This window comes from Balaenoptera acutorostrata, chromosome 1 (assembly GCF_949987535.1).
Source record: "Balaenoptera acutorostrata chromosome 1, mBalAcu1.1, whole genome shotgun sequence".
NCBI classification, from domain to species: Eukaryota; Metazoa; Chordata; class Mammalia; order Artiodactyla; family Balaenopteridae; genus Balaenoptera; species Balaenoptera acutorostrata.
The window spans coordinates 20,418,745-20,523,427 of NC_080064.1; the positions used below are offsets into that span (position 1 = coordinate 20,418,745).

A 104,683-nucleotide genomic window follows, 5' to 3' on the forward strand; every position below is an offset into this window, starting at 1 on the left:
GAGAACCAAGGAAAGGCAACTAGAGTGGATTTGCAAGATCTGCCGTTGCCCAGGATGGGAAAGCAATGATTAAAGCAACGATTTGTCATCCTGGAAAGAGGGCTGGACCTGAAAGTCAAATTTCATCATTTGAAATATGGTGGGGATCAGGGTGGACACTGTCTCTGACTAGGAGCAGTTACATAGTTCGCAGGATCCAGTGCAAAATGAAAATGCAGGGCCCTGTTGAAGAAAACTATTTTGTTAATTTCAAGAGGTCAACAACAGGGCATTAAAGCAAGAACGAGTCAGTCTGAGCGTGATGCCTGTGTGAATGCACAGGTTCTCCGTGCCATGAAGCCCATCTGTCCCTGGCAGCTAGGGCTTGCAAGCTTTGAGCCCAAAAGACTGCAGCCTAGGAGCCAGGCACATCCATGTGCTGAAGTCAGAGGAGGGCACGTGACCCAGGCCTGGATGCCGTGGAGACAGGACCCTGGAGGTTTGAGCACGAAGAGGGAGTGGGTGAGTGAGACTGGAAGGAATGTGGGTCTCTTTCGCAATGCCTCTGGTGTCTTTCCCCATCAATCTACCCATCTGATCAACCAAATCACTGAATGTACCGTGTGTGTGTGTGTGTGTGTGTGTGTGTGTGAGAGAGAGAGAGAGAGAGAGAGAGAGAGAGATACATAAAGGCTAAAATAAAAGAAAGCTACAAAGCACTGGAGGGCAGGAGTCAGAGGAGAAAGAGGCCCATTCTTGCTGCAGAGAAGACTGTAGAGGGTCTTGGCTGGGAAGCATGAACTGTGAAGGCACCAGGGCGAGATGAGGCAGCCAAGCACTAAGTCTGGGGCCTTGAACGCCAGAGGGAGGATTCTGAAGTTTGCAGTAGGGGTGGGGACAGCAGTCACCGATCAATTTGGGGGCCGAATAGCAACAAAGACCCCTTCCAGAAGTCGTTTCGAGACTAAGCGCGGAGAGCGGCAAGGAGGCCGACAGCAGCGGCGGATGAGACCGGGCAAGCCTCAGGGATCTCCTAGCGCAATCAGCTTTTCCCCAGGGCTTTGACAGGCAGGGGCGTGGCCTCTGGTGGGTGTGCCTCCTCCCTCGGGAACTGCAAGTGCGCCGCCCCTCCCCCGCAGAGCCCTCGCTCGCCCCGCCCCCAGCAGGGCCCGCCTTTCGAGGGCGCGCGCCGCCGCGGCTCTGTGCGCAGCTGCTAGGGATCGCTTCCGGGGGGCGGGTCAGCGGAAGTGAGGGTGGTTGAGGCTGGGCGGCCCGCTTTGGTAGGAGGGGCCGTGAGGTGAGCGAGTCCGGAGCTGCAGTGTGAGGTGAGACTAGGTCCGAGTGCCGCCCCGGAGCGGGAGCGTGGCCTTCCGGCCCGGCAGTCGTGCGGCCTAGTGCCGGGCGCTGTGCGGTGCCCGCGGCTGCTGTGCCCGCGCCGGTTTTCGCGGGAGCCCGTGTCGTCCGCCTCACTATGTCTGGGGAAACTGAGTCCCCAGGGGCAGTTGCTCGCCCGAGTCACCCAGCTGCACCAGAGGCTTCTCGTTTCGGCCGCCTCCTCGCTCCTTCCGGGACCCGGCCCCGGGCCTGTGGGTCCAAGGGCCGCCCGAGCCGCGGCGAAAACTTGGCCGACCTTGGCCTTGTCGGGTCGGGCTGTTGCGGGGGAGGGGAGGCGTGTCCCGGGCAAGGTCCCCGCGGCGGCTACCCCGGCGCAGAACTGCGCTGAGCGCGGCGACCTCGGCGGGGACCGGGGTGATGCGACCAGGCCCCGCTCTGGAGGCGCTGCGTCTCCGGCGGGGGACCGCGTGTACACACTGGGGCAGCAGCCTCGGTAGGGGCAGTGCGCGCGCAGAGGTGGTGGGTACCAGCCCCCAGCTCGCTGGCCGCGTCTTTTAGCCAGACGATTGTGGAGGGTTCAAGGCTAAGTCGGCGTTCTCGTTGGTCCGTGTCTTAATTGAACAAATGCTCGAGTGCCTGCTGTGTCCTGAGCGAGCGCTGGGCTGTGCCTGGGAAGTCCCCGTCCTTCGGACAAACTGCACAGCACACCGTTACCTAGTTACTGCTGCTCGAAGGAAACGCGGGGTGCGGGTCGGGGAAGGGGAGGCGATGCTTGAGTTGAGCTCCAGGAATGATTAAGGATGAGCTTGGAGAAGGGGGTGCTGGTGTTTCGAGCAGAGGCAATAGTGTGGACAAGGCCATTGAGGGGCTGAAAGGCCAGCGTGGCTGGAGGGCAAGGGGAAAGCAGGTGTGGCCGTGAAGTGTGCAGGGACCAGAGTGGACAGGCCTTGTAGGCTGCGGGGAGTTGGGTACACAGGGCAGAGAAAGATGAGGTTTGGCCTGATTGGGGACGGCCTGCTGGCCATGCTGAGGAGTGTAGATGTTATCCTCTTGGCTCTAGCAAGCATAGGGGGTTTGAAGCATGGCAGGGATATGATTAGCACTGTGTTCTAGAAAGATGGCCCTGGCTGTCGTGTGAGGGTGAGGCCCAACTGAGTTTGGAGGTAAGTTTGGAGAGGAAGTGGCTGCAGTGACTAAAGTGAGAAACACAGGGAAACAGTGTCATGTGGAGCTTGTGGCAGCCGCTGAAATTCAGCAAAGAGCCTGGCACACAAAAGGACTTTGATAAAAAGCTTGAACTTTGCTGAGAAGATGGAGCCCGTGCAGGAGGCAGCAGGGTCTGGACCAGACTTTCTACTGCCATGACCACTGAGTGACCTTAAACCAGTCCCTTCCTCTCTCTAGCTTCTTTTCCTCATGCATCGTAAAGTGAGTGATACCTCCTCTCCTAGCGGTGGAAGAGAGACCCTCCAAGGGAGGTTTCCAGAAAGAGCTGCTCCGGTCAGCGCAGCCCAGCCCCTCTTCAGAGGCTGCCCTTGGCTCGCCAGTGACTTCTTACCCAGGGCATTCCCAGCCCTCGTGACTTGAACCCCACCCCCATCTACCTTTGCAGCCTTACCATACTCTGCTCTTTACATATCTCTTCACACTCCTTTCCTAGACCTCTGGTGGTGGTGCTGTTTTCCTTCCCTTCTTACCCCCTCTGAACTCGCCTTGGGGCCGGGGACTGAACTCACCCGGCCACCTGCCTGGTGTGCCTTTCTGAAGCAGTGATATTCAGCCTCGGCTAGAATTATGTATTCAGGTCCTATCTGTCGTCTAGATTATGAGTCCCTTGAGAGCCTGGCTGTGTCTTACTCCTTCCATAGCCCCTCCAGTGCCCAGCACAGGGCCTGGCACAGAGCGAGTGTTGTTAGTGTTTGATGAACAAGGGACTGAATGAGCTCATTGACTGCAGCTGCTCACCATGCAAGGGCAGCTGTGAGGAATCCAGTCAGCAGCAACTCCACCCATCTGTGTCTTGCTTTAACAGTTCATTAAGTACTTTAAAATCCCGTTTCACTGATTGACTCTTAAGGTAACTTAGAGTGGCAGCTCTTCCTGTCATCTTTTTACAGATGGAGAAACCAACATTCAGAAAGGTTAAGTGACTTGCCTATGGCTGCTAAGCCAGTAGATGGCTGAGCCAGGATAAACACTTTTGGCTCTTTTCCCTTGTAGCCCAGTAGACTGAGTTTGGCTACCGGTGGCTGGCTGTTCTTTCTACTGTTGTCTGTTTTACCTCTTCCCCTTATGGGGGCCCAGCAGCGCTAGGCTGGGTGGCACATGCTGGCCTTTTTACATCTTATCCCCAGGAATGAATGTTGGGCTTGGATGGTACCTACACTGTGGTTTTCCCATGAGCTTTTTTAACTACCAAAGGGTTCTATTTACATCTTAAGAAGTTTGCTTGTTGTTTTATCTTTCTTATCAACTTTAAAAAAAAATTTTTTTATTGAAGTATAGTTGATTTACAATGTCATGTTTCTGGTGTACAGCACGGTGATTCAGTTATACATATATATTCTTTAGAAGTTTTGCCTCAGGAAACCTAAGGGCTCAGGAAGCCTCCCAGGGTTGGCCAAGCTCATATAGCGAATCTGAAATAGAACCTTTAAGGGTCTGGATTTGTTGAAGCCGTTGTTGGGTGAGGGCAGCCTCTTTGGCTGGTTTTCTCCCCCTGTGAAATGTCAGAGAAGCCTCAGCGTTAGTCATGGCTCTGCAGGGCATGGTTTTGTGGGGCTTGTGTGGTGGCCACTGAGTCTCCTGTGGGGGCTCTTTCACAGGAAGAGGAGTCTGGTTCCTTAAGATGGCCTGATATGAAGGCGTCACGCCTCCTGCGTCCCCAAGCCTCCAGAGCTGCCCTGTGGCTGCCTTGTCCTTCAAGTCCAGGAGCCAGTCGAAATGTCGGGAATGGAAGCCAATGTGGTAAGGGGCATTCCCAGGGCAAGGGTGTGGTGGGGAAGGTTAAGCACCGGACCTGCTGCAGTTCTGAGATTCTCAAGTTAATTCTTCCCCCACCCAGGCCTGGAATTGAAGGGTCCTCCCTTCCATCCCCTCCCCCAAGGCAGAACCAACTATGATCTTGGGGCAGTTAAGGAGTCAATGTGTTTCCATCATTCTGTGCAGAGGGAAGGGAGGGCAGCCTGGCTGATTCCTCACCCTTTCACTGGACCCTCCCAGCATTGACTGTGCCTCGACAGCAGCAGGTGTCCCCTTAGGTGGCTGGCCCAGGTGAAGGCTGGCCCCTGCTAAAGGGGACAGGGGGAGAGGATGGGGTCAGTAGTTGGATGTTCTCTGAGGTTGTGGCCGTCCCTGTCTCCTTCTGCTCTAGACCATCCCGATCTGGCAAAACAAGCCGCATGGGGCTGCTCGAAGTGTAGTAAGAAGAATCGGGACCAACCTGCCCCTGAAGCCATGTCCCCGGGCATCCTTTGAGGTAAGTGAGCTGGAAGGGCAGGCAGAGTAGAGGCTCAGAGCGTATGGGAGGCTGGTGCTGCTTCTGTGCCCCAGACTCCTTGGCGTTGCCAAGGCAGGTTGCTTTCCTGGTCACTTCTTCTAGCTACCTATTTTCAGTGTTTCCCTGAGGCCATTACACCCCATCCTCTTCCTTCTGGCTAAGTCTAGCCATTCCTTTACTGGGCTATTTCAGTCTCACCTCTGTGCCTAGGGGGCCTTTAGTACCCACTTTACAGCACAGATTCTTGTCTGGCCCAAGTGAGTAAGACCCCCTTGTGCAGTGGAAAGCTCAGTAACGTTTATTAGTCCCAGCTGCCTCCCTCTGAGAGCTAATGGTTAAGCATCAGCTCCAGGCTAGATGGTTAAGGTGTGTGCATTTGGGGAGCTGGGACACAAAAGAGATACTTCAGCTTTCTGCCTACACAAAGGAGACAGAAATACATGCCTGAAAAGATGTGGGCCCAGGGCGAAACAAAAATGAAGGAGCCGAGTTTGTATGTCACATGGCTGAGCTGCAAAGTCTGTGTAGGAGCTTGATCTGGAGTCTGAATTGGTGTCAGGGTTGGTATTAGTCAGGAATGGGTTGCGAGGGTGTTGTCCCTTGACCCAGATTGCCAATTATTGTGTAGGGCAGGAAGTGGCCCTAGCTGCCTCAAGCATCAGGAGCAAAGGGAAGGACAGCTAGGGAGTGTGAGTCTGTCGGGGTTGCCCCCACACTCGGCTGTAGCCCATCCAGTCCTTTGCCTGCATGCTGCTGGGCAGAGATGATCAAGGGCACGGGCTCCCACGGAGCAGGAGTAGTATTAGTAATACTAGCTAACATTTACTGAGCCCATACAATGTGCCAGGCTCTGTGCTAAGTACTTTATATATGTTAACTCATTTAATTGCCGATAGCAGAGGAGCACTCTGGCTAATCAAGGAAAGCAAATGGAGGCTTCCCCTAAATGGCCCATCTTAGCATTAGCTCCTGGGTCAGTGGAAGTCTTCCTCTGTAACCCTGGAGTATCACTTCACTCCTGTGAGCCCAGGTTTCCTATCAACTCCTGACCTACCTACCAAACAGTCTGTAACAGAAACCTCTGAACTTAACTCATGTATAGGTGGATTTTTGAGAAATCATCTCTAGATTTGTTGTAAATTGATTACTTTAAATATTTGAAGGGAATCTTGCTGATTTATTATTCTTTAATTTACCCATATAAAAATATTCAATCATGAAAAGTAAAAAAGGAGAAAGGGAAACAAATTACCTATAATCACACAGTCATGACACAATAACTGTTAATGTTTTAGTGTAGTTCTTTTCCATCTTTTTCTAAACGCATGGTTCTTTCTTTGTTGTAATCAGTAAGTACATAATTGAACCTTCCTAATTTTTCATTTAACATGGTGTCACTCAGTCTCTCTGTTCCCTAGTTGTTCATTTGGGTGAAGGAGCTATTTTAAGGAGTTACATTATGATTCCTTTTGTATAATTATTTTTTAATTTAAATCTAAATAGTCAGATTATCAAGTTTGCTTCTAACAGTGTTTGTTGCTGTAACATGTTACACCAGTAGCTAACACCAGTTAGCTACAAAGGTGTTGTAAAGAGCTTGCCAGCAGAAATTTCCTGTTGCTATAACAGATTGTCCATGTCCTTGCACCTGTATTCTCACAACCAGAAGGCAAGACACTCTTAGGCAGTGGTCATCTCTGTTAAAAAGTAACTTTGGCCAGTACCACTGAAGACCCCTTTGCTTTAGCCAGGGGTCAGCACAGGGCCAGAGAGTAAATATTAGTTTGGCCAAAAACTTCGTTGGGTTAGTGAATACGTTCAATAACGTTCTTGGTGAAAATGAAAAATGTGATTTATTTTTACTTAAAACCGAACTAGGGCTTCCCTGGTGGTGCAGCGGTTAAGAATCTGCCTACTAGGGGCTTCCCTGGTGGCGCAGTGGTTGAGCATCTGCCTGCCAATGCAGGGGACACGGGTTCGAGCCCTGGTCTGGGAAGATCCCACATGCCGCGGAGCGACTGGGCCCGTGAGCCACAACTACTGAGCCTGCGCGTCTGGAGCCTGTGTTCCGCAACAGGAGAGGCCGCGACAGTGAGAGGCCCGTGCATGGCGATGAAGAGTGGCCCCCGCTTGCCACAACTAGAGAAAGCCCTCGCATAGAAACGAAGACCCAATACAGCCAAAAATAAATAAAATTAAATTAAAAAAAAAAAAAAAAAAAGAATCTGCCTGCTAATGCAGGGGACACGGGTTCGATCCCTGGCCCTGGAAGATCCCACATGCGCGGAGCAACTAAGCCCATGCGCCACAACTACTGAGCCTGCACTCTAGAGCCTGTGAGCCACAGCTGCTGAGCCCACGTGCCACAACTACTGAAGCCTGTGCGCCTAGAGCCCGTACTCTGCAACAAGAGAAGCCACGACAATGAGAAACCCGCGCACCACAACGAAGAGTAGCCCCCACTCACCACAACTAGAGAAAGCCCACGCAAAGCAACAAAGACCCAACACAGCCAAAAAATAAATTTAAAAAAAAAAAAAAACCGAACTAACTTTTTGGCCAACCCAGTATTTTAGGCTCTGAGCCATACTGCTCTCCATTACAACTACTTACTTCTGCAGTTATAGCTTAAAAGCCATCACAGATAATACTTAAACAAATGGGTATGACCATTTTTCCAGTAAAACATTGTATATAAAAACAGGTCCCATCCCTGCTCTCGGCCACCGTGTTTTGCTTGGAGGATGCAACAGGCTCATGACTGGTCTCTGCACCTTCCCATCCAGTAGCCAGAGTAATCTTTTAAAACCTCAAATCTGATCCTTACTTACTTAAAATCTTCCAGTGGCTCATTACTGATCTTAGAATCAAAGCTCCTAATTCACTTTCCAGTGTCTCCCAACTCCCCACCCCACCCCACCCCACCCCACCCCACCAATCCTGTTCCAGCCATGCTGAATTACTTGTAATTTCACAGACTCTTGATTCTGGCCTCTTATTCAAGGTATTTCCAACTGGGACATCTACGGAGACTTCCCTACACATTAGGTGTTCCTCCTTTGTATTTTGCCCAGTCTCCAGTTGTTTCATCATGAAGGCAGTAAATGTTGATCAATTTTGCTTCCCTACAGACCCTGCCCAACATCTCTGACCTCTGTCTGAGGGATGTGCCCCCAGTCCCTACTCTGGCTGACATCGCCTGGATTGCTGCAGATGAAGAGGAGACTTATGCCCGGGTCAGGTAGCGGAGGCAATAGCCTGCCGGCTGGGGAATGAAGAGCTTCTTCCCAGATGAGGTGGTAGGCAGCAGGAAGAGTGAGAGGTGGAGGGCAACAGGAATGAGAGCTGTGGGAGCAGAACCTGGCTGTATTACTCTTGTAGGAGTGGATGAAGGAATTGTGGAAGCAGTGCAGTGGCCCGCTCTCTCTGACACACTTGTCTTTCCCTGGTCCAGGAGCGATACACGCCCCCTGAGGCACACCTGGAAGCCCAGCCCTCTGATCGTCATTCAGCGCAATGCTTCAGTGCCCAACCTCCGTGGGTCGGAGGAGAGGCTCCTGGCCTTGAAGAAGCCAGCCCTGCCGGCCCTCAGCCGCACCACAGAGCTGCAGGAGGAGCTGAGCCACCTGCGCAGCCAGATTGCTAAAATAGTGGCAGCTGATGCAGGTAAGAGCCCCTGAGCTAGGACCAGGATATAGCAGGCTGTTCCTTTTTGCTTAGCTTTTGGACAGGATAGGGACAAGGATGGTCCTTGGTTCGGGGGTGCTCGGGCCTAGCGCTCTGAGGTTGCCATGAGGCCTGGCTAGCCTGTTATAATCTTTGGATGGTTTCCGTCAGCCATTTTGGGGCTGACTGGTTGGGTTAGGAACAAAATCTTCACTTAACCTGGGGCCCCAGGCAGATTCCCCGCCTTGGCCACAAAAACCAACACTCTCTTCCAAGTGTCTTTAAGATCATGTCTTCCATGAGCGCTCATGGCTTTCCTTTTCAATATGAAAAATAAGCATTCCCTACCACTAAGAGACATCCCTCTTTGTAAGCACCTATCTCCCCTTTCCTTGCCCTTTCCAGCAGAGACCCTCCACCCATTCCTCCACCTTTCTGTCTGCAGTTAAGGCAGAACCACTGGAAATGAATGGGATGACCAGATGCAGGAAATACTAACAGGTGGATCTCTCCCAAGGTGCTCAGTGTTTAACCCTCATATACCTCCCATTCTCACTGTTTTGCTCCTCACTGACTCAAAGTCATAGCTCCCAAACCTTGTCAGTTGGTAGAACACATAAAAATCATGGTGTTCTCTTTGAAATCTTCATGTATTTAATTCCCTCATATGGCAGTTTTATAGAGGAAATGGACCTGAATTTTCCATTTATATTTGTTGGCTACTTTTTTTGTCCCTGGGATGTTCCCTAGAGACTTAGAAATTGAGGAAATTCTATCCATTAAAATCTGGGCACTAGGAGGACCATCACCATTCTGGTTTTTTGCTTCAGAACAATTCTTTCAGTCACAGATAGCTGGATTCAAAGGAGCATAGTCAGAAGCACTGACCTAGTTAGAGAAAAGGGCAAATTCAGGCCTTGGTTCTGCACTGTTGCTTCAGTCTAAAGAGTGCTGTCACTCCACAGCCCACTGCAGAATGGGAGCTTTTAGGAGGCAAGGCCCTTATGGGGTGGCTTTTTTTCTGCCCTCCTGGAACACTGGAAGAGCCCAGTGCTGCTACATCTTCTTGAGATCCTGAGAGGGGAAGGTAGTGGAGGAACCCAGGATGTCATGGTGTCAGCCTAGGAAATGAATGTTTGGTAGGCAGTGCTTGCAGGGAGATGTAACTGCTGTATTTTAGCCCCAATGTCCATCCATGCCTATTGTTTTCTCTTTCAGCTTCGGCTTCATTAACGCCAGATTTCTTATCTCCAGGAAGTTCAAATGTCTCTTCTCCCTTACCTTGTTTTGGATCCTCATTCCACTCTACAACTTCCTTTGTCATTAGTGACATCACCGAGGAGACCGAGGTAGAGGTCCCTGAGCTTCCATCAGTCCCCCTGCTTTGTTCTGCCAGCCCTGAATGTTGCAAACCAGAACACAAGGCTACCTGCAGCTCGTCTGAAGAAGATGACTGCATCTCTCTGTCCAAGGCCAGCAGCTTTGCAGATATGATGGGTATCCTAAAGGACTTTCACCGGGTGAAGCAGAGCCAAGATCTGTAAGTATATTATAAGGAGCTGTGATGATCTGTTTCTTGTTTAAGTTGCCTGTGGCCAATTATCCAATAGAAAGTACTTACATAGTAAGTCCTCAATAGTAGTCATGTGCTATTTCATTCACAAAGCTTGCTGCCTGCTTGCTAGTGCCTGGGGCCCCAGTTTGAGGAAAGAGCAACACTTTACATTTGGTTGGGGTGATCTAACCCAACCAAATGTTGTTAGACTAATAGGGATTTTACAAGAAGGCTCATCTAATCCAGCTTCTGTCCCCCAGAGGGGCTTCACCACTTCAATCTTCATACTGCTAGTGACAAGTGTCCCCATGCCCCACCCTTCAAAACAATTGCGTAATAGTTATTTTAGTATCTCAAAAAAGTAGACTTATTTGGTGAAAGGAACATTTCCTTTAAACACAGTGGTCCATTATTCAAACCAGCCCTGCAAATTCAGAGATTTATGAACAAGGCTTTTGAGACTCCTAGGTAGTTCCTAAACCTGGCTGCCTATCAGAAGTGCTCAGATTTGTTAAAAAAAAAAAAAAAAACACCTTAAACTTACCAAAGCAGAACCTCCAAGGAGTAGAGCTCTAGGTGTTTCTGATGTCAGTGTAAGGGGATGTGGGAAATACCTACCATGAGAAACTCATCTAGCAGAGAAGCCCTAGAGCTCCAGCCTGAGGGAGTCACCACCTTGCAGTGTTTCCCTACTGCACAGGACATACCAGAAGAGCTTATTCAAATGCAGGTTCCTGGGCATCGAAATATTTGACATCCAGACCTCAAAATCCAGAGGCCAGATGTGCAGCTGTATTTGTTAATGCAGTTAAAAAGCTGTTTTGGGGGGTGGGGAGGTGAGGGCTGTCTCCTGAGCTGATGAAGTTCCTCTTAAAGGAATAGTGACTCACCTCGCACAAGGATCCCTTTGTGTTTTCTGGCCCCATTTTCGTCGGAAAACTAGACAAGGGTCCTGGTAGTCGATTCTGTAGGAAAGTTACTTTTACCTTCCTTCTCTGGCCATACGGACCCGCAGTTCTTTGTTCTCCTGCATTCCCAAATTCAGCTGCTGCTGCTGCTTTGGGGCCACACTGAGCCTTTTTCTTCTGGTCAATGTTTTATAGATTCGACTCTCCAACTTTCTTATACCTGCCTCTTGTACCATATTAGATCTGTGACCCCCTACTGCCAAGCCCTTCCTCTCACTTGTGTCCTGGGCCCTTTCCTCCTTTGTTGATAGAAGGTGCTGGGGGTTGATGACTAAGGAGCTGGGTTGATGACTAAGAACGGGAAAGTAGCCCCATCATCAGGGTTCAGACATGTGACAGACTGAAGGCAGTTCCTCTTGTTTTTGTTTTCAAGGTTTAATAATCAATCTTGGCCTTTATATCTAGCATAATGACCAATAAAATGCTTTCGTGAGGATGTATGTATGTAAGAGTTCACTAGAATTTCAAGCAACTATTTTCCAGGAAATTACCTGATGTTATCAGGTAATTTGAACCTACCCTAATCTGAAACTGGTTTTGTTCCCACGGGTCCCTTATGATGTGAACATTTTACTATAAATTCTGGATTGCTTATAAAAAAAACCTCTCAGTTTCCCTGGCAGGGAGACGAGGTAATAGTAAATCCTCAGCACACCTTTTCCCCAGAACGAATAAATGTCAGAAAAGCCTAGAGTCATCAGTCACTTCCCCTGCTGACCTGGGGAAATGCTACTAAGAAAAGATAGGGCCAGAAGGTGGGAACAGAAGCTTAGCCACCACAGGCCAATACCAACAGGTTGGCCCACATTTTGTAGCCATTTCAGGAAATAGTAAAGCCATGTCTAGTTAAGAGATGAGATCTGTAACCAGCAAGCTTGGTTTTGAACTGTGGATTCACCACTTACTGAGTGACTAATGACTTTGGGTAAATTCATAACCTCATTGTGCTTCAGTTCCCTCATCTGTAAAAGGATTGTAGTAGCTCCTACCTCATAAGAGTGTTGTGAGGATTAAATGAGATTGTATTCCAACATACAAAACACTGCCCAGGGCAGAGTAAGTACTCAATAAATATAAGCTATTATTGTGTCTCTAGGAACCGGAGTTTATTGAAGGAGGAAGACCCAGCCGTCCTTATCTCTGAGGTCCTAAGGAGGAAGTTTGCACTGAAGGAAGAAGATATCAGTAGAAAAGGAAACTGATAGCACTCAGCTCTGCAAACTCAGTCTCATGCTCCTGGAATTCCTTCAACAGCTGCCTTCCTCACTGCAGATGTTTCTGCCTCTCAATTAGAAATCTTCTGCAACAGTCTTGCCGAAAGCTAGAGCTTGGACTAAGAGAAGAGCTGCGTTATATGTTTTCCGTACTTCAAACCTTAGCAGAAGCTGCCTGTTTTGAGCTGAGACACGTTACAGGTAATTGTGTAGGTTGGAATGTCCCAGTTTAAAGGGTGAGATAGAAGTTTCTGGTTTTTCCTTGCCCCTGTGTGAAAATAGGTCCTAAATGAATGACTGACTTCACTGCACTAGACCCCATAACTGGTCTCACTGAACACTTTGTGCCCAGCTGTCACTTACTCTCAGCCAGTTCCTTGCAGCAGAGCAGGGCTGAGGGGAGGGGGCTATGTTTATGTACATGTTCACAGGGCAGGGAAAATCTTATGCTGCTCCATCATGAACTGACACCAGTGCCCAGCAATCACTCTCTCCCCCTTCCCTGTCCAACACCTACATGTAGAGGTCGAGCCACTGGACCAGCTGACACTTGGGCTGCTGGGAGGCCTGGGCTGTTTTTTCTTAAATATATTTTGTAATACTGTACAACCAAATCTACCCTCCAAGGCCCTGGGCCCTCATTGGTTCCACTAATTGAAAGCTCTTTCTCTTCCATGGACTTTAGTTTAAGCCCAGTAGGAAAGAGAAATGGAGATGGGAAAGAGAGTACCATCCCTCTTCCAGGCCCTTGACTGCTCCTTTGCATTGGGCCAAGGTTTGTACCTACCACACCATGCATGACTCAGATGCCCTCAGGTCCCTTTTCTCTACGGTATGTATCCTGTGTGTGTTTGGGTTGAAGCACTACCTGACATTAAAGGAAGGATTTGGAGAGATATTGCATTTGCTGTGTCCATCTCTGAGTTGTGATCACCCAGTATCTCCCACAGGTATAGAATTTCTATTAATTTTAAGGTATATGAACTTCTGTAAACAGGTTCCTGGCTTCCCCTTGCCTTTAGAAGAGAAAGCTTCCCTAGAGAGCTTCTTGTCTCTTTGTTTACAGAGAGATTTTGCCCTAACCTTTCAAAGCCGGTCCCGTCTTACAACTTGCAAGCTTGCCCCCCAGAGGCTTATTTTTAAGCCTCTTAGGTACCACACCTGCAACATGGGAAACTGCCACCTAGTGGATGTCTTGAGTAGAACACAAGTCAAATTAGACTCGTGTTCAGATCAGACCCATGGCAATGACAGCAGAGTTGCGTTTTCAAAAATAAAATTGGTAATGTTTTAATTACCAGCAGAGCCAGCTTTGTACACAGTCATTTATTTGGATTCATAGTTTTACAAAGGGAGTTCTCTCCTACCTTGTAGTAGAAGAATGATATAGTCCCATTTAGATTGTTATATAGGTCAGCCTTTTTTAGGGAGATGTTTAAACATATAGTATATAACTTCAAAATGCTGTAAAGTTACCACAAAAATAAAATAACAAAACTACCTAATCATTCTACCTCTCTCTCTATCCTCCCTGCCCCTGTACACCTGGGTCTGGGAGATTTGCCTTATCATTCACTCAAAAAAGTGTCAAGAATAATGGTCACAGCTTAGGTTGCATGGGTAAGATTACAGCCAGAGATTAAAAGACCGCACATCCGTAAGAAGCAGTATCCCAGTCAGGCATCTGAAAGGGCAAAGAGGTGGCTCTGTGCAGGCTGAGTAGCAGGCTCTTCAGTGGAGAGATGAGCACCTGCCCTGCCTCTTCAGTGTTCACCATAGACTCATGCAGGGAATATGCCAGCCACCTCCTCCTCAGGGAGGGAGGGGCATGATGCCAATCAATCAGTCATACTGTCTCAACAAGCGGCACCACCTGCTTTAGTTACACAAAGAAAATGCTCAATAATAACAAGCATCATCCCATGCCTCCCTCCCACCGAAGATCATTCTCCTGAATGACCTTTCTAAAACAAAGATCTTACATTCCCCTACTCCAATATACTCACCTCCTGGAGATACTTTCTTATATGTCATTTCAAGGTACATTTAGAACCAAACCCTCGCAAAGACATTTAGACTTGGTGCCTGATAACTTGATTACCTTCAGAGTCCTGGGTAAAGAGCAAATCAGGCTGCAGATTTAACTGAGTGGTCCTATCCTGGCACTGAGCCCAAGGGCTGTTAGGAAGCTGTCCTAAGCCCTGATTCCGGTCATTGGTTACATCTCGGAAAGGAGCTCTAGAGTTGTGGGCAATGACCCTCTGGCCCTGAGAATCCTCGGTGAAAAGCTGACTCCAGGAGTCCTTGTCATTCTTTTCGCTGTCCCAGGAAAACACAGGAATAGGACAAGGGCTTTGTTTCACTGCTTCTTTGTTTGCTCCACTCCAGGAATCCTCGTATGTTTGAAGCAGGATGGGGGCCTGCCTGTTTCTTTTGGCAGACACCTTTTCCAAGTTAGTCTTATCCAAGAGCTGATGGCCCTTGTGCCCAGGTGTTTTACTGTGTCTCTCCACATTCTGATGATAGTTCTTTTTCTTAGATCCATGAGGCCATCCCCTTTTCCAGGAAGAATCCTCTTCCTCCTTTTGGTCCAGTAAGCAAGAACTCTCCAGATCTTGGGTGAAGGAACAGGCCAGTGAGGCTTTACTCTCTCCAGCACAGACAAAGGTATCAGGCTGGAACAAAGACAGCATAGTCACGCATGGGCTTCCTGTTCCATGGTGATAAGAAGCCTGGAAGGACTGAGGAGAAAGTCTAGCTTCCTGGATGTCTGCAGGGGTTGAAGTGGCTAAAGGGGGTGCCATGCAATCATCCCCCAAGCCCTGGATCAGATGGTCTAGCTGGGTTGCATCTTCCTTAGACTCTTTGTTGGTCTGACGTTCTATATGAGATGAAACACTCCTCTGGTCACCACCATTTGTCTTTCCTAGTAAAAACAAGACGAACAAATATTATTCTGCAGGAAAACTCCACCTGAGTAGGATTTAGGTGGCTTTTTCTGAAATCAGTATCAGCTACCATAACTACTAGGACTAGTGCAGGGGTCTTAGGACTCTTCACAGATCTTTGTAGCTGATCTTCCTACTTTCAGTCTCTTTTCTTTCCTGAATGATCTAAAACACAGCTCTTATATTCCCCTACTCAAATATATGGATGCTTCCCATGACCTGCCTAATAAAGTCAAACATGTTACACAGTCAGACCACAGCCTACTTTTCCAGTTGATTGGGGTTTGTTTAACATAGGCCACATCAGTTTTGCTTTTGTTTTTTATTTAACGTAGTTTCTGCTAAATAGTGATCCTGGCCAAATATCACCCCTGGATATTATCCTTTGAGAAACATGTTCAATATACACCATTTTTGTAAAGTCTCAAAGATCACATTGACCAGCCAACTCTGAGAAACCTTCTGGTGACAGTGAGAAAGAATGTGGGTCTCCTGCTCCCCAAACATTTCATGGGAAAGGGAGTAAAGACACAATTAGATGCTAAGTCCATCAGTAGAAAGGACAATTAAAAAAACTATTAGGGGCTTCCCTGGTGGCGCGGTGGTTGGGAGTCTGCCTGCCAATGCAGGGGACACGGGTTCGAGCCCCGGTCTGGGAAGATCCCACATGCCGCGGATCAACTAGGCCCGTGAGCCACAATTACTGAGCCTGCGCGTCTGGAGCCTGTGCTCCGCAACAGGAGAGGCCGCGATAGTGAGAGGCTTGTGCATCACGATGAAGAGTGGCCCCCACTTGCCGCAACTGGAGAGGGCCCTCGCGCAGAAATGAGGACCCAACACAGCCATAGATAGATAGATAAATAAATAAACCCAAAAGTTAAAAAAATATAAAAAAAACAACAAAAAAAAAAACACCGAAAGATAGGATGGTTCTTATTGGTGAGATTATTCAATAATACAATTGAGATTCCAAATACACACTAGAAATGAGGATGAAAATTAGATTCTCAGGTAGTGTAATGAACAACAACAACAAAAAAGCATATCAATAACCTCCAAAAAACAACAACAAAAAAAAACGATTAGTGTCCAGCCTGTCCACTTTATCAGGTGTGGAATGGATCCTGTCTGCCTTAAAGATAGATGACATGGAATTCCTACTCCCCCCCCCCACCAAATTATGCCAAGATCTAATTACAAACAAGGCTGAATGACTGATTTCTTCTTTCCTTCTCCAAGAAATATACCACAGAAATTGTTTTGTAAAAGCGTTCTCAACTGGCCTAAGACTTCAATACAGACTATGTAGAATATACCAGAATTTTGAAATGGAAAGTGGTTTTGAGAAAAATCTGCCCTTGTTACTTAAAGCAAAAGTAAGTTTTTGTTTGTGGTAGGGAGAAGGCATTTTGAAGGTTTATGCAAAGCAGTCCTGGGAACAGCACCAAGAGTTAGAGCTCTCTTCCCTGCACCCTTCAACTGGCAAGAACCCTGCTCTGTAAGCCCCAGCCTGGTCTGAGGCAGCTGGTCCCCTGAAGAGGAACATGCAAAGAATTGCCAAAGGATGATGAAACACAAGCCAACTTTATGCCAAGCTTTCTAAGAAAAAAAGCGCTTTTGAACTTTGATTAATTTGAGAAGCTTCATATAGACATATCAATTATCAACTGATCTTATACAGACTGCTAACTGTGGCCAATCCAAGACATATATCTTACTAATGGCACATCAGCTCCCCTCTGCACCCCCAACTCCCAAGTATACCTTTCCTCACTGCTCTGTCAGGGAATACCAATACTTTTCTGGTTCTGTTTAGACTGAGATAAACAGAACCAGAAAACTACGTTTGTAAAAGTATGTATATATTGCTTTCCAAAAGACGATGCTTTTCTTGTGTTTTAAAACATCTTCTAATAGGTCAGCTAAGTTTAACACAATGCACTAATGGCACCACTTCTCATAAATATCCCAGCATGGAAAAATGAATGCACTCCCTTTTGGTCCCTGGTTGCTTCCAGTCTGGTCACCATACCTGGCTGCAGGGTGAAGAAGGAAGCAATGCTGGTCTGCCGAGTGCCTGCAGGTGGACGACTTCTTTGAGTAAAAGAAATGTTAGCCTTTCTCTCTCCAGGAAAGAGTGTTAGCATTTTGGTACTTGACTTGATTAAATGTGTCTGAGAAGGGGGAGAAAAAGAATAAGAGAAACCTATTAATATCAAAACAGCTGCCAGACAGGATTCAGTAAACACCAGTAACCCTCTTGGAAACACACTAGACCTCTTGGACTCGACTAATATCCTCTACTCTTGTCTTTGCTGTACATCGCCTTCCACCATTTTCTGCCAACTGATGGTGTTTGTTTTTCCTCAAGAATCACATATTCCAACCATAGCCCATTCTTTCTGCTTCCCCATGGAAATCAGGCAGGCTGACTAAACAGGAAGGGATTCCACAGGTGATATTCTCTCCTTTATATTTAAAGATAATTAATGAAACTAGGGACCTCTCTGGCAGTCCAGTAGTTAAGACTCTGTGCTCCCAATGCAGGGAGCCGGGGTTCGATCCCTGGTCAGGGAACTAGATCCTGCATGCCGCAACTAAAAATAAGATCCTGCGTGCCGCAACTGAAGATTATGCACATGGCAACGAAGATCCCGCGTGCAACTAAGACCCGGTGCAGCCAAATACATAAATAAGTAAATAAATTTTTTTTAAAATAATAAAGATAATTAATGATTCTACATCAGTAGCAGTTGATACATTTTTAATAGTTTTCAAATAGTCACACAGTGGTTAACAGCATGGCTCCTGAGTCACACAGCTTCTGTTCAAACCAATACCAATTCTGTCACTGCCAATTACTAGCTGCATGACCCTCTAGAAGTTGTCTGATCTCTGTCTCATTCTCATGTGTGAAATGGGGACAATAATAGTACCAAGCCCATAGGGCAGTTACGAGGATTTGGTGAGTTAATTCACATAAAAGGCTTACAAAGTTTTGGCACATTATACAGCATTTAATAATAGTTGGCTATTATTAAGAGGAGGAGCAATGAAACAGCAACAGTCTTATTACATTTTCATCTCCCCGCCCTTTATACTTTGAGTATGAACTGGAAGATGGGCCAGAGAGGTTTGGGATGTGTCAACTTTTATACCTCATCCTTATTTAATGTAATTTGATTTTGTTTCCATTTGCTTGTTATGGAATGCTTGAGAAGTAGGGAGAATAGGATTATATTCAATTCAATTTGGCTGTGAAAGCCACAGAAGAAATGAGATTTGCCAATATCCATTACCAAGTTGGAAGTAGGCCTGAAACTTGAACCCAAATTATTAATTCTAGCCCAAAGTTGACTTCATTTCATTTTTACATTTGGAAACTAAAATGTACTTTAAGTGGTTAAAAGACGGAAGAAATCCTGGATGTAAAATTGATACTTTGACTTGTACTGGTATGGAACATTCTCTTCCACCATACCAAACTAGAAAACTGGATAAGATACATGAAACAACTGATTTTAGACAATGGATAACAGGCAGTGCAGAACTGTGATCCCCAAGAGCAGGAAAACAAATGAAGTGAACCCTGGGACACCCTAGCTTTCTGCTTGAAAGCACTTGTCAGAATGCAATGTATAGAGAGAGTACTCAGGCAAAGCATTGCAGTCTTGATAAATTGAGTAGACTGAGATTGGAATTTGGGGAAGATGAGGTGGCTGGGATTTGCAGTGCAGAGAAATATATCCAGAAATCTACATAGGGATCCCTTCAGTCCATTACTGAGTACTAACCTACACGTGTGTTAGGCGAAACCCCGTGAGGCCAGACAAAGAAATGCCAGGAACTGCAAGATGAACAATTCCCAGAGCTCACACAGGGCTGGGAGAGTTCCCACTAGCCAAAGTGGAAAGACCTTTTTAATACCAGTGGCATTCAGCAGAATTAGCAGAAGGATCACCCCTTAGCAGTAGAGCTAAACTAGCTGCAGAGCAAAAACTTCCAAACCTGTCCTAACAAAGCTTAAAAGCAAGCTTGATTAGCAAGTAACTACCTGCCAAAACAAATTTCAGTATTCTTTAAAGACAGTAAAATCCAGATACCCAGCAATGTAGCACACAACCAAAAATTGCTAGATATGTGAAACAGCAGGAAAACAATCCATAATGGGGGGTGGGGGGGTGGCGTGGGGGATCGGTTAAATGGAAATGAGTCAAATACCAGGGATGACAGAATTAGCAGACAAACTTTACAATAAATATGCTCAAGGATTTAAAGGAAAACATGAAAATACTGAGAAAAAGAACATACAAAAAATTCATTAGATGGGCTTAACAACAGATTAGAGACTACAGGAAAAAAATAACAGTGGACCTGAAGTCAGAGCAATACAAACTATCCAAAATGAAGCAGAGAGAGAAACAAACTGAAAATAAACAAATTCTTAATGGTCTGTGGGGTATCAAGCACACATATAATGAGAATTCCAAAAAACAAGGTGAAAGTGGGCAGAAAATATAACTTAAAGAAATAATGGCCCAAATTTTTCCAAATTTGATGAAAACTACAAACAACTGTGATTGTCTTTTTCAAAGACAATCAAAGACCAATTCAAAGGCAATTCAAAGACCAATACAAGATCTCCCATTTCACATGCTTTTCTTATAATTTGACCTTGCTACTCTTCCCATCAAGTGGTGAGAGTCATATTCCCTTACCTTGAACTGGTGAAGAACTTTGTGACTGCCTGACCAATAAAGTATGATAGAAGCAACACTACACGATTTTCAAGACTGGGTCATAAAAATGCCATGCACTTCTCTGCCTTGCTTTCTTGAGATGCTCACTCTTGGAACCAGGCCCCCATGCTATGAGGAAACCCAAGCAGGCACATGACTCTCTAAATTGTATGGGAGACACATCCTAGATATTTGAAATAATGTGAGTTAGTATGCCAACAAGTATCTGAGCACCTACAGGCTAGGTACTAGGAAACAGTGATGAACAAAACACTAATAACCAGTCTCTTGACTGGTCAGGCCCCCATTTACTACCTGTTTCAATCAGTCCCATACCCAACATCTAGATAAATCTTAAAGCACAACTGTGATCATACCATCTTGTTCTGGCAAGAACCTATAGCATAAAATGTAGACTCTTAGACTGCACACACTGATAACGATTTCAGCTTTCTTCTTCTCCATTACCAAAAACCCTTTATGCACACTCTAACATAATACTCAACTAGATACCAGTCCCTATTATGGACTTCACCGTCCTCACTTCTGTGGCTCACATAGAAGGGCCTTTTTCACACCCAACTCTGAAATGTTACCTATTCTTCAACTTAAGAGCCAAGCATTCCTGATTCTCACAGCTAGATGTGACCTCTTCCTCTTTTGAACTTGACATTTCTCACTTGGTATTTCAAGACTTACACTACAAAATCCTGGGATCAACATTTGATTCACATACTTTTTTCCTATCCTCCACACAACCAGCTTAATATACATACTAGGTACTCAATTCAACAAATATTTTAGGAAGAAAGTGGATATATAGGAAGGATACATTCCAGTTTCTGTTTATTATATACCTACTCATTACATTTTCAACATCAACAAAGCTGTCAGAAAAAAACTAAAGCATTTCTAATACTGTGATCAAGGTTAAGATGAGCTCCTGTCACTGTAGTTGATGTCACACATATAGACCAAAAAACAATGCAGAAGGCTGCAAGTAAGAAAAGAGTTTTTTGGGGGGGGATCTTAAGAATTGCAATTTGGGAGACATAGATTCTGGTAAAACCTAAAGAGTGTTCCAGAGAAGAGAAAGAGGGGCTTATAAAGACAAAAAGCCATGAGGTTGTTCAAAGCTGCCTGGCAAGAATTGTGGTTGACTCTGACGTGAGTCAGGAAATATTTGTCCTTAAGGAATCACAAATTATTTTAGGGTAAGGGTCTGCTAAGTATCTTGAGTTTCTGGCAGATGTTCTGGATGTCTTCATTAGGACAATAAGTGGTCAAAAGGTCAAATTCCATCCAGGCTGAGATGTGCATAAGTCACACTTCCTTAATGGCCTCCCAGCTCCATTTTAGAGAGCTCTCTTAGCAATACCAACTCCATTTTTATTTTCCTTTCACACACATAAGGTCTAGGACACAGCAGGGTACACCCATTGAAAACTGTGAAGATTTTCCTCCCAAAGTAATCTAACAATAGAAAATTATTGCAAGAATCTTCTCTAGAATGACCTGGCACTGGTTTTTCATCTAAACCTAATGAAAATTCAGCAATGATAAGAGAAAAGCAATTTCTTCTAAGTATCACAACTCCTAAACTAGAGACCTGATATGTCTACACCCATGAGCAACACTAAGTCTCATACAAAGGTGCTTCTTGCTAATGAGATTTTTCTCACTTAAAGGATGTCATGCGGGCTTCCCTGGTGGCGCAGTGGTTGAGAATCTGCCTGCCAATGCAGGGGACACGGGTTCGAGCCCTGGTCTGGGAAGATCCCACATGCCGCGGAGCAACTAGACCTGTGAGCCACAATTACTGAGCCTGCGCGTCTGGAGCCTGTGCTCCGCAACAAGAGAGGCCGCGATAGTGAGAGGCCCGCGCACCGCGATGAAGAGTGGCCCCCACTTGCCGCAACTAGAGAAAGCCCTCGCACAGAAACGAAGGCCCAACACAGCCATAAATAAATAAATAAATAAATAAATAAATAAACTCAAAGTTAAAAAAAAAAAAAGGTACTACTCCTACTTAAAAAAAAAAAAAAAGGATGTCATGCATGTCAGAGTTCATTGTAGTACAATGTTTAGTACACTTATCATCAGTTTTGCCCTAATAAAGACTATTTATTGAAGATCTGTTTAAACATCCTGCTTTAACTACTTCCAAAATAGGAATGGCCACATGTGACCCTCTCAATAGTAGAGATGACAGTCCCATGAAAGAAAGAAGAGCACTGTGGCTCACTTAAATGGGAAAGTAGGTGCCTCAACTGAAACACAAAGGAGGGGGAATCCCCACTCTGGGACAACTCCGCGAATCCACCTAGATGTCAACTTTGTGAATAGAAGCATTGTGTGTGTGTGTGTGTGTAACACAGATGATACAGATATAGATACAGATATAGATAGATATAGATATACTGAAGGAGGGCAGAATTTGTCACCCTAAAATATGCCTCCTTGGCATAAGGATTATTTTAGGCTGATTATTTTTAAGAAAAAGCAGACATAGGAAAAGCTCTGAGTATAAGTTACCCTTTTGTAAGAGACATTTATATTAATAAGGGAAATCTCCATTTGTAAGGCTGTCTTCCTCTCTGTACCAGGAAGAGGATGACTCTAAATCTCTTGAAATTCTCATCAATGGAGAAGGCAACAACTTACATCTGCATAACAACCTTACCCTTGTTTACTGTGCTTTTCCTGGTAACCTCTCATAACTGACTCTCCACCCCCAACATCTTCTTTGTCTTTAGCTGAAAATGGTATTTAAGGTGATAGCTTTAGCCATTTCTGAGGGTTACGGTTTTCCTGCATCTCTCTCATCTATGCAGGAGATATACGTTATTAAACTTTTGTTTGATTTTTCTTTTGTTAATCTGTCTTATATCAATTTGATTATTAGACAAGCCAAAGAACCCAGAAGGGAACAAGGGAAATTTTTTCCGCCTCTACAATACACATACACACACACACACACACACACACACACACACACACACACACACTCAACCTATACTGTTTCTCCCAATTTCCAATCACTATTTCAAGTTATATTTTTAACTTTTTTCTCTATAATCATCCTCTACTTACTCAGGTACCAATTTCTGGCTCCTAAATGTATACAGAACTGAAGGGAAGATGCAAAGGTCCTTTAAAGGTGAGAGACACTGAGGGCTGCAGATAACTGGACCAAAGTCACAGCTTAAAAAACATATTTAAGGGCTTCCCTGGTGGCGCAGTGTTTAAGAATCCGCCTGCCCACGCAGGGGACGCGGGTTCGAGCCCTGGTCCGGGAAGATCCCACATGCCGCGGAGCAACTAAGCCCGTGCGTCACAACTACTGAAGCCCACACGCCTAGAGCCCGTGCTCTGCAACAAGGGAAGCCAATGCAATAAGAAGCCCGCGCACTGCAATGAAGAGTAGCCCCCACTCGCCACAACTAGAGAAAGCCCGCATGCAGCAACAAAGACCCAACGCAGCCAAAGAGAAATAAAAATAAAATAAATAAATTTAATTTAAAAAAAAAACATATTTAAGCAACACCCCTCTCCCCTCACCAAAGCCCACATTTAGGTCCTTCTTGAGCATAGCTATATTTTAGATATATACTTAAGAAACCAAGGGTAGTCATCAGTTAGCTCTCTTAAACTATAACTTGCTTAATAAATAATATCATGTAACCTGCCTTTACTGACCAAGCTTGCTTTAACTTTTCTTGCAAACTGCATACCCTCCAAGCTTCAAGTAGCTTAGACAACATATCACAAGACTCCTTTAACCACTCCCTATAGATAACACCTCTGAATTATGGGTCACTATACTAATGGTTGCTTAAGTTGTACTTCAGGAGCATGGAGCTAGTCTTGCTCAATTCAAACCAGTCGAGACCACCAAACATTCAACTAGGCCTGCTCGAGTGTCAGATAGATGACTTTTTGATGTCAGAGGGCCAAAAATTCCACCCTCAGATCATGCTAACACTGCCATTTTCTGAACATGCGTCCCATGATAGAAGCATGTAACTCAGATATGCCTGCACAGAACACCCATTACTCCACCTTTTTCTTGCCTCCAATCATCTTTCCCTGAGACAGGAGGGAATGGGGCAGGGCACAACCTTTAAAAGAATGGCATAGATGTTGAGGATATGTCAAAAACTGGTTAGAACCTACTAGGCCCAGGATGGCAGAAGATTTGACTTCCAGTAGACCTTGAGCCTCATTATATGCTCACTGTAATACATGAGCATGCTAAGTGACACACCCACAGGCACCATGACAGTTCTGAGGCTGACCATAATAGGCCGGAAGTGGGGGGTGGCCCAATTCCTGGAAATCCCTGCCCCTTCCCCAAAATAGTTGGAATAATCCTCCCACTTTATGAAATTACCCAGCCCATAAAAACTAACCAGCCCCACACCTTGGGGCCGCTTCTTGCCTTCTGAGAATGACCGCATTCTGCCTATGCAATGTGTATCTCTCTAAATAAAATGCTTTCACATTACTATGGGTCGCTCTTGAATTCTTTTCCTTCACGAAGCCAAGGACCCTCACTTGGTGGCCTATCCCAGGAACTCATCCAAGACCTGGGACATGACCACCCTCTCACACCCCATTCTCCTGCAACATCCCCAACACCTCAGACTACCCTGCCTCTTTATCTCATAAATATCCCAAGCCCCTCGCCTTCAGGGAGGCAGATATGAGATTTGTTCTCTCATCTCCTTGCTTGGCTACTTTGTAAATAAACCCTTTCTCTATTGCAAACCTCAGCATTTCAGCATTCGGCTTGCTGCACATCAGGCAAACAAACCTGGTTCGATAACACTCACTTTTAGAGATCAATAATCCAAAAAAACAAAACAAAACAAAAAACTTCAACTTCTACTATCCTGGATTGGGCCCATGTTATTTCTTGCCTTAACTTCTGCAATATATTCCTCCAGCCTACCTTTCACTGTACCACTTACTTGCCTATAACCACTGTTGGGTTTGTCTTCTTAGAGACACCTCCCATTATGTCAGACACCTTCCATGAATTTCCAACAACATGGCAAGAGTTTACCCTCCTAATCTCACCTTCAACTCCTCTATGTATACCCTACACTTTAGCCAAACTGAATTACTCCCATGTAGGAAAGTATCTTACCCAAAGAGAGGTCTGGCCTTTGCCCTCAGCTAATAGGAAGCAATCTCTAATGTCCTGACAGGAGTGTCTTTGTTTACCCTGAGGCCTTGGGCCACACCAGATAGTCTGTACTAACAATGTGATCTATGGCAAGAGCTCTGGGCCAAACAGTATCAGCTTGACCTGAACAGAAAATAGAAACTAAGGTCAGCTGCACAAGTATCAACCATATCTACAAGACTAAGCCCCAGTAAAAGCTCCAAGGCTCAGTGAGCTTCCATGACTGGCTATACTCTGTGTGTACTGTCACTGGTAGAGGACACTGGGAGTAATGAGTGCTGTCCAATATGCCACTGGAAGGACACTGGAAATGTCATGCTTGCAATTTTCCTAGACTCTGGCCTATGTGCTTGAAATTCACCTAGAATCTGCCCCTTTAATCTTTAATCTGTATCTCTTTGCTGTAATAAACTGTAACCAGACTCCACTCTCAAAGGGTGCACACACTGGGACTCAGGGCAGAAGCAGTAATTTGAAAGAAGCCTGGGTCAGACGTACCTGCTGATCTTGGAAAGTCTCCCGGAGAGGCAGGAGGCAACTAGAGATCACCCTGGGGACACAGACACTGGGGCTGGCAAGCCTATTTTGGAATCCCCCCTCTAGCTTATTATTAGCTTCAGCACCCAGCCCCACCCCTGCCCACCAGCCTATAGGCACCAGTCCTGGGATGCCTCAGGCCAAGTAACTAACTGGGTGGGGACACAGCCCCACCCACCAACAGACAGGCTGCCTTAAGACCCCCTGCTAAGCCTACAATCACCCCTGAACACGGCCCTCCCCACCAAAGGGGACAGAACCCAGCCCCAAACACCAGTACACAGGCACTTGACCCAGGACCCCTAGGGTTCTGCAGCCAGAGAAGCTGGGACCCAACTCCACCCATCAGTGGGCAGACACCAGCCCCAAAACCCACTGGGCTCCAGCCCCCTCACCAGCAAACCTGTTCTAGCCTCCAGACCAGCCTTACCCACCAGCAGGAGGACATGAGCCCCAAGACAACCACAGCACTGCTGCTTGCTATGACAGGACCCAACCCACCCACCAGCAGGCCAGCATCAGGCCTGGAACCCTGGGCCCTGCAGCCAGATATCAGGACCTTGTTCTGTCTGCCAGTGGGCGGACACAAGCCCCAGGATCTGGCTTCACCAACAGGGCACTGTAATAGGGAAGAACAAATCTGACTCCATATTAGATCTGTTTCTTTTACTTTAACCTTTGTATTCTACGCTTTTGCTACAAGAATGTTGCCTATAGCCCGAAATATACAGGATAGCCCATTCTCAAGGCTCTGACCTTTAAAGATATAACACTTTCCCATTTACATAGAGAAAAAAAGTTGCAGAACAGAAAATAACCTTTGTCTCAGTTGGAAGTTTATGGGAACATTGTGACCTGACCTACGTGGACAGCTGCAAGAACAAAGGATTCCAGCATCAAGAAGTTTGCAACAACCAACCACACCCCCTCCCCCTTTAGTATAAAAAAAGCCTGAATTCTAACTTGGGTAAAATGGTTCTTTGGGACACTAGTCCACCATCTTTTCAGTTTGCTGGCTTTCCAAATAAAGTCACTATTCCTTGCCCTAACAACTCATCTCTTGATTTATCGAGAGGGGGCCAGCCACACCTACCAGACAGCCCATAGTAGTCAGCCTGCCACAACAGAAGGACCCTCACAGCTCACACAAGGGCCACTCGGACCAGAGGGGAGTGCACTGATGGGACACACAGAATGTCTCCTACAAAAGGCCACTTCTCCAAGGCAGGGAAACATAACCAACCTACCAGATACAAAGAAATAAAAACAGCAAGTCAGGTAAAATGAGGCAACAGAGGAACATGTTCCAAATGAAGAAACAAGATAAAATCTCAGAAGAACTAAGTGAAGTGGCGATAGCCAATCTACCCGAAAAAGAGTTTAAGATAATGATCATAAAGATGACCAAAGAACTCAGGAGTAGAATGGATGAACAGCGTGGGAAATTAGAAGTTTTTAACAAACAGAAAATATAAAGAACAGCCAAATAGAGGTGAAGAATACAATAACTGAAATTAAAAATACACTAGAAGGAATCAACAGTAGACTAAGTAATATAGAGGAATGGATGAGCAAGCTGGAAGACAGAGCAGTGGAAATCACTGAAGCTGAACAGAAAAAGAGAATAAAAAGAAATGAGGACAGTTTAACACATTATTGGCCAGAGACATATTAATAGGTCTTTGCTACCTGAATGTTATTGACCAGAGATGTTTCAAAATATTCACTTACATAACAAATTGCCAGCCACAGGCGTTAGTTCCTGCAAAAATCCCCTGGTCAATAATGAGTTAAGAGACCTCTGGAACAACATCAAGCACACTAATAGTCACATTATAGGGGTACCAGAAGGAGAAGAGAGAGAAAAGGGCAGAGAACATATTTGAAGACATAATAGCTGAAAAATTCCCTAACTTGGGAAAGGAAAAGTACACCTAAATCCAGGAAGCACAGAGAGTCCCAAACAGGATCAACCCAAAGAGGACCATACCAAGACACACTGCAACTAAAATGGCAAAAATTAAAGATAAAGAGAGAATATTAAAAGCAGCAAGGGGAAAGCAACAAGTTACATACAAGGGAACTCCCATAAGGATATCAGCTGACTTTTCAGCAGAAACTCTACAGGCCAGAAGGGAGTGGCACGATATATTTAAAGTGATGAAAGGGAAAAACCTACAAACAAGAATACTCTACCTGGCAAGGCTCTCATTCAGATTTGATGGCGAGATCAAAAGTTTTAAGGCAATCAAAAGCTGAGAGTTAAGCACCACCAAACCAGCTTTACAAGAAATGTTTATGGGACTTCTCTAAGCAAAAAAAAAACAGGCCATAACTAGAAACATGAAAATTATGAAAGGAAAAAGCTTATTGATAAAGGCAAATATACAGTAAAGGTAGTAAGTCATCCACACACAAAGTTAGTAGTAGGGAAATTAAAAGACAAAAGTAGTAAAATCATCTATATGCACAATAAGCAGTTAAGGGATACACAAAGCAAACAGAAAAAGACTGACAAAATTCAACATCCATTTATGATAAAACCCTCCAGAAAATGTGAATAGAGGAAACATACCTCGACATAATAAAGGCCATATATGATAAGTCCATAACCAACATCATACTCAATGGTGAAAAGCTGAAAGCATTTTCTCTAAGATCACGAACAAGACAAGGATGCCCACTCTAGCCACTTTTATTCAACACAGTACTGGAAGTCCCAGCCACAGCAATCAGATAAGAAAAAGAAATAAAAGGGACCCAAATTAGAAAGGAAGAAGTAAAACTGTCACTGTTTGTAGATATCATGATATTTTACATAGAAAATCCTAAAATCACCACCAAAAAGAAAAATACAAGAGCTCATCAATGAATTGGGTAAAGTTGTAGGATACAAAATTAATACACAGAAATCTGTTGCATTTCTATACACTAACAATGAACTATCAGAAAGAGAAATTAAGGAAACATTTACAATCACATCAAAAATAATAAAATATCTAGCACTTCCCTGGTGGCGCAGTGGTTAAGAATCCGCCTGCCAATGCAGGGGACACAGGTTCGAGTCCTGGTCTGGGAAGATCCCACATGCCATGGAGCAAATAAGCCTATGCACCACAACTACTGAGCCCGCGCTCTAGAGGCCGCGAGCCACAACTACTGAAGCCCACGTGCCTAGAGCCCGTGCTCTGCAACAAGAGAAGCCACAGCAATGAGAAGCCCATGCACTGCAACAAAGAGTAGCCCCCGCTTACCACAACTAGAGAAAGCCTGTGCGCAGCAACGAAGACCCAACGCAGCCAAGAATAAATAAATTGATTAATTAAAAAAACAAAAAAGACCACAAATAACAAATGTTGGCAAGGATGTGGAGAAAAGGAAACCCCTGTACACTGCTGGAGGAAATATAAATTGATGCAGCCACAATGGAAAACAGTATGGAGGCTCCTTAAGAAAACTAAAACTAGAGCTACCATATGATCCAGCAATCCCAATCCTGGGCATATATCTGGAAAAGATGAAAACTCTAATTCAAAAACATACATGCACCCAAATGTTCAGAGTAGCATTATTTACAACTGCCAAGATATGGAAGCAACCTAACTGTCCATCAACAGAGGAATGGATAAAGAAGATGTGGGGTGTATATATATGTACACATACACACATACATATACATACAATGGGGTAGTTCCCTGGCAGTCCAGTTGTTATGACTCAGTGCTTTCACTGCCGTGGCCCCAGGTTCAATCCCTGGTTGGGGAACTAAGATCCCGCAAGACACGTGACGGCCAAAATACACACACACACACACACACACACACACACACACACTCAGTGGAATACTACTCAGCCATAAAAAAGAATGAAATTTTGCCATCTGCAACAGGAATGGACCTGGAGGGTATTATGCTTAGTGAAATAAGTAAGACAGAGAAAGACAAATACTGTTTTCTATCACTTATGTGTGGAATCTAAAAAGTAAAACAAACTAGTGAATATAACAACAACAACAACAAAACAGACTCACAGATAAAGAGAACAAACTAGTGGTTACCAGTAGAGAGAGGGAAGGAGGGAGTGGCAAGATACGGGTAAAGGATTAAGAAACACAAACTACTATGTATAAAATAAGCTACAAGGGTATATTGTACAGTACAGGGAATATAGCAAATATTTTATAATAACTATAGAGTATAATCTATAAAAATTTTGAATCACTGTTGTACACCTGAAACTAATATAATATTGTAAATCAACTATACCTCAACTAAAAACAACAATTTACAAAACCGTAACCATAAGTATAACAGCCTTCAGTGAGTTCTGTACTTCTAAGTAAATTATCAACCCTGTCAATGGTTTGGGGGACCCCTGAAGGGGAGCAAAATTTGCCGCCCTAAAGTATGTCTGTTTGGCATAAGGATTATTTTACGCTGATTATATATTTTTTAATTAATTAATTTATTTATTTATTTTTGGCTACGTTGGGTCTTCGTTGCTGCGCGTGGGCTTTCTCTAGTTGTGGCAAGCAGGGGCCACTCTTCATTGCGGTGTGCAGGCTCCTCATTGCGGTGGCTTCTCTTGTTGCAGAGCACGGGCTCTAGATGCACGGACTTCATTAGTTGTGGCTCACAGGCTCAGTAGTTGTGGCTCGCGGGCTCTAGAGCGCAGGCTCAGTAGTTGTGGCGCACGGGCTTAGTTGCTCCGCAGCATGTGGGATCTTCCTGGACCAGGGTTCGAACCCGTGTCCCCTGCATTGGCAGGCAGATTCTTAACCACTGCGCCACCAGGGGAGTCCTAGGCTGATTATTTTTAAGAAACAGCATACACAGGAGAAGCTCTGAAAACCAAGAAGTTACCCTTTTGTAAAAGAAATTTACATTTATAAGGGAAATCTCCATTTGTAAGGGTGTCCTCCTCTCTGTACCTGGAAGAGAAGGATGACTCTACATCTCTAGAAACTCTTATCAACAGAGAAGGCAAAGGCTTAAATCTGTGTAACAACCTTACCCTTGTTTACTGTGCTTTTCCTAATAACCTCCCATAACTGGCCTTCCCCAACCCCCCAACATCTTTTGTCTTTAGTTGGAGATGTTATTTAAAGTGATGGCTTGGGCCATTTATGGTAGTTAGTCAGTTTTCCTGGGTATCTCCCAGTATAAAGGAGACATATGTTATTAAACTTGTTTGTTTTTCTCCCATTAATTTGTCTTTTATTACAGGGGTGTCTCAGCCAAGAACCTAGGAGGGCAGAGGGAATATTATTTTTCCTCCCCCATGAAACAGAGGGCTAACCTGATTAGGCCTGCCAAACTTAACCTGCCTCTCCTGCTTTTAATCCCTTGCTTTTAGTTGATTTAAAAACCCATATAGGGCTTCCCTCGTGGCGCAGTGGTTAGGAATCTGCCTGCCAATGCAGGGGACACGGGTTCGAGCCCTGGTCTGGGAATATCCCACATGCCACGGAGCAACTAAGCCCGTGAGCCACAACTACTGAGCCTGCGCGTCTGGAGCCTGTGCTCCGCAACAAGAGAGGCCACGACAGTGAGAGGCCCGCGCACCGCGATAAAGAGTGGCCCCCACTCGCCACAACTGGAGAAAGCCCTCGCACAGAAATGAAGACCCAACACAGCCAAAAATAAATAAATAAATAAAATAAATTTTTAAAAAAAAAGAGGAATCCCTTTAAAAAAATTTTTTTTAAAAACCCATACAGCTAACAGTCAGTAGCCAAGATAGATAAATAGATAAAAAGATAGACATAAATTCCCACTAGCTTCCTTACAGATAACACCTCTGACGTATGAATCACTACACTAACAGTTGCTTAAGTTGTTTTTCAGGTACTTGGAGCTAGTTCTTGCCCAGTTCAGACCAGTTGAAACCACTGACCATCCAAATGGGCCTGTGTGAGTGTCCAATGGATGACCTTTTGATGCCAGAGGGCCAAAAACTCCACCCTCAGAACATGCCACAATTTTCTGAACACGCATCCTATGAAGAGCCATGAAGCTTGACTACACCTGCACAGACCACTGATTACCTCACTTCTCTTACCTCCAATCACCTTTCCCCACACCTCGAACTACCCTGCCTCTTTATCCCATAAATATCCCTAAACCCTATCTTCGGGGAGGTGGACAAGAGATTTGTTCTCCCAGTCTCCTAGCTTGGCTGCCTCCTGAATAAACATTTTCTCTGCTGCAAACCTTGGTGTCTCAGTGTTTGGCTTGCTGTGCACTGGGCAAACAAACATGATTTGGTAACACCTATACCTGCAAACGTGGAGTTGGGTGTCAGAAGTGAGGGTGGTCCTGGGGACTCTCTAACTTTCACCCGCTGTTTCACAAACATCTCTTATATTTCCTGCCACTATGCCACTATTCATAATGTCCCTAGAATACCTACTTCACCTCCACTGCTTTCCAACAGTATCTAACCCCTGCTTTAAGGTCTGCCTCAAATGCCACCTTCCACAAAGCCTTTCTATTTTAACAGCTTTATTGGGATATAATTCACTTACCATAAAATTCACCCATTTAAGTGTACAGTTAAGTGTTTTTTAGTATATTCACAGAGTTATGGAAACATCACCACAATCTAATTTTAGAGTATTTTTCATTACCCCCAAAAGAAACCCTGTATCCATTAGCAGTCATTCCCCATTCTCATACTACCCCAGTCCCAAGAAACCACTGACTTACTTTCTGTCTCTTAAGGATTTACCAATTCTAGACCTTTCATATATCATAAAATATTGGTCTTTTGTGACTGGCTTCTTTCACTGAGCACATTTTGGAGGTTCGTCCATGTTTTAGCATGTATAGGTACTTCATTCCCCTTTTATTGACAAATAATATTCCATTGTATAGATACACCATTTTATCTATCCATTCATCAATTAATGGACAATTGGGTTGTTTCTACTCTTTAGCTATTATGAGAAATGCTGCTGTGAACATTCATGTACAAGTTTCTGTGTGGACATATGTTTTCATGTCCGCTGGGTATGTGCCTAGGAGTAAAACTGTTGGGTCATATGGTAACTATGTTTAACATTTTGAGGAATTGCCAAACTATTTTCCAAACTGCCTACACCATTTTATGTGCACCAGCAATTTATGAGAGTTCCAATTTGTCCACATGCTTGTCAACACTTGATATTATCAGTCTTTTTGATTACAGCCATCCTAGTATGTGTGAAGTGGTATTTCATTTTGGTTTTGATCTGCATTTCCCTAATGTCTAAAAATGTTGAGTATCTTTTCAAGTCTCTATCTGAATAGATAGAGACTGAACTAGTAATTTTAAAACTTCCTGCAAAAAAAAAAAGCCCACCATTCCATTGACAGATGAATGGATAAAGAAGACATGGTATGTACGATGTATGTATACATACAAACATACTGTGGAATACTACTCAGCCATAAAAAAGAATGAAATTTTGCCATTTGCAGCAACAACTTGGAGGGCATTATGCTAAGTGAAACAAGTCAGACAGAGAAAGACAAATACTGTATGATATCACTTATATGTGGAATCTAAAAAATACAACAAACTAGTGAATGTAACAAAAAAGAAACAGACTCAAAGAACTAGTGGTTACCAGTGGCAGGGGAAGATGGGTAATACAGGGGTAGGGGCTTAACAGGTACAAACTATTAGATATAAAATAAACTACAGAAGGTGGAGTGAAGATGGAGGTGTGGGAAGACACCGAGTTAGCGTCTCCCCACAACTAGGGTGGCTGCTGGCCATTGGTGGGAAACCCTGACACCCAATGAGATGGGAGGAACCCCCAAGTAAACCAGTAGGACGTGGGGGGACAGATGGGGGAGAAGTGGAGGCCAGACAGGACTGGCACCCCTGAGGCCGGGGAGATCAGGAGAGGTAGGCAGGAGGGGCCCTCCGGGAGGAGCGACAAAGGAGCGGAGGGCGTTTGCCCTGACCACTCGGGCCCAGGAGCCCGCTGAGCTCCCAGGCCAGTCCCCTGCCCTCCAAAGCCCTCTCCAGGCCACGTGGGTCCTGGGGGCATAGGAAGAAGGCCGAGGGGAGAACAGGAGAGGCAGGCGGGAGGGGCCCTCCAAGACAGGAAGAGCCCTCCAGGATAGGAGGAGCAGGAGAGGAGAGGAGACCGTTTGCCTCACCCACTCGAGCCCAGGAAGCCTGCTGGGCTCCCAAGTGAGGTCCCCCACCCTCTGAGACCAGGTGTGGGGGGGAACGCCTGTGCCCCTTCTGTTCCTTGAGCCTAAGCCCCAATTCCCCACAGCCCCCAGGGCCTTTGCCAGCCCTGTGGGTCCTAAGCATAGGCCCTGCCCACCACCCAAACCTCACTCCTCACAGCCAAGGCCTTTTCCCTGGCTTTCTTTTTTGTTTGTTTTTTTCTCTTTTCCTTCCTCCTCTTTTTTACTATTGTGGTACTGTTGTACCTTCCGGTTGTTGATTCATCTATATTTTTATTTTTATATTGTTTCTAACATATCTGTTAGTTTCTGAGTCTAATTTTATTTTTAACTTTGTTGTTGTTCTCTTTTTTTTTTTTTTTTTGCCACCCCACGCAGTTTGCGGGATCTTGGTTCAGGAGCCAGGGGTCAGGTCGAAGCTCCTGCAGTGGGAGCTCCATGTCGGAACCACTGGACTAACAGAGAACCTCAGACCCCAGGGATTATTCATCAGAGTGAGGTCTCACAGAGGTCCTCATCTCAGCACCAAGACCCAGCTCTACCCAACAGCCTACAACCTCCAATGTTGGAAGCCTCAGGCCAAACAACCAGTAAGAACATATTCCCATTCATTAAAAAAAAAGAGAGACAGCAAAAAAAAAGTCACAGATGAAGAAGAAAGGTAAAAACCTATAAGACCAAATAAATGAAGAGGAAATAGGCAATTTATCTGAAAAAGAATGCAGAGTAATGATAGTAGAGATGATCCAGAATCTCAGAAATAGAATGGAGGCATGAATTGAGAAAATACAAGAAATGTTTAACAAAGATCTAGAAGAACTAAAGAACAAACAAACAGAGATGAACAACACAATAACTGAAATGAAAAATACACTAGAAGGAATCAATAACAGAATAACTGAGGCAGAAGAACGAATAAGTGACCTGGAAGACAAAATGGTGGAAATAACTGCCGAGGAGCAGAATAAAGAAAAAAGAATGAAAAGAATTGAAGACAATCTCAGAGACCTCTGGGATAACACTAAACGCACCAACATTTGAATCATAGGGGTCCCAGAAGAAGAAGAGAAAAAGAAAGGGTATGAGAAAATATTTGAAGAGATTATAGTCAAAAACTTCCCTAATGGGAAAGGAAATAGTCACCCAAGTCCAGGAAGCACAGAGAGTCCCATACAGGATAAACCCGAGGAAAAACACACCAAGACACATATTAATCAAACTAACAAAAATTAAATTCAAAGAAAAAATATTAAAAGCAGCAAAGGGAAAAAAATAACATATAAAGGAATCCCCATAAGGTTATCAGCTGAATTTTCAGCAGGAACTCTGCAGGCCAGAAGGGAGTGGCAGGATATACTGAAAGTGATGAAAGAGAAAAACCTACAACCAAGATTACTCTACCCAGCAAGGATCTCATTCAGATTCGATGGAGAAGTCAAAACCTTTTCAGACAAGCAAAAGCTAAGAGAATTCAGCACCACCAAACCAGCTTTACAATAAATGCTAAAGAAACTTCTCTAGGTGGGAAACAGAAGCAAAGAAAAAGACCCACAAAAACCCAAAACAATTAAGAAAACGGTAATAGGAACATACATATCAATAATAACCTTGAATGTAAATGGATTAAACGCCCCAACCAAAAGACACAGACTGGCTGAATGGATACAAAAACAAGACCCATATATATGCTGTCTACAAGAGACCCACTTCAGACCTAGGGACACATACAGACTGAAGGTGAAGGGGTGGGAAAAGATATTCCATGCAAATGGAAATCAAAAGAAAGCTGGAGTAGCAATACTCATATCCGATAAAATAGACTCTAAAATAAAGACTATTACAAGAGACAAAAAAGGACACTACATAATGATCAAAGGATCAGTCCAAGAAGAAGATATAACAATTATAAATGTTTATGGACCCAACATAGGAGCACCTCAATACATAAGGCAAATGCTAACAACCATAAAAGGAGAAATCGACAGTAACACAATAATAGTAGAGGACTTTAACATGCCACTTACACCAATGGACAGATCATCCAAACAGAAAATAAATAAGGAAACACAAGCTTTAAATGACACAATGGACCAGATAGATTTAATGGATATTTATAGAACATTCCACCCAAAAGTGGCAGAATACACTTTCTTCTCAAGTGCACACAGAACATTCTCCAGGATAGATCACATCTTGGGTCACAAATCAAGCCTCGGAAAATTTAAGAAAACTGAAATCATATCAAGCATCTTTTCTGACCACAACACTATGAGACTGGAAATCAATTACAGAAAAAAAACTGTAAAAAACACAAATACATGCAGGCTAAACAATGTGCTACTAAATAACGAAGAGATCACTGAAGAAATCAAAGAAGAAATTAAAAAATACATAGAAACAAATGACAACGAAAACACGATGACCCAAAACCTATGGGACGCAGCAAAAGCAGTTCTAAGAGGGAAGTTTATAGCAATTCAATCTCACCTCAAGAAACAAGAAATACCTCAAATAAACAATCTAACCCTACACTTAAAACAACTAGAGAAAGAAGAACAAAGAAAACCCAAAGTCAGTAGAAGGAAAGAAATCATAAAAATCAGAGCAGAAATAAATGAAATAGAAACAAAGAAAACAATAGCAAAGATCAATAAAACTAAAAGCTGGTTCCTTGAGAAGATAAACAAAATTGATAAACCCTTAGCCAGACTCATCAAGAAAAAAAGGGAGAGGACGCAAATCAATAAAATTTGAAATGAAAAAGGAGAAATCACAACTGACACTGCAGAAATACAAAGGATTATAAGAGACTACTACAAACAACTATATGCCACTAAAATGGACAACCATGAAGAAACGGACAAATTCTTGGAAAGGTACAATTTTCCAAGACTGAACCAGAAAGAATTAGAAAATATAAACAGACCTATCACAAGTAATGAAATTGAAACCGTAATTAAAAATCTTCCAACAAACGAAAGTTCAGGACCAGATGGCTTCACAGGAGAATTCTATCAAACATTTAGAGAAGAGTAAACACCGGTCCTTCTCAAACTCTTCCAAAAAACTGCAGAGGGAGAAACACTCCCAAAATCATTCTACGAAGCCACCATCACCCTGATACCAAAACCAGAAAAAGATATCACAAAAAAATAAAATTATAGACCAATATCACTGATGAACACAGATGCAAAAATCCTGAACAAAATACTAGGAAAAGAAATCCAACGACACATTAAAAGGATCATACACAATGATCAAGTGGGATTTATCCCAGGTATGCAAGGATTCTTCAATATACACAAATCAATCAATGTGATACACCACATTAACAAATTGAATACAAACCATATGATCCTCTCAATAGATGCAGAAAAAGCTTTTGACAAAATTCAACACCCATTTATGATAAAAACTCTCCAGAAAATGGGCACAGAGGGAATCTACCTCAACATAATAAAGGCCATATACGACAAACCCACAGCTAGCATCATACTCAATGGTGACAAACTGAAAGCATCTCCACTAAGATCAGGAACAAGACAAGGATGTCCACTCTTGCCATTCTTATTCAACATAGTTTTGGAAGTCCTAGCCACGGCAATCAGAGAAGAAAAAGAAATGAAAGGAATACAAATTGGAAAAGAAGAAGTAAAACTGTCACTGTTTGCATCACTGTATACATAGAAAATCCTAAATATGCCACCAGAAAACTACTAGAACTAATCAATGAATTGGTAAGGCTGCAGGATACAAAATTAATGCACAGAAATCGCCAGCATTCCTATACACCAACAACGAAAAATCAGAAAGAGAAATTAAGGAAACAATCCCATTTACCATCACAACAAAAAGAATAAAATACCTAGGAATAAACCTGCCTCAGGAGGCAAAAGACTTGTACTCAGAAAACTATAAAACACTGATGAAAGAAATCAAAGATGATGTAAACAGATGGAGAAATATACCATGTTCTTGGATTGGAAGAATCAATATTGTGAAAATGACTATGCTACCCAAAGCAATCTACAGATTCAATGCAACCCCTATCAAACTACCAATGGCGTTCTTCACAGAATTAGAACAAAAAATTTTACAATTCGTATGGAAACATAAAAGACCCCAAACAGCCAAAGCAATCTTGAGAAAGAAAAACAGAGTTGGAGGAATCAGGCTCCCCGACTTCAAACTATACCACAAAGCTACAGTAATCAAGACAGTACGGTACTGGCACAAAAACAGAAATATAGATCAATGGTACAGGATAGAATGCCCAGAGATAAACCCACACACATATAGTCACTTAATTTATGACAAAGGAGGCAAGAACATACAATGGAGAAAGGACAGCCTCTTCAATAAGTGGTGCTGGGAAAACTGGACAGCTACATGTAAAAGAATGATATTAGAACACCACCTAACACCATACACAAAAATAAACTCCGAATGGATTAAAGACCTAAATGTAAGACCAGACACTCTAAAACTCTTAGAGGAAAACATAGGAAAAACACTTTTTGACATAAACCACAGCAAGATCTTTTTTGACCCACCTCCTAGAGTAACGGAAATAAAAACAAAAATAAACAAATGGGACTTAATCAAACTTAAAAGCTTTTGCACAGCAAAGGAAACCATAAACAAGACAAAAAGACAACTCTCAGAATGGGAGAAAATATTTGCAAATGAAACAATGGACAAAGGATTAATTTCCAAAATATACAAACAGCTCATGGAGCTCAATATTAAAAACACAAACAATCCAATTAAAAAATGGGCCGAAGGGGCTTCCCTGTTGGCGCAGTGGTTGAGAATCTGCCTGCCAATGCAGGGGACACGGGTTCAAGCCCTGGTCTGGGAAGATCCCACATGCCACGGAGCAACTAGGCCCTTGAGCTACAATTACTGAGTCTGCGCGTCTGGAGCCTGTGCTCCGCAACAAGAGAGGCCGTGATAGTGAGAGGCCCACACACCGCAATGAAGAGTGGCCCCCACTTGCCACAACTAGAGAAAGCCCTCGCACAGAAACGAAGACCCAACATAACCACAAATAAATAAATAAATAAGCCTACACCTTAAAAAAAAAAAAAAAAAAAAAGGGGGCCGAAGACCTAAATAGACATTTCACCAAGGAAGACATATAGATGGCCTAGAGGCACATGAAAAGATGCTCAACATCATTAATTATTAGAGAACTGCAAATCAAAACTACAATGAGGTATCACCTCACGCTAGTCATGATGGCTATTATCAAAAAATCTAGAAACAATAAATGCTGGAAAGGGTGTGGTGAAAAGGGAACCCTCCTGCACTCTTGGTGGGAATGTAAATTGATATAACCACTATGGAAAACAGTATGGAGGTTCCTTAAAAAACTAAAAATAGAACTACTATATGACCCAGCAATCCCACTACTGGGCATATACCCTGAGAAAACCATAATTCAAAAAGAGACAAGTGGGGCTTCCCTGGTGGCGCAGTGGTTGAGAATCTGCCTGCCAATGCAGGGGACGCGGGTTCGAGCCCTGGTCTGGGAGGATCCCACATACCGCGGAGCAACTCTGCCCGTGAGCCACAATTACTGAGCCTGCGCGTCTGGAGCCTGTGCTCTGCAACGGGAGGGGCCGCGATAGTGAGAGGCCCGCGCACCGCGATGAAGGGTGGCCCCCGCTTGCCGCAACTAGAGAAAGCCCTCGCACAGAAACGAAGACCCAACACAGCCATACATACATACATAAAAAAAAAAAAAAAAAAAGAGACAAGTGGGCTTCCCTGATGGCGCAGTGGTTAAGAATCCGCCTGCCAATGCAGGGGACATGGGTTCGAGCCCTGGTCCAGGAAGATCCCACATGTCGCGGAGCAACTAAACCAGTGCGCCACAACTACTGAGCCTGTGCTCTAGAGCCCACGAGCCACAACTACTGAGCCCACGTGCCACAGCTACTGAAGCTTGCATGCCTAAAGCTCGTGCTCCGCAACAAAGAGAAGCCACCACAATGAGAAGCCCACACACTGCAATAAAGAGTAGCCCCCACTCACCGCAACTAGAGAAAGCCCACGCGCAGCAACAAAGACCCAATGCAGCCATAAATAAATAAATAAATAAATTTTAAAAAGAGAGACATGTACCACAATGTTCACTGCAGCGCTATTTACAACAGCCAGGACATGGCACCAACCTAAGTGTCCATCGACAGATGAATGGATAAAGAAGATGTGGCACATATACATAATGAAATATTACTCAGCCATAAAAAGAAACGAAATTGAGTTATTTGTAGTGAGGTGGATGGACCTAGAGTCTGTCATACGGAGTGAAGTCAGAAAGAGAAAAACAAATACCGTATTCTTACACATATATATGGAATCAAAAAAAAAGAAAAAAATGGTACTGATGAACCTAGTTGCAGGGCAGGAATAAAGATGCAGACATAGAGAATGGACCTGAGGACATGGGGTGGGAGGGGGAAGCTGGGGCAAAGTGAGAGTAGCATCGACATATATACACTACTGAATGTAAAATAGTTAGCTAGTGGGAAGCAGCAGCATAGCACAGGGAGATCAACTCTGTGCTTTGCAATGACCTAGATGGGTGGGATAGGGAGGATGGGAGAGAGGCTCAAGAGGGAGGGGATATGGGGACATATGTATGCATATGGCTGATTCACTTTGGTGTATAACAGAAACTAACACAGTATTGTGAAGCAATTATACTCCAATAAAGATCTATTAAAAAAATAAATAAAATAAAATAAGCTACAAGGATATATTGTACAACAAAGGGAATATAGCCAGTATTTTACAACTATAAATGAAGTATAACCTTTAAAAACTGTGAATCAATATATTGTACACCTTTAACTTATATAATATTGTACAGCAACTATACTTCAATTTTTTTTAGTTTAATATAAGTAAATAAATAAATCAATAAATAAATCCCACTGTGTGCTGCCTGGAGAGGCTGGGAATTTTCAAAAACCAGCTAGGCTATGCTTCTTTTTAACAGACTTTCCTTCAGCGTCTCTCTCTCCTCTAGCTTTCTGCTATAACCAGCCAAAAAAAAAACCCAGCTAGCACCTTTAACACACTGCCTGGAAATCTCCTTAGCTACATCATCCAGTTCATTAGGTACATTTTCTACCTCCCACTTTACTACAGCCAACAGTGTTGCTAAACTTTGTCAGTGCGTAACCACTTTCCAAGATTTTTCTCACTTTCCTTTAAACCCTCACCCAAAGCCTCCTCCAAGGTCATCAGACTTCTAGAAACAGTTCCTAAAAAGCTCTTCAAGCTTTCACTAGCATTCCCTTCAAAGTCCTTCCAGCTGCCACCCACTGCTCCATTCCATCTGCATTTCTGAAAGCCAAGCCCACCAGATAGATTAACTCATTCACTCATTTGCTCATTCAATAAATGTTTACTGAGTACCTATTACATGCCAGAAAGTTTCTGAAGGACTGCCTAATGGAACTTTCATTCTAGTAGGGGAAGAAAGACAATAAATGAAAAAGTAAATATGCAGCATATAATGTGTCTGATGGTTAAAAGTACTATGGAGAAAAACAAAGCAAGATTAAGGTAGTTAGAAGTATGGGGAGAAGAGGATAAGGGAAAGGATGGTTAAGAAAAAACTCAGTTAAGTTGATGTTTGAACAAATGAAGGAGCAGAGCAATGTGGCTCTCTAATCCCTTTGCACTTCAGGCACAAGTATATAAAAGTCTCAAGCACAGACGTACTTGCCTTGAAAGACAGCAAGAAGGCCAGTATGGTTGGAGCAGAGGCAGAGAGAAGAGCAGATGAGGTCTAAAAGGCATAAGAGGGCACACAAGACCAGATGGTGTCTTATGAGCATTAAAAAGATTTTGGTTTTTACTAGAAGGTAAGAAACCACTAAATGGTTTTAAACTTAACAGTGAGCAAAGGGTCACTCTGGCTCAGGTGGCAGCAGTAGAAACAGTAGGAAATGATGACATTCTAAATACATTTGAAGGCACAGTCCATAGCATTTGCTGATGGACTGAAAGTTAATAAAGTTGCAGAATGTCAGAGTGGCATTCAGTGTTCCTCCAAGGCTGGTGGAGAAACCACTGATGACTCGGCCAAGATTTCTGATATCTTTGCATTTCTGTCTCCCTCTTAGTTAAGTCCACTTCTCCTTCTCTGCTACATATCTCAAGGGTAGGGAACTAAACTGCATCATAGATGAAGAAGAAACAGAAATTATTTTCTAAGTTATAATGACATTTTAAATATAATACACTTAAGAGACAGCAAATATACAAATCAAATGCTAAATATTTTTACCTCTTTAATGTACAGGAAAACCTTTGTTAAAAAATTTTCTCCAATATTTTAATATAGAGGCAACAAAGTTAAAACACCACATTTGAAAATCACGGAAATTAAAACGGTCTTTCTTTTTAAAATATTTATCTATTTGGCTGCACCGAGTTTTAGTTGCGGCACGCGGGATCTTCGTTGTGGCATGCAGGATCTTTAGTTGTGGCATGCGGGATCTGTTTTCTACTTGAGGCATGCAGGATCTTTTTTTTTTTTTTTTTTAGTTGCGGCATGTGGGATCTTTAGTTGCGACCTGTGAACTCTTAGTTGCAGCACATGGGATCTAGTTCTTTGACCAGGGATCGAACCCAGGCCCTCTGCATTGGGAGCGCTGAGCCTTAGCCACTGGACCACCAGGGACGTCCCAAAATGGTCTTTTTAAAAACCCATACTAAAACCCGTATGTCTCACATGGAAAGTGCTCCATCATATATTTAGTGAAAGGTGAGTAGCAGAACAAACTGTCTGATATAATCTCATTTGTGGGGGAAATACATAAATATATTTATTTATCTATCTATCTATCTATTACCTGTGCTTCTGACCAACTGGCTATAGATTAGGGGTTCCAACAACCCCCTCCTACTCAGGATGCCAATCCCAAGTCCAGGTTATTAACTATACTTCTGACTAGCTGGCTATAGATCAGAGGTCCCCACAACCCCCTCCTCGAGTTCAACTGCTAGAGTGGCTCACAGAATTCACAGAAACATTTTACTTGCTAGATCACCGGTTTGTTATAAAAGGATATAACTCAGGAACAGCCAGATAGAAGAGACGCATAGGGCAGGGTATGTGGGAAGGGGTATGCAGCTTCCATGCCCTCTCCAGGCGTGCCCCTCTCCCTGAACCTCCACATGTTCACCAACCTGGAAACTCTCTGAACCCTGTCCATTTGGGTTTTTAATGGAGGCTTTATTACATAGACATGATTGATTTAAGCAATGGTCATTGGCAACTGAATTCAATCTCCAGCCCTTCTCCCCTTAGAGGTAGGGGAATGGAGGGAGTGAAAGTTCCAACCCTCTAATCACAAGGATGGCTCTCCTGGCAACCAGCCCATCCTTAGGTTACCTAAGGGCTTTCCAAAAGTCACCTCATTAAATATAAAAGACACCATTATCACTCATAACACAGGAAATTCCAAGGGTTTTAGGAGCTGTGAGCCAAGAACCAAAGACAAAGACCAAATATATATGAGAAATATAAAACAGAGATAATGACAGTACCTACTTCATTGAATTTTGAGTACCTGCCACTGATAAGGCATGTAACGTCCCAGCAAAGTGCCTGACACATAGAAAGTAGTCAATAAATTACATATTGCTATTATCTGTACATCTTTTCTTCCCCACATGACTGTAAGCAACTTAAGAGCTAGAACTCTGCTGTTAGTGTCTGCTTTGAGCCTGTTTTTCATGTGTAAAATGGGTATCATTATATTACTACTACATAGAATTGCACCAAATAACAAATTTTCAGCAGTGTCCAGCTTAAAATGCTCAATAAACATTAACTACTATTATCCCATACTTTTGTTTCTTTGTAATGACTAATAGAAAATCTTGCATATGTGCCAAACCTGGGTGGGATTTCCAATTCTCCTAGTTGGGTGAACCCGGGTTCATTACCTCACCTCAGTTTCCTCATTTCCATAAGGGTGATGACACATATAACACATATTAAATACTTAATACAGTATGTGGCACCCAGCGGATGCTTAATAAATATTAGGCCAGCTCCCCTCCCCGTCTCTTCTATTTTTTCCCCTAAAGTAACATGTTCTGGGCAGGTAGATGGCGGGCAACCTGACAAGTAGGGAAGAAACGGACCTCCGGGCGAGAACTTCCGAAGTTTGCATATGCACCCACCCCTCCGTATTTCAGCCTCTGCTACCATCTTGAAGGGACTCCGAGTTAAGGGGTCTGCTGCATTACGCTCCTCGGAGCAAATTTTCTCTCCACCCTCTTCCCTCACCTCTAAACCTCGCTGCCCCAGTCTCTCCACACACACCCCACCCCACCCCCCCGCCAGCCTGCCTGCCTGCCTTCCGCCCCCATTTTCTCTCCACCCTTCCCAAACCCCATTTTTCAACCTTCTTCAGACTCCAGCCCCTCTCTCCCCTGAACCGCCAAAGCTATTCGTTCTCGGTCCCCGACTCCATCTCCACATCACATCCCGGTCCCCCCAAACTCCTCCCTTCTCACGCCTCCGGGCCTCTAACACCTCCCCCAACACCCTCTCTCGCCTCAACGCCCTACCTGCGCTTTCCTCCTCTTCAGCGCCGCCGCGTCCAGCCACACGCCGCAGGCCTCCTCCTCCTCCGGGCCTCTGCGCCTCATGGCCGCTGAGGAGACTAAGACAACGGGGTAACGGAGTGGGAGTCCGGCCGCCTCAAAGAACCGCCATAACTGACTCCGCCGACGTTCGAATCTCGCGCCAACGCCGGGAGCGGAGCTACGCCGCGGCGGCCCCCGCTCAGGCACCGCCCCCAGCGTCAGCTTCGCCCCGACCCAAGCCCCGCCCCTTCCCTAAACCCTGCCAGCCTCACTGCTTAATGTTACCAAGGCCACGTTCTTGCTGGTTTTCTCATTCGAAAGTTGTATTCCAGAACTGTGCTGTGTGAACGCGTTCGTGACACTGCACAAGGAATGCACATTTTCTTTTTGCTGAGTTAGTTGGACTTTCTTACTGATAACTATCAGGGTTTTTCCTTGTCTTATCGCTGAATCCTCACGAACATCTCAAAAGGAAGAGGAGAGGAGGCTCTGGTCCGCCAACTGCAAAAAGCTAGGGTCCTCAACAGTACCTTAAATGGATTACTTTTGTAATTCAAAACAAGAAACAAAAAGCTAAGTATAACTATGAAACCTCATGGGAGAGGATTTAGAAAACGTTAAGTAGAATGAAAACTAAAAATTTGCAGTCAAGAATTAGCTTTCAGTATTGCTTTTCTCGCTTACTGTGTGGCCTTGGATTTTAAAGAGGATCAAATAAGGTTTGTGAAAGTACTTTGTAAATTCTGAGAGCCCCTCAGAAATGCAAAAATGCTGGCAACCACAACCACAATCTCCATAGATGTACTATATGTATAACAGGATATTTTAGCAGTGGAGTGGTATTTCTTATTCATTTAGGGTTTTTTTGCTTTTCTTACCTGTACTTCCTAATTTTCCTTCACTGTACATATATTACCATATATTGCTTATGTACTGTGGAAAAGGCAATACTGTAAACATTAACATATAACAATATCATAAAAGTTAACATATAAGATCCTCCTTGATTGAAAAACCAAAAAGTGAAATCTTTGTCAAATTATATATTTTTAAACACATTCTTTTAACTTCTAAAACTTATTTAGTAATAAAACTGCCCCACCTTTCCTACCAAAAAAAAAAAAAGTTCACATATATAGTGAATAAGACCCCAACCCCACCCCCAGGCAAAGATAAGACAAGATCTGTCCCCTCCTCCCTATGCCCACCCCCAGCCTCCCCCTGAAAACCTCCTCCAACACAGTGAACAGGTTCAAGGGGCACCAGGGCTCCCTCTCTAGGATAGGAGACAAAAAGCAAAGAGGCAGCTCTTATCACAGTCACTTTATTGCTTCCAGGACATCAGAGTCCAGACCACTCCTAACTCCAGCCGCAGTGAACTCCTCCTTCCATACCTCTTGGCCTTTGGACAAGTTTTTCCCTCTACCTGGAATGCCCTTCCTCTTCTCCACGTGTAAACTCCTATTCACCCTTCCCAACCCAAGACCCTGAGGGTCCCAGGCAACACTAATTATTCCCTCCTCAGTGCTTCCCCTGACGGTTCATTCTGATATTAAAGCCTTTACCATCCTGCATTGATCCACGGAGCCCAGTCAGTGGCCTGCCTCTGAGCAGAGGCCCAAGAAACACTAAATGGATAAATACTGAATCATGAACAAGGGAACCAGGAAAGACACTGGGAACAGGGTGTGTGGGACATTGAGGCCAGAGCTAGGAGGGTCAGGGCTCACTGTCTGGGACAGTGACTGAAGAGGTATGGGGCACTGGATGGGATCCATTTCTACCTGGCACAATCTTCTATCTTTGGGGGCTCTCTGCAGCACCAAAACTTCAGGCTGGGGTTCAAGAATGGTAAGATCCTGCACACATTTTGGGCCTGTCCTTTCCCTATCCACCAGTGAAATCTGGGTAGAGGGCAGCTGCTGATGCTTTCCCTGTCTCTCAGCTCAGATCTGACTCTGACCTAAATCCCAACTTCACCCCCTCCCAGATAATCTGGAAGGCCCAGGCCAGGGTCTTGGCCCCAGCTGATCCTCTATCCTCACCCCTAAGTGAGAGGCAATGGGGGGAGGCAAACCAGGGTAGCCCACATCTTTCTCTTTCCCTCTCCCAGGGCAGGGGGCTGGGGCAGGCCCTGAAGTGGACCCCAGCAGCTCCAGCCAATCCTCAAATCCAAGGACTGGCCAGTGCCCCCCTTGGCAGCTGAGGTGTGCGCACAGAAGTCACCGCGGGCCAGACACAAGCAATTTTACCAGGCCTTGTTCCCATCTGGAGCCAAGCCCGGACCCTTGGGCCCCCACTATACCTCCCTCCCTACCAGCTGCCACCCCCTTCACTGGGTCTTCCGCTCGAGATTGAGTTTGCGCCGTACCAGCTGGCTCAGAAGGAATGCAGTGAGGATGCTGCTGCCTACAGTAAGCAAGAAGAGGCCGGAGAAGTTTTGGGGCCAGCGGGCGTGCAGAGGCTCATAAATGGGCCGCCGGGCCTCATAGTCCAGCGTCACGGCCTCCAGCTGAGCCAGCGTGCACAGCACCAAGAAGACATGGAAGAGCTGGTGGCCCTGCCCAAAGACGTGGCAGCTGCCAGGGAACCAGCGCTCAGGCATGAAGGCAGAGAAGAAAGTGGCAGCCAGCAGAAAGAAGACCACCTGGCATTTGTGGTAGAGAAGAGCCGGGTCGTCCATGGCAGGGTTGGGGGACACGAGGATGCGGTGCACCACGGGGCTGATGTCCAGTGCGTAGGCCAGCGCCGAGGGCACCTCCTGGCAAGTGCGGCCCAGCAGGCCAGGCTTCTGGATGTACTTGTTGTAGCAGGAGCCAGCGCAGGAAAGCCAGGCGAGAAAGGCAGCCATGGGCAGGTAAAAGGTCTGCACCTGGGCATGCCACGCGGGCTCAATGGCGTAGTAGAAGTGTGCCAGGGCACTGCCAAACTGGTACACAGCCACACCCACGTAGTCCAGGAAGAAGAAGCTGTAATGCCAGAACTCAGACTTGGCCTGCAGGAGGTGAGCCAAGGCACTGAGGGAGAGGTAGGTGAAGGAGGTGAGGACAATGATGAAGAGGGGCAGGGCGTGCAGGTCTCCCCAGAAGTCCATGGTCCCCACAAAGATGGCCAGCCGCAGCAGCAGCACCAGGGCCGCCAGCAGGTGGGTCCAGACGTTCACCGCCTCGTTGTGCTGCTGGAACAGTGTGCGGAAGTAGAAGCGCCAGGTCCGATGCAGTGGCCGGTAGCCCACATAGATGTATGGCTTCCAGAAGAGGGGCGGCACCTCGGCTCGGTCCACTGTGAACACAGGCTCTGGCTGCACAGACGGCTGAGGCATCTGGTGGACCTGCCGCAAACTGGGCAGGAGGTGGCTGAGCTTCTGGGCCACCATTGTGGCCATGGCTGTGGGTGGGGCGAGGAGCTGGGAGAGAGGCCCAAACAAGGTCAGGGGGCTGGTGTCCTCACCCTCCTGCCCCGTGAGCAGCAGTTGGGGGGCTGTGCTCTTCCCCACCCCCTTATCCCTACACTGAGTTTAAGAGGAGAGGAGTTGTCCTAAGGGAGAGCTCAGCTCTGACTCATGATTGTTCTTCTCCCTGATGTATCCCAAGTGCCTAGAACAGTGCCTGGCACATAGTAGGTGTTCAGTAAATGTTTGAGGCATGTGTTAAAGAGGCTCACTATGTCATCCTACTTCTTTCCAGTCCAGGCTCCATACAGCAACCCTCATTGTTTTCTCCTGTGTTCATGCTGCCATCAGTGTTTACCTGACAATGACCTTGCTAACAGACCTGCTGCCTCTACCTTTAGCTCCTTCAGAGTGGCCAGGGTCTGCCATTGACCCTACATCACCCTACATGATCTGGTCCCTACTACCTTTCCTAGCCTTATTACTCAACCACAGTGCACTTCACATCCAGCCACAGCCTCATCAAAACCGTGGGCCTGATGTTTCATATGTCTATAGCTCTGCACAAGCTGTTCCCTCCATCTGAGCCATTTACCTCATCTTGCCCATCTGGCAAACTCCTATTCATCCCTCAAAACCCATTTCTTCTGTGACACTTTCCCTGGAGGTCCTCCAATGATGACCCCTCTAACTTGAGTGCCTACAATCCTTTGACCATTATAATACTTCTTACGGGCATTAAATTGTTAGTGCAAGCTCCTCCAGGGCAGGCAGTTTGTCTTATTATTTTGTGAACCCCTGGTGCTTAGCAGGTAGCTGGTGCTCAATGTTTGTTGAATGAAAAAACAACATAATAGCATCCTGATAATACTTCATAGCCTTCAAGGCCCAACTTGAAAAGCCACTTTTTTCCCGAAAGTCCCTAGTAACAACTGATCCTATAAAAACAGCCCTTTCCCTCAGCCACACCCTCACTCAAAAGTTCCCCTCTCCAGCCCTTCCACCATTGCTAATTGCAAATAAATCCAATCTAACCCCTCACCTGGCATTCAAGACCCCATGACCTGCTCCGACCCTCATTTCCCACCTAACCCAAATGTCAGACCCTGTGCCAACTTCCTTTCCCTCTACTGAAATCCTTTAAAACCAGTACAAGCTGCCACCTCCAGGGGACTTCCTTAATGCCCCCTCACTTCTCCCTGTGGGAGATCTATAATGGGTTATACAATTTAGCATTTAAAACACATTCATTCATTCATTCATTTAGCAAACACTTACTGAGCCCCTTCTCTGCCTCATGTCCTGTGCCGGGTCCCAAAGGTGGGGGTGGGCTGGAGAGTGGACAAGAATTTGATCCCTGCCTTCAGGAACTTCATGATATGGTAGAGGTTATAAAGAGGAAAACAAAGCATAGCACATGCTTACACAGCATGTGCTATGTGTCAGTGTCTTAAGCACTTTATGCATATTTGACTCATTTAATCATCATAGCACCCTATCAGATAGGTATTATCATTATGCCCATTTTTCAGATAAGGAAACTGAGGCACAGAGAAGTTAAGTACCCTGCCTAGGAAGTGGCAGAGGCATGATATAAACTCAGTTTGCAATCTTATCCACTTCCTTAAACTGCCCTTTGCAAAACAAGGTGGCAAGTACTATTAATCATTTCATAATTATATACTGCTTTTGCCTGGTACCAATTGCTTAATTTAGGCTTATCATTATTCACTGTTTCATTCATTAAATCAAATATCTGTTGAAAAACTAGCCAGACAACTAGCTAGACAGACAACCCCCCTCCCTCGGATTCTCCCCCAAGAAGCTTATTGGACTCAGCAGCCAGATGTACTCTGTCCATCATTCATCAGATACTTATTGCAACTTCCTTTGCACCAGTCATTCTAAGTGGCAAGAAGATCTGCACTCAAGTTCCCCGCCACCAGCAGCACCGTGATCACCCCCAAAGCCACCCAATAATTCGCACATGGTCCAAGTAAATGCAATGTGCTTGCTATGCAAAGGCGACATCAAGACAAGCCCCCAGCCCACACTCCTCCACATCCCGAGCCTGATTTGCATCCCTGAGCTCCTCCTGCATTACATTCTGGAGTCAGCTCTGGTCTCTGGCCTTTCCTCGTCTGGTAGGGAGGAAAGAATTAAATGTCATTACACCACTACTTTCTATTCCCAGACAGCCTGGCAGGTTTAGGAAGCAGACCTTGCTGATGAACTAATTAGTGGGGCCACTTCTGTCCAGAGCATAAGAACTCCCCTGGCCCACTTGCTGGTTGAGGAGCCAGCACTGGATTTCTTCTCCTCCCCAAGAGACAGGGCTTTAGCCTCAACAGTCTGGCCTCTACCCTTGTCTACAACTTTGTCTTCCCAGCTCAGAACCTCAGGGGACCAGAAAAGGCCTCTGAAAGCATCTTGCAGCTCTTTTGTTTTACATTGAGAAAACAAGAGCCCAGAGACAGCAAGGCCTTCCCCAGAGTTGCCCAATCCAGCCATGTTTCCATTCCACCATGAGGGCAAAGACCAGGGGGTGATGACATTCGATGGTGCCTTAGTTCCTGAGTCCCTGTGATGTGTTAAGTCCAGTCCGATGCTCCACATCCCACTCTTAGAACTTCCCAAGTCATAACAGCATATTAAAGGCTCGGAGAAGGTCTGCACCAAAGAAGCCTGCTTCACTTTGTTGAACCTACATTTGCCAAGCTTACGTGACCAAGGATTCCTTTCCCAGTAATGATTATATTATAAAGCTAGCTGAAATGTAGTAAGTGTTTACTATATGCTCACTCTTCATAGCCTTGTTGCAATTAATTCTCATAACTAGCCTGTGAGGTAGGTATTACTGTGCCCATTTTGTTGTTGAGTGAAATTCAGAGAGGTTGGAGCTCCTTAGCCAAGGCCATACACAGAGAGAGAGAGAGAAAGAGAGAGGGAGAGAGAGAGAGGGAGAGAGAGATGGAGCCAGGATCCAGACCCAGCTCCCCGACTGCAGAGCGCAGATACTCTCAGCCACTCCTGCTGCCCTGCTTCTTGTCACACCTAACTGCATCCCAAAGAACTACTTTGGAAAACACTGGTCTAAAGCAGGCAACCAGGTCCTTTCCCGTAAATTATTTCCTTAGGCTTCTAGCAACTGACTTGCATCCAGGGACCTCAGACTCACCCAGTTACCAGTTACCCACTCTCTCTGCACCAATGAAGCCCTGGCTCACAGCTACCTCCTCAGGTGGGTGATAGCTCACTCGCAGCCCTTCCTCTCCCCCAGACACAGTGGGCCCTAAGCACAGAACCCAGAGGCTGCATACTGGGATGACAGAGGTCCAGTTGCCCTATTTCCTTTAGACCTTTAGACCAGTGGCCCCATTCCATTTGAATAGCTCTATTTTCAGAGTTAGTTCCCATCTCCTGACTCCATGGAAAGGGGCCCTGGATCCAGGGGAAAGAAGCAGGGGCAGGAGTCTAGCAAGAGCCAGAAGGATGAGGGTGAGTATTCAGAGGGCACCCTCAGGGCATCCTTTGAGTAGTCTGCCCACCAGGCTGCCAGAACCTGGCTTTTCCAGGCATCCCACCCCAATCCAGTACACCTCCATGGCCCCCCCTCCAAGTCTCCCTAATTGCACAGGTTACCTAAGGATTTCTCTTGAACCTGGGGGCTGATGACTTCTGCTGTGGAACAGGGCAAATTTGCCAGATGCCAAGCACTGGGTGGCACTTCCACAGGTGAGGGTCACTAGGGGTGGGGCTTCCAGGGACTGTAGGGGTCTTGTGTGATGTCACCAGAGGGTGTGATGTCACCAGAGGGTGGGGCTAAAGACAACCTCCACCCTCTCGCCTCCCTCCATTACCACTCCCACATTGGTCAAATCCAGGCTAAACTCTGCATCCCTAGCCAGGCCTCAGCTGCAGAAGGAAGCTTGTGGTTAACCTTGGCATGAAACATTTGGGGAAACCGAGGGCTAGCTGAAATGTTGTGACTTACCCAAGATCACACAGCAAGGTGGGCAAAGCTGGGCTGAGACCAGGTGTCCAGGGCCTGGTTCATGAATGTGAGGCAAACTTGACTGGCTTCTGTCCTCTACTCAGTGGGAATCACAATGAAAGGGAGTTAGGAACCAAGGAGAAAAGAGACACTATAAAGGCTCGTGAACGAGATGGACTTCAGATTTGGACAAACCAGGTTTGACTCCTGATTCCATAACATACTAGCTGTGTGACCTAAGACAAGTGACTTACCTTCTCTGATCCTCAGCTCCCACATAAGAATTATATTATCTACCTCGTAGACTGCTACAAAGATTAAATTTATGAGAACAGTTTTAGCACTGTTTAGGGATTCAATAAATGATTCCTATTATTAGTATTAATTACTAATAGTAGTAGTAATTATTATTATTAAGAGTAGTAGTATTTGAAATATCCCCAGCCTGAGTATTAGTACTTAAAATATTTCCAGCTTGAAAAATTTGCTTGGGGTTCTCTAAAAAACTCGGTCCCTTTTAGCCCTCGATAGCTGGCTCCACTGGATTTGGAGGCCTTAGAAAGTTATCTGTCTCTTTAAATCTTTACCTTTCTCTGAGGATGCATTTAGGGACCAGGGAAATTTGGTTGGAGTTTAATAATTAAAGTGTTCTCAGCAAAGACTATTCAGAGTAACCTCTCTGGATTCACAGGACTCTGAAGATTTGCACTTGCCCACTGACCCAAGAGAAGTGGCTAGGAAGTGAAATCCCCAGAGAAAAGGGCCTCAAGCTCAGCAGCCCCAGGAGCCCCATCCCGGAGCAGGAGGGTAGAGGGGGTAGACTGTGCTAGCAGGTAATGCAAGAGGCCTGTGGCCTGGTTGGGGCCTGTCTTGCAGGTTTGGGAGGCTCCTGGGTTGGCTGAACTTCAGAACTGGGATCTCCAGGGCCCAGGTGGGAATTCTTCTGTCAATCTGAGCAGCACCTTCCTCTTCTCTCCTACCTCCCCAGCCCTCCCAATTCACATTCCCCTTTTCTAAACTCAAGGTCAACCTCCTCACCTCCTTCCTCAACCAAGGCTTGCCACCCCTAGTTCCTCCTGGTCTCCCCCTGATACCTCTGGGGGCAAAACAGCAGACCAAGTTGTGGGGATGGGGTAGTGAATAGGCTTTGGAGTGGGAGAGCCCTGCGTTATACCCATTCCACAGATTTTACTCAGTGCTTACTATATGCCAGGCACAAGGCTGCAAGGCTGGGGCACATGGTGAACAAGGCAGACAGGCTCCCTGCCCTGACAGGGCTCACCCACACAAATGAAATGCCCTTGGGCCCAGGAAAATCCAGCCCAGAGAGAAGCCACCCAGGTGGTAACCATGGAGAACTGGAGAGAGCTGCTCCCCCCAGGGAGGGCATCTACCACTCACCTCGGGCAGATATTTCAAGAGAACCCAGGTCCCCATTTTTATGTGAGGATGGGATTTCAGGTCTGGAACTTACCAGCTGTGTGACTTTGCTAAAGTCCCTTTAACTCTCTGGGCCTGTTTCTTCATTTGAAATCGGAGGATAATAATAGCTACCTCAAGCAAAACAAAGTCACAGATGCTAGCTAGGTGTTGGCTCTGGCACAGCATGGGCTCCATTATCTTTGTTGGATTCTAGTCCTGACTCAGCCACTCAATCCCAGTGTGACCCTGGACAAGTCCCTTCCGCTCTTGGCCCCGTTTCTCCAAATGTCAAAGGACAGAGTGAATTCACCAATGACTTCAAACGGCCCTTCAGTCCCTGAGACATTCCAGCAATATTTGTTTTAGGCTTACAGTGTGTAAAGAGCTGAAGCTTCAGCAGTGAACAAAGCAGTTAAAACACCGCCCTCATAGAACTAATAGCTAATTAACAGCTAAGGGTAACCCCTAAGGGTATTAATACCCTGCCCATTTGGAGCTTAATAGCCTAACTAAATAACACCTAAGTCTTTTAAGTATCATTTGATTATAATTCTACTTCCTCTTTTGCCTGCTTCCTGGCATGCAAAATATTCATTGTTGCTTCTCTGGGCCCTGATGTTTCAGCAACTCCCTTAAAGACAACTTTATCTTGCCATGAAAGGCAAAGTTTAACCTCATTAGATAAAAATAACAAAAAAGCCAGACCAGTGTTAACAATGGGGCTGTCAGAGGTAAACCCTCTTGAGGGGTCCTGACAAGGATGACACAATATGGCAGAGCCTGAAATATTATTAATAAGACTAGGCATTAACATTAATAATTTACAGTGGCTTGCTGTTTAAAAAGAACTTTTACACACATTTCACCTCTCCCTCTCAGCAACTCTTTGAACCTGTGGCTAAGCTGGTGTCACAGCCCCAGAGTGAGGCAGGAAGGCAGAGCACATCTTACTCCAAAACCAGTGCTCTTGCCCTTCATCTGCTGTGGTCAACTCCCAGGCACCCAGTGGGTGGCCACAGATTGTACAAGCAAAGTTTTCATCCCTGGCTGGCTTCTTGATATCTCAGCAACTGGGTCACCTCCCTCAATGCAAACCAATTCCCCAGTTCTGCCCAATGTGTTTAAAGAAAAAGTTCCTCCATGTCTTCCAAAACTGAACAGAAAACGCTTTTGTTTTTTGTAACTGCACTTTGGGCTTCCATTTGTACTGAAAAGTGTGATCAGCATGAAATAAATCACTCTTAAAGGAATTCCTAAGATCTCAGACTCAGGACTGTTCTGAGGAAAAGGAAGCACCCGGTGGAGGAAAGCAGGCCCAGAGAGGTTGGGTGAGCTAGGTACAATTGTCCAGCCCAGGGGGACAGAAAAGGGACCTGGGTTTTACCACTGACCAGTTTCACCACTGACCTCTTGGCAGGGAAACTGAGGCTGGGGAAAAGCAGCCTATCACTAAGGGGCTCAGCGGTGGCACAAGTCACATGATGGGAGGCTGGGTCCCTCTCTAATGGGACATCCACCTAGGAGCAGCCAGCCGGGCCCTGAGAATACATCTAACTCTTAAACTCCCCAGCCTTGGCCCAACCTCTCACTCCCGCCAGGCTTGGGGCGGAGTGGAGGGGTGGGCCGGTGGCATGCCCCAGGGAAACCTCTAGAGGTCCTCAAAGCCTATAGTCTTGAGGCAAGTGCTTCCCTCACTGAGTAGGAGGAAACCTCATGCTCTCCCGACTCCAAAGGAGGCCTCCCCCTCCCACGGGACCTAAACTGCTTTGGAGCAAGAGCCCCTCTGACCCCAGCAGCGCTCTTACCACTGGTTTCCGGTTTCCCAACTGGGAGCCCCTCACATCACCCAGTTCCAGGTACTCACGCCCCTTTTTGCCCCCAGAATCTCACTAGATTCCTCCTTCAGTGGAAGGAGCGTGCTCCGTGCCTATTCTCTTCCAGGACACCACGGCCCTCCCAGGCCAGCTCGCCCCTCTGCTCACTCCCTCACAGATGCGCTTCCCTCCGGCTTTGATGGCCCCTCTCCTCCACTCTCCTCCCGTCTCCTCCCACTCCTCCCTGAGACTCTCCCCCTCCAGCTCCGCTCCTCCTTCCTGCTCCAGTCCCTCCTCAGTGGCGCCCCACTCCAGCCGATCCCCGCTGTCAGCCGCCCACTCCCTCCCCACGTGCCCCCAACTCACGTAGCCCCGAGTTTCCGCTGCACACAGCTCCCCGCGCTCCGCCCCGCGGGGAGCGCCCCCTCTGCCCGCCGCCCGCCCTTCCCACTTTTCCCCCAGCCCCGTACCTGCGACCGAACCGAGTTGCAAAAGGAGGCCCGACTGCGACCCGACAGCCCTCGGCATCCCGGCTGCAAGCGGGCAGATAAAGGGGAGGCCCGGCGGAGGCTCCGCCCCGAGCCGGGGGAGGGCGGGGCGGCGGCGGGCGGCAGCGGGCCTTCGCTTAGGGCTCGGGGCCCAGGACTAGGCCGCCGCCCCGCCCACCGCGCCCGCCTGGCCGGGCTCCAGCAGCCTCTACCCAATGGCGTCCACGTGTTGCACGCGGAGGCGAAAGTGGTCACCCACACCGGTGACGACAGTCTTGGGAGTTCCTGTGGTTTACGTGCTGATGGGAACTCGGAGGCCCAGAGAGCATAAGTCGTTGCTCAGCAGGCGCTCCAGCTGAGCGGTTTCCACTTCCGGCCGCCTCGAGCCACAAGCTTCGGAGTCTGGAACTGGCTGACCTGAGAGGGAGGGGGCAAGTTGTAGCAGGAGCACCCGGGGGCAAGTTGTAGCAGGAGCACCCGAGTTTTCCAGCGAGAGCGTGCGGCCCAACCCTGAAGCCACTTAAACCCACACAGCCCACCTCTCTAGAATGCTTCTGGTCGGGACACACCTGACCTTCCCCATCGTCATCTCTCTGCCTGGGGAGCTCCACCCCACCTCTGCTCCCCTAACTTATTCAAGTTCCCACCGAAAGCCCTTTCTTTGGGCAGCTTCGCCTGATATGCCCAGCCCAAGGCACATAGTTAGGACTTATATTGAAACACCTTTCTGCTCCTAGTGTAACATCTCCCCGCAGGAGTGGGAGCACCTGAAGGGTGAGGAATCCCTGCACATAGTAGGCCCTCAGTAAATATTGGACCAACAATGGCAGGGCTTGTCAGCTCCTCAGGTGTGCAAAGACCTGGACCAGGCAGAGTGGGGAGACACCCCAACCCTTCTTGGAAGCATCAGCCTGATGGATGGACCGCTGAGAGAAGACAGTCTAGGAGGGACACCCCCTTGCCCTCAGGGAGCTCTGAGGCCATTCAGAGAGACAGCTGTGGGGCACAGGCCTGATGACAGGATCCAAGTCCTGGTGGTGTTACCCCCAACTCACCATGTGACTTTGGGCAAGGCTCCTCATTGTTCTCTCTGGGCCTCAGTTTTGGGTTTTTTTTCCTTTTTATTTTTATGTTATTTTATTTTTATTTTTTAATTTAATTTTATTTATTTTTTTATACAGCAGGTTCTTATTAGCTATCTATTTTATACATATTAGTGTGTATATGTCAATCCCAATCTCCCAATTCATCACACCACCCCCCCGCCACTTTCCCCCCTTAGTGTCCATATGTTTGTTCTCTACATCTGTGTCTCTATTTCTGCCCTGCAAACCAGTTCATCTGTACCATTTTTCTAGGTTCCACATATATGTGTAAATATATGATATTTGTTTTTCTCTTTCTGACTTACTTCACTCTGTATGACAGTCTCTAGATCCATCCACGTCTCTACAAATGACCCAATTTCGTTCCTTTTTATGGCTGAGTAATATTCCATTGTATATATGTACCACATCTTCTGTATCCATTCGTCTGTCGATGGGCATTTAGATTGCTTCCATGACCTGGCTATTGTAAATAGTGCTGCAGTGAACTTTGGGGTGCATGTGTCTTTTTGAATTATGGTTTTCTCTGGGTATATGCCCAGTAGTGGGATTGCTGGGTCATATGGTAATTCTATTTTCAGTTTTTTAAAGAACCTCCATACTGTTCTCCATAGTGGCTGTATCAATTTACATTCCCACCAACAGTGCAAGAGGCTGTATCAATTTACATTCCCACCAACATTTCTCCACACCATCTCCAGCATTTGTTGTTTGTACATTTTCTGATGATGCCCATTCTAACTGGTGTGAGGTGATACCACATTGTAGTTTTGATTTGCATTTCTCTAATAATTAGTGATGTTGAGCAGCTTTTCATGTGCTTCTTGGCTATCTGTAAGTCTTCTTTGGAGAAATGTCTATTTAGATCTTCTGCCCATTTTTGGATTGGATTGTTTATTTTTTTAATATTGAGCTGCATGAGCTGTTTATATATTTTGGAGATTAATCCTTTGTCCGCTGATTGATTTGCAAATATTTTCTCCCATTCTGAGGGTTGTCTTTTCGTCTTGTTTGTAGTTTCCTTTGCTTTCCAAAAGCTTTTAAGTTTCATTAGGTCCCATTTGTTCATTTTTGTTTTTATTTCCATTACTCTAGGAGGTGGATCAAAAAAGATCTTGCTGTGATTTATGTCAAAGAGTGTTCTTCCTATGTTTTCCTCTAAGAGTTTTGTAGTGTCTGGTCTTACATTTAGGTCTCTAATCCATCTTGAGTTTATTTTTGTGTATGGTGTTAGGTAGTGTTCTTTTACATGTAGCTGTCCAGTTTTCCCAGCACCACTTATTGAAGAGACTCTCTTTTCTCCATTGTATATCCTTGCCTCCTTTGTCATAGATTAGTTGACCATAGGTGCGTGGGTTTATCTCTGGGCTTTCTATCCTGTTCCATTGATCTATATTTCTGTTTTGTGCCAGTACTATATTGTGTTGATTACTGTAGCTTTGTTATATAGTCTGAAGTCAGGGAGTCTGATTCCTCCAGCTCCATTTTTTTCCCTCAAGATTGCTTTGGCTATTTGGGGCCTTTTGTGTCTCCATACAAATTTTAAGATTTTTTTGTCTAGTTCTGTAAAAAATGCCACTGGTAATTTGATAGGGATTGCATTGAATCTGTAGATTGCTTTGGGTAGTGTAGTCATTTTCACAATATTGATTCTTCCAATCCAAAAACATGGTATATCTCTCCATCTGTTTGTATCATCTTTGATTTCTTTCATCAGTGTCTTATAGTTTTCTGAGTACAGGTCTTTTACCTCCTTAGGTAGGTTTATTCCTAGGTATTTTATTCTTTTTGTTGCAGTGGTGAATGGGATTGTTTCCTTAATTTCTCTTTCTGATCTTTTGTTGTTAGTGTATAAGAATGCAAGAGATTTCTGAGCATTAATTTTGTATTCTGCAACTTTACCAAATTCATTGATTAGCTCTAGCAATTTTCTGGTGGCATCTTCAGGATTCACTATGTATAGTATCACGTCATCTGCAAACAGTGACAGTTTTACTTCTTGTTTTCCAATTTGTATTCCTTTTATTTCTTTTTCTTCTCTGATTGCCGTGGCTAGGACTTCCAAAACTATGTTGAATAAGAATGGCAAGAGTGGACATCCTAGTCTTGTTCCTGATCTTAGAGGAAATGCTTTCAGTTTTTCACCATTGAGAATGATGTTTGCTGTGGGTTGGTCATATATGGCCTTTATTATGTTGAGGTAGGTTCCCTCTATGCCCACTTTCTGGAGAGTTTTTCTCATAAATGTGTGTTGAATTTTGTCAAAAGCTTTTTCTGCATCTATTGAGAGGATCATATGGTTTTTATTCTTCAATTTGTTAATATGGTATATCAGATTGATTGATTTGCGTATACTGAAAAATCCTTGCATCCCTGGGATAAATCCCACTTGATCATGGTGTATGATCCTTTTAATGTGTTGTTGGATTCTGTTTGCTAGTATTTTGTTGAGGATTTTTTGCATCTATATTCATGAGTGTTATCGGTCTGTAATTTTCTTTTTTTGTAGTATCTTTGTCTGGTTTTGGTATCAGGGCGTTGGTGGCCTCATAGAATGAGTTTGGGAGTGTTCCTTCCTCTGCAATTTTTTGGAAGAGTTTGAGAAGGATGGGTGTTAGCTCTTCTCTAAATGTTTGATGGAATTCACTTTTGAAGCCATCTGGTCCTGGACTTTTGTTTGTTGGAAAATTTTTAATCACAGTTTCAATTTCATTACTTGTGATTGGTCTGTTCATATTTTCTGTTTCTTCCTGGTTCAGTCTTGGAAGGTTATACCTTTCTAAGAATTTGTCCATTTCTTCCAGGTGGTCCATTTTGTTGGCATAGAGTTGCTTGTAGTAGTCTCTTAGGATGCTTTGTATTTCTGCAGTGTCCGTTGTAACTTCTCCTTTTTCATTTCTAATTTTATTGATTTGAGTCCTCTCCCTCTTTTTCTTGATGAGTCTGGCTGAAGGTTTATCAATTTTGTTTATCTTCTCAAAGAACCAGCTTTTAGTTTTATTGATCTTTGCTATTGTTTTCTTTGTTTCTATTTCATTTATTTCTGCTCTGATCTTTATGATTTCTTTCCTTCTGCTAACTTTGGGTTTTGTTTGTTCTTCTTTCTCTAGTTCCTTTAGGTGTAAGGTTAGATTGTTTATTAGAGATTTTTCTTGTTTCTTAGGTAGGCTTGTATTGCTATAAACTTCCCTCTTAGAACTGCTTTTGCTACATCCCATAGGTTTTGGATCATTGTGTTTTCATTGTAATCTATCTCTAGGTATTTTTTGATTTCCTCTTTGATTTCTTCAGTGATCTCTTGGTTATTTAGTAATGTATTGTTTAGCCTCCATGTGTTTGTGTTTTTCATGTTTTTTTTCCCTGTAATTGATTTCTAATCTCAAGGTATTTTTTGATTTCCTCTTTGATTTCTTCAGTGATCTCTTGGTTATTTAGTAATGTATTGTTTAGCCTCCATGTGTTTGTGTTTTTCATGTTTTTTTTCCCTGTAATTGATTTCTAATCTCATAGTGTTGTGGTTGAAAAAGATGCTTGATATGATTTCAATTTTCTTAAATTTACCAAGGCTTGATTTGTGACCCAAGATGTGATCTATCCTGGAGAATTTTCTGTGCACACTTGAGAAGAAAGTGTAATCTGCTGTTTTTGGATGGAATGTTCTATAAATATCAATTAAATCTATCTAGTCTATTGTGTCATTTAAAGCTTGTGTTTCCTTATTAATTTCCTGTCTGGATGACCTGTCCATTTGGTGTAAGTGAGGTGTTAATGTCCCCCACTATTATTGTGTTACTGTCGATTTCCTCTTTTATAGATGTTAGCAGTTGCCTTGTATATTGAGGTGCTCCTATGTTGGGTGCATATATATTTATAATTGTTATATCTTCTGCTTGGATTGATCCCTTAATCATTATGTAATGTCCTTCCTTGTCTCTTGTAACGTTCTTTATTTTAAAGTCTATTTTATGTGATATGAGTATTGCTACTCCAGCTTTCTTTTGATTTCCATTTGCATGGAATATCTTTTTCCATCCCCTCACTTTCAGTCTGTATGTGTCCCTAGGTCTGAAGTGGGTCTCTTGTAGACAGCATATATATGGATCTTGTTTTTTTATCCATTCAGCAAGCCTGTGTCTTTTGGTTGGAGCGTTTAATCCATTCACGTTTAAGGTAATTATCAATATGTATGTTCCTAGTACCATTTTCTTAATTGTTATGGTTTTGTTTTTGTAGGTCCTTTTCTTCTCTTGTGTTTCCCACTTAGAGAAGTTCCTTCAGCATTTGTTGTAGAGCTGGTTTGGTGGTGCCGAATTCTCTTAGCTTTTGCTTGTCTGTAAATCTTTTGATTTCTCCATCGAATCTGAATGAGATCCTTGCCAGGTAGAGTAATCTTGGTTGTAGGTTCTGCCCTTTCATCACTTTAAATATATTGTGCCACTCCCTTCTGGCTTGTAGAGTTTCTGCTGAGAAATCAGCTGTTAACCTTTTGGGAGGTCCCTTGTATGTTATTTGTCATTTTTCCCTGTTGCTTTCAATAATTTTTCTTTGTCTTTAATTTTGTCAGTTTGATTACTATGTGTCTCAGCGTGTTTCTCCTTGGGTTTATTCTGCCTGGGACTCTCTGCACTTCCTGGACTTGGGTGGCTATTTCCTTTCCCATGTTAGGGAAGTTTTCGACTATAATCTCTTCAAATATTTTCTCGGGTCCCTTCTCTCTCTCTTCTCCTTCTGGGACCCCTATAATGTGAATGTTGGTGCGTTTAATGTTGTCCCAGAGGTCTCTTAGGTTGTCTTCATTTCTTTTCATTCTTTTTTCTTTATTCTGTTCCACGGCAGTGAATTCCACCATTCTGTCTTCCAGGTCACTTATCTGTCTTCTGCCTCAGTTATTCTGCTACTGTTTCCTTCTAATGTATTTTTCATTTCAGTTATTGTATTGTTCATCTCTGTTTGTTTGTTCTTTAATTCTTCTAGGTCTTTGTTAAACATTTCTTGCATCTTCTTGATATTTGCCTCCATTCTTTTTCCGAGGTCCTGGATCATCTTCACTATCATTATTCTGAATTCTTTTTCTGGAAGGTTGCCTATCTCCACTTCATTTAGTTGTTTTTCTGGGGTTTTATCTTTTTCCTTCATCTGGTACAAAGTCCTCTGCCTTTTCATTTTGTCTATCTTTCTGTGAATGTGGTTTTCCTTCCACAGGTTGCAGAATTATAGTTCTTCTTGCTTCTGCTGTCTGGGCCTGAGTTTTTTTACCTGTAAGATGGAGATAATAACACCAACCTGACAGAGGTGTTAGGAGAAGTAAATAAAACAGTGGATATGAAGGTTGTTTGTCAACTGCAGTGTACTAGAGGAACATACATTTCTTTATTATATTATAACAAAATGTATATAATCATAATGTAATAGGATGAAACAGGTCTTTACTTCAACATGTTCAGACAAACATACAAGAATTACTTAAATCCCCATTACCCTTATGCTTAGGAAAAGTGACATAGAAAATCCAATCATTTAGAACAGGTAGGCTCTAGGAAATGAAAACAAGTAAGGACAATATGGAGATTATATTCTACGTGATGAAATATATCCTATCATAGTGAATAAAAACTTGAAAGGTGTCTTGGATTCAGCTTCCATTTTTGAAACACCTGCTCTGTCCTAGACTTGTTTTTAAAACTGTAGTTTATTAAGCTCTTGCCGTGTCCAGAGCCATGTGCTAAACAGTTGCCATGACTACCTCCTTTGATCCAGATAACGCTATTAACCCATTTACAAATTGGGAAACTGAGGCTCAGCAAAGGGACACAGGACTGTTAAATTATCTCATTTGGGACGTCGCTGGTGGTCCAGTGGGTCAGATTCTGCACTCCCAATGCAGGGAGCCTGGGTTCGATCCCTGGTCAGGGAACTAAATCCCACATGCATGCCACAAGTGAGTCTGCATGCCGCAGCTAAGAAGCCCACATGCCACAAGGAAGATCCCACGTGCGGCAACTAAGACCCATTGCAGCCTAAATAAATATATATATTTTTAACCGCAAAAAAAAAATCTCACTTGGCCTCATGCATTCCTGCATGTTGAGGGTGTTGGTCCCCATTTTATGGATAGAAAACCTGAAGCCGAGTGAAGAGAAATGACATATTCCAGGTCATGGAGCTCCCAATGTATCCAGGCTCTGGGAAATGAACCTAGAGGTGTGCTTGGGAGAGAAAAGCCACTTAACCATGAAACTTGGTTGTGGATATTTGAGAGCTGAATGACAAAAATAATAAAAGTAAGAACAGTGATCCATCATGGAGCACTTGCCATGTGCAAAGTCCATTAGATACACTGTATGCCATAATAGGGTTCTGTCATTATCTCTGTTTGTGGATGAGGAGACAGGCTCAGGAGGATCCTACTTGTCCAAGGCCACCCAGCTGGCTAGTGTCAGGCCTTAATCAAAGGCCAGTTCTTATCTGCTACACAGTACTGGTATCAAAGAATGAAGCTATGGGGCTAGGACACTTCATTCCCTGCCCTGCTCTGCTCCAACTCCTTCCAGCCCAGGTAGGGTGAGAGCAGCCCCAGGGCAGCCAAGGGTACCTCCCTTCCCTGCCCTCCTGCAGCTCAGCCCACCTGGTTGAGGCCCAGTGACTCCACTGCTCCAGGATCCCAGAGCCCTGTAAGACTTTGAGTCCAGTCCCTGGAAAGGGGAACCTATCCGGTAAACTGTGCATCATCCCTCTGCCCTCCCAGGTGCCAGTCTCAGCCCTTGAAGGAACAGGGAGACTGGATTCCTGGGCAGGCCTAAGGAGCCAAAGTCGTCAGAAGTCAGGCTCTGAGCTGGGAGACCATCAGGAAGGGCTTCAGCAGACTCAGAGTAAGAGAAAGGATGAATGGGGGTGCCTGAGCTGTCTGGAACACATTCTTGTCTTTTCCCCAAAACAAGTGCTTCCATTCACTGGAGGCAGCAAAGCAGTGAGACACATGAGTGTATTTTGCCTGGGTTCACATCTTAATTCTACCACTTACCAGCAAGTTATGTAACCTCTCTGACATCTATCTCCTCCACTCTAAAACAGGTTAATAATACCCATCATATAGGGTTGGCATAAGGAGTAAATGAAATAATACATGTGATGTGCTCACAGAGCCTGGCATAGAGTGACTGCTTGATAAATGCCAACTATCACTCTATTTCAACTCTTTACTCCCTCCCTTTGCCACTAGGTGAGGAAAATAAAGGCTTGTTGTAAGCCCCCAAATTTTGAGATGGTTTGTTACACAGCATCATTGAAGCAAAATTCCTGACTCATACACATAGTGAAGCAGGAATTCAAACCCAGGGAATCTGACTCAAGACCACAATCTCAACCATGTCTGGTGCATTGGGAGTGCAATGCAGGAGGGACTGATTTCTTACAGAGATTCACTGCCACTTGGGGTGAGTCTTAGAGGATGAGGAGGAGTTCACCAAGCCATGAGGAGGGGAGAGAACTTTCCAGGCAGAGGGAACAGCATGTGCAAAGGTGCAGAGGTGTGAGTGGTGGGGTAAGTTTAAAGAATCAGGTTCTGGGCCTGAAATATAGGAGACCTGGTGACAACAGATGACATTAGAAAGGTAGGGAGAGGCTAGAATGAAGAGAGCCTCACCAAGATGGGAGGGCTTTACTGTGAAGGCAATGTGGAGATTGGAGTTAGAGATTAGAGAGAGAGTTTTTTTCTGGAGAGAGTTGGGTAGGATGGGGTGGCTTTCCTCTCACTTCAAGCCTGGTGAGGGGGCTTCAGGGAGACCAGTCAGAGAGATGGAGGGCACCCCCTGGGACTCCGTGGCCTGGTATCTGACTCTTGCCCAAGAATCCCAAAGGGATTAGTAGTAGCAGAAAATAACGCAGTGGTGGGAAGGAACTTCACTCCTGCATGCTCAGGTCATGGGTCGGTGCTGCCCCCAGACCAGAACTGGGCAACAGGGGAGAGTCAGCCTGGGGCGACCTTAGATCCAGCCCAGAGAGGTCTCCAGAAGTGGCCACCAAGAGCAAGACTTCCAGAAAAGAGGCCCCACCCCCAAGAAGAAAGAGTCAGCTTTAAACCCCTGCCAAACCTGGAGAGTGAGAAAACTAGCTCAAGACAGGGCAGTTAAGTCACACCCTTCCTGACCCTATAACCTTCCCTGCTCCCTCCCTCCCGCGGGGGAGGGGGGTCAGAACCACTGTGGGCAGTGGCGGGAGGGGTGCAGGCTCAAAAGGCAGAAATAGAGAAGCCAGGCATGACGCCACCATGGCTCCTTTCCTACTCCGAACTCAAGCTGCCAACTCATTCCCACCTCTTCACCTTTGCACTTGATGTTCCTTCTGCCTGGAGCTCACTTTGCCCCAGACAGGACCTATTACATAATTTCTGGGGTCCTGTACAAAATGAAAATGCAGGGCTTTGTTCAAAAATTAAGAGTGTCAAGATAGCAACAGTAGAGTGTTAAACCAAGCGTGGGACCCTTCTGAGCGCAGGGCCCCGTGTAACTGCATAGGTCCCAAGGCCATGAAACTGGGCCTGGCTCCAAACAGCTGAACTTCTGGCCACCCCTTCCTTCACATCTCTGTTTAAACGTCACCTTATCAGAGAGGCTTTCCCTGACCACCTATATAAACTGATACCCGGCACCCACTGGCACCCCCATCCTACCAGGTACCTCTGATAACCCTTTCCAGCCTCATTTTCCTTCTGGGCACTCAGCACCCCTGCCATCCCGATGACCCCAGAGGTCATCAGTCCTGCCTGGCCACCGCTCTTTCCCCAGGACTGGAACAGTTCCTGACACACAGTAGGTGCTCAACAGAGATTAAGGGAATGCAGGGAGGGAAGAAAAGAGGGAGGAAGGGGAGAAGGAAAGAAGATGTCTTCACCCATGGAGCAAGCCTGGGCTGGGGGAGAGGAAATCTTTGAATGGTCTGAAGTTGCGACTCTCCACTCTTTCAAATTACTGAAACTGTTTCGTGACTTACAGTGATTGGAAACTTTTTAAATCTGAGAGCGTCCAGTGAAGTCATGGAATTTGCTCTCAGTTTCAACCAGGGGACGGCTGCAGAAAGTGTCTAATCAGGCAGTGGGAGTAAAAGACAAAGCTGTTTTCTTTTTTTTTTTTTTTTGGCCACAACACACGGCATGTGGGATCTTAGTTCCCCCACCAGGGATCAAACCCATGCGCCCTGCAGTGGAAGCAGCACGGAGTCTTAACCACTGGACCACCAGGGAAGTCCCCCAAAGCTGTTTTCTTCAGTACATTACTTGCCTGTGTGCAAGGATTTTTGTAAGATGAAGTCCTAGAAGCAGAATTATCAGGTCAAAGGGGATTCTGATAGATATCACTGGAGTGCGCATCTTCACATTGGATTAATTTACACTCCTGCCAACAGAGTGTGCTATCAAACCTTTTGCTCTTTGCCACCCTGCTATGCGAAACATGGAAACTTGGTTTTCTATTACTTCACATTTCTCCTATTACGAGTGAGGCTGAATATCCATTAAAACACATTGTGATATTGTGATTTATTATAAGAAATATATGTTTGGTCTTTGGCCCCGTTTCTGGCACTGAGCTCCTGAAACCCTTGTAATTTCCTCTCTTATAAGAACACTAAGAGCATCTCTTGTTCTAAAATTTGTCTTTGACCCTGTTCCTGACACAGGGCCCCTAAAACCCTCATAAATTCCTAAGTGATAAGAACACTAGGAACATCTTTTGTTCTATTAAGGTGACTCTGGGTGGGCTCCTGGATGGCTCCTGGATGGGGGCTTGTAGCCAGAAAAACCAAACCATGATTAGAAGCTTAGAATTTTCAATTTTCACTCTGTGTATCTCTTCATCTGGCTGTTCATCTGTATCCTTTATCATATCCTTTAATAAACCGGTAAATGTCAGTAAGTATTTCCCTGAGTTCTGTGATCCACCCTAGCAAATTAATCAGATCCAAGGAGGGGGTTGTTGGAACCTCCGATCTATAGCTGGTTGGTCAGAAGCACAGGTGATAACCTGAGCTTGCAACTGGCATCTGAAGTGGGGGAAAGGGCTAGTCTTGTGGGACTGAGCTCTTAAACCTGTGGAATCTGACATTGTCTCTGGGTAGAAAGTGTCAAAATTGAGTTGAATTCTCAGAAGCCCTGCTGGGTCTGAGAATTGCTCAGTGTTGTGTGGGAAGTTCCCCCCGCCCCCAACTCAGACACTGGAATCAGGTCCTGGAATCCAAAAAACACATTTAAAAGAGAAACAGTTCACCCCAAATCCCCTCCTCTAACACTCTAACTGACTTTAATTTCCCTAAGTTTACAGCCCATTTTCAGACATTGTTTTTCATAGTTTTAGAGAAGACAGAATTTAATGTTCTGCCCTTTAGTTTCATTCATCTTTTTCAACAAACATTTATCCATATACTAGTCAGGATGAGCTAGGTTATGCCACAGTAACAACAACAATATCTCAGCAGTGTAAAGCAGGTTGTATTTCTTGTTTACTCTACATGTCCATTGGCAGTGTCTCTACTCCTTATCCTCATTCCAGGGCCAGGCTGATGGAGCAGACTTGAGGTGCACCCGGCCACCTCTGCAGAGGTTAAAGTATGGTAAGTTGCACACTGGCTCTTAAAGTTTCTGCTGACGTATAGGACATCCTTTCCCGTTTCATTGGTTAAAGCAAGTCACAGGGCCACAATTAACTTCAAGGGGTGGGGAAGTACAACAGGAGAAGAAACAAATATTTGGTGGCCGGCATGAGTGACTACCACACGGAGTGTCTAGTCTGTGTCTGGCTGTCTGCTCAGTCCCAGGAAAAGGGAGATGAATTCAGTGTTGTCCTTACCCTCTACATTCTCCATGGTCAGAATGATCCTTCTGGGGGAAACACATAACAACCACTTTTAATAACCCCAGAATATCCCATCAGTAGAACAGACAATCATTTGCTCAATCGTTTATCAAAAGCCTACTCAGGATATTTTTATCTTTTCTCTTTTTCTTTCAGCATTAAAATAACATTGCACATGGAAACAACCTAAGTATTTATCAATGGATGAATAGATTAAGAAAATGTGGCATACACACACACACACACACACACAATGGAATATTATTTAGCCATAAAAAAGAATGAAATCTTGCCATTTGCAACAACATGGATGGACCTCGAGGTGTTATGCTAAGTAAAATAAGTCAGACAGAGAAAGACACATACTGTATGACCTCACTTATGTGGAATCTAAAACAACAACAACAACCAAAAAAACCGAGCTCATTGATACAGAAGACAGATTGGTGGTTGCCAGAGGTGGGGGGTAGGGGATGGATGAAATGGGTGAAGCAGGTCAAAAGGTACAAATGTTCAGGTATAAAATAAATAAGTCATGGGGATGTATAGCATGGTGACTATATTTAATAATAATGTATTGCCTATTTGAAAGTTGCCAAGAGAATAAATCTTAAAAAGTTCTCATCATAAGAAAAAAATTTTGTACCTATGTATGTATGGTGACAAGATGTTAAGTAGACTTATGGTGATCAGTTTGAAATATATGCAAATACTGAATCATTATGTTGTATGCTCGAAACTAATATAATGTTAGATGTCAATTATACCTCAATATAATATATAAATAAATATAAATATAAATAAAATAAAATAACATTGCACATAATCACATTAAAAGGAAGTAAACACTGAGGAATAAAAATAGTGCAAGACTTGTACAATGAAATCTACAAAATATTGCTGAAAGAAATTTTAAAATATATAAATATATGGAGAGACAAACTATATTCATGGAATGGAAGATTCAGTATTGTTAAGATAGCAGTTCTCCCCAAATTGATCTATATATTCACTTCAATCCCTATCAAACTCCCAGCAGACATTTTTTTTGCAGAAATTGGCAAGCTGGTCCTGATCCAGCCTCCAAAGCTGATCCTAAAATATGAAAATGCATTGGACACAAAATAAGCAAAACAATTCTGAAAAAGAAGAATAAAGTGGAGGATTTATACTTCATAATTTCAAAATATACTATCAAACCACTTAACCAAAACACTGTGGTACTGGCATAAGAATAGATTTCAAAATATACTGTCAAACCACATAAACAAAACACTGTAGTACTGGCATAAGAATAGATATACAGGTCAATGGAATAACATTGAGAGTCCAGAAATAAACCTTTACATTTATGATAAATTAACTAAAAAAAAGATAAGTCAGACTTGGAGAAAAATATTCCTAAACATCACGTATCTGCTAATGAACTTGTACCTAGGATATACAAAGAACTCTTACAACTAAATAAAAAAGATAAATAATTCAATTTTTAAATGGACAAAGTATTTGAATAGATATTTCACCATAGAGGATTTATGAATGGCGAATAAGCACATGAGAAGATGCTTAGGATCTTTAGTCACTGTAGGAATGCAAATCCAAACCACAAGGAGTTACCACTTCACGCCTACCGGAATGGCTATAATTTAAAAGAAAGGAAACAACAAGTGTCAGGATGTGAAGAAATTGGAACACTGTTCATACACTGCTGATGGGAATATAAAAATGATACAGCCACTTTGGAAAACAATGTGCAGTTCCTCAAAGAGTTACACATAGAGTTATCTATCATATGACCCAGCAATTTCATTCCTAGGAGCCTATCCAAGAGAATTGAAAACATATGTCTACACAAAGACTTATGTGGAAATGGGAATTTCCAAAGACAAATGGGAATTCCCTGGCAGTCCAGTGGTTAGGACTTGACACCTTCACTGCTGAGAGCGTGGGTTCAATCCCTGGTCGGGGAACTAAGATCCTGCAAGCCGCATGGCATGGCCAAAAGAAGAAGAAGAAAAAAAAACTTATACAAAAATGTTCAAGGAAGCATTTTCCAAAAGTGGAAACAACCCAAACATCTATCGATGATGAAAAGATAAATAAAATGTAGTATATCCATACAATTGAATACTGCTTGGCCATAAAAATGAATAAAGTACTGATACACGGTACAACATGGATGCACCTCAGAAACACCGTGCTCAGTGAAAGAAGCCAGATGCAAAAAACACATACTGCACGATTCCATTTATATGAAATGTCTAGAAAAGGTAAATCTGTAAGACAGAAAACAGATTAGTGGTTTCCAGGGCTGGGGGTGGGAATAGGCATGAGAGATCTCTTTAGGATGATCGAATGTCCTAAAATTAGATTGTGGTGATGGTTGTACCCCTCTATAAACTCACTAAAAGTCATTGAATTATACACTTCACAGAGGTAAATTTTATAGTATGTAAATTTTGTCTCAATAAAACTGTTTAAAATAACATTGTAGTTAACCTCTAAACAACAAATTTAAAGACTGTTTTATTTCCTCACTATCAGAGGAGATCATTTTTCAGCTTGCTGCCTGGCTTCCTGAGGCCCACCTGAGTTTGTTTCAGACTTTGGGCTTAGGACACACTTAACTTTCCTGCTTAAAACTACGAGACCTCAGGTGTTTTTACAGACTGGCAAAGTCTGGCAGGGCCATTTAAAAACAGAGGCATTTCACAGCTAGAGAAACTGAGGCTCAGAGAAATAAAGGGCCTTGCCAAGGCAGCACAGGAATCTGCAACAGCTCCATCAATGCCCAGCACAGACTGGCTTCATAATACAAACACCAGGGCAGCCGGTCGCTGATCAAGCTGGACTCAGCCTGGCACCGGCAGTCCCATGGTTCGTTCCTGCAGGCGCCCCTTTAATTTCTCTGAAGACCCTTGTTCCTGCTCGAGATGCTCCTGTACCCTTTCCCTCTTGGGTGTACAAGCGCAGTCTCATTTTCTGAGTCACAAAAAGTCCAGTCCTGTTTTCCATTAAAATCTTCAGGTTCTATTTGGTCTAAAGCTTCCCCTCTCTGACAGCTCGGAGGAAGAGATAGAAGTAGGAGAGTTATTCTTTGCCTGGCATGGTTGCAATTGGACTTTGGTGCTTCTGGGCATGGCAGGTACCCACATGCAGATTCTGTCTTCATGGGATGCTTTTGTGGGTTCCCAAGAGAAAGCCCCACTGAGGACTTCATGCTGCATCCCAGGCAGGGTGGTGGCACTCTCCAGCTGACCCCTTATGACCCCCACCCTTCCACTTCTGCCTTCCCCATGCACCTCTCCACTGCAGGTGCCTTGCCCTGGGAGGAAGCCCCCTTGGGCAGGGTCACAGCCACCTTCCTTCCTAAGGCTCCCCTTCTCCCACCCACAGAAACAGTCACAGTTGCCCACCATCTGGGCAAGAGCAGCCTGTTCCCACAGGAACTGGATGGGGAGCTGCTGGGCCCTCTACATGTATTAGGTGTGGTGTGCGCCAAGGACAAAAAGCAAGGTAAACTCAAAGGGCCAATATTGCCGGGACAAAGACCTACAGGACTCCTATCACTCTGTCACAATGTGACCATTGCAATGTCCCAGAGCCCTCCCAAGCAGCATGCCCTGTCCCTTTCCCATCCATATAAGGAAAGACATTTGCCCTGTTTTTCTCCCGCTCAGCACACTGAAAGTATACGTACTCTGCCCAGTCAGCAGATGACTTACAGGTTCCCTGGCTATAAAAGCAGACAAGCAACCCATGCTCATTATCAACTTTCTCTGGCTACCAGGAATTCGGCCCGCTGTTCTTGCAGTGACCCTTTCACTTTAATAAACTCTATCTTCCTTACATTCTGCCTTGTGTCTGGAAATTCTTTTCCAACCCGTGCTTGGACCACGACATTAGGTAGTATATTTGAGCTTTACAGCAAACTATAAGGTAGGCATTTTCACTCCTCACTCAACCTCCCTTCATAGCTGAGTAAACTAAGACCCAGAAACAGCAAATAGAACTGGCTAGAATTAGAATTCAGGTTTGCCTGACACCAAAGCCATTTTCTTCCTTCCACATCAAAGATCTTCTTGGCCGGACTGAGGTCATCGCTATCACTAATAGCAAATATTTAATGATCACCTGGTGCTGGTGAGGCAGGTCAGACGACACAGTCTAGTCAGACTGGAAGTCCAGAGTTGGGCAAAGGGCAGGAGCAGGCGGGAGAGAGGTTTGCTCAGCTGAGGTCTGGCTTGAGGCCCAGGCCCATGCAACAGAAAGTAGATCTGGAAGAAAAAATATATATACTGTATCACCAGCTAATCTTCAACCTCGGGGCCAAGGGACAGGAGGTGGAGGTGATATTAATCAAGGCCAAAACCGTGGCTTCCAAACTTTGCTGCAATGGAATCACCCAGGGATCTTTAAAAAAATACTGAAGACTGGACCCCACCCCCAGACGTTCTAATCTAACTGATATGGGGAGCAACCAGGGCATCAGGATTTTTAAATGTGTGGCAAAGTTGGTGGCAGGGACAGGGTGTAGAGTGGAGGGGCAGGGAGCCCTGGAGGTCTCACAGGAGGAAGTGGCAATGACATAACCTCAAGTCCTGAGGTTCCAGGGTGGGGAGCTCAGGGCCCAGGGCACTGGGCTGGCCGGAAGTGGCCCTCGGGAAAGATTAGCTAGAGGACGGTGGGAGGGAAAGGCAGGAGGGAGGGAAGGAGTGGAAGAGAAGAGAAGCAAAAACCCAGGCAGAGCAGTGAGTTTGAGTCCATTGTCTGTCACTAACTTTCTGTGTGACCTGGGACAAATTGCTTCCCTCCTCTGGGCCTCAGTTTCTCCATCTTGAAAAGGAGGGAATTGAACTTGATGATGGCTAAAGGTCCCTCTGGCTCCAGGGTTGGAGGACGCCCGAGGCCCCAGCAAGCTGGGCCTAGTGTGAGATAAGCCCAGATGGAGTTCCAGATCTGCAGATCTGTAAAGGATGTTGCACACCAGTCTGGGCTGGGGCAGGTTTAGAGGTCCATGAGATTGGTCCTCCCCTGGCCCCTCCCTGGGCTCCTGGGCCACTCTGTCAGGCTGCCAGACATGGTTCATGGAAATTTCCTCTCAGCCTCTCTAGCCAAGCTCAGGGAACTTGGTTATTGTTCCAGTTTCTAATGGAAATTTCCACTATCCCTCTGACAGCTGGTGGGAGACACAGTGCCTTGGAGCTGGAGACACAGAGAGGTCACGGCAGTGGTGGTGGGGGACAAACACCTGTTTATAGGTCACACAGGCTTTGTCAGTGGCCCAGGCATCTTCCTTCAACAAGTATTTGTGGAGCACCTCACCTACTGTGTGCTGGGCCCTATTCCAGGTGCCAGGGACTCAGGACAGGACGGACTCAGGACTGGACAGACACTTGTCTCCTAATAGGGGGAAGAGAATATACATAGATACTGTGAATACAATGAGGCAGGGTAAGGAAAAGGCTGTGATGCTGGGGGCAGGGTCGGGAGGGTGACCAAAGAAGGCCTTGCTGTGGATAAGGCGACATTTGTGTGATTATCAGGGGTACAGCAAGTACTATAGTCCCCGGTTATCCGCAGTTTCCCTTACCTCAGTTTCAGTTACCCACCACAACCACAGCCAGAAAATATTCATTGGAAATTTACAAAAGTAAACAATTCTGAGTCACATGATGAAATCTTGTGCGGTCCAGCTCCATCCTGCCCAGGCCGAGAATCATCCCTTTGTCCAGTGCATCCCGCCCGTTACTCACTCAGTAACCATCTGGGTTACCAGAACGACTGTCAGCAGTCGCAGTGTTTGTATTCAAGCAGCCATTATTTTACTAAATAATGACCCCAAAGCACAAGAGTAGTGATGCTGGCAATTCGGATACGCCAAAGAGAAGAGTAAAGTTTTTCTTTAAGTGAAAGGGTGAAAGTTGTGGACTTAACAAGGAAAGAAAAAAAATTCTATGCTGAGGTTGACCGAATCGTCTATCCATGAAATTGTGAAGAAGGTAAAGAAATTCGAGCTAGTTTTGCCGTCATGCTTCAAATTACAAAAGTTACGGCCACTGTACACAGTGAATGCTTAGTTAAGATGGAAAAGGCATTAAATTTGTACAATAAGAAATTTTGAGAGAGAGCCACAGAGAGACCACATTCACATAACTTATTACAGTATATTGTTATAATTGTTCTATTTTATTGTTATTGTTGTTAATCTCTTACTGTGCCTAACTTATAAATTAAACTCTATCATAGGTATGTATGTATACATAGGGTAAAGGAAAAAACATCACCTATGTAGATAGGGTTTGGTACTATCTGCGGCTTCAGGCATCCACCGGGGGTTTTGAAACATATCCCCCACGGATAAGGGGGGACTGCTGTACAAAAGCCCTGAAGCAGGGCCTTGGCTGGCCTGCTGAGGACAGCAGGGGAAGAGAAGAAGGTGATGGGATCAGAGAGTTTCCTGCCAGGCATCTGGACCTCTCTTTGCCAGGGGCAACCTCCTGACCATCAGAAGCTCATGGCCCTTCTAGGGGAAGGAGGAGGAGGACACAGCAGGGCCGTCTCCTGCTCCAGGTCCAGGGTGACGCAGCACTGCGTCCTCCCAACGTCAAGCACCAGTTCCCTCCCAGCTGTGGTAGTGAAGCCATAACCTCTTTCTGTCAGGATCTCTATGAGGTCATCTCTCAAGTCACTGTTGGCCAAGCCCAGATGCTGGTGGGGGGCAGGGCTAGCCCTCACTATTGGGCACCGTGTGGGTGGCACCGCTCCCGAGTCCACAACCATCCCGGTGGCATGAACAGAGGCTCCCGGGAGGGCACCACCTGGGCAGCGGCACACGTGGGGCGGGGGGCAGGGGGGCAGGACGTCTCACACCCCGCCTGGGTCATCCTCTCTCTTGGTCTTAGAGTTTGGTGAAGCTTTGGTGAAGGGAGCAGGGTATTCCTCGGGGCAACGTGAAGCCGTGGGACAGGGCATGATGCCGGGTCTTCCTCCACGTCAGCCCAGGTCAAAGGCGGGCCCTTCAGGGTCAGGACGCCATTCTTGCTCTGAGTTCATTGCTCACATATCTGTCCTGTCCCATGTTCCCCATGACACTCTGGGGGCATCATTCCCGCTAAAGCCAGCTTTGCACATGCCAGAGTCGCTGAGGGTGAAGGGCTGGATGAGCGTAGTTGCTTCTTCCATGTTGATGTAGCTGAGGTGGCAAAGGCATTGGGCAGAGCGCTGGGGTGGAGAACTTGACTCCAGAGGGTCATGGGACTGCCTTCTAGAACACATTGTAGAGGGGCCGGGGCAGCATTTGGGGGGGGCTGGTGTGGAGGCTCCCGTAAAGATCCCATAGAGTGATGGTGCTGGTCCAGTCATGGGAGTCATGGAGGAGGAGGTGAGAGAAGTGGTGTCCCGCATCCAGGTGTCAGCTCATTCAACCGTCCCCTCCCTGCACGGAGCCCCATAGTTATCATTCCTTCTTCCATGGGTTCATTCCAGCAACAAGTGTTTATGGGTTGCCCAGACAAATCTGACCTGGACCCACCCTGCTCACCACCCATCGGTGGCTCCCCAGTGGCTACCAAATCAAGTCCAAACTCCTTGTCCTGGCTGACAACGCCTTGCGTGGCCTCCCAGCCTCGTGCCTCCCTACTGCCCCTCCATCCACAGTCCAGTCACCCCCACGTGTTGCCACCTCGCCTCTCTCAGCCCTCCACGTGATGCTCCCTTTGTCTGAAATACCCACCGCTGTTTTTTTTCACCTGCTTCTCCTCTGGGACTCAGCTCAGGTGTGAACTCCTCCATGAAGTCCTCCCTGACTGGTCGCCACTATCTCGATCTGACTTGGTTGCCCTTTTCTGTGCTTCTGTTGACTCTTCTGATACCAACACCCAGTACACTGTGACTCCTATTAATTGCCTGTCCTAGTGTGTTGTTCTGTGACTTGTCTTGCATTTCTAGCACTCATTACAAAGAAATCCACTTGAAAAATGGGACGAATGAATGAAGGGTGCTTGGACTAGACAGACGAACAAGAGACACAGTCCCCGCCCAAAACAAGGAGAAAGGGGAAATCAGGAAATAGTTTGTCAAACAATGACCAAAAGGGGTGTAGGGAAAAGGGGCCATGAGGTTGCCCAGGGGGGCAGTGAGTGCAGTGGAGTTTCTGAAGTCAGAAAGTCCTGGGTTCAAATCCCAGCACAGCCGCTTATTAGCTGTGTGACTGGGGCTGATTTCTTTTTTTTTTTAACTTATTTTTGGCTGCGTTGGGTCTTCATTGCTGCGCGCGGGCTTTCTCGAGTTGCCCTGAGCGGGGGCTACTCTTCGTTGCAGTACACGGGCTTCTCACTGCGGTGGCTTCTCGTTGCGCGGGCTTCTCTCTTGCTCGCGGGCTTCAGTAGTTGTGGCGCACGGGCTTAGTTGCTCCGCGGCATGGGGGATCTTCCTGGGCCAGGGATAGAACCCATGTGCCCTGCGTTGGCAGGCGGATTCTTAACCACTGCGCCACCAGGGAAGTCCCAGGGTGCTGATTTCTTAAACTTCCTGCGAGATGGAGATGATAATAAAACACCTGCCTCATAGAGAATGCAGCCCCATGTTCGGCTCATAGAAAACACTAGAGAAATACGTTGACCATTTTGACTTACGAACGTAGTGGGGGGGTGAGGACGGTTGTGAGAACAGATGTGCCACACTCTAGCCCCGTCCCCTGTCTGCACTTCAAACCTTACTACCTTTGGAGCAAATGAGAATGTACAGTCCAGAACTCAGGTCTGGCTTCCAGATTACACCAGAGTGTAAACTCCTTGAGGGCACGTATTTTTGCCTGTTTTATTCCCTGCTGAATTCTCAGCACTAGAAGGGTGTCTGGTACATAATAGGTCCTCAATAAACATTTCTTGAATGAATGACTGAATTCTAGCTCCCCCCCCCCAATCTCAAACTCAGCATGACTCCATTAGCTATAATTGCATTCAGCAGCATACAATGAAAAGCCACAAAATGGTGGCTTAAACAAGTAAAAGGAAAAACTTGCTCCCCATAACAAGAACTTGGGGGCAGGCAGTCCAAGACTGGTATGTCAGCTCATTGGTATAACCAAGGACTCGGGCTCCATCTATCTTCCTGCTCCAGCCATCTTATCATGTGGCTTTTATCCTCATGGTCACAAGGTGTATGCTGTACCTCTAGTATCATGGCTCCATTCCAGGAAGGAAGGAGGAGGATGGGAAAAGGGCAAAAGGTCAATACTTAAAGAAAAGACTGTCAGGCTTCTGTTACAAGGAAGGAGAGAATTGATATGGGGAGGGCAGCCAGCAACGTCTGCCATGATGGCTAAATGGAGTCATTGCTTCTCCCCAGCCTGCAGCCGCCACCTCCATTCCGTCCCCAGACTTCTTCATAGGAGTAGATGACCCCTCCACTCAGCTGCCCATGTGAAAAACCCAGGGATCAGCCCTCACCCCACAGCCCACATCCGGCCCATCAGCATCCTGTTGGCTCCACTGTGACATAGATCCTGAATCCGACCCTGTCTCTCCAACCTGTTGACCCCACCTTAGTCCAAACTACCCTCATCTCTCCCTCCTGCACTCCTGCTCACTTTACATCCATCCTCCTCACAGTGGCCGAAGGATCCTTTACAAACGTAACCCCATCACATCACTCCCTAGAGCCCCTAGAGGCTTCATATCACACAGAATATAATGCAACCCCGCCCAGCCCACAGGCTTGCATGGCTGGGCCCTGACGGCCTCCCTTGCACCAGACCTCCTTGCTCACCTCATCCAGCTAAGCAGGCCTTGTATGTGCCCCTTCCTCACACCTGCTGGCTCCTGCCTTTGGGTCTTTGCGCTAGCTCTTTCCTCTGCCGGGAACACACTGCCCCCTGCCCATCTATCTGTGGAGACCCCTCACTCCCTGCCATGGTCACTGCCTATTATTGCAACACATCACCCCTTTCATGTTCTCCATGCACCCCTCATAAGCTTTTCTACTGTCTTTCTCCTCCACCAGGATGTAAGCTCATGAGGGCAGGGACCATGTCTGCCTTGTGCACAGGTCTAAAACTGTGCCGGACATGTAGGAGGATTCAGTATTTGTTCAGTGAATAAATGAATGAACGGAGAGGCTTGTTTTGGGTGTTCCCTTAGGGAAACTTCCGGCTCTTGGACATCTAAAGAGAAAGGAGAGGAAGGAGATTGGGGGTAGGGAACACGATGCCTGAGATATAAGTCAGAAACTGAAACCAACGAGTGACCAACTTTCCACCGACACCCAAACCCTCCTCCCTCACTGCCCAAGTGATCCTGCCAGGCAGAGTGCCTCTGGGGTGGAAGTGAGAGCCCATTTGGGGAAAACAGGAGGGAGGAGGTGAGCACAGGCAGGCACCACATAGAGCCTGCTCTATTCCGACCAACATCTGGGGAATAATGTCGAGAGCGCCCCCTGCTGGCTTGGCCACTGACAAGCTGTGGGGTCAGTACTGTAACCTCTCTGAACCTCAGTTTCCTCTCATGGAATAAGAATAATATTTAATTCACAGGAAAGTTTTAAGGATTCATTCAGATGGAATACGTAAAACACTTATATGGTGTGTGGCAAATAGTAAGTGCTCAAAACACCTTAGCCATAAAAGGAGGAAGAAAGGGAGACAGGAGAGAGTCAGAAAGTGCAAAGAGGCAACGACAGAGAGGCAGGTGGCTGGTTACCCAGGGGCAGCCCAGTCTGACCCGCTGGAAGTTTGACTCTCCCACAAAAGACACAGAAAGGTAAAGCATCCAAACTTTAGCACCCACTCCCCAAAATGGACCTGAGTTCTTCTGGTTCAACACCCTCATTTTACAAAGGTTCTGAGTCCCAGAAAGAACAAAAATGTCTCTGAGATGCCCAGAGAGCTGGCAGAGGAGCCAAGTGCAGAGGGATGATGGCCAGCTGGGGAGGGAGCCGCAAAGATGGGCCAGGGCCCTGGATTGTGTTTCCTGTTCTCCGCAGTCCAGAGGGAGAGGGTCTGCCTTCCTCTGTACCCTCAGCCACAGTGATCCCTCAGATCACAGCAGACTGAGAAGAGGATCACTGGGCAGGAAGGGACAGGGAGGGGCAGGGAGGGGCAGGGGACCGACTGGTCCTGCCCAGGCCCTGTGCTAGGAGGCACTTCCTTAAACCCAGCACAGACTCAATATTCATCCAGCCTGAGAGGGATTATCCCCATTTCACAGGTGAGGGCACAGACGCCCAACGCCCCTGAAGAGCTAACAGAGCTAGAACTTGAACCTCAGTCTGTGTGACTCCAAAAAGCCCTGCCCCGCTTCTGCCTGGGAATTGAAAGGCCTGGATTTGGGACCAACACTAACTGGCTGTAACCTTGGGCAATCCTTTCTCTCTGGCCTCAAGCTTTTCCTCTAAACAAGGAGGGTAGACACTGGTCACTGAGGGCCCTTCCAGCTGGAGCTGACATTCTTAGAATTCTAAACAAAAGCCTCCCCCGGCTGAGTCAGGAGGAAGGCCTGCCAGATACCCCACAGCCTATCATCGGGCCTTCTTGCCCTGGGAGCACAGGGCAGCCCTGCCCAGGGAGAGCCCCTCGTCCAGCCCCAGCCCCGGGCAGCACGATGCCTCCTCCCCTCCCTTCCAGGGTGGTGCCCATCCCTCCATGCCTCTAGCCCAGGGAGCCTGGGCCTCAGCCCCCCCAACTCTCTGGGGCAAATCTCAGCTCAGCAGTTTGGGGAAATGAAACTAAACAATGAATCAAGCCCTTCAATCAGGAGTCTATTTCACTCCAAATCCTCAAGGCTTTGGGGGAGCCCACAGGTCAAGATTTAGGTCAGTGTTTCTCAAACTAAAAAAAAAAAAATTGGTTTTTAATCTGCTAAGAACTTAGACTTTTGTAAAATTAAATACACTAGATAGTGGTAACGGTTACACAACATTATGAATGTTCTTAATGCCACTGCATTGTATACTTAGAAATGATTAATATAGTACATTTTATGTTATGTATATTTTGCAATAAAAAAGTTTTTGATGAAATGAAAAAAAAAAGATGCAAAATGCTAGCCTCAGCTTTAATAGTCTTCAACAGACCTTGTAAGATTGTTATGAGAGTTTCTATATGCTTACTTTCCATTTCTGTACTTATCTCATTGCAGACCAGTAACATTTTGTGGACTGACAGCATTCCCAGGACTGCTCTTTGATAGCACTGATTCAGGCTGCTGAGAGGGGGACTCTGGCTTTGCAGAGCCTCTCAGGAGACCTTCCAGAAGGAACAATGTTTCTGCTCCCCTGCTCCCCAAGCAGATACTTCTGGATACCAAGCCAGTCAACCCCAAGCAGCCCCAGGCCAGGCACACTGATCTGAATTATGTCTGGACCCCTTCTTCCACCCTAGTCTGTCTCCCAGGGTCTTCTTGATGTGCATTATTAATAACTTTTTCCCGTTTGTGGTCCCTGATAAGCATAGGGAATTGTGAGTGGGGCCTCCCACTCCCCTGGGGATGGAGTGGGGTGAACTGGGAGAGAGAGAAGTACAGGGTAGAACTGTGATCTTCTTTGTGATCTAACCCCTATAGCAAACTTGGCCCAAGCATCACCTCCTACAGGAAGTCATCCTGGGCCCACAGTGGAACTGAGGAGCCCCCAGACCCACCTGCACACATTTCCCTGTATTCTCATTGAATGGTTGACGTGGAAAATTTGAAAGTGGTGCCTACTCTTCTGGGGTGCGGTAGGCCTTGGTTTGCGGTTCTGGCCAGATTTCAGGCGTTGGCTAGGCGCTCTTGTGCAGGGTATTATCTGCACAACTCTGAGCAGCTGCGTTGATGATTGGGGTTCCGGGCCCATCTCCACCAGACTGTGGGGTACTCCAGAGAGGGGCCCATGTTTGGGATGTTGCATCTGAGTACAGTGGTCTCTGCTTGGCTGAGCAACAGAAAATACTGTGGGCTTTTGAAAGATCTAGACACCTGGGCTCCAATTTTAGAAAGTCTACCTCCAGAGGTCTGATGAGGGTCCTGAATCTCTGTATTTTGAAAAAGTGCCATGTGACTCTGATGCCCAGCTGGTGTCTGGCCCATAAGTGGTGCCCTCGAGTGTTTGGTGACTGTGGTCATAGTGGTGCAGCATGTCTGTGGAAGGAGACTTGGGGACCTCCAGGAGGGGAGCTGGGGGACGTTAGGAAGGAGTGGCACTTTTATATATCCTTTTGTACTGATTGGACTTTGACCTAAAAAAAATGTGTGGCTGACTGACGAAGTGGCTGTCATCTACGTCAGGAACTGCAAACTCTAGGCCTGTATTTATTATACCTGGGGCTGCGGTCCTTAAGGACAGAAGTGGGTGGGTCAGAGGAATGGAGAGCTATAGAGCCCACATCCCACCTCAAGGGGGCAGCAGCTGCCCAGAGCTTGCTGGGTTGGACTGTGAGCCCAGGGTGGCCAGATCTTCTGGTTTTTCAAGATAAGCCTGAAATCATATTTTCAAGTGTAATTAATTGTCAACTAATTCAAAAATTTAAAGCACAGCATGGAGTGAAGACAACATGCCTGCTGACCGACTCTGGCTGCAGGCCACCAGTTGGCGCCTTTGGATCTAGGAGGATGCTATTTAAGATTGGGCACCTCCAAGGCCAGTCTGCGTAGCCAGGACAGAGCCAGTCTTTGCTTCTAGAAAATCGGATTGACTCCCCACGGGGTCCACACAGGACAAGAACAAAGCAGGTGCCCAGAGGAGTCACCACCCACTCATAATTCAGCTCATATTAACCTCCCACCATGTGCCAAGCTCAGTGCTGGAGATCCAGTGATGTGACAGGCACAGTTCCTGCTCTGGGGGACGCTTCCTTCTAACTAGAGAGACACACTTGAAATAAATAATTACATGTTAATGAATTCATTGGTGAAACATGAGGAGCTGCAGCATAGCATGGGGGTTAAAAGTTTGGGTTAGATTCCTGACTCCACACCTAGCCAGTTATGTCACTTTGGGCAAATACCTTAACCTGTCTCAGTTGCCTCATTTCTTGCCTGTGAAATGGGCATGATAATGTCATAGGGTTGTTCTGGGGATCCATTGAGATCATGCAAATAATTATTAGCCACTGCCATGAAGCACAGAGAGCTGTGAGACCACGTAAGAGGGAGCCTACGCTTCGCAGAGAACCCCCCCAAGGCCCCCCCCCATCCCAGCGATACTGGAGCTTCTCCCCAGAGAGGGGAGTGGGAGGCCACAGGTTGGAAACCCAGGCCCAGGGACTGTTGCACCGCCAGAGCTCAGTCCTCCTTGTACCCACCATTCTGCTGTAGCGGCCACGGGCATCTGGCCAATCTCCCGCCTGTTTCTTCTCCCCTTGGATCAATTTCACAGCCGACTGGCCCCTAGTAGGATTGGTGCCCAAGGACAGGGAAGGCACTGCTCTTGACCACACTGGGAGAAAGTTAGGCATTTCCCACTATGGGCCAGAGGCCCTCCACTGAGGTTGCTGCATTTCAGAGCTTATCAAACCCTGCAACTAAGTTTTACAAATCTGAGTGCCTGTGTAAAACAAGTCAGAAAACCTTCCTGGTGCCGCTGAAGTGCAGAACACCAGCTTCCACTGGCAGGGGCCTCAGCCATGGGGACACTGTGGACCTTCTATTTGACCTGGGCAAAGAGGGAGGAGGCAGACGGCAAGAGGCTTAAGTGTCAGCAATGTTTCTAGGGCCTTGAAGTTCAGCTCAGTGGAGGGATCCTCAATGGCCAAGATATGGTCCCTGATCTAACCGGTAGAGAAGACCTGCAACTAGTCTTGAATGTGGAAGGGAATTTCCAGGGCACCTAATCCAGCCTCCCGTCCAAAGGGGGAATCTCCTCTGTAAGGAGCCTGGCCTTATCTTCTTCTTGTTCCCAAACAAATCACTTTCAACAGTGATTCAGAAGCCAAACTAACGGTAAGATGGTCAAACCATTACCTGGGAGGACAGAGTTATATGGGGTGCTAAAACATCACTGGAAATGAGAACTCTCCACTGGGAGAAAAATACACACAGTCGAAAGGAACACCTTTATAAACGGCTGGTGGGTGGGGGATAAAACCTTTATTCCCCAGAATAACAGAAGATGGTCATTAATTGTCTTTTTGAGGGTGGTATCACTGGCTGAATCTTGGGCAGAGGGGAACTGTTCAGGACAAGAGGGGATGCCAAGCTGCCAGAGCAGCCCCCCTCCCTGTGCAGGGCTTGGAGTCAGACTGCCCCAGTTAGACCCTTTCCAGCTCAGACCCTGAGCAAGTTACTTCACCTTCCTCAATCTGTTTACTTCTCTGTACTATGGAGATGGTAGCAGCACCTACCTCACAGAGTTGGACCTGAGGAGACAACATAACAATGCCTGAAAGTAACCGCTCAACCCTCAGTAGCTTAGGACCGGCACCACCATTTCCCAGTCAGCAGCGTAGCGTTTATTTTTCCTCCCGTCGCCCACGGTCAGCAGTAACTTTCCCAGTTCCTTGGTGTGGGATCTCCAGAGCCCAGGGGCCCCCTCCAGCTCAGACGCTCATCACTTCATCCCCATGCTGCTGAGACAGCCTCCTGCTGTGGTCTCCATCGCCTTCTCTCCAATTCATCCTGCCCCTGCCTCCATTTTCTCTCCCTCAAAATGGCTCTGTTCACTGAACACTACCACTCCCGTGTTCTAAAGCCCCACTGCTTCGGATAAAGGGAATGAGAGCCTGCCATGAGCCAGTAACCATGGCAGGTTCTCAGAAAGTGCGTGCTCATCAGTGCATGCTTGGGTCAACATCTGACTTCTCAAAGGACTGGCTCAAGTCTTCCCTCCTCTATTAAGCTTTCCAGACCACCGACGCCTGTGGTTACACTCTCCACCAAACCACCAAAACACACTTGGCCAAGTACAAGCATGTGGTCGAGACCGTATTCTCAGCAAAGTGTTCCACAGCCCTCCTGCCCGCTTCATGCACAAGCACAAGGTGCGCTGGGACCCCATCTCATTTTTCTTCGCTAGCACATAGCTCAATGTGGGGCACACTCTAGCAGCTTGTTAAACGTGGATTTAAGGGCTTTCTTCATCCCTCAAACCTCTCTCTTCTGCTGAGGCCACTCAATCACCATGTCCAAACACAAAAGCCTCAGGAAGAAGGCACACACCTCACTTTCCACTCAAGTCAAAGGAAACAGTGTGCTCCGTGGTGACAGCCCCCAGACTGCCGTCAAACCACTCTGGCCTTACAAGCCCAACCTATGACAGAAGTCCTGCCAGGAGAGGCTGACCCTGCTCACTCTAAGGACAGGACAAAGAGTCCCCGGGCCCAGGAAAGCACAGACAGACGCTCCCCAGAAGCTCCTGGACCCCCACTCCTCCTTCTCTCCAAATTATAGGCAAAGAATTTGCGTGGAAATTACTTAAGCTAGTTCAATCCTCTCATTTTATCCTGGAGAAAACTGAGGCCCAGGACTAGTACCTCTCCAAAGGTCAGAGGTAAAATAGAAAAGCCAGGGCTTCTGATTTTGTGGGTAAGATGCATTCTCTTCAGTTCCCTGTGACAATTTTTGTCACAAAGTGGGAGCTCAGGACCACTTTTTGATACTAAGTCAGGGCCACCGTGGGGTTGGCTGTTAACTGGGGGATCTCTCCTCAAGCCCATCTTGACCCTCTTCTTGCTTTTTCCTGATCTCTGTTCCCTAGCCTACATGTCCCATATAAACAAAAACTTACTGCTAGCTGTATCATTACTCCAAATTTCCATCTTCACGCCATCTTTATATCCCAACTACTCAGAACTGGTGCTTTAGAGTCCCAGAGGCACCATCTCCCCCATGAAAACCTCTAATACCTACTATATGCACACAAGCCTCACCTTTGCCTATGTGTTCAGGTATTGCCATCATTAACTGAATTACACTTGATCCTTTTCCTGTTTGCCCTACATGGTCATGACTCTTTAAATTCAGCCTTCTTTCAGAACCCCTACAATTGATCACCTTGTAAATTTGTAAGTCAATTCAAGGCATACAAAAGCTTCATAGTCATTTCTACCTCAAGAGTATACACTTAGCTCACTCACTAGCCTCTGGTTAACAAGTTATTTATATATAGTGCTAAATATATACTAAATACAGTTCTAAGTGTGCTCTACACACACACACACACTCTCTCTCACTTAATCCTAACAACATAGAAGAAAGGTTGGTAGGCTATTATTATAAGTTTGGTAAAACCCAAATCAAGAGCTGCAGAGGCATAAGCATGGCAACATGCAGACCCCACTGCAGTATTAGCAGTCATCCTGGAAACTTTCACTAAAGGAGCGTGGCTTCCAAGAGCTTTTCCACAGATGTCTGAGAAGCAAATAATCATATGTAATTAAGGCTATTTCCCAAATAGCCTAGGAAAGCTGCCAAAGGCTTTCCCAGAATTGAGAGGCAATCCTTGACAACTGTGAATACTGTAGACTCTGGATACAAGATGAAGCAACTGCCAACCTTCACCACCCAAGTCAATGTTGCTCCAGAAAATAAGGTTCCCTTTATCAGTTCATAAGGGTTGCTATAGTGGTACACAAGGTTTTACTACTCTTTTGATTCTTGAGAAATGGCTCCTATGGCAGGAAAGCATTAGGATTCACACCACCCCCAGCTGTAACATAAGGCAAATAAACCATCAAATATCTCTAACTAGGATCTTAAGATTTCTCTAAACTGTTCTCTAGAAACACCATTTGCGCCTTCAGTCTGCCTTTTTAATGGGGGCACAGAAACAAAAAATGCTTGTTTGCCAATAAACATCTGAAAGACTATCATAACAGCTGATCGGAGCCGAGGCATCACAACAAAGTGACATTGTGGAAGAAGACAATGCATACAACTCTGGAGCGAGAAACTCCTGGGCAGAGAACTCGCAGTGATGTGTGTACTGGGTATTTCTGCCAGCCTAAAGGCCCCATCTGGAACAAATATAAGCTAGGAGGGTCTCTATCACTGGACAATTTATTACCTGGACAGAAAGAAGTCACTGCCACCAACAGCACTGTGCAGTTTTATTAACCATTCAAGTACAGTAGCATCTGTTAAGATCGGGACAGAATTGGGATTTAAAAGTGAACAGATATTCAGCATCTAACAGTTTGAAAGAAACCACTACCTACTCTTTTCACAAAACATGTTTTCACAGAGCCAATACAGTACTAGCCATTAACCCAGCACACCAAGTGTACTGAAGTAGAAAAGATGCAACAAGAAAAATAGCTACATTAGAAAGACTTCAACACTTTAGAAAAAGAGTAAAACACTTTTAGTTTCTCCCCTTTAGCCCCTAAAACAACATCATACAGTCTGGATCTACCTATACAGTCCTACATCAGCTTCTAGAATATTTGTCAGGAGGGCAAAAATAAAATGACACTGGCCAGTACAGTCTTTGGATATTTAGGAAGGGGAGGGGGAGAAAGTCAGTTCTCAGAACAAATTAGTCAGCTTCAGTCTCATCAGCAGGATCTTTGGATTCTTTGTTCTTCCGCACTTCTTCAATGTGCTTGTCCTGTAAAGAAATAGTATATATCATCAGTCAAGTAAAAAAAGCCTGCCAGGTCACACCCCCAAGAGGCCCAAATCAGCATCAGTACGTATGTTATATAACATACATAATAATATACTATTATTATATAATTATATATTATGGGAATCACATAATTAGAGTTCTAAGACATCATCTTTGAACTTCCTGGGTCACTCATGGACCCTAATGATTCAGCCTTCTACTGCTCTTCCAAAGAATGTGCAATTATGCTGGAAATTGGTGAATATTCCTTCTTATTTAAAATAAGATGCCTCTGATTTAACATGTTGACCCCAAAATTGATGACAAAGACACCAAGCACATGTGATCAAGGCAGAGAGTTCAAGCCACTTCACTGTTGTATCAAACCTCAAGCTCTTAAGCCCCTCAAAGCCAGGAAGAGACACCAACCTTCTCTCGCAAACGCTCCAGTTTGGCAGCCATTTGCGCCTCTCGGTTCTCTTTGTTGGCTTCCATTTTGTGGGTCAGCTTCTCTTCTGCCATTTTACTGAAGTTGTTGTTCTCCTCTATCGCTTTTTGAAGCACTTCCTTCTCATGCTCTCGTTTCTCAGCAAGCTGCTTCAAGACCTCAGCTTCATGGGACTGGAAAAAAATTTAACAGGCTAGCCTCTCTGAAATGTTATTTAGCACAGTTAAAAATCACAAAAGAAATTATTGAGGATTGAAGATAGAAAATTAGATCTCTTTAAATAATACTGAAGTCAGGACCTGAATTATCCATATCAAAATACCGTGAAAATGATATTCTTTTTCTAGTGTTTGTATTTACTTTGGAAGACTGCTCATATTTGTTCAGAGATTCTTGCCCAATTATTCCTTAAGGAAATATTCGTAAGATTTACTGCTTAACGGTATCAACATGACTTGAGTGACATGCACTTAGGAATGGCACTTTATTGTAAAGAATTTTGGTTTTTTAACTTCAGAACCCCTAAAGTTACTAAAGAAACTAAAGGTAGTTTCTTTCTACCTAAAGAAAATTAGGTCATTATAAAAAATGTAACCATATCGATAAAAAGAAAATACATGGCAATGACAGGAAATTTAAGACTAAGCCTCCAGATGACTATTTAAGTCAGAGGATTTGTTTCAAGGAAAAGCTTATTAGCTTTTTTCTGTGGAAGCTGCATTAAATTCCAGACCACTGGAGCTCTGTTACCACGGTGTGCCTCCTTCAACAGACTCAGAATAGCTTATTGCCAAACAGATTCCAATGTGTTTGGAAGCATCAACTTGCAGGGAAACTTCAGAGCATCTGCCACTGGTTCTGTTAATTCTCTTCTTCAAAATCCCAGTCGTGATAAGAGTTTCACTATATTTAGCCAGTTACTATGTAAAGCACAGACTAATGACTACAGGGCCAGCACTGATTCCTAAAAAAAGTCTCTGTCCAGCCTTCGGCTACATCTCTTCCATGAACTCAAACTACGTGAACTCCATCAAACTCCATCAACTCAGACTAAACAGAAGAGCAGGTGGGAGATGAAATACCATTGCAAACACAGCCACTCTTCCTGGGGAAATAATTCCATTTCGACAGTGGGTCAGCACACATACATAAAACATGCAGCACCAAAAGGTGTACAGCACATGCTACAGCAGCTTAAAAAGGGGCCCAAAGTGTATGTGTGTGGTTACAAGTACCAGACTTCAAAACACTAACTGTGTTGGTCATAGGCAGGTTACTACTTCACCTTTTTGTGCCTTCATTTCCCTAATTTTAAAATTAAACACACTTACCCCAAACAAGGTTGTTGGAAAGGGGGACTAAATGAGAATTTATGTAAAATTCTTAATGAAACGTTGAATAGAGGGAAATACACCAAAATGTTAACAACAGTTATTTCTGCAAAGTAGGATAATGGATACTTTTAATTTCCTACTTATAAACTTCTGTGGTTCTCAACTTTTCTCTAACAAGCATATTAATATTTGTTGACTTTTCTGACTAGTTCTTTTTAAAGATAGCTACTTTATAATAGAAGTACTTAGATAAAAGCTGCCACAATACCAGTATGCCAGCTGAGCAACACAATCACATAACTAGCAATTTAAAATGTTTTTATTGTATAGCTCTCAAAAAACAAAACAAACAAAAAAACCACACAGACATACACAGAAACCCAAAAAACAAAGCAAAACAAAAAAACCCAAAACCTTAAGAGACAAAAAAAGAATCATCCACCAACAAACCTATTTTTCAAAAAGAAAGCATGAGAAGCATGAACTTTGGTTTCAGGCAGACCTGGGCTTGAATTCTGCCTCCAATACTCACTAGCTATATGACTCAGAAAAATGACTTAACATTCCTGAGACCATTTTCTAATCTAGTATCTCAGACAACACCTACCCTCTAGGGTCACTGCAGAAAAGAAGAATATAAGTAAAGGAGATGGTACACAACAGGAGCTCAATAAATGATGGCTGGTATTTTCTTCCCACCACTGGCATATGTAATTTTCACACAGTTATAATCACCATCTGGCTACAATTCTGTTTTCCTCCTCTTATAAAAATAAAACGGATTTGCCATATTACATTAATAAATATCCTGTTTTCTGTGAATTGATGTTTACCTTGCGTCTTTCTTCTGCAGCTTCTAGTTTCTTCTGAATTTCCTCCAGGGAAAGATCCTTCTTCTTTGGAGGGGAAAGGGGGAATTCTGGGACAGATTCTTTTGATCGAGGGCTGAGAATCAGCTCAAAAGCCTGGCCTGAGGCACGCTTCTCCAGTTCCTTCACCTGGATATCTGGATTTGATCATATTTATAATATATTCAGAAAAATGGAGTTTTCCTATTCTAATAAACTGTTCTACCGTTTTCTAAAAACCAAATCAATTTAATGGATACAATTAGGGCTGATGAAGCAGCTGTGTTTACAGGCAAGAAATTATTATCTAAATACCACCTCCCAGAAAAACAAAGCTCAACATTTTTGGATTAATAAATACCATTCTAAGGTATCAGTATTTGACAATCATTTCCCTGAACAAAACAAAGACTTATGCAAAACTTCACATTTTGCTTTACACCAAGCCAAATCATCTAATAACGAACCAATTAATTATGAGCTCTCAGTACATTCAAGTAACAATAATTTTTTCTTCTTTAATTATTCTGATTTATAAAATATTTTTTTTTGGTAAAACCAAAACACAAGTGCCAAATTATAAGCTTAAGACTTGAGCCATCTCCTATTCTAAAATTAGAAGCCCATCACAATTTCGGATTTTCCAAATAGATTACCTACCAGAAGAAGCCATGGTGAACAGAAGACAAGAGACTGGCAGTGTATTCTACACAATCCACTAGCAAGGAAAACCCTGGAAACGATTTTCAAAAGCATGCGATCAATTTCTTTGCATTTCCATGCCATCGATTCAAAGGGACCTCAAATCACATCCATATAAATCAATGTCAGAAAAATCACTACTGTGGAATTAAATAAGACATCATTAACTAGAAAATTATAAAAATCCATAAAATACTCAAACACTGGGAAATCTGAATTGAATAGAACGCTGGTTGCAGAAGATGAAGTTAAATGAGCTTGCCTGTTCAAAAAATACTTATATTTTAAAAATTAGATGGAGTTTAAGTCACAAGATTTTTTCCTCCCCTGTATTTTCCCTCTGGTGAGAAGATATTCCAGGTTCAACGCCTAGTGAGACCGGAGCCATCTTAACACTGCCTACAACTCATTGTGCAAATGAAATACCCACCCCTGCTTTGTCTGTGTCTGCCATGTGGAAAACAAAACGCCCAAGCTAATATTAACCAATAATGTCGAACTCCCATTGTTCCTGCGGTTTAAGCTCCTTGTCCAACAGCTGGTAACATTAATTAGTTTTATGAACCTCTAGGTTTAAAGTTACAATAGTTGCTGCCTTGCGTAGAATTTTTTCATTAAAAATTCTACATCCCTTGATTTTTTTTAAAGGTCATGATTCTTGTAGACCCCAGACTAGTACCAAAACCGTAGGAATACAGGGTCTCAACAGCTGGAACTTAAAATCCGAGTCAGCAACACGGTCTAACCCCGGCGGAGCATTAGACTCAGCACCCGACCCAGGGTGGGCGTGGCCCTGGCCCAGGCGAGGAAAAGCAGCAGGCCGCCCCCGGCCAATCAGAGAACGCCCTACACACCGGCCCCTGGCCCCGCCCCCTTCCTCCCCGCGCCTTTTCGAATCTCCCCGAACTCACAACACCCCGGAGCCCGCGCGCGTGGGAAGGGGCGGGATAGGCGGGGCTAACGGTCCTATCCGGGTAACTCCGCCCTTCCCGGGCTCGCACCGTGCGGACGCCCCCCCCAACTCCCGCCAAAAACACCTTGCGGCGGCCCCCACCCTCGCCGCAGCTGGGCGGGTGGGGCAGTACCCGGAAAGAAACCGTGGGGTACTCCGCCATCGGCTCGCCACCTCTTCCCTTCACTTCCAATCTGCCGCCACCCAAGCGGTCCGCGCCCCCCGCCGCGAGGACTGGAGCGCTCTCATGGGGTGTCAGCCTCTCGGGCGCTGCTCCCTGGGGGCGCCGCCCCGCCCCTTCAGACAATGGGGACCCCAGCGGGGCCGCGCCTGGAGGAAGGTGGGGGCCAAACGAGGGCCTACGCCCCCTATTGTCTCCTCGACGACATCCCGGGGCTAACGCAACGAGCTCGCCCAGCAGGCCGCGCCCCCTCCCCACCACAGCCGCGCCCCCGGGGAGCGGGGACAAAGCCGAGGCTCCGCCCGAGCCACACACAAAGCGGAGAGATCCCCGCCCGACAGCCCCTCTGGAGCCCGCGGCCCCGCCCGCCGCCCTCCAGCAAGGGGTCGCTGCCAAGACCCTGCCCCTCCCTCCGGCCGCGTCCCTCTCGCTGCCCCCAGCCTGCAGCCGCCGCCGCCGCTGCCGCCGCCACCACCTCCTCCTGGAACCCCGCACCCACCTGCTCGGTCCGAGCCGCCTGGCCACACTCTGAGCACCAACAGACCCGGGCGCGCACAAAAGCGCCAAACAGCGGCACGTGACCTCCCCGCAGGGCTCCGCATTGGCTGAGAGAGGCGGCACGTGCCGGCCCCTCCCCACCCCCCACAGCCCAAGTGGGCCCCGCCCCTGGGGACCCCGGAGCACCTCGGGAAGTGTAGTTCAGGCTGGCGGGACAGAAGGACAATGCGACGGGTGAGGGCTTCTTGGCGGTGTCTCCAGGTGTGAGCCGGGGGCTGGGACGGTCGTCTGGCCGCGGAAGAGGGTGATGCGGTGACCCTGCCTGGGTCTGAACCAGTTCTCCCATCCTTAGGAAAAGGGCGGGGCAGGGTCCCTTTCTACCTCTCAGACGGTGGCCGCCTGGACTCCGCGTCTGTTGAGCCACTTGCCCCACGTCGCCCTAAGGGCAGCACTCGGACAGCGCATTGCCTCTTCGGTGCCCCACCCTGTACCGCCACCTAAGACGCCCAAGCCCTTGTGACAGGACAATGCCACTCGACGCCCCCATCTGTCACCTGTATTGTGACATCATCATAATCTCTAACCCACTCAGCCCTAACAGGGCACGGGCGTGGCCCTTAACTCACTGTGTGAGTTCTCGCTACCATATTAGGGTCCCTGAGCTGGTGACCAGACACTTGTGGGGGAAAAGCAAGAGGCTCTGGAATTTGATCTCCTTTGGTCTAACAAAGTCACTCGGCTTAAATGCAGACTCCCATCTGTTCTGCCAAGCCTTTTGCCGGATGATAGGGAAGGAAGCGCAATAGCAGTTCTAGACTACTACACAGACTGCAGTTAAGTGTCGCTTTTGTTCTTGAAGCACGTGTTCCTCGGATCGGTGGGGGCCCTTTTAAAGAATCAAAACAAAAGAAGCCACAAGGTCACGGTTCTCCCTGCCCTGGATAGATCAGAAGAACAGCAGATACACAAAGGAAATTGGTCTGACCCTGGCTATCTTAGAACGACTAGCCTCATTCTTACCACAGAAAAGCCAGAGGAAAAATAAATAAAATGAACATGGTTCCCAAGCCCCTTCTCCCATTCCCCCGACCAAGGCTCTGTCCTCGGTGGTGGTCATTCCACCAAAGCACCTGCTTTGAGGTCCCGACTAGGCAAAAGGACACCTTCATTTTATTGCTCCGCCTCCCCAAACCAAGAAACAAACATGACCCAGTTTGCTGAAACAGGAGTCCTAATTTAAAGACTCCCCATGTCCAGCTAGTCACTAGGGATATGCTGGAGTTAAATACAATTCAGAGGTGCCTGAGACAAGGAAAACTGGATCATACAGGCAGCAGACACACCACACAAAGCAAACAATTAGCAATGCACTGATGCCTGAAATATGCTTGTTGCAGCATTTTCTCCAACAATCGTCCTTGTGTGGGGTCGGCCTCTCCCCCGCCCCCAGTCTAAGTGGTTTTCCCTTAGCATGTGAGCAGGACCAGGAATAATTCAGATTCTGAGCCCTGAGAGCCTTCTCCCTCTCAGACCAAACTTAGCCACCAAACAGCCAGGTGTTTCCATCTTTCAGATTTTCTGAGCAAAATCTCAGAAATCGTTAGGAAGAGGAGTGGGGATAAGAGCTCGCTGAAAAGTGACAGATTGGCAGGCAACACACACGAGCAAGAAACCCAAGGCCAAGAGGTCTGTTATCCCCTGAACCAGCCTTTATCTTGAAGTCTTTGTACTTGATCTGGAGGTTTGCAGAGGAAGGTCCCACCCATTTGATACATTTTTTTTTTAATACAAGAAATTGCCACAAAAATCTCACATTTCTGACTATTAATGTTTTGACAGAAAAAAAAATAAATCTTTCAAAACACTGATTATTTTAAAGCACTTATACCGCTTCCCCCCACCTTTTCTTTCTCCCTGGAGCAGATGTCTATTTCCATGGAAACCACAGCTAGGAATGAAGATGTTAGAACTCATGTAGATTTTTAATCTTTTTTTAACGATGCCACTTGGCTCCTGGGTTTGTTGATAGAAGCCTGGCCCTGCCAGTCTCTATGACAAGGATTTCCTGAGATCCCTACTGCTGCTTGAGGACTTGAGGGGGCTGGAGTAAGGTTTCCCCCAGAATGATCCTGTGAATAAAAATGTGTCCGGTGGGATGATCCTATTCTTTAGGGTGGGGCTGCTTTTCTAAGAGCTATTTATTGTCAACTTTTTTTTTTTTGGCCACATTGCATTGCATGCGGGATCTTAGTTTCCCCACCAGGGATCAAACCCGTGCCCCCTGCAGTGGAAGCTCGGAGTCTTAACCACTGGACCACCAGGGAAGTCCCAATTGTCAACTCTTATGAGTGTTCAGGTATGAGCCTTGGAATAGGGAGGGCTTCAGACGGTAAGGAGAGGAAACAGCTTTGCCACTTCACTTTGGAGAGGGGCAGAAGCTCCCTTCTTGGAAGCTTCCTAAAACTAACTTCAAAATCCACTCCCTCCTGAAGTGGCAGCAAGGAGTTAATGTTCACATCTTGGAATTGTCTGTCTTTGCCCATGAGAATTATTTTTGCCTCTGCTCAGATGGTTTGGTCGAATTGCTGTGGAGCTGGCTGCGACTATGGATTAACACAAAGTGAAGTCGAGATATGGCAGCCATCCAGCTTATTTGATCTGTGTAGGCAGCTAAAGGAAAGCACTTCAGGCTTCAAAGTGCAGAAGGGATGTCTACACTGATCAAACAAGCTGGGCTGTTGTCAGATCTGCTCTGTTCTTACAGAGCACCGGCAGCCTTTGTTCATTGTTGGTTCTGAGGCTGCAGGGTTGTCTGCCACAGAGGCGCCTCCAGGTTCCACTGCTGCTTACAGGGCCTGCCCTTGGCAAAAGGGTGTCGTGGGAGAGGTTTTCTGCTTGTCCCCAGCCTCGCTGTTCCCTTTGTCCCCTAATCCTTAGGCATCGTGCTCTAACACTCCTTTTCCTGTTCAAAACCTGTCTGTGAATCTGCTATTTTATTTGTCTGTCTCCCTCACTAGACAACTAAGTCCAAGAGGGCGGGGGTCGTGTCCTTGTCTCGGTATCCTTAGTGCCTGCCCAGAACTGAGCCTGGCCCCGGATGGTGGGGCCTGGATGTTTGCAGCTGACTTTAGGCGAGAACCACCTCTCTCCTCCTCAGCTTCCTCTTCTGGTGCTGGACACCTGCACCAGATAGGGGTGCTGAGGATTAAATGAGATAATGTATGTGAAAGTGCTTAGCACAATGCCTGGCACATCTCAGTGCTGAGACTTGTTAACCATTATTGCTAGAGAAGTTTCTTGATTACTATAGGTTACTGAATAAATGAATGAATGATGACTAGTAGACTTTCTCCTTTTGGTGGGAATCATTGTCACTGGCTTAACTCTTCCCATGGGGTATTTTTAAAAATTCAATTCATTTAACATTTTGTATAGATCAACACATTCACGTAGTTTAGAAATAAAGTACAGAAAGTCCTCCTCCCTTCTCTATCCCCATCTGCCAAATTCTCTACTTACCGCTCCCCCACCTTAACCATTGTTATCAGTTTCCTATGTATCCTAGGGTTTCTCCATGCGTACATAAGCAAATTTTTAGCTATGTATTCTTATTCCCCACTTCGTAATAAAATGGTAGTCTGCTGTAACTGTTCTGCACTTAGCATTTTTTCAGTTAACAGTACATATCAGTGATCTTTTCCCTGTTCATACATCAAGCATTTCCTGGATCTGGGATCCAATGTATGAATGTTCCATAATCTAGTTAACCAGTGCTCCATCCATGGCTCTTAGGTTATTCCCAATTATTTGCTATTTCAAACAATGCTGTAATGAACAAGCTAGTATATATGGCATTTTCCATGTGGGTAAGTATATCTGAAAGTGTGGTATTGCTAGGTCAAAGGGCAAACACATTTGTAATTTGGATAGTTCCAAATTGCCTTTCATAGGAGTTGTACCAATTCAACACCCACCACAAAACAATGGTGTTTTAATTCATTATCTCAGTTCATTAAAAAATGGATGGAAAGGCTTTGTCCCTAGAAATTTCAGGCATTAGGGAAAAGGAGGGGGAGGACTAGAAATCCCTAGAAAGACATGGCTGTCAGTTCTGTCTATATTAATAACTCCTCTCAATACTTGAAAAGCAGCAGCTGATCTCAGAACAGCTCTGGTGCCTGCACTGTATCACTGTCTCAATCAGTCTTGTGGTAGAAGTATCTGCAGGTGTCACCACGAGATTGGAAGATTACTGAAGGCAGGGTCTTCTTCATAGCTGTATCCCACTCCCCTCCCCGTGATGCCTGACACAGTGGCTGGCATATATTTTATTAAATCCATTCTAAGATGTATTTTCCCCCACATTTGTGTATCTTTGAAATCAGCGTGCTCATAGTCCATAAGTACCATGTCATAATTGCTGACAGCATATTTTCTTAGTGGCGTATAAAATAATGCTATCTTAAAAATAAATGGCACATGTGAGTCAACAAAATATAGTAAAATGCACACATATTAAATGTGTGAGTGGAACAGGGCCTAGATGTCACTGCCCCTGCCGTCTTCTCACTCTATGTTCTAACCTTCATCCCTCTTGTCTACCTCCATGCCTTCCTCCAACAATTCCTTTTATGGGGATGACTTCCTATTTGCCTTTTTGAGCTTCCATCTCTCCCCTGAACTTTAAAAAACATTTCCAGCTGCCTAAAGGACATCTCCTCATGGATGCCCATAAGGTCCTCAAATTCTGTATGACCCACATTGAACTAACATCTTCCCACCAACCATATCTCACTTCCCCATTCTGCTAGAGGCTTTGCTAGACTCTTGCCCTCCAGGTCTAAAACTTCAGTCAAACTCAACTCTTCCCTCTTTCTCACCCAAGCTTCCACTTATAGAAACTTAGCATTTTCTAATAGAATGGAACCTTTAAAATGATAGTAGCTACAAGAACAAAGCTGGAGGACTCACACTTCTTGATTTAGAAACTTGCTACAAAGTTACAGGAGTCAAAACAGTGTGGTTGGGCTTCCCTGGTGGCGCAGTGGTTAAGAATCCACCTGCTAATGCAGGGGACACGGGTTCGAGCCCTGGTCCGGGAAGATCCCACATAAAAAAAATTAAAAAAAATTAAAAAAAACAAAAACAAAAAACAGTGTGGTACTGGCATAAAGACAGATACATAGACTAATGGAATAGAATAGAGAGCCTAGAAATAAACTCTTGCATATACAGTTGAATGATTTTTGACAAGGGTGCTAAGACCCATTCAATGGGGGAAAGGATAGTCTTTTCAATAAGTAGTGCTGGGACAACTGGATAGCCACATGCAAAGAAATGAAGTTGGACTCTTATCTCACACCATATACAAAAATTAACTCAAAATGGATCAAAGATCTAATTATAAGACCTAAAACTATAAAACTCTTAGAAGAAAACATAGGGCAAAAGCTTCATGATGTTGGATTTGGCAATGATTTCTTAGTGTGACACCAGGCAACAAAAGAAAAATTGGACTTCAGGAAAATTAAAAATTTTGTGCATCAAAAGACAATATCAACAGTGTAAAAAGGCAACCCACAGAAAGTGAGAAAATATTTGCAAATTATATATCTTATAAGGGATTAATATCCTATAACTCAGAACAAAACAACCTGATTTGAAATGGGCCAAGGGATGGACCTTGAGGGCATTATGCTAAGTGAAATAAGTCAGACAAAGAAAGACAAATTCTGTATGATCTCACTTATATGTAGAATCTAAAACAAAACCAAACAAAACCAAAAAACAAGCTCACAGATACAGAGAAAAGCTTGGTGATTGCCAGAGTAGAGGGTGAAATGGGTGAAGGAGGTCAAAAGGTATAAACTTCCAGTTATGAAATAAATAAGTCATGGGGATGTAATGTACAGCATGGTGCCTATAGTTAATAATACTGCATTGCATATTTGAAAGTTGCTAAGAAAGTATATCTTAAAAAGTCCTCATCACAAGAAGAAAAATTTTTATAACATGTATGGTGACAGATGTTAATTAGATGTTACTATGGTAACAATTTTGCTACTACAAATATTGAATCATGATGTTGTATACCTGAAATTAACATAATGTTATATGTCAATTATACCTCAATGAAAAGTTTTTTTAAAAAAGAAATAAAAAGAAAATGGGCAAAGTACTTGAATAGACATTCCTCCAAAAAAGCTGTACAAATGGCAAATAAGCAACATCACTAATCATGAGGTAAATGCAAATCAAAACCACAATGAGACATCACCTCATACCCATTAGGATGGCTACTATCAAAAAAACAGAAAATAACAAGTGTTGATGAGGATGTGGAGAAATTGGAAACGTGTGCACTGTTGGTGAGAATGTAAGATGGTACAGTCACTGTGGAAAACAGTATGGAGGTTCATCATAATATTGCAAATAGAACTATCATATGATCCAGCAAGTTCAGTTCTGGGTATACACACCAAATAATTGAAAGCAGGGTCTTGAAGAGATATTTGTACATCCATGTTCATAGCAGCATTATTCACAGTAGCTAAAACATGGAAGCAATTCAAATATCCATTGACAGATGAACAGATAAACAAAATGTGATGTAGACATACAATGGAACATAATTCAGCCTTAAAAGGAAGGAAATTTTAACATATGCTACAACATGGATGAACCTTGAGGATATTATGCTAAGTGAAATAAGCCAGTCAAAAAAGGACAAATACTGTTTGATTCCACTTTCTTTTTCTTCTTTTTTTTTGGGGGGCCACATTTTGTGGCGGTGGGATCTTAGTTCCCCGACCAGGGATCGAACCCGTGCCCCCTGCAGTGGAAGTGCGGAGTCTTAACCACTGGACTGCCAGGGAAGTCCCTAATTCCACTTTTATGAAATACTTAGAGTAGGCAAAATCTTAGAGCTAGAAAGTAGAAGTGTGGTTGCCAGGGGCTGGTGGGGGGAGGGGGAATAGGGAGCTATTGTTTAGTGGGGATAGAGTTTCAGTTTTATAAGATGAAAGGAGTTATGGAGATGGATGGTGGTGATGGTTGCATAACATTATGAATGTACTTAATATCATTGAACTGTATAGTTTAAAATGGTTATGATGGTACATTTTATGTTATATATATTTTACTACAATAAAGAAATTTGAAAAAAAATGATAACAGCCAACATACTTATAGACTGCTTACCACATGGCAGGCACTGGTCTAAACACTCCATGTTTGTTAACTCATGTTAATCCCCAGAACAATCTTATGAGATTTATTAACCTAATTGTAAAGATGACGAAGTGAGGGTGGCCAACTGTCCCAGTTTGCCTGGGACTAAGGGTTTTTCCTGGGATTCAGGACTTTCAGTGCTACAACCGTGAAAGCCCAAGGCAAACCCTGATGCGTTGGTCACTCTAAAGGAAACTGAGGCACGAAGAGACAGTATCTTCCTAGACTTGTCAACAGGGTCCTTGTCCTAGGCCCTGCACTTTAAAGGGCTTCACTCTGACCCTCCTCCAGCTGTGCCCATTTTCATAGGCAAGGAGTCCCCTGGGGCCAAGGAGCCGTGCCCACCCTGAGCCTGGGCACCCTTCTAGACCACACTCTGGGAACCGGGACTCCAGAATTCCCTGTCCAAATGGCCAGAGTCCACTTTCAGCAACTGCACCAGCCCCTTCCCTGGGTCTACCCTCCAAGGGCAAACTTCCCTGCCAGTGAGTACACCCCTGTAGCCAGGGCTGGCTGCTCGTAAGGGGTGTGGATAAAACCTGCACATGGGGGCTGGGGGGTAGGGGGTGCACACAGGAGCCAGAAACAGGAAGAGAAGGGATCTAGCTCGGCCACAGTCTGACCTGGAACTCCAAGGAACCCAAGAATTCTCAACTCAAAACCTGGCTTCCGGGCTTCCCTGGTGGCGCAGTGGTTGAGAATCTGCCTGCCAGTGCAGCGGAAACGGGTTCGAACCCTGGTCTGGGAAGATCCCACATGCCGCGGAGCGACTAGGCCCGTGAGCCACAACTACTGAGCCTGCGCGTCTGGAGCCTGTGCTCCTCAACAAGAGAGGCCGCGATAGTGAGAGGCCCGCGCACCGCGATGAAGAGTGGCTCCCGCTTGCCACAACTAGAGAAAGCCCTCGCACAGAAACGAAGACCCAACACAGCCAAAAATAAATAAATAAATAATTCTTTAAAAAAAAAACAAAAACAAAAACTGGCTTCCTAAGTTACTTTGGAGGTATATTTGTCAAAGTACAAGGATAAAGCATATATTTTTAGAAAATGGTTTGTTAGCTTGATTTATAACTCTCAAATGCTTAGACGTAAGGTATGTGGGCTTCCCTTTTATACTCCTGACTTGGGTCTGGCAAATGTTAGCAGCAGGCCTGCAAAGAGATTGTCACTTAACCAACTAGTCTACACACAGAGAAGCACAGACGTTTTGCAGTCAGGTTCCAAGTCTGTGTTTTTAGCTCTCACTGTAAACTGTTTTATCAGCCTAACCCTATTATTTTACGAATGGGGGGAGGAAAGCCCAGAGAACTTTAGACATTTGTCCAAGGTCACACAAGCAGGAATTTGAATCTGCTTTAAATGATGCTGTAGGTACTGTTCAGTTACTACTTGTGTGAGTTTGGGCATGTGACCTCCTCTTTTGGGGCCTGCGTTTCAACATCTGTGAAATGGGGAGAATTCCCCTACTTCATAGGGTTGTTGTCAGGACTAAATGAAATAATATGTGTAAAGTACCTAGCATTATGTCTGATGCCTAATACACCTTCAATAAGTGACAGCTATCATCAAGCAAAGCTCTGATCACACGACTTTTCTGCTTGAAAACATTTGATGAATTAAACTTTGGGGCACATTATATGAGAAAAATCAAAATTCCTGAAACCTAAAGAAAAAATTGATGACTCCCTTGGATTATAGTCCAAGGGTCCTTGGCATGGCATTTGAGACCCTCCGTGAGGTAATTGCAACTTACCTCAAGATCAGCTAAACCCTGAAATTCTTTGATTCTTGATGCATCTGAAGATCTGTCATCTCAAAAAGGGATAGTTGTAGGGAAGCACAATTAAGATGCATGGAAGAACTCTGTGGTCACTGGACTTAGCTAACAATAGAATGGATGTCTTAAAGAATGAGTGAGATTCTGGCTAGGAGAGGTGTCCAGACAAAGATCTGTCAGCCAGCCACCAAGATGGTGAAGAGGGATTCTTGCATTAAGAGGAAAGTGACCTCCCTTCATGCTTTAAGATTCTTTTTAAATGAGATTGGGAAAGGCTCGTGATATTAAGCTAAGTGAAACAAATGAACAAAGGCTACCCAACTGTGTGTACAATATGAGCTCAACTCCAAGGAACAAAATATAATGAAGGAAATGCACCAAAATATGTGTTCTGGGAGGGCAAAACAACAGTTGAGTTTAGTTTTCTTCTTTGTACTAGTCTGGATTTTCCAACATTCTTGAAGTGAACATATATTCCTTTTATTAATGATAAAACAATTATATATTAAAAATAGAAAGGAGTTTTGTCCTCGTCACTGAGCTTAGGTCCTTCTACATCTCTAAGACCTCTGTCCCCACTTCCCCCCACCCCACCGAGTTTCAACTTTATTGGACTCTTCCCATCTCCCTGGAAAGTCACACACCTATATGTTTTGCTGACACCAACCCCCAGCCTAGAGTCCTTGACTTTTGTCTCTATTGAAATTCTCTCCACCTTCAAGGTCTTGATCAATCTCTCCAATCCCCACACACTCTCCTGGTATTGTAGCTATTTATACGTATGTTTGTCCCCCTCACTAGAGAGTAAACTCCTTCAGGGCAGGGTTCTATATGGTTTTGTCTTGGTATCTTTACAGTGCCATGAATAGACAGTCGGCAAATGTCAAATCATCTGGCTGATGTCTTTTTGGCCATTAAACAACACTTAGGGCTGAGGGTCAGACAGCATAACTAAGGGTATATTCTGGACCAGTATTATCGCAGAGACATTTAAATATATATATATATTTAACTTGTTTTTAAACTTTTAATTTTGAAATCATTTTAGATTTCCAGAGAGTTGCAAAGGTAGTACACAGAGTTCCCATAGACCCTTCAGCCAGCTCCCCGCTATGTTAACATCTTACATAATCATGGTCCATTTATCCAAACTAAAACATTAACACTGGTACAACACTATTAACCGAATGGCCAGCTTTAACTGGATTCCCCATTTTTCCACTGGGGTCCTTTCTGTGTTCCAGGATCCTATTCAGGATACCGCCTCACAGGTAGCATCTTGTTTCCTTAGCCAGTGACATTTCTTTTAGTGGGGAGGCTTGGCAGGGGGTGGCGGGGGGGTGGAGGGGTGGGCAGGTTGCTTTCTATTGTTCCTTCCAATCAACCTGTTCCAAATAATCAAAATATGAGCATGAAAGATGGCGATGGCATGGGGATGGTGAGGTAGAAGCACTCACCCTCTGCTGGGCTGTTGGGTCTTTGAACAGGGAAATGAACCGTTCTTCCCACATGGGGCTGGGAGGATGATTTTCATCTTAGATCTAGTCTTTTTCTTGAATGGACACATATGGGCCTAAAAAACAGCAGGGAGTTACTTTTTTTTTTTGGCCGCTCTGCACAGCTTACGGGATCTTAGTTCTCTGACCAGGGGTGGAATCAGGGCCTCCCGCAGTGGAAGCCCCTAGTCCTAACCACTGGACTGTCAAGGAATTCCTGACTCGTTACTTTTAATTCATTAAACTTCTGGGCCATTCCATAGCCCATTTTCCCATGGCCTGGCACAAAACGCGTTCCTAGTTACTTATAAAATCTTCCAAGCAGTTGGCATTTATCTTAGTAATTTAGTCTTAGTAATTCAGTGAGAACTGAGGTTACAGCTGTCACAGGAAGTTGAAACCAAGGCTGCTGAAATCACACCCATTCCGAGGCAGGGTGAAAGTTATACACTGAGTAGAATTCAAGTCCGGAAGGTGGAGGTGGCTGAGGCGTCAGGTGGAGAAGGGTGGGATGCCGTGGAAGAGAAAATACACGAGGTAAAGAAGAGCAGATGATGCGGCTCTGGAACTCAGAGCCGGTTTACAGACCTCTGGGCTTATTGCTAAGCCCTACATCCATCAGTAAGCACTAGCACTGCGGTGCTCTCACAGACCACTCCCCGTTCCCCACCGCTTTACTGGATCACCACAGACCACCTACTAAATGGTCTTCAGTCCGTCCCCTTCCTCGAATCCATTCCCAGCATAAGCATTTACCAACTCAAATCACTGGAGAGTGCGGGCCCCATCTAAGCGAGAGCATTACTTTCCTGGGGCTGCCTTAACAAAGTGCCACAAACTGGGTGGCTTAAACAACAGAAATTTATCATCTCACGGTTCTGGGGGCCAGAAGTCCAAAATCAAGATGACAGCAGGTTCCTCCTGAGGGCTGGGAGGGAGAATGTGCTGTGCTCTCCTCTAGCTTCTGGTAGTCCCAGCTGTTCCTTGACTTATAGATAGCATTCTCCCCACGTCCTCACATTGTCTCCCTCTACGTGCATCTGTCTGTGTCCAAATTTCCCCTCTATATAAGGACACCAGTTATACTGGATTAAGGCCTGTCCTGGTGACCTCATCTTCACTTGATCATCTATCTGCACAGACCCAATTTACAAATAAGGTCACTTTCAAGGTTACAGGTAGGACTTCAACATCTTCGGGGGGGCACAGTTCAATCCATAACAGAAGGCTCCCACCTAGCTTTGGCTGATGGCTATCATAGAATAATGTGTGGCTAGAGAAGCTGGAATTCAGGATTTCTTGTGAAACCGCCTGATTTTTAAATATTGGCATCTAATTAAATATAAGTAAACTGTTTCTAATACCATGACTGCCAAAAGCAAGTCAACCTCTACTCCATGGTCACCACGGGGTTCTCTCTAAAAGTCTGATCCCGTCCTTCCCTTTTATGGGATTAAGGCCAAGTTCCTTAGCCTGGCACACAAGGCCCTCCACAATCCAATTCTTTTCTGTCTCTCCAGGATCCTTTCCCACCACTGTTCCTGCCGTGCCCCTCCCCACCGTACCATCATATCAAAAGACCTGTCCTTTTCCAAACATGCCGTGCTGTTTTACACCTCTTTGACATTGCACTCTCCCTCTGCCTGATGCCCTCTCTCCTCCAGTCGATCAGGAAACTCCTGGCCATCCTTCAAGTGCTTTCTCATTGCCACCCCCAGGGAAGACCCCCTGAAGTCTTCCCTGTCCATACCCCATGTAGTTAACCTCTTCCTTCTCTAAGCCTCCACTGCACCCTACATTTCCTTAGTATAGCACTCAACATTTTATTTGCTATTATTTGATTACGCATCTGCCTCCTGTCTGGACCACGAGCTCTTTGAGGATGGGGACTGTTGATCTGGATCACCTAGCACAGATCCCAGCACACGGCAGGTACTCAATACATGTTGAGTAAATGAATACTCTGCACAACACCCGATTAGGTATCATGAGAGACCCAAAGAAGCATCATGTGGAGTTCCTGTCCTTAAGGTCCTTACAGTTCAGCTAGGTTCACAAGATACACACCAAAGAAAAGGCAAACCATACTGGTGGTATATGACAACAGGCAGAAGGAGAGGCTCCTGGGACCTCTGGTGGTCATCCTCATGTGGGACAGAAAAGATCCTGTTTTAGTGGCCTTATGGAGCACTGCTTTGTATGCTGAAAGGTCAAGATAAAACCTGGCTAACTTTCCAGAAAGAGTGAATTGCTGCACTGCATGCTTGCAGAGATAAGGTTGACTATGGTGGCTCATGACAAGAAGAGAGAGTGGGGCAAGGAGAAGAAAGCAGGAGAAAACCCAGGGAAACAAAGCTGGAGAAAGAGGAGGGGTAGAAGTATGAAAAGGAGGACCTGGGACCCATACTTGTCTCACGTCCCTCTCCTGCATCAGTCTTCCCTGCATCAGCATATTTCCAGGCTGCAATTCATCCCGCCTTAAACCTACCGATAATTCCTTCCAGAGTCCCCCATTTCCCTGCTCAGCCTTTATAACGACATGCTCCAAAAGGGCCGTCTTTGTTGCTGTCTCTGACTCCTCTCCGCCTTTTCTCTTTAAACCCTCCTCGTGCAGATGCGTGCTCCACCTCTGTCTACAGACACTGCCTGCCAAGATCACCAATGACATCTACATTACCACACCCAATGGCCAACTTGGACCTCTTCTCTATACTCTAGCACATCCCTAGCAATCTCAGCCAGTCCTATGGTTTTATTTTCATTTATTTATTTTTTAAATTATTTATTTATTTACTTATTTGGCCGTGGCGGGTCTTAGTTGCAGCACATGGGATAATAAGTTGCGGCAGGTGGGATCTGGTTCCCTGACCAGGGATTGAACCTGGGCCCCCTGCATTGGCAGTGCAGAGTCTTAGCCACTGGACCACCAGGGAAGTCCCAGTCCTATGGTTTTAAATACCATCTATGCTGCTGATTTCCAAATTTGTATTATCTAGCCTAGGCTTATACCCTGGGCTCTAGACATTTATCCAACTCCTACTCTCTATCTTCACTTGGATGTCTCTTAGGTATTTCAAACTAAGTGTGTCCAGAACTGAACTCCTGATCTTCCCCCACCTTCCAACCTGTTCCTCCCATTGTCCTGTATATTCCCTCCCTCTTATCACAAATAGGCAAATTATATTCTTATTTATTTC

At 45.3% G+C, this 104,683-nt stretch overlaps 4 protein-coding genes and 1 non-coding gene across 10 annotated transcripts; 1 reads left to right on the forward strand and 4 right to left on the reverse strand.

Annotated features, from left to right (window-relative positions):
* Positions 1 to 1,191: 1,191 nt before the first annotated feature.
* On the forward strand, positions 1,192 to 13,119 carry MTFR1L (mitochondrial fission regulator 1 like). 3 transcript variants are annotated; one of them, XM_028165572.2, is made up of 7 exons: positions 1,192 to 1,304; positions 4,140 to 4,281; positions 4,688 to 4,792; positions 7,945 to 8,054; positions 8,268 to 8,479; positions 9,698 to 10,019; positions 12,099 to 13,119. In XM_028165572.2, the coding sequence occupies exons 2-7, from the start codon at positions 4,258 to 4,260 to the stop codon at positions 12,202 to 12,204; spliced, it is 879 nt and encodes a 292-aa protein (XP_028021373.2). In that variant the 5' UTR covers positions 1,192 to 1,304; positions 4,140 to 4,257; the 3' UTR covers positions 12,205 to 13,119. The 3 variants fall into 3 exon arrangements, with proteins under 3 accessions (XP_028021373.2, XP_057402941.1, XP_007178747.2); XM_057546958.1 differs by lacking the exon at positions 1,192 to 1,304 and adding an exon at positions 1,325 to 1,807 and having other exon boundaries at positions 9,734 to 10,019; XM_007178685.3 differs by lacking the exon at positions 1,192 to 1,304 and adding an exon at positions 1,327 to 1,807.
* Positions 13,120 to 13,221: 102 nt separating this feature from the next.
* AUNIP (aurora kinase A and ninein interacting protein) lies at positions 13,222 to 44,620 on the reverse strand. 3 transcript variants are annotated; one of them, XR_009008378.1, is made up of 4 exons: positions 44,423 to 44,620; positions 17,197 to 17,338; positions 14,223 to 15,142; positions 13,222 to 14,092 (listed from the first exon to the last, which is right to left on the reverse strand). XR_009008378.1 is itself a non-coding variant. In XM_057546936.1 (4 exons), the coding sequence occupies exons 1-4, from the start codon at positions 44,501 to 44,503 to the stop codon at positions 14,073 to 14,075; spliced, it is 1,068 nt and encodes a 355-aa protein (XP_057402919.1). In that variant the 5' UTR covers positions 44,504 to 44,620; the 3' UTR covers positions 13,222 to 14,072. The 3 variants fall into 3 exon arrangements, 2 of the variants coding, with proteins under 2 accessions (XP_057402919.1, XP_057402906.1); XM_057546936.1 differs by having other exon boundaries at positions 14,318 to 15,142; XM_057546923.1 differs by having other exon boundaries at positions 13,222 to 15,142.
* A 1,130-nt stretch (positions 44,621 to 45,750) lies between these two features.
* PAQR7 (progestin and adipoQ receptor family member 7) lies at positions 45,751 to 55,667 on the reverse strand. 2 transcript variants are annotated; one of them, XM_007178683.2, is made up of 3 exons: positions 55,532 to 55,667; positions 51,826 to 51,921; positions 45,751 to 47,846 (listed from the first exon to the last, which is right to left on the reverse strand). In XM_007178683.2, exon 3 carries the CDS (start codon positions 47,823 to 47,825, stop codon positions 46,773 to 46,775), a length of 1,053 nt encoding a protein of 350 aa, XP_007178745.1. In that variant the 5' UTR covers positions 47,826 to 47,846; positions 51,826 to 51,921; positions 55,532 to 55,667; the 3' UTR covers positions 45,751 to 46,772. The 2 variants fall into 2 exon arrangements, with proteins under 2 accessions (XP_007178745.1, XP_007178746.1); XM_007178684.2 differs by lacking the exon at positions 51,826 to 51,921 and having other exon boundaries at positions 55,532 to 55,660.
* Positions 55,668 to 85,500: 29,833 nt separating this feature from the next.
* Positions 85,501 to 91,072, reverse strand: STMN1 (stathmin 1). Its single transcript, XM_007178682.3, has 5 exons — positions 90,983 to 91,072; positions 89,309 to 89,381; positions 88,634 to 88,806; positions 86,448 to 86,639; positions 85,501 to 86,018 (listed from the first exon to the last, which is right to left on the reverse strand). Exons 2-5 carry the CDS (start codon positions 89,319 to 89,321, stop codon positions 85,947 to 85,949), a joined length of 450 nt encoding a protein of 149 aa, XP_007178744.1. The 5' UTR covers positions 89,322 to 89,381; positions 90,983 to 91,072; the 3' UTR covers positions 85,501 to 85,946.
* A 13,274-nt stretch (positions 91,073 to 104,346) lies between these two features.
* TRNAG-GCC (transfer RNA glycine (anticodon GCC)) lies at positions 104,347 to 104,419 on the reverse strand. Its single transcript has one exon. It is a non-coding gene; the product is annotated as a tRNA-Gly (tRNA).
* Positions 104,420 to 104,683: the final 264 nt, after the last annotated feature.

Bases quoted from the DNA above. Each gene is read 5' to 3' on its own strand.
- MTFR1L (XM_028165572.2), top strand. From the start codon at position 4,258: ATGTCGGGAATGGAAGCCAATGTG. The intron at 8,055-8,267 runs GTAGCGGAGGCA...TCCCTGGTCCAG, and splicing joins GAGACTTATGCCCGGGTCAG to GAGCGATACACGCCCCCTGA. The intron at 8,480-9,697 runs GTAAGAGCCCCT...TTTCTCTTTCAG, and splicing joins AATAGTGGCAGCTGATGCAG to CTTCGGCTTCATTAACGCCA.
- AUNIP (XM_057546923.1), bottom strand. From the start codon at position 44,503: ATGAGGCGCAGAGGCCCGGAGGAGGAGGAGGCCTGCGGCGTGTGGCTG. The intron at 17,339-44,422 runs GTAGGGCGTTGA...CCCCCTTCTCAG, and splicing joins TGAAGAGGAGGAAAGCGCAG to ACACATTTAATCAAGTCAAG. The intron at 15,143-17,196 runs GTATGGTGACCA...TGTTTTTACTAG, and splicing joins CTTCTTCACCCTGCAGCCAG to GAAAGACAAATGGTGGTGAC.
- PAQR7 (XM_007178683.2), bottom strand. From the start codon at position 47,825: ATGGCCACAATGGTGGCCCAGAAGCTCAGCCACCTCCTGCCCAGTTTG.
- STMN1 (XM_007178682.3), bottom strand. The intron at 86,640-88,633 runs GTAAACATCAAT...ATTTTTTTCCAG, and splicing joins CTGCAGAAGAAAGACGCAAG to TCCCATGAAGCTGAGGTCTT. The intron at 86,019-86,447 runs GTTGGTGTCTCT...ATTTCTTTACAG, and splicing joins TGGAGCGTTTGCGAGAGAAG to GACAAGCACATTGAAGAAGT.